Genomic DNA, 144,179 nt, shown 5'->3' with positions numbered 1-144,179 from the left:
GAGAGAGGTGGGTGAGACAGCCCAAGTTTAGGCAGATAAGCTAGGGATGCTCTAGCTGCCTTTGACGTTGGCACCTGAAACTGTTGGGGCATTTCCTCAAGGATACTGTTTAATAAGCAACTTCTTTAACTATATCCTGCTGGCTGACTATACGGTGATTAAATGAATCACTATTACTTTATTTATTTGAAGATCTGTATTATGGTTTCCCTTGAGATGAGCAGCATAGATAATTTTAAAGTCGATGTGAACTTCAGTTGGATCCAGCTGCACAAATGAACAGTGTATATGTATATACATGCTGGACTATGTTGTACTGAATTTGGTAGAAATATGGTAGTAATTACAAGACACGCCCCAAATGGTAATGAGATGCTTCATGGAGAAAGTGTCCTTGATCAGTAATCTAAAGATGAAATGATACATGCAGAGATGGAAGGAAGGAAAGGCTTTTTAGGTGAACTCAGCAAGGACACTAGAACCATGACAGTTTCAAGGGACACTTAATGCTCTTCTCTGAGTTCCCAATCTTCTGTATATTGAGATGAGTGATTTCCAATGGGGTGGAAGTTGGAGGACTTTATTGGGAACTCCCTCTGAAGGAGAATGTTCCATAATTTGTGAAGGATGGGTAATTGGAAGAAGCCCTCTGCCAAAGATCCCAGCTGAAATCTAAAACTCTGGGTTGAGGTGATTTGCAAGGTGGTTCAATGAATGGAAATATGAAGTTAGAACTTTTAGTTTCTCAGGTCAAGAGGAAGGATTTAGCACAAGTGGTGCTATGCACTCCAGGGAAGGAAACATAATCTGCAATTTTTTAAAGAAACTATCATGTTTGAGACACTCTGTTAGGTGTTTATACTGTTATTTCATTTAATCCCCCAAACAAGTCAAGAATTAGGTATTGTCACCTGCATTTTACAGATGAGGAAATCGCGTCTCTGTAAGATCATGTAACTTGTCAAGACCTGAGGCATCAATTCAAACTCAGGGCTACCTGATGCCCTTTCAGAGTGCTACTGCTTTTTCCACCAGTTCTTGTTTCTCCTAGCAGCCCCAGCCCCTACATTAGAAGTATTTTTCTCCTGCTTTGCTTTAAAGTGTTTATACATACACACACACACACACATACATACACACACACAATGACAGAGATATGTGTTGATATAGATAGATAGATACAAAGGAACTTGCTGCTCATAAAAAAGTTAAATGATCTGTAACTTAAAGTACAAAACATTTCACACCATTGCTTTCTTATACCCTAACATCTAGTAGGACATAGTTTCCTGTTATATTTTTTAAAGTTTTATTCATTCATTCATTCATTCATTCATTTACTGGGGGGCAAGGGGAGGCAGAAGAGAAGGAAAGAATCCTGAGCAGACCCAGAGCAGAGCCTAACACAGGACTCAATCCCATGACCCCAAGACATATTTTACTATTTTAAATGATAACTGAAGTTTTCAAAGCACTTTGCCCCATAAGCATACACTGATTTATTAAATTTCATTGTCTATCACCTTTATTTTATTTTTACAACATATGGTTTGTCTTAAATGTCACTAATTATAACACAGATCCTTCAGGGGGAAATGTTCTCCTTTAGAAGTCGCTGCTTCAAATGGTAGGTTCCGGGAGTACAGCAAGGTTAAAAAAGCAGGGACCGAACATAGTTTCACTGCAGAAAACATCTGGAAAAGGAATGTGATAAGCAACATTAAATTTCTCCAAGACAGTTCCTTCTGCAGGCAATGTAAGTTTCTTTCTTTTATGTGCACAGCTCCTGCTATCCTTGCAGTATATATCTTTGTCCTTAGGAGAGTGCTCAGAAATGGGACTGCCATCTCTGGAAACACCCACAGCCACAAGCTGCCACTTGTGCATATTTCTTTTTTACCACCTCGTTGTCCTTTCTCTCCACCTCCTTCATAAATGCCTTCTCATTCACGTCCCATCTACGGATCTTTTTATGCTTGTTTCCCAAAGCCTTTAACATCACCTGCCCTTATAAGCGCCTGGTGATTTATGATTTAATTCTGCTCAAATTTCCATTCCATTCTCTGTTCTCCATTAATATGTTCAGCCTTAAGACAACCAGGAAATCACGTGTCCCTCCCTCCCACATATTTTGTGAATAATGGCATTTTGGTTGATCACTTCTGTGACCTGGCTTCTTACATCTAAAGCTCTCCAAATGCCAGGGCTCATGCTTAGATGCTCTCATATTTTAAATATGTGTAGAAGCCTTATAAATGCAATGACCTCTTTCTTCCTCTGTTAAATTTTTGTATTAAATATCTTACTCCTTTTTCATTTTTTCATAGATCCATATCTACCAAAATCTAACCTTCCCATACTTAGGCATCCTTCCAGTTTCCATGTTATTTTGCATTATTGCTATAGCCGTATTATAATGTTCCTATTATTGTTTCATTTCAGAACAAAATGTAATCCTGGCTGGCTTAACAACATTACCATTCCATTTCTCTAACATTATCTTCCTTGTTTCAGGGCAAACCCTTTCTAATATAATTCAAGGATCAACTTTCTATATTCTGGATACAACATGATGTTCAAATATTTTCTCCTAGTCTGTGGCTTATCCTTTCATTCTCTTAACTTCTTTTCAGAGAAATTGTTTTTAATTTCAACGTAGATGTGAATGTTTATATCAGCACTCTTTACAATTGTCTAAAAATTAGAAATAACCCAAATATACTTCAGTGAGTGAATGAATAAGCAAACACTGGTACATCCACAGAAAGCAGTTCTAGTCATCAATAAAAATGGATGAACTATTGCTATATACAACAACTTGAATCTCTAGGGCATTTTGCTGAGTGAAAAAAGTAAGTCTCCAAAGGTTACATACCAAATGATCTCATTAATGTGACATCCTGGAAAGAATAAATATTGAAACAGAGAACAAATCGGTGGTTTCCATGGGTTAAGGGTAGGGGAGAGGTTCTGATTTAAGAAGTCAATAATAGGGAAGTATCCAGGCATGTTGCAATTGTGCTATCATCGGGTGAAAAATCTATGCATGTGTTAAATCTCATAGAACTCTGTGCCCCAAACAGTGAATACTACTGTATGTAGGTTTTTGTTGTTGTTTTTTTTTTTTTTTTTTTTTTTGGAGAGTAAGATACTAAACTCTTGAAAGGAAATCAAGTTTGACTCTGTGCACAGGCATCCATCAGCCCAACATCATAGTTATAAAGTCCAAGAAAGGAAGCACTACTAGCTAAACAGTTTACATTGACAATTGTGATTATGTTTAAATTAATTACCAAAAGTCATTCCATTTGAAAAACAAATGCCTATAATCATTATCATAATCATATAATAATTATAATATTCAGATTACAAACAATATATGACTGACTAGGATGGTATCCACATGAATCTTTCTTTTCTAAAGTCTTTGGCCTTCTACCTGCAGACTTAGAGCTGTGTATCTTTACTAACTTCCTTTAGCCTGTTTCATCTGGATTTATTGTTATTTTCCCATGTGTATATTCCAAAATTCAATAATTTTTATTTCTTTCTTTCCATTAAATTGTAAACTCAGAAAATAAACAGTATCTTAAAATTCCTTTTGTATCTACCACTTTACCTAATACAATGCTGGGCACACCAAAAGAACTCTGTAAACACTTGTATTTAATTATTTATTGTATATTTCTTTTGTGACAAGACGACCCAGTCCACTTCTGGACCTTGTTCCCAGGTGGAACCTGCTTGTCTTTAAAATATAGATTGGATTTTTTTACAACATACTTAGATATTTACATATTAGATACATGATGGAGTCCCTTTAATTTTTAATATTACATATTCTCCAAACTTAAACCAGGGTTCTAACTAACGTGGTAGTATAATACTCTTATTCTCATAAGCTAGCATTTATTAAACAATGATTTTTGTGTCTGACACTGTGGTAAGCAACTTATAGTCATTATTGCTTTTGTTTTGTTTGCTGCCTTCTGAAGTCTTTTCTTTTTTTTCTTTTTTTTTTTTTTAAGATTTTATTTATTTACTTGACAGAGAGATCACAAGTAGGCAGAGTCAGGCAGAGAGAGAGGGGGAAGCAGGCTCTCTGCTCAGCATGGCTGCTGAGGCAGATGCGGGACTCCATCCCAGGACCCTGAGATCATGACCTGAGCCAAAGGCAGTGGCTTAATCCACTGAGCCACCCAGGTGTCCCTGAAGTCTTTTCTTAAGAGGATGACAGTCATACTGGTGGACATTTGAGTTACTAATGGAAAGCACCTGAACAAAATAAGTTGCCATTGGTCCCATGTGCAACTTTCCAAGCATTGTAATTAGCTGGCATTGACTTTTGAGTAAAAGTCACTGGTCATGAAAAGATAGATACAGATACAGATTAGAGGATTTGGCTCTTTTTTTAAACTTTGTTTTTGTTTTTGCATTTCCCCATTATGTAAACTCCAATGCACATCTCAGTATTTCTTTCTTTTTTTTTTTTAAGATTTTATTTATGTGAGACAGAGAGAGAAAACATGAGTGGAGGGAGGAGAAGCAAAGGGAGAGGAAGAGTGGGAAGCACATTCCTTACTGAGCAGGGAGCCCCAAGTCGGGGTTCAATCCCAGGACCCTGGGATCATGACCTGAGCCAAAGGAAGATGCTTAACTGGCTGAGCCACCCTGGCACCCCTCAGATATCTCTTTTAATGCTTTTGTTTATACATTTATGTAAATAAATGTTTTTATTTATTTTGTATGAAAGGAAGAAACAGCACATCAAATTAATGGTGTGGTGGTCAGTCCTCATTTATATGTTTACTGGAATACTAAGGTGTCTAGCAATTGGTGAATGCCTAACAATAGGAATTGTAATTTAGTAAATTTTGTATTGATCATCCAATTTCTAACCTGTTTATTCATTTAACAAATGGTAGTAGTCATAATGAAGGGATACTAAAACATAAAAATGGTTGCTGCTGAACTTGAAAATAATCTTGAAAAAGTCAGGAATTAGACAGTAGCTATATTTCACCTGAACTTCATGGCATAGAAATAGAATTAAACCTAGGAACCTAAAAGTCTGGGGTTGGTGCTGTCAAATATAGCAGCCACTAAACAACATGTGACTACTTAAATTTAAATGAACTAAAATGAAACATAGTTCAAAAATTCAGTTCCCATTCACACTAGCCCCATGTTGAGTGCTCAGTAACCACATGTGGTAGTGGCTCCCTGTTGGAGAACACAGATGTAGAACATTGCCACAATTGCAGAAAGTCCTGTTGGTACAAAAGTAGGTAGTGTGCATGATAACGCATGAAGGAGGAGCTACTGTTCTTTGGTGCAAAGCTGTGACTTAATTTATAAAGTAAGTTTAAGATAGTTCAGATTTAGAATTCTGTTAAGTAAATTTTGGTTAAGTAAATAATAATTATACTAAATATTGTGCAGAAGTACTAAAACCAAAATTAACTTCTATACTCACTAAATACTTATGGAGTACCTCATAACTAAAATATTTTCAAGGAAAAAAATATTAAGCACTGAAAAGCATCTAAGACTTCTAAGAATTTTTACCAATGTAAAAAATGTCTATCTTTGTAATTAGGTAAAAAAGCCCTTTTCCCTGTAAATAAGAATGCTTAAATGTCACAAGATGAACTCACACTTTTATTTTGGTCAAAAATAATACTTGGCTACCTTAAAACTATCTTTACCTGTAAGTTAAATTCTTCCTCACTGATATAGTGAATTTTCCATGTCAAGAATTAAAATATGAATGCTTCTACATAAGCTCTTGCCAAAATCAAACATTTGCTGTATTTGACTCTTGAGTAATGCAATATAATCTTGGATGTTTGATCATTCATTCAAATGGAGCTGAAATGTACCAATGCACTCTCTATACAGAATGGCTTTGCCAAATTGATTTCCCAAATTGACAAATGATCTCCAAAGTCATTTTTAGCACTAAAATTCTAAATCTTGTTCTACTTCTTTAAAAAAAAAAAAAAAATCGTATGGACTTTTAGAAGGCTTAGTGCTTAAGCCAAAGTAGACGCAAGTATTTACAAATGTAATTCATGCATCTGTTTATTAAACCAAGGACATTGAGATTCCTACCTGGAATTATGTTAGCAATTAAATACTGCACGTGCTTGAAATAAAAAATAGTCTTTTTTATATGATTCCTTAATTTACACATTTAGCATCATTCTATAAATGAATCCTTCCAGCCACATCCTAAAATAATGAGTTTTTGCTGTAGTGTATATAAAAACAGGATAAATATTAAGGCAGCTAAACATAATTGAGAGTACTTAGAATATTATCTTAAATGATACCTATAAAGTAATTTTGTCCCGATAGGGCAATCTGCAGAGTTCCCAGAAAACTGCTGGTTATTTTTCAAGTTTCAAAATGATTTTCCCCCCAAATTTGGGTGTTGACATAGCTATACTTCTCCAGTTGGGAATGATGATTACGGCCAAAGAGAACAAAGATTTAGGACATGATTTTAAATGTTAGTGCTGGGTGTTAATATTATAAATGTCAGGAAGAATATTGAATGTGATTTCAATGTCAGAAAATGGTTGCTGGTAACTTTATATAACTTTATCTTTTCTGTATTAAATTATCTCTCAAGTAGCATAATTTCGAAAAGCCTATTGCCTCTGTTATTTATTTAATACCTATTTTGTCAACTATGAGGAATTATCTTCGCAACAAAAAGCTCTATCATTTGTTTTTGGTTGTTCTTAGGACTTCCCTCCTTCTGCTTCCATTGCCCACCTGTCCTTGTGTGCTGTCTACTTTATCCGTTAGAGTCCTGCGTATTCATCATGGTTATTTTAAATCTCCAGTCTGATAATGGTATGGAGCACGGACTGGATCCTGGCCATAGAACCAAGCAGCACTCAGAGACCTTGGAGGATCGGAAGTTTATTTCATACTGGCAGGCCCAGAAGAGAGTAATCTCAAGGTCTGAGCCCGGAGCACAAACAAAGGGGGTATTTTATACATTTTACTTCCTTATCTGTGCCACTCTTGCAGCTGCCAGTAAGGCTAGGGGAAAGCCTGGAATGGCCTTGGGGCCAGGACTGGGATTCCCCTGCGGGATTGGTGAGCCACCTCAGAACACAGATTTTCCTTATCAATAATTCCAATGTACCTGCCATGTTGTTCTGATGCTTACTCTGTCTATTCCGATTATGTTGTTTGCCTTTAGGTATACCGGGTAATTTTTTCTTTTTTGTTAGCTTTTAGAGAAAGGGAGACAGGGACAGAGGGGGAAGGAGAGAGAGAGTCTTAAGAAGGCACCACGCACAGCATGGAGCCTGAAATGGGGGAGGGGAAGCAGTTGATCAACCTGTGATTAAATCTCAGTCTTCTTGTGAGCCTTTGCGCCTGGACTGTAGACTTAACAAATTAGTTGGTTTTTTTTTTTTTTCTTTCTACATTGGTGGGACAGGAAACTAAAGTGGGCTGGAGTTGGGTATTTCTCTTCTCCAGGTCAGTTACCCTGGGATAATAGCCCAGCTGGTTAGGCCAAGGTTAATTAGTTTACCCTGAGGGCAGGCCTCTTTAAGCAGAACCAAAGCCTCTGCCTCATTTCAAAATGGTTCCTCCTCCCCTCCCTCCCCCCACCTCCAGAAGTAAACTAGAAGTACCAGGGGATTTTTTCCATTATTTACCGTGAGAATCCCGTTGAATTCCCGGAGATAAATATCACAATATTGTGGGGGTCCTATGACTGGGTCTCCCTGGAGTTTTAAACTCCTTTGACTTGTCCACACGGAGCCTCCAGCAATTTGCCGACGACAGTTCCGGTTTTCCTACCCGCCATGTTTGTTCCAGTGCCAGTTTCTGCTTGTGAATCCGGTAAGTCATGACTCCCTGAATTCAACTCTCTCTAATCTTGAGGAAAGAGGCTTGTCCTGTGTCCTCCTCTCTCTTAAGGACCCCAAAAGAGTTGATTTTTCAGGCTGTTCAGCATTTTACTTGTTTGACTTCCAAGCTCTTTATGATGTAGATTTGGAATATTTGTGGTGTTCAGAGCTGACAGCCAAAAAAGAATTCTTGAGAAGTCTTTCATGCAAAAAAGTGTTTATTAAAGCACGGGGAGGGGGAGGGGGGGGACAGGACCCATGTGCAGAAAGAGCGGCATTACAGGTGTGAGGGGTGACTAATTACATCCTTGGGAATCGAGGAAGGTAAGGGAAAAGGGAGGTTTCCAAAAGGATTTTCATATGCAAAGACTCACAGGATTCCAGAGGCCTTGCTGTTGTCAGACTAAAGTTGTCTTCCCCTCTAGCAAGATATTAACATTAATATAGTTGGGAGTTTCCTGAAGGAATGTTCTACTCTGCTTATCTCAAGTATTTGTCAATGTGAGGTTGCAAATTACAAGGAGATTTATTTTACTTGCATTTCCTTCTGCCTTTGTTTTAGGGCATCCAGGGGTGCCTGGGGAATGTCACACACAGCCCACCTGGGAGGGGAGACATTGTGGGGTGGTGTCAGACTGTGCTTTATCCTCAGCTTGCCTTCTGCTCCCACATCACTTACATGCCAGAACCTGGAAACCAGAAATTTATTCTTCGTACCTAAAAAACTAGAAACTGCTCAGGTATCAGTTAATAGGAAAATGGAATACTATTCAATAAGAAAGGGGAAAAAGTCATAATACATGTGATGGCATTGACGGATCTTGTCCTGAGCACTCTATGATGGAGCACACATGAGTTGTGTCTTTCCACAATGTGAGCTTTATTCAATCGTGAAGCAAAGTTAAATCATAATATGAAGCAGGCTCGGGATTCCAAACTCCATGACAAGTCACCATGGGACAAACTTGGCTTCTTAAATAGCACACAAAGCAGGACCGAAGAAAAGCCACACGACAAGACACCAGAAGGGTGCAGGAAGTTCAGAAACGAAAGGCCAAGTCAGTCTGGGGCTGCGCAGCTGAGATAAGGCCTAGGTCTGGTCCGGGTCAGCCCTCGGCACTGACTGCTGCCGATCTTCAAGCAGGGAAGGATATCTGTTCTGCTCAGAGATCCACAGGTCTTTTTTAAGTGATCAGACATGGAGGGGTCAGGTCTGAAGAGTCTGATAGTTTACTGCCCAAATTCTTCCCTTCTTAAAGGGATTTAATCGGTTTGGGGTCTCTGCAGCCCTCCTCTGTTTCTGCCCGTTATCCGCTCAGGGCTGTCCACTGATGTGGGTCCTCCAGGCCACATCTCCTGACTGCAGCACCTTACCTGGTTTTGTCATTGTTCGACACAGGCCCCTGCTTGACAGGAGAGACTCCATATCGCTCTCTACAGATCTCTGAACAGTATGCTGAGTGGAAAAAGCTTTACTGAAAAGAATATACACTGTATCATTCTTTTTATATAAAGTTCTAGATTAAGCAAAACTAGTCTAGAGTAGAAAAAAAAATCATAATGATTCTGATGGAGGAAGGGTATTTACTGGTAAGAGACATGGGGAATCTTCCTGAGTGATGTTCTGTATCTTGATAGGGGTTTGGGTTGCTCTGGGGTATGCATTTGTGGATGCTTACCCTGGGGTTTCCTAGAGAGCTGAGCATTTCGTTGTATATAAATGTTATCTTGAGATATAAAAAAGTGCTAATCTCTAATTAATATATATGCTGGCATATTCAAGGGAAAGTGTACTGATGTCTGTGACTTACCTTAAAATGCACCAATTAAAAAATGGATTTGATAGGGAAAAACTGTATTCTAAGATGGCCAACCAAACCAGCAAGGGAATTCCAGTCCCGTCTCAAAGCCCTTCCAAGTTCTTCTTTCCTACCCCATTTCCCGCGCACGCCAAAAGTACCAAGTATGCGGAAGTAGAAGTGTATAAATTTCCCTACCTGCTTGTGCTTGGGGCTCAGACCTTTGGAGAACAACCTCATCTGAGCCCACCGGTGTTAAATAAACCTCCAATCCTCCAGAGTCTCCACGTGCCCCTTGGTTCTTCCGTCAGGATCCAGTCCAGGTTCCGTAACAGATTGATGGATGAATAGCAGTCTGGATAGATGGGTATGTGATAATGCAAATATAAAACACAAGGATCAAGGTAGAGAGAATATATAAATTCATTCAAGTTAGCTCAATGTTTGAAACTTTCTTCCAAAGTAAATAAGGGGAATTATAGAAATGTGATTGAACAGGTAAAGTTTTGGCCTCAATTACTTCCCATCTGTGAGCTCATTGAGTTACTTGATCGTCCCTCAGCCATGGTTTTCTGTTCTGTGAAATGAAGATACTGACACTCGACAACAAGTTTTTAAAGATGTTTAGCCGAGAGAAGATACTGGCCCTTAACTTCAAATGCCTCATCATTCCCCAAAGTTCCTCATGAGTTACAATTCCAGGGATCACCATGCCTTTGGGAAAGTTGTTTTTTTTTTTTCTTTTTCTGTTTATTTTTGTTTTGTTTTGTTTTGTTTGTTGCAGTGAGAATATTTGAACTTGGGGACCTTTCCAGGTCTCTCTTAACTAGGATTTCATGTTTGGACAAGTCCACGATGATATAGTTTTGGGAGTAGTTTTTGGAGGCCCATAGCTGATGGACAAGAAAAAATTCTTGAGATGTCTTTGATACAAAATGGTGGCTTTATTAAAGCTCGGGGACAGGACCCATGGGCAGAAGGAGCTGCTGCTGCCCCTGGATTATGAGGAGCAACTGATTATATACTTTGAGGTTGAGGGAAGTTTCAAAAAGAGTTTCATCTGCTAAAGAAGACTTACCTGTAAGTCTTACATAGGCCTTGCTATTGTCAAACCAAGGTTATTTTTCCCTCTAGCAAGGCATTAACATTAAGGCAGTTGGGAGCTTCCTAGAGGAACTTTATACTCTGCCTGCCTCAAATATTTGTCAAAGTGTTGCAGGTTATAAGGACCTTTAATTTTGTTTACATTTTCTTCTGCCTTTGTTTCCCATATCAAGTGATTCCTAACTGAATTTTTAAATATTTTTTAATGAAGGGGCGCCTGGGTGGCTCAGTGGTTTAAGCCTCTGCCTTCAGCTCAGGTCATGATCTCAGGGTCCTGGGATAGAGCCCCACATCGGGCTCTCTGCTCAGCAGGGAGCCTGCTTCCCTTCCTCTCTCTCTGCCTGCCTCTCTGCCTACTTGTGATCTCTGTCAAATAAATAAGATCTTTTAAAAAATATATATTTTTTAATGAAAGGACTCTCTGCATTTATTTTTCTTTATATATGTGCACAGTTTACTCTTCAGGACAGTATGAAACTTACTGCTATGTACCCCTCCTACTCACTCGTAAGATAACGTGCCACACTCTACTTTGAAAATTCGCAGCAAAATTGTAACAGCCCCCAAAAGAACATAGGAAGTTTATTTATTTATTTTTTAAATATTTATTTATTTATTTGAGAGGGAGAGAAAGTGTGTGCACAGAGGGAGGGGAGGGGCAGCGGGGAAGGAGGGAGAGGATCTCAAGCAGACTCCCTGCTGAGCACAGAGCTGGAATGGAGCTCAGTCTCAGGACCCTGAGATTAAGACCTGGGCTGAAACCAAAAGTTGGACACCTCACTGAGCCACCCAGGTGCCCCAAGAAGTATATCTCTTAATCATTGACTTGATTTATACTTTTTTTCTCAAGATTATTTAAGTTATCATAGTGATGGGAGAAACAAAGGAAAAAGGAAATGTAGATAAAATTAAATGTCCTTCTCATCTGTAGCTCCTTGACAAATATTTGAGGCAGGCAGAGTGTGAAGTTCCTCCAGGAAGCTCCCAACTGCCTTACTGTTAATGCCTTGCTAGAGGGAAAACCACCTTAGTTTAAGAGCAAGGCCTGTGGTAACCCGTGAGTCTTCTTAAGCAGATGAAACTTCCCTTCTCTTTATTTCCCCCAACCCCAAAGTATATAATCAGTTGCTCCTCACTATCCAGGCGCAGCAGCAGCTCCTTCTGCCCACAGGACCTCTCCCTGTGCTTTAATAAAACCACCATTTTGCATCAAAGATGTCTCAAGAATTCTTTCTTGGCTATCAGTTGGGGCCAAACACACCAACATTGAAAAAATGACATCAATAGCACTTTGAAGAAGAAATCACTGACACAGTGGGGGAAACTCAAGTCCTGAAAAATAAACCACTTTTAAACCTTCAAAACAAGAAAAGAACGTTAAGATTTATAGGCAAGCAAAAAACAATAAACAAACAAAACCATGGTGTTCAAAATAGAGGATTTCCTTTTTTTATGATTTTGTTCATTCACTCTAAAAACTTAAGACTCTGCCACAGAATTGATTGCACAGAACTTGAATGAGCATAAATGAGAAGTGCTCACTTCATGCTTGGTCATAGTCATTGCCACCGTCAATTATAGCTCATTATACTGACTCCAAAAAGAAAGAGCTTGCCTTGAAACACCAACACAGCTGGGAAACACTGAAGATTTGGCATGAGAAAGCACATTTAATTTTTGTTGCTTTCTATCAGAAGAGATTTTATAGCAATAAGTAGTGTAATAGATGTATTTAACATAGTCATAAAAAAGGTTTAAATTTGAGATTGCTTATCTTTTGGAATGAAGCCTTCGGGGAGATAACTGAGTTCTTTATTATAGCATGACTTTTAGGAATTTTTTTAATAAAGAAGAATTTTTATTAGCAAATTAAGTGTGTTGAATATAAAGTTTATTGTCTTAGAACACAAGAAAATTGTGTTTGGGTACATCTTTTAAAATATTACCTTTTGAGGAAAACTGATTTCTCTATATCTAAAACAAACTACTTCAAAATGCTGATATTTTGAATTTTATTACAATTTTTATCTCTCCTTTTTCTTTGATGCTGAAGTGGTAAAATATTTCAGCTGTGTTCGTTAAGCTAAGCTCCACTTCTCATTTGAATTTCTATTCTCAGATATAATAGAACAATAAATTTATATATAAACATACTCATGTAAAAATATATAATAAGCTTCATTTGTATATATTTCTGATTTTTTTGGTATATATTTCTGTTTAATCTAAAGGTTGCCTTCTTAAAAGATCCTCCTGCAAGGTTTATATCTGTAGAACTAAGAGAAATTGCTGTAGTACAGAACATCATCAATGCATTTTTCAAATGGTAAATGATTCTTCATATAATAAAAAGGGAACACAAAACTTTCAGTATGTGCAGTGCATATTAACAATCTATCCCAAAGAAATTTAACTCTGAATTACATTAGCTCCTTCTAGAAGGTAGTTCTCATTGGAGGTAATTTTTGCCCCTATAGTACATTTGGCAAAGTCTAGAAACATTTTTTGTTGTCATGATGGGGGCAGAGGGATGGTTACTGGCATACAGTGGGTAGAAATAAAGGATGCTGGTAGATATCCTATAATGTACAGGAAAGTCTCCCAAAACAAAGAATTATCCATTCCAAAGTGTCATTAGTTGTCACAGTTGAGAAAACCTGATCTAGAAAAAGAAAATAAGTCCAAGTCCAAAGCCCATGTAGTCCATTAAATATAGACAATAAGACACTTGATGAAGGTGAAAGTATACATAACAAGCTACAGTTGCAGATTCTACCAGTTCCAGTTTACCTTCCCATCAGCAGTATACAAAGGTTTCCTTTTCTCTGTATCCTCACCAGCATTTATGTTTTGTCTTTTTGGTAATAGACACTCTAACAAGTGTGAGGTGACATCTCATTGTGCTTTTGATTTGCATTTCCCTGACAATTACTGATGTTGAGATCTTTTCATTCCTGTTGATCATTTATGTCTCCTCTTTGGAAATACATCTGTTTGGTTTCTTTGACCATTTTTTAATTGGGTTACTTGGGTTTTTTGCTAATGAGTTGTATGAATTTCTTAGATATTTGGATATTAGCCCCTTGTCAGATTAGTGGTTTACAAACATTTTCTCCCATTCCATAGCTTGCTTTTTCATTTTATGGATGGTTTCCTTTGCTGTGCAGAAGCTTTTCAGTTTGGTGTAGTTTTGGTTATTTGTTTTGTTTTGTTTTTACTTTTGTTGCTTTCTCTTTTGGTGCCAAATCCAAAATATCATTGCCAAGACCAAAATCAAGAAGTTTATCCCCTATATTTTCTTCTAAGAGTTTTACAGTTTCAGCTCTTACATTCAAGACTTTATTCCATTTGAGTCATGCATTGTGTGTGGCATTAAGATAGGAGTCCAATATCATTCTTTTGCAGGTGAATATTCAGGTCTCCCAGCACCATTTTATGGAAGAGAGTACCCTTGCCACATTGCGTATTCTTGGAGCTGTTGTTAAAGATTAACTGTATACACATGGGTTTATTTCTAAGCTCTCTATTCTGTTCCATATCCGTGTTTGTTTTTATGCCAATACCATATTATTTTTATGACAATACCATATTGTTTTGATTACTATAGGTTTGTAATATAGTTTGAAATCACTGCAAGGTTGTGCAGAGGTCCTGGAAGGCCTTTGTCATTAGCACTCAATCTGTACTGACAGTCATTCTTCCGGTCAGCCAGCTCTGCTGGCCTCAGCAGCCTCCACACAACACATGGGACATGGGAACCTTCAGGGACAATGGGAACCCTGGTTGTAAGGGCCTGCTGCTTCTCTGAGATGGCAATAAGGGAAAATGAGCCACTCCCTAACCCACAAACCTCTACCCCTTCCCAGTCCCTGGGCCGTTATCCTGCCTTTCTACGTTCAGCAGCCTTCCCCTCTAGCCTTTCTTCTTCAAAAGTCTTACTTGGGCTTTGGGGGGTCCAATTTCATTCTTTTGCAGTGGACATCCACATTTTCACACATAATTTTTTGGAGAGACCATCCTTTTTTGCTTTTGTCCATTCTTTGCTTTGAGTTCAGGCCCTTGTGTTTCACAATTTCCCTAGTTCCTAAGTCAGGATACCCCCAAGCCTAACAAACCTACTTAAATTGGGGAGGAGGGAGAACTCCAGGGAGGACACATACTCAGATTAATATTTCAGCAGATTGTCCTTTACACATTGTTTATTTATGATTTCAGTATGTGAGCTTCACCAGGTGGTACATGCAGATTTAGTCATGTCAGTATTCAAACCGCAGTGTTCAATTACCCACCTGCTGGCTATGGGGAATTCAGGCTTTGTCATAGAACTCCAACCACATGTTGCTGTGCTAACAAATCAGGACCGATTTCACTGGTCCACAGTAAAGATAACTGAACTCCACAGCAGAATCTGGAATTCCCCTTTCATCTTCTTTGTTGCCATACTACAGAAACTGTTACCAAGTGAATCTTGAAATCTATTACATCAAAGTTGACAAAAGTAGGCTCTACCTTTGAGACCACTGTGACTGTGGTTACTAAGTAGAAAATATTCTTTACTGCTCTTGATAAGAAGAATGAACCTTCTGTGTTACATTTAATAGAGATAGGGAACTTATCATTTGTTTGAAATATATGTTTCTGAAATATATGTTTCTGTTCTGGTGACTAGTGGTAATAGCTTTCCCATTGGTCATGACAGCAAACCAAACTGGGAATTCAAAGCTCAGGATAAGACAATTCTGTAGAGTAGCTCTGCCCCGTATAGCACACTACTTCCTCTGATTCCAGCACCACCAACAATGCCACAACAGTGTTTCAGCAAAGACTTCCCAAGTAGTGAGCAAGAAGTAGTAAAATTGCCCAAAATCAGCTGTGTAGGTTTGAGTAGAATCTAAACTCCACTAACCAAGTCTCTATTGCTCAATCACCAGACTTCATGTTCCCTTTTTTCTGCAAACTAGCATTTATTGGTACCCCTTAACCATCAAATTGTCTGAATCTCATTGATGAACACAGGTTAAGACTTTTTCTTTCTGAGCTCTGTGACCTCTGTGGATGTTAGGACATGCAAATGGGTATTTGGAATGAGGACACCACCAGAAGCCACTGAGCCACAGGATGCCAAGTTCTGATTTCAAGAACCTCTCTCTGAGTATTGTTAAATGGAGACGCCTTGCAATTTGGGTTTGAAGTCCTGCCCAAAGTAGAAAAATTCATATAAGAAGCACCCATTACAAAAAGTTATTTTAATAAAGTTTATTTTTGTCAGTTTGCTGAGTATTCAACTTTTGTCCACTTATCTTGCACCAGATAAATTCTAAGATGCTGAACCCTATGGACTGCATCTGTGGACTGCATGTGGCCAACTGGCTCCGAATTGTAGGCAGCCAGTTGGAGACATCAGTAAATTAGAGGGTGCTAGAAAGAGGGTTGTGTGTTACCCATTCCCTATCTTCTTCTCTGAAATACGGTGTTTCACATCCCCTACACAGCTTCTGTCCTGCACTCCCTGTCTAGCTTCTCCTGCTTGCATTGGGCTCCTACCACATCTCTGTATTTCTAGTCTCTAAATTTGGTTTCCTTAATCTTGCCCTAATTCCTTAATTTCTCTATTCATGAAATTCTCATGTCATTTGGGTTTGATTCTATTTCTTTGTAGGGTTCTGATTGTTACAATGACTGACTGCTCTACTTATTACACATATTACATGAGGTTTTTTTTTTTAATCACTCCATTCATGTTATAATTTAGTCTTCTTGAACTACAAGAGTAGCTGAAACTCTTCATAAACAGCACTTACCAGAAAAGGAGGGCGGGGGACCACACTGCCACCCACCACCAAATACATTATAACAGCTATGATTTAGCAGTTAAAGGATTAGCTTCCATATTACTCAGATTACTAGGGAACATGAAAAACAAGATCTACTTAAGACTTCCTACAATATAGAATGTTCACTAATGCCACTAAAATTAAACTATCTTAGCAGTAGATTATTTTGCATGGACAGCTGTTTCCATTGCTGATGTATCTGTCAGCATTGTGTTATTTTCAATATATAGCTGGGCTGGAGATTTATTAGACAGTTTATGGCACCAACAGGTTATGCTGAGCTCAGCAGTGTTGCCAAGCAAAAAGAAATATTATATGAGGGCAGCATTTATTCTAAACAAAAAACCTAAGCATATTTCTTCCTTATTTAAATTTGCTCATGGAAACCATTTTCCACAGGTAAGTGAACAGTGAATGTGTTTGCAGTGTGCTACTGCATTCCTACCCACTGCAGACAAGATGGGAACCATGTTTTCATAAATAAAAAGCGACAGACCATGTCATCGGCCTCCTCTTTAACTCTTCTCCCCATGGGTATATAGGTGGTAGGGGAAGGTTCTGCTTCACACCAGGCAGGGGAATTGAATATTGATGGCATTTGCTGACCGTTTGTGGATAAACAATTCAGCAGAGAACACAAAGGTCATGTTTGCTCTAAATTTAGTGGGTTTAATTTGATTTGGCTAGTTAATTATAAATATAGTGCTTGCAAAAGTAAATCAGGTTTAAAAAAGAACCATACTTCAAGGAATCCATATGCTAATTTTCAGCCATGTTCTTCCAGTTACCCAACTTTTTTGGCATGGAATCCAAATTTAAAAAGTTAATGTACTTTACTTAAAAAAAAAATCTGGGTATAGTATTAAATCATTTGTAAATGTCTTTGATAATTTATAGATAGCATAAACTAAGGAGCAAAAGGAAAACCATTGTTGAGACATGATTCCTTAAGTCACCTAAAATTTATTCTTTATTTCCCACATAAGTCAAATTCACAGTAAATTCTGAGAAACTGCTCAAATAAGCCATTGTGTTACCTCCCCTGCTCTCAGGACTTTTCGTTCACTTATGCTCATTATATGCAAGGTCTTAGGCAAAATATTTGCCTCATTACCTAGACCTGGCATCTACAAATATATTTTAAAGATACCAGCCATTTCATGTAGGAAATATGGTTAGGGCCTCCTCCCTATCTATTAAAATGGATTAAATTTATAGAAAATAAATAACTCGATTAAAGATGTTCAGCTACAGTAAATCCTTGAAGAGCATAAGAGTAAAAGCTGAAATAAAATACAACGTCAGAGTTAAATAAAAACCATTTTTGTAATCTGGATGCAGAGCTGAAGAATTTGCTTTTACAGGTGAAAGGCTAATTTAAGTCCTTATCTATTATATAAACAGATTATTTGTAATAGCGCTTGACACTCTAAGGGACACAATGATATAAAGCACCACCACTCAAAAAGCCGTGCTTACAGAGATAAGATACATTCATATATCCCCACAAAAATTATTCAATATCCGACAGTATATAATAGTGATGTGATAGTATATTGCTGTGAAATGATGTCTTAGTTTAGGTTTTCAAACCATGCATTCACATCCTCCATTCAATATTGGTATCAACTCCTCCTGCAGTGCTAAATCAGGTGCCAAAGCCCTTCCAGCTCCCTCGTCTCTCCTAAGGCCAACTTTACCTTCTCTAGTGAAAACAAGCCCTCTTCGTGACAGCTTCCGCTGGTCCAAACTCCCAGCTCAAAGATCTTATAGCAATGTTTTGATCAAGCAAGGTGAGACTGACAATACAGAACATTTCTACCCTGAGTTCTAAATTCCAAAGTGAAAAGAGGAAGAAAAAAAATTGTTTTTACCTTTTTGGTTTTGGAGTTCTTTTTCTTCCTCTCTCTCTCCTCTCTCTCTCCAATTTAAATTTCCTATGGCTGACAACTGCTGGCTAGGTATTACTGGCAATGTGTGTGTGTGTGTGTGTGTGTGTGTGTATATATGTATTTTTTATAAAGATTTTATTTATTTGACAGAGATCACAAGTAGGCAGAGAGAGAGGTGGAAGCAGGCTCTCTGCTGAGCATAGAGCCCAATGAGGGGCTCAATCCAGGACCCCGAGATCATGACCTGAGCCAAAGGCAGAGGCTTAACCCACTGAGCCACCCACGCTCCCTGGCAATTTATATTTAATACTCTTCTAACATATAGCTTGAATTTATACATTGAATTCATTTTTTAAAATTTTATTTTCTAATGAGCACACACACAAAAGAAGAATAAGACCCCTGTTATAGGTTACATATATATTATTTAATTTAAAATAATTCTCATCACAGATCATGTTGTAGATGAAACCAGGTTTGGTGTGGAGACCTACCCATGAGTTTAGAGGTCAAAAATGGCTGGGCATAGATTCAAATCCAATCTCTCAATGGAAAACCTAAATTTTTTTCTACCACTCATTGATTGAATCAGGGTTTAGGATTTTATCCTGTTATGATGGGAGCTAGAGACTGAAGTCAGGACCCAGAAAATCATAGCAAGGCTGGAAAGTGGACTTCTTAATTGGTCTCTTTTGAAGGGTTATGTGCTGATGGGCACCGTGAAAGAAATGACAACATAAAATATACATTCAGAATAATATAGCCTAGTGGTTCTTAGGGAAGAATAAAGTCAACAGCTCTGAATATGTATGTGAGTTTACAACCAGATACATAACACAGAAGACTAGTATTTTATTATTATTACTATTATTTTTTTAATTGGGGTAGAGGTAGCCCACAAAGAACAAACATCTGAAAGCAGTAAGAAGTGATTACTCTCACCTAGGTGGTCCCGCAGGCTTTGAATAGCCTCGTCAATAAGTATCAAATCCTAAGGGAGAGGAACAAGAGAACATTTGGTGTCTAAGGATATAAAAGAATGGTCAGATTTCATAGAGGTGGGAGGCTATTTCCAAATAATGGAAACTTTATTAGAAAATGAAGTTATGAGGCAAAAGCTTATCTTGATGAAGCCCTGAGAGTTCATTTTTGCTTTTGTTTCCCTTGCCTTTAGAGACTGTTTCGCAAAAAGTTGCTTTGTCCAAGGTCAAAGAGGTTGCTGCCTATGTTCTACTCTCAGATTTTGATGGATTCATGTCTCACATTTAGATCTTTTACCCATTTTGAGTTTATCTTTGTATATGGTATAAGAGAGTCGTCTAGTTTCATTCCTCCACGTGTGGTTGTCCAATTTTCCAGCACCATTTATTGAAGAGACTATCTTTTTTCCATTAGACATTCTTTCCTGTTTTGTCAAAGATTAGTTGGCCACAGAGTTGAGGGTCCATTTCTGAGTTCTCTATTCCGTTCCTTTGATCTATGTGTCTGTTTTTGTGCCAGTACCATACTGTCTTGATGATCACAACTTTGTGGTATAGCTTGAAGTCAGACATTCTGATGCCCCCAGCTTTGGTTTTCTTTTTCAATATTCCCCTGGCAATTCAGGGTCTTTTCTGGTTCCATACAAATTTTAAGATTGTTTGTTTCAGCTCTGTGGAAAATGTTGATGGTATTTCGATAGGGACTGCATTGAATACATAGATTTCTCTGGGCAGCATACACATTTTAACAATGTTTATTCTTCCAATGCAGAAGCATGAAATATGTTCCCGTCTCTTTGTGTCTTCCTCAATTTCTTTCATAAATGTTCTGTAGTTTCTAGATACAGATCTTTTACTTCTTTGGTTAGCTTTATTCCTAGGTATCTAACGGTTTGGTGCAATTGTGAATGGGATTGATTCCTTCATTTCTCTTTCTTCAGATACATTGTACTTCATCAAAATAAAAAGCTTCTGCACAGCACAGGAAACAATCCATAGAACTAAAATGCAACCTATGGGATGGGAGAAGATATCCAAGATCTATAACGAACTTCTCAAACTTGACACCCAAAAAACAAATAATCCAGTCAAGAAATGGACAGAAGACATAAACAGACACTTCTATAAAGAAGACATACAAATGGCCAACAGACATGCAAAAAAATGCCCCACATCACTTGCCATCAGAGAATTGCAAATCAAAACCACAATAAGATACCACCTTACACCAGTCAGAATGACTAAAATTAACAACATAGGGAACAACAAATTTTGGCAAGGATTTGGAGAAAGGGGAACCTTTTTACACTATTGGTGGGAAAGCAAACTTGTACGGCAACTCTGGAAAACAGTATGGAGGTTTCTGAGGTTGTTAAGAATAGAGCTGCCCTATGACCAGCAATTGCACCACTGGATATTTACCCCAAAGATATAGATGTAGTGAAATGAAGGAGCACATATACCCCAATGTTCATAGCAACAATGCCCACAATAGCCAAACTGTGGAAGGAGACGAGATGTCCTTCAATGGATGAATGGATAAAAAGATGTGGTTCATATATACAATGAAGTATTACTCAGCCATCAGAAAGGGTGAATATCTACCACTTACATTGACATGGATGGAACTGGAGGGTATTATGCTAAGTGAAATAAGTCAATCAGAGAAACACAATCATATGGTTTCACTCATCTGTGGAACATAAGGAATAGTGCAGAGAACAATAAGGGTGGGTGGGGAATGAATGGGAAGAAATCAAAAAGGGAGACAAACCATATGAGACTTTTGACTCTGAGAAAAATACTGGGGTTTGCAGAAGGGAGGTGGGGGTGGGGTAACTGGGTGATGGACATTAAGGAGGGCAAGTGATGTGATGTGCACTAGGCATTATATTGAACTAATGAATCATTGAACATTATATCAAAAACCCATGATGTACTACACCTTGGCTAATTGAATTTAAATTTAAAAAATAATAATAAAAAGAAAATAAAGTTATAGGGGGGTCCTGGGTGACTCACTTGGTTGGGCAGCCTATTTGTGATTTCCCCTCAGGTCATGATCTCATGGTCATGGGATGCAGCCCCGTGTTGGGTGCTGAGCTCAGTGGGGAGTCTGCTTGAAGATTCTCTCCCTCTGCCCCTCCCCAACTCGACTGCATGTGCTCTCTCTCTCTCTCTTTCAAATAAATAAATCTTTAAAAAAAGAGAGTTCCGTGTTATCCATATATTGAATTCTTATGCTAGTTTTTTCTATACATCTGAATAATATTAACTAAAATAGGAAAAGTTAACTATTATGACATGTTAGAATTTACTAGATTTTAGTTATGTATAAATTATAATAAATAAAAGGGACACAAAAATGCATTATGAAATCTACAAGTTACTTTTATATTTTTCCCCAAAAAGCAGCAGCATTTCAAGTGTTAATTTTAGAAAAAAATAATGTGTATTATTTCAGTCAACAAATACTTACAAACATAAACTGTAAGGAAGACAATGAATATAAGTCACATTTAAATCAATTTGAAAAACACATTTCCTGATACAAGAACATGAATCATCAATTTTATTTTATTTGTGAAACTCAGATGCCACCTATTGTTTAGAAAAATAAATACATCACTTTTGTTAAAATTATATTTTTACTAACAGTTTTCATGTCTCTGGAGAAATATGAACACTGTACACAGAGAACTGAACCTGGCTTTCTAACTGTGCAGAATAATTAGAGGTTTCAAGGACACAGAAACGATGAGTGAAACTCTCTGATAGATATATTTGGTAGGAAGAAATAAACTGCTTTTAAGCACCCATATCTTCAGAGGAGCACATTTTGCCCTAGTAATTATTTTTATATGTATATAATTTTCATTTTTAGATCATTGTCATTTCACATGCAGTTGTAAGAAATAATAGAGAAATCTTACCTATCCTTTGTTCTGCTTTCCCCCCATGCAAAACTACTTCAGTAACCAGGATTTTGACATTGGTAGGATCAGGGCATATTATTTTCATCATCACAAGGATAACTTTTGTGGCCTTTTTATAGTCCACCAGCTCCTATATCCCTTATAGTCACTAATCTGTTCATTTCTATAATTTTGCGATTCAAGAATGTTATATAAATGGTATCTACCCTATAGTATATATACTTAATTTATTTTCTTTTTCACTCCACATAATCCTCTGGAAATTCACCTAGATTGTGGTGTGTATCAATAGTTAGGTGTGTGGGGTGCCGGAGTGGCTCAGTGGGTTAAAGCCTCTGCCTTCAGCTCAGGTCATGATCCCAGGGTCCTGGGATCAAGCCCCGCATCAGGCTCTCTGCACTTCCCCCTCTCTCTCTGCCTGCTCCTATGCCCAATTGTGATCTGTCTGTCAAACTAAATCTTGAAAAAAAATAGGTGTATAACAATAAGACAAATGTTGAGCAGTGTCCAGTGGTATGGACATATAATTTGTTTAACCACTCACTCCTTGAAAGACATCTAGGGTGTTTCCAGTTTGTGGCTATTACAAAGAAGGCTGTTATTAATATGTATGTACTAGTTTTATAATACTATGTACTAGTGCTATTAATATGCATGTACTGGTTTTATAATACTTGTACTAGTTTTATAATACTAGTTTTTTAAATACTATGTGTGAACATAAGTCATCATTTCTCTGGGATAAATTTCCAGGAGTGCAATTGCTGGTTTGTATGGAAGTTACATGTTTATTATTTAAAGAACTCGCCAAATAATTTTTCCAGAGTGCGTTTATCATTTTACATTCCCATCATGATGTGTGAGTGATTCAGTTTCTCTGTATCCTAACAAGAATTTGACATTGACTCTGTTACTTATTTTAGCCATTCTGATAGGTATGTAGTGGTATCCTGTTGTAGATTAAATTTGCAATTTTCCTAAAATGTTGAAAATCTTTCCATGTGTTTATTTGCCATCTGTAATATCCTCTCTGGTGAAACATTTTTCATGTATTTTGTCCTTTTTCTAAGTGGATTGCTTTGTTTTTATTATTTTTTTTTTACTCTCCAGTTTTGACAGTTCTATATACATTTCAATACTACCAGTGTTTTGTCAGATATGTAATATGTAAACATTTTCTTCCAGAGTATGGCTTGTATTTTTATCCTCTTAACAGATGATAAAACAGGGTCTTTTACAGAGCAAAAGTTTTAAATTTTTATCCAGTCTAGTTTATCAGTTTTTCCTTTTATAGGCCACGCTTTGATTGTCAGGTCTAAGAACTCTGCCTAGCTTTAGAGCCTGAATTCAGATTTTCTCTTGTTTTTGTTTTCTCTAAAAGTGTCCTAATTTTACATCTTATATTTAAGTCCACGACCCATTTTGAGTTCATTTTCATATAAGATGTGAAACTTAGGTCGTTTTATTTTTTTGTCTGTGGATGTCTAATTGCCCCAGCACCATCTTTTGAAAAGGCTATCTTTCCTCTCTTGGATTGTAGTTACAAACTTGTTCTGTCAAAAGCTGGGCGTATTTGTGTGAGTCTATTTTTTGTTCTCTCTTCTATTCCATTGATATGTATGTCTCTCTACCAATAGTCTTAACTACTGTCACTATATAATAAGTCATTAAATTATGTAGAATGATTCTTCCCACTCTATTCTTCAAAAGAACTAAAGCTCTTCTGTTTCCATTGCCTTTCCACATAAATTTTAGAATATTGGCTATATCTTCAAAAAATCTTGCTGAGATGGTGATGAGATTGCATTAAACCTGCATCGACTTCACAAGAACAGTCATTTTTACTGTCTTCTAATCTATCTACGGACATATTATGTCTCTCCATTTATTGAGATTTTCTTTGATTTGTTTCATCAACATTTTTTGTATACAAAGTTCTGTACATGTTTTCTTAAGTATTTCATTTATTCATTGCTAGCATATTAGAAATACTATTGATTTTTGTATGTTTCTGTTATTCTTACAACCTTGACCAACTTATTTTAGTAGGTCTTCTGCAGATTTCTTCAGATTTAATGTGTATACAATTATCTTACCTGAAAATAAGGACAACTTTATTTTTTCCTTTCTAATCTTTATGCATTTTGCTTTCTTTTCTTGCCTACGTTCACTGGTTAGAACTTCTAGCACTATGTTGAATAATTAAAGTCATCTAAATCTAGAATTTTCTTTGTGGGAAGATATTTAGCTATATATCTGTATATCTCTAACAGATGTCTACTCATGTTACATATTTCCTCTTGAGTGAGTTTTAGTAGTTAATGTCTTTTAAGGAATTTGTGCATTTCATCTATGCACTTAAATTTGTTGAAAGTTGTAACATTATTCCATTACAATCCTTTTAATGTCTTTAGGATCAGTAATTATGATCTTATTCATTTCTGATTTTAATTTGAAGCTTCTCTTTCCTTGATCATTCTGGCTTTAGGTTTAGTAATTTTAGTGTTGCTGATTTTTATTGCTGTTTCATTGATTTCTGCTTATTTATTTTTTTCTTCATGCTTTATGTTTTTTCCTATATTTCTGTAGAATTTTAAAGCATTCATTTGAGCCAGTTCTTCTTTTAATATAAGCATTGATAGCTGTAGCTTTCCTTCTAAGGATTATTTTAGCCACTTTGCTAAAGCTATATCAGAAGCATTCTACAAATTTTAACAGGTTCTTAATTTATTTTCTTTTAATTTAATATATTTTCTAACTTGTGATTTCTTTGAGATAGGATTAATTAGAAGTATGTTGCTCAGTCTGTTAAGCTTCTGCCTTTGGCTTAGGTCATAATCTTGGTGTCTTGGATCAAGCCCCGCTTTGGGTTCCCTGATCAGCAGGGAGTTGTGCTCTCACTCTTGTTCTCTCTCAAATAAATAAATAAAATCTTAGAAAAAAATTTTTTCAAGATATTGAGGGATGTTTCAGATATATTTTTTATTGATTTCAAGTTTCATGGTTGTCACAGAACATAGCTTTAATATTTTAGTCTTTGTAAATCTGTTGAGATTAGTATGGTGCCCCAAATATGGTCTATCAAGGTGAATGGTCTGTGTACACTTGAAAAAAAAAAAATGGTTCTTCTGCTATGGATGGAGTGTTCCATAAATGTCAATTATGTCAAATTGGGTAATATTCTTTCCATATACTTGCTGATGTTTTTGTCTATTTGTTCTATAAATTAATGAAAGAAGAGTGTTGAAGTTTGAAACTAGAATTGTAGATTTGTCTCTCCTTTTAGTTGTATCAGTTTTACTTAATGTATTATGTATACTTAATATAATCTACTTCACGTAGTATTAATATAACTAATACCATTTTCTTTCAGTTATTGTTTACATTGCATATCATCTTCTTGTGTTATTTTTAGTCCATCTTTGTCCTTGTTTTAAGGTGAGTGTTTTATAGATAGTATAGAACTGGGTTTTGCTTTTTTGGTCTGATATTGATATTCTCTGCCTTTTGATTGGGTGTTTAGAACATTTACATTTAATGAATTATTGATATGTTTAAATTTAAGTTTAAATTGATATGTTTAAATTTAAATGCCATATGTTGTTTTCAACTTATCCCCACTCTTTGGGTCTTTTCCCTCTTTTCCTACCTTCTTTTGGAATAACTGCATATGTACTTCTTATGACTATATCTTATCTCCACTGTTGACTTTATTGGTTGTATTTATTATTTTTAATTTTGAGGTTGCTCCTAGATATAATATGCACACACACATACACACACCTTATCACAGTCTATCTTCCAGTAACATTATACCACTTCACATGTAGCATAAGAACCTCATAATAACATGTTACTATATCCTCTACTCTGAGTCTCAAATCAAGATATCCATAATCTGTATTCTTATCTGATGCTCAGGGATTTTTTCCAAGCTCATGTAAATGTTGGAAGAATTTGGTGATTTGTGTCTTTAAAACTAAGGTCTCCTAGTTCGTGCTGGCTCTTAGTTAGGTGATGCCCTCCTAGAGGCCATTCTCATGTTCTTGCCACAGGGCCCCTTTCATCCTCAAAGTCACTAGGAGAGTTTTTGTCTCTTTAAATCTTTCTCATACTTACATCTCTGATTTCTGTGTCTGCTCTCTAGATCTAGATTTAAAGGACTCCTGTGATTAAATCAGGATCAAATAGAATAAGCTCCTTTTTGCCATTTAAGGTGACATAATCACAGAAATGATATCCCACTGTATTCACAGATTCCATCCACATTCAGGGTGTGTGTCACTGGGAGTCATTAATTCTGCTTATCACACAAGGCAGGGAGACTCATATAAATTAAAACATAATTCATAAAGAGAAAAATAAGAAATTTTCCATCTGTAACCTTTCCAGTTAACTAAACCTTACTGGACAGTAAAATGTTTTTCATCTTACAGTGCCTTATCTACTACATGCCTGACATATAATGAGAACTCAGGAAGTGTTAGAACAGGAAGTGAATCGAACACCTGACTTTCTTTGTAAATAACAGAAGTTTAAAATATACATTGATAAACATTATTCTCCAGCACTCTCAATTGCCTTAATTGCTCAAGGTAATCAAGTGTCCTTGATTGCACTTGCAGGGCTCGATGGTTGAATACTCGAACAAAATCCCAAGTGAAAAAAGTTTCTAATAAAAAAGCACAACCCCATTGGCTATGTCCCTGCATTATGAGAACTCTAAATAAGAAAAATGCAAAAGGAAAAAATCAGTCATCACACATACATATGTAATATAAATTATACATTGATAATAGTAATCAAGAAGTAGGATCTATGGAGCACTGGCTTGGAAACTGGCAGACAAAATCAGAGAGGTGCTTCTAGATCAGTGATACATTGCAAACCATTTCTACTCTCTCTCCCCTCATCTTTCTTTTCTTTTGAACACACTTTTAATACCCTTTCCCATTTCAGCTTTGTCTAGTTACGTCTTTTCCCAGCTCCCTCTATTTCTTCTTTGCCCCTTCTTTCTGCTTCTTCATTTTCCTTTCTCTCCGTGTATCCTTCTCCCCTCTCACTTTTTCTTCTCTATCTCTCATTCGATCCCTTGTTCCCCTCTCCACTGTATACTGGTTCACCTCCTTTCCCCAACTGGTATTGGCTCTTTTAAACAATTGTTGCTGATCTTGGAGTTGGAGGATCCAGTCCCACATCTGGCTCCCTGCTCAGCAGGGAGTCTGCCTCTCCCGCTGACCTCTCCCCTCTCTCATGTGCGCTCTCTCTCTCATTCTCTCTCTCTAATAAATAAATAAATAATCTTAAAAATAATTTAAACAATTGTTGCTTACCTTTATATAAATCAGCTTTTCATCTTTTGTTTCTGAATATTAAGTCTATAATAAGAACAATTTGTTTTCTCTGTTATAAGTGTGTATATATATATATATATATATAATATCAGCCTATAAGTACAAAATGAAAGATTAAAGCTTTATCTTATATAATCTGAACTGGTACATAGGCATGGAAATCACACATTGCCCCAGAATATCTCTGATCCGTTTCTATTTCTATATACAGCCTATATAGAACGCTCTTACAAAGCTGAGCAATACTTAGATTGTCCACTAGATGGCAAATGATCACATAAGGAGACTGACCATAGAAAAAAAGATTTTATAGAATTTGAGATTTGTTATGAAGAAAAGGCAGATTTTTTAAAACAAATAAAGTAATTACCAACTAAAATATCCTAAAAGCACTTTAAGTCTTTATCTAGGACAAAATCCTTCCAAATTCCTATTACCTTATAATTATTTATTAATCAGAAACAAAACAAAAATAAATAAATGGAAGAAAAGTCATAAAGAGGAAATGTTTCCTAGCTATAGGGACTAAATAAATGGTTCATAATTATTCATCATTGAAATAGAAAGTGAAAGTGTACCATAAGCACCCCATCAGTAAAATGGTCTATAATTTTAAAACATAGTAATCACTTATAAGTAGTAACTATGTCTGAAAGGGAAATATGAATGATCATATGAAGAAAACATATTTAAATAACATAATGTTTTAGTGAAAGATAAATATAATAATGGGGGTAGAGTTGATTATTATACGGAATTACCAACTTAAAATCTATTGAACCAAATTAAAATCATCTCTACATACTGTCATATGCAATAAAAATGACAAGTAATACATCAATAGCTTTAATATTTCAGGTATTCATGCAAATCAATAAACAAGTAGGACTACATCAAACTAAAAAGCTTCTGCACAGCAAAAGAAACAATCAATAAAATGGAAAGGCAACCTATGGAAGGGGCCAACATATTTGCAAATCATATATCTATCTGATAAGGTGTTAATATCCAAATATATGAAGAACTCATACAACTGAAGAGAACAAAGGCTAACAACCTGGTTTTAAAAAGTGGGCAGAGGAACTGAATAGTTTCCCAAAGAAGACACACAAATGGCCAACAGGTACATAGAAAGGTTATCAGCATACTACTTACTCATTAGGGAAATGTAGATCAAAACTATAATGGTTTATCACCTCACACCTGTTAGGATGGTTATCATAAAAAAGTGCCTATCCATAAGATATATACTATTACAAAAGGAAAAAATATACAATTAGGGTAAGGGTCTTGAGATGGGTGATTATCTTGGATTTTCTGGGTAAAACCAATGCAAATAGTATCCTTAATTGTGAAAAAGGGAGGAAGAAGAGTCAGAAAAAGAGAAATGAGGATAGAGGCAGAGGTCAGAGTAATTCTATTTCTGGTATTCAAGAGACAAGGAATGTGGTCAGCATCTAGAAGCTAGAAAAGGCAAGGAAACAGATTCTCCCATAGAGTCTCCAGAAAGGAAGGCTGACATCTCGATTTTAGCCCTGTGAGACCTGGACTTCTGACCTCCTGGACTGTATGATTAAAAAAGTTTGTGTTCTTTTAAGCCACTGTGTATGTGGTAAATTGTTATAGCTAGCCACAAGAGAAACTAATGCAACTCCTTAGGAAAGAAATATCAGCTATTTCTTTTCAAGCAAGAAAGTGATTGCCTAAACTTAAGTAAGATTCACTTAATATCTCAAAAAAGACGACAGGATAAAAGCATCCATCTTATGTAACAGATAATGAAATATTTTTCCCTGTAGCTGGTAAAATAATTGTGGAGAAAGGACTGATTTTTTTTTTTGAAGATTTTATTTATTTATTTGACAGACAGAGATCACAAGCAAGCAGAGAGGTGGGCAGAGAGAGGGGGGAAGCAAGCTCCCTGCTGAGCAGAGAGCCGGTTGAGGGGGCTTGATCCCAGGACCTGAGATCATGACAGGACTGATTTCTTGATAATGTACTTAGGTAAGCACATTTTTAAGGAAGATGCACGCTCTGGAGCTGACAGGTTTCTTGTAAGTTTCACAGGCCAGAGAACAATTCTGCATAATAAAAGAGACCGATAATGGAGTGCAGGACTGAGCTGCTCTGAGAGGAGTAAGGGCGGGAGGCACAATCCAAGAATAGGACACAGTATATGTTGTGGAGACTGGATGAATGAAATGTCAGGAGCTACAGGACCCCTGTTCCATTTCTATACTGATCAGCTTTTGCTAGGGTGGTAAACAATCTCCTAGTCTCCGTGGCTTAAACAGTAAATCAGACATCTCACTCAGGAGTGTGGGTTGTGGCTCTGTCGGGCCCGGCTGGGTTGCTGGTGTCAACTAGGCTTGGGTCCAGAACTGCATTATGTGTGTCTCGTGCTGGGACCCAGGCTGAAGAAGCGCTGTGTAAGCATGCTGTCCTCACAGAGGATGGTAGAGTGCAGGAGGGGGAAGGGGCTTCTCTTAGGAGAGGGCAGCCTGTCACTTCAGGAAGAGGAGAGTGGATATGTGCTCAATAATATTCAGATCTACTATAATCCCATAACACTTCCGGCCAACTGGGAAACTAATGATACACCTGATATCATCGGAAATTCGGTGAAAGCTAGAGGGTATGTTGAGTTTTGCGCTGAAGACTGCACAGGACTGAAACAGGAAGCCCGAGGGAATAAGGAAAATAGCAAAAGGAAAAATGGGGTTAGTTTTATTTATTTAACCCAAAGGAAAAGAAACGTGAACCAACATTTTGATAAGTAACACCTCTTTATCACGCAACGTGCTGAATAATTTCATTCTCATTTATTTTCACAGGTTTTTGAGGTGAGAAAACAAGCTCAGAAAGGTTAAGAATATTGCCCAAGCTCCTGTAGTTTGTATTCCGTGATGGTAATTCAGGATTGTGTCATTAATCATTAAGGAAAGTTGAATTAAGGAGTCAATGGACATAGGAAGTGACTCTAAAAACAGAAGGCCGGGGACGCCTGGGTGGCTCAGTTGGTTAAGCGGCTGCCTTTGGCTCAGGTCATGATCCCAGCGTCCTGGGATCGAGTCCCACATCTGGCTCCTTGCTCGGTGGGGAGCCTGCTTCTCCCTCTGCCTCTGCCTGTACTCTCTCTGTCTCTCTGACAAATGAATAAAATCTTTAAAATAAGTAAATTAATAAATAATAAATAAAAAATAAAAATAGAAGGCTAGAAAAATATGAAAAGATGGCAACCCCCATCACAATTGGGAAGGACTTGTTTTGCATGGAAATGAGGTTAAAACAAGCTGAATCAGTAGACCAGGCAAAGTCATGGTCCATGGATTTCTGGAACACAGTGGCGTAGCTCCAGCTTCAGGGAGACTGGCTGGTGCCAGAAGAAGCTACAGTTTTAGAGAGATAACCAAGAAAATAAATTCAGAAGAATTTATATTGGAACTGAAACACGGGCACTACTGGCTCATTAAGAGTACCTTTGAAAGTTAGAAAAATGTGCCCTTTCTTCCTTTGTCACAACCTGTGTCAAAGTACATGGTTTGGCCAACCCCACTTGCTCCCTCTAAGAGGGCAGCCTAAATCTCCACACCTTATGCTGTCATCCTAGTTTGGTTGGGGGAAGAAGGGGGAGATGGAGGTTAAGGACTTCAGTCATAAAGAAGGGTATTCCTTCAAGCTGTCCGCATGAGTGAGAAGAGTAGTCTATTTATATGGCTGTCTGGTGGAGGTTTAAATAGTTACCTAAAGTTGGATATGTATTGGTTGGTTTTGTTGTTAAACATTTTTAAAGAAAGATTTCATTCATTCATTCATTCATTCATTTTTATTTGAGAGAGAGCAAGCAGGGGGAGGAAGGAGAGGGGGAGAGAGAATCTTAAGGAGACTCCTTGCTGAGCTCAGAGACCAGTGTGGAGCTCATCTCACCACCCTGAGATCATGACCTGAGCGAAAACCAAGAGTTGGATGCTTAACCTACTGAGCCACCCAGGCACCCTTTTTGCTAAACTTCTTAAAGAAAGAATAAATGTGCTCTATTTTAGATATTCCCCGGCACACTAAAAAGTAATTCACATTTGGCACCATCCTAAGATTTTAGATACTGAGGAGGAGAATTTACAACAATAAGTCACAATTAGACTCAAATGTCATTGCACTATACCTACACTACAACTTACTGTTTGAGTATGCATTTCCCCCAGGTGGGTAATTAACACAAATTTAGTTACAAAGTATGCAAAGTTCTTTCTCTATTCTACTTTTTTAATTAGATATACCTTAACAAAATGCCACCTAACCTTCAGGACCTGATTCAAATCCCAGACTAACCTTGGTCAAGGTTCCACAAACGATATTGGGTGATCCTCTAATTCTTGGGTATTTTGCATATACTTCTATTACGAATAAATTTTTATGATAATAGGTAAATTTTTATTGGAATGCTCAGGAAAATTCTACTTATCCTTTAAGCCCAGCCCAAAAGCTCTTTTTTATTTGAAATCACACTCCGTAACCTAATCTAGGTGGTTTGATATTCCCTCCCTTTATGGTAATATTAAAGGTAGAGTACACACAGTCTGACCCTCACTAACTTAAACAGTTGAGAAAGATTTGGGGGAGGTAGAAGGGGTGGAGGTAAACTAAACATTTTTGAGCTCATTGAAAGCAGAAGGCATAAGATAACTTTTTCATCTTTGCTACACTGAAATAATATAGAACTTAGATCAGAGTTTTTAAGCCTGGGAACTATTGACCTTTGGGGGCAGGTGAGTACTTTTTCTAGAAGGTTGTCCTGTCCATTGTGGGATATTTAGCAGTATTCTCTTTTCAGGCTTAACAATCAAAAATCTCTCCAAATTAGGCCAAATATTCCCTGGGGGATAAGATTGCCTCTTGTTGAGAACCACTGATCTAAATCATATCGTGTGTGAACTTGATGTCAGGAATTGTCAAGTTTTTTCCTCCACCTTCCATCTTTCACACCATGTAGCTCTAAAAAGGAATTCAACAAATGTATTTGAGTAAGTGATTTAAATAAGTTGCAAATAATATTAAAATCTTTCCTCTGAGCCATTAAAAGTAGGGTTTATGAGGATATCTATTCATGAGAGAGATGATGTGGTATAGTGGCTGATGAGGCAAATTCTGGAGTCAGACTGGGTAGATTCAAATCTGTGGTACATGTATTTATAGCCCACCTCTCAGCTTCCTAGTTCAGTAATCTTGATCAAGTCATTAAACTTTGCTGTACCTATCTTCATTATAAAATGATGATACAAATAGTACTTACCTCAACAAGACTAAGTGAAGATTACATGATAAGCTATTTAAAACACATGGAGCAATACATGACAAGTGTTGGTTATTATTACATATGTTTATGTGTGCATGTGTCAGTATACTAATATGTCATCTCTATTGTAGAACATGTAAACAGATATAATCATTTTCAAGGCAACATAGGATAATAGGTATAAAGAGGTTCTGATATTTTCTTGCCCCATCCTGTGGATTATTTTGTTTGTATGCCTTGAGTGCTGTGTTTTGTTCTTTGACAATTTCTGCTTTTAGAAGCAGCCTGAGGATAGATTAGGGCTTGGCATTCCTCATGGCCAGGAAGCTGCCTACTGAAGGTTCCTGTGGAGATGGACTAGGGTCTGTGATTTTAGCAAACCCAGTTAGATGTTTTGGGCCAGTTTCACATTAAGTTCTGTGTTCACACTCATCTGCTACCCTCAAGTTTCTGTTTAAACATTACATCCTGGTTTTTACCTCTGCTCCATGGAATTAAGGAAGAGTTCTGCATCCAAAATTGCACTAACAAGTTTAAAATGTAGATAGAAACAGAGGTTATTAATCAATTGTTTATCCATTCATTTGACAGACATTTAATGAGCATTTAATGTGCCAAACCTTGTTATGGAAGTTGAGAATTAGCCTGGAACAAAGCATAAAAAAATAACTGCCTTCTCACGACTTACAATATGGTGGCTGGAAGAGCACTTTAGGAGAGGAGAGCAACAGGGTTAGAGGCCATTAGACAGGAACATGCTTAGCGTGTTGGTGAATGACCAAGAAACCACAGTGGTTGGAGCAACGTAAGCTTGAGCAAGAGGAAGTACTTGAGGCCAGAGAATTAAAGGGTGGGATGTGGAGGTGTAGGGTCATAGACCGTACAGGGCCATGGGTCATTTTAAGAAATTTAGCTTTTATTACAAGAGATTTAGGAAATAATTGAAGTATTTTTAGCAGACAATTGATATCATCTGAAGTCACTTTAACTGAATCATTCAGGCTGCTGTGTTCCAGATAAACTGGGACAAGGATTCTGTGCAAGGGCAGAAGCATGAAGACCAGTCAGGATTCTCCTATCAGATATTAAAGGAAAATAGTGCAATGAGAAAAATGATGTTGGCCTATGCTACATGGATAGCAGTGGTCAAATTCTGTACGTATTGAAAGTAATGCATTTCAGTTTTGCTAACTAATTAGCTAACTGATACGGCCATTGAGAAAGGGGGAAGTCAGGGATGAAACCAAGACTTTTGAACTGAGCAACTTTTGACCTGACTTTTGAAGAATGGAGTTACCTGTTCTTAATTAAGAAAGACAGGACAGAGTGGAATGTGAGGAGGTCAATTTAGACATGTTAAGTGTGAGATGCCACTAGAATCTGGATATAGTAGTTCGGATATAGTAGTTCAACTGGATATACAACTGGATATAGTAGTTCGGAATTCTGGAGAGAGGACCAGATTAGAACTCTCAACTTTGGAGTTTTGAGAGCATATAGATGGCTTAAAGCCATGGACTAAATGATATCACCCAGAGGGGAATATAGATATAGGAATAAATCAAATGAATTCTGGATATATTTTGTAGTTAGAGTTAACAGGATTTGCTGGCGATTTAAATGTAGATGTAAAAGATAAGATTCAAGGGTGACTCCAAAGGTTTTGGAGAAAAAAAATGAAGCTATTGATGGACTGATCCTGGGGCTCTCCAATATTGGAGATAAAGAGGAATCAGCAAACCGAGAAGGAACGGTTAGAAATGAAATAATCAAACCAGGGAAGTGTGATATCTTAGAAGCCAAGTGTAGATAGTGTTTCAAGGAGCAAGCAATGGTCCTTGAAACCTGTGTCAGATGCTACTGGATTAATATGAAAACTGAGAAATGACAATGGGACTTCACATGATAGAGGCCATGGGCAATCATACTGAGAGCAGTGTCAATTGAGAGAGATGGGAACAAAAGAATGGTTGCTAAGACAGTATATCTTAAAAGTTCTTATCACAAGAAAAAAGTTTTTGTAACTTTTGTAACAGATTGTAAGTAGACTTAGTGTGGTTATCATTTTGCTGTGTACTCGATTATCGAACCACAATGTTGTATACCTGACATTGATATTATATGTCAATTATACCTCAATTAAAAATAGGTAATGATAGGAATTGCTGTGAGAACAGAGGAAGAAAAATGATAGAGAGGAGAGAAATGAGACAATGGATGGTTACAGAGAGTGATGTGATCAGTTTGTTGGTTTGTAGGTTGGACAAATAATAGTGTGTGTTTATGTTAATAAGAATTGGTTAACAGAGAGACAAACTTTATAGACGCATGAGAAAGCAAAAGATTGCTGAAACAATGTTCATGGATAGGCTACAGCAGATGGGGTCTAGTCCACAAGAGAAGCATTGGCCTTTGCTAAAAACATGGATATATCAATATATATTGATATGTCAATAGGAACAGAAGAGAAGGTTAAATATTTTTTGGGAAAGGATAGGCTGGTGGATAGATGTCCTGGGAGCCTACAGAATTTCTTTTCCAATTAATTCTCTTTTCTCAATGGATCAAGAAACCAAGTCATTAGCCAAGAATGTGTTTGGAGAGAAGATATGAAATGGTCAAGGAAAGTGTGAATGTGAGTGGATCAGGGAACTATCTGAGGATTGCTGGAAAGCATACCAATCTACTTAACGTGAATTTTCATGAACTAAAAGTGAGGACAGCGTGGCTTTGTTTTTTCCTTTAGTCACAGTGGCCCAGGACAGACCATTTTAGATGAGAGTTTTAGATTTAACTAGGACTGAGGTTTAGGCAGAAAGTAAGAAAAAGATTGAGCGCAAACATTGGAGGTATGTGCAGGGAAGTGATGATGTTGATGAACCATGGAATTTAATCTAGTTAAGCAGAGAAATTCGGACACAGAGTTGGGTGGTCAAGGTCAATGAAAGCTGGTAGAATTAATGGACTGTAGGTGCAATGATTGGGAAGTCTTTTTGGAATTTTCTGACATGAGAAGGCAAGCTGGAATGTGAGAGGTAGCTTTCAAAAATAAATTTGTAATTGAGATTATAGAGGGATCTCAGTTATTGTTAAAGATGTGTTAGATCTTGTGAACCATGTTGGGGGTTGGGTGATTACCTATACTGGAGGGCATGATCCCTGGAGAAGATCCATCTCCACCACAAGGAAGGTAATCTTGTTTTCAAGAGTTCAAGTCATTAGGTCTATCCTTGAAGGAGAAGGGGTTATTTGTAAGAAAGTAGGTAGGTTTCTACCAAAAGGCTCTTGATCTAAAAGTAAGATTGTGTAGCAGTCAAAGATCTTAACTGAGAATCTGGGTCTGGACGCTTCAGTACTGAGTTTCTCCCGGTGGTGGGGTGGGCGTGCTGCTGCGCCAGGCTCTGGGTGTTGCCAGACAACTGAGGCGGTGTGTTGCCCCAGGCAAGTGGTTCCATCCGGTTCTTGTCTTTGATCACTTCCTGTCACTGACTCACTTCCGGTCTCTGGCTAGCTTGGAATCTGGGTTGAAGACCTGCGCAGCCCTTGAGCCTGGTTGGGGGTTGGGTGGGGAAGTGAGAGGGTGAGGGGGTGGGGAGATAGGAAGGCCTAAGGGGCAGGTGGGGCCTTTGGGAGCGGCAGGGACACCCTGATCCAGCAGAAGAACTTGTCTCCTGTTCCGCCATGAAGAAGTTTTTCACTTTCTGGAGAAGGAAGGATGAGCCGGTGAGCCCCTCCTCACACCTGCCCGTACGCCGGGCCGGGACCACTACTCGTCACCTCACCCAGCCAGGCTACAACCTTCAAGATAAGGACTTAAAGAAACTTCACAAAGCTGCCTCAGCCGGGGATTTGGAGAAAGTGAAGAAGTACCTTCAGCTCAAGAAACATGATGTGAATATACGGGACAGAGAATACAGGTGACCAGACTGATGAAGGGCAGTGTGGAGCGGCTCCCCTGGGTCCTGGAATCAGGAGCAGCAGGACTCGTCTGGCCTGCTTCATCGGTTGTCACTCCGGGTTTCCCAAAGTGGAGAGGTCTGATAACCATTGCCAGAGGGTCGCACTCCCAAATTCCAGCCTGTTATTTCTTTCTTTATTTTTCCCCCCAGCTTGTTATTTCTTAAAGTGCTCACCTGGATGTTTGAGGTTATTTTTGTCATCCTTGATTGCCTCCACGCCTCCCATTGCATTAATCTCCACCTGGTACTTCACCCTTTACCCAAACTGCTGTTTTTTAATTTTATGTATGTATGGTTGTAAGATTTGGAGACACAGAGACAACAAAACAATGACTTTTTAAATGTGGTTCTCCTACTTTTTTTTTTTTTTCCAATTGCAGAGTATCTTCAAAAAGCCCATCACAACCACTTACTACAAAAATAAAATGAATTTTATATATTAAAAAAAGAAGTTAGGCATTAATAACAGAAAATATGTACTGACTGTGCCTACCTTAAAATTTGGGGGGCAGTTTTCAAGTCATAGGGTATGAAAAACATTTTTCCTCATAATTGGATAACTGGAAGCTGTCGTTATAAAGAAGGTTTATGTCAGTTTGCCAATAGTTTTATGTCCTTCCCTCTGACAAAAACAGAGTTATCTAAATTTATCCAATTTTTATCCTACACCACTCCATTGAATTACATTACAGTGTCATGGGTAACCTTGACATGACTTCATTTAGTGGTTAAATCTCAGTCTTACCTGGCTGGCATCTCAGCGAAATATCTTACTTGCCCTGTCAGTAGTATTTGAAATAATATCTTGTCTTTCAGGACGCTTGGTTTACCTGGCACTTTTACTTCTGTGGGCACTTCTTTCCAGACTCCTTTGCTGATTTTTTTTCTTCTTCCTGTCTGGTAAATATATGAGGGCTCAGAACTTGAAATGATTCTGTGTCTTAATCTTCACTTGCCTGGTGAAGAGAGATTATCTTCAAATGTTTATATTCCAGTGCCTTCCAATATTTTATCTCCAGCCAGACCTCTCCCCTAAACTCTAGACTCATTATATAAATACCTACACTTCTGGATATCTGACAGACTGTGGTCTGCTGGTAAATGTTTAATAGCCGGCTCTTAGTTGAGAGTGGGCGCAAAGCAAAGGGAGGAGAAGCCCCAATTTCAAGCTACCAATGTGATGTTATTTGGCTTGAATAGTTTCTGAAATTTTAAGAATTGGCTCGTGAGCGCCACTTGCTTTATCACATCCCTCTGTAGACATCTCAAACATCCCCAAACTCTGTTCCCATTTTCCCTCCTCAGACTTGCATCTCTCTTTCTAGAAATACCAAATTCTTTCAGGTGTTAGAAACCCTAGTGTCATTCTGGACTCCTTTCTTTTTTTTGTATCACCCATCTGACCTTGTTGGCGTCACCTTCAGAACATAGCTAAAATCCAACTATTTCTTGCCATCTTCACAGTTACCATTCTAGTCAAAATCGCTATCATATCTTAACCAAAATTGCTGCAGTGGCCTCCTAACAAGTTTTCTGTCTTTAAACCCTTTCAGTTTATTCTCAATACAGTAGCCAGAAAGATCCTGTAAAATGTATGTGAAAAGAGTCATTCCTTGCCTTAACAACTTCCACTGGCTTTCCATCGCTTTAAGGGTAAAGGCCAAGATCCTTTCAATGGCTCATTCAGACTTACATGACATGTACCCCCACTCTGTTATCTCACTGATCTTCTGTTCTACAACTTTCCCTTTCATTCATCTCCAGCTTCCCTGGCCTCCTTAGTGTTCCACAGAAATGCCAGAAATGTACTTAGGGCCTTTGGACTTGCTGTTTCCTTCGCCTGAAGTGCTTTTGCCCCAAATATCCACACAGCTTCCTCTCTCACTCCCTTCCCGGGTTTATTTAATTATCACCTTATCAGCGAGGGCTTCCTTGTCTCCTCTTCATACAACAGCAAGTTCTTTGTTTGCTGACATTTCTTCTCTTCCCTGCTTAATTTTCCTCTTAGCGCTTAATACTGTCTGGCATGCTTTCTGTTTTAAGGGTTTTTTTACTTCTTCCACTAGCGTGTGTGATCCATAAGAGCAGGTATTTTTGTCCATTTTGTTGGCAGCTCTATCCCCATTACCTAGAACCCTGCCTGGCCATAGTAAATGCTTCCTAGGTATTTGTTGATGACTACAATGCACACATACATATGTACATATTTTTAACTCATTATAAACTGTCCTTAAAGTGAAACCAGTTAAATATTTGATCTTAAAGGCATTTGCATGGCCTTTTTAATTCAGTAGAAAGCAATTATAATTAATGTGACTTTTATATAAAGATCAATAAGTACATGAAGGAAGTATCTTAACAGTGTATGATCTGACAAGTTCTTGAGTATCATAACTTCTCAAATTAAGACTTACCTCTAACTCTGTGTTTTGTTATATTGATATAGAACACCTTTGCACCTGGCCTGTGCTAATGGATATTCAAATATTGTATCTCTCTTAATTGAGAAACGGTGCAAAATAAATGTCTGCGATAGGGAAAACCGGTCTCCATTGACTAAGGTGTGTTCATTTTTCCTTTTCAATTGGAATGCATTTGAGTTCTTCTAGTTCACTTTTGTTGGATTTCATAGTTTAAATCATAGTAGTAAATGTTAATTTAATGTATCACATCCTCAGTAGTAAGTTGGTTACTTGTCTGTTCTTGTTGTATTGACAGGCAGTACAGTGTGCTAAGGAGGATTGTGCTACTATTCTTCTAGGCCATGGTGCAGACCCAAATCTGGTGGATTTAGATGGCAATACTGCTCTCCATTATGCTGTTTGTGGCCAAAGTATCTCATTAGTTGAAAAATTGCTTGAATACAAAGCTAATCTTGAAGATCAAAATAAGGTAGTCTATCAAAAATTACTTTATGTTATAGAAAGCAATGGAAGAAGGTATGTATTGGCAGATCATTCATATGTTGAAATACATGTTATATGAAGTGTGAATTTTCCAAAATGAAACCGGGGAAAAGGAGAAGAAAAATTAGATTATCAAACACTGATAAGGTTTTCCTTTTTAAAAAGTCTTGGTCCATTTTGTTTCAAACTATTACACTGACCTCTAAAACAATACTATATTTAACAATGATAACTCTTCAGAGGCATATATCAAATGAGAAATATCTGATTTCCCTATAAGTTTATACTGGTTAAAAATCATAAGCCTATTTTTGCCTGTCTTATTTATATACTCATGGATAATGATAATAAGGTTAAATTAGAAAAATCATTTACTGTACTAAAAGTAATCCATCTCTCCTATCGAGATGAGAGGTTTTTTAGGTTTTGTTTTTGGCTTTTTTTAAGCTTCTTAACACTCAAGTTCACTGATTTTGTCTCTATGACAGCCCAAAATAAGTGTCAGCCTTGGAGGCCTATAGAATCTCAATAACAGCAACATTATGAAATGTGAATTGACAGTTTGTGATACTTATATTAAATGCTAGATGCTCTTCACTTAAATCCCCCAGGCTGCTCTTCCCCACAATTTGGATTAGGCCTAAAGTAAAAATTTGAATTTTATATTTGAATGACGGATTTCCAGTTTATTTTCTTAGTCTCTGAAATCATATTTTTTATACGTCAAAACCTTTTTGAAAGAGGTTTCTTATTAATGCACTTTCTCTTAATTTGAACTTAATTTGAACTTAAATTGAACTTAAATCTAAAAGGCATATAATGTTTGTATATTTTAAATAATCATTTTGAAATAATTTTTTCAGGATGGGTATACTCCACTGTTACTTGCCATTACTGAAAATAATGCAAAAATGGTAGAATATCTTCTGAAGAGAGGGGCAGATGTGAATGCTTCAGATAAAAATCAAAGGTATAATGAATACTAAATAAGACCATACAACTATAGCTACCTAACAAGACAACATATATGTATGTATGTGTTTGTGTATGTGTGTGTGTATACATTTTGTGATACTGATAAAAGATCTGGCCATATAATTTGGACAAATTACCTAGAATCCCAGGGTCTGTTTTTCTGTAAAATCAAACTGTTGGGCCAGATTGATAGGTTATTATTATTATTATTATTATTATCATTTGTAACTTAGAATCTTACATAAAAACTCAGTCTCTAAATCCTAGATGCTGTAGTTAATTGGGGTTAGATACCCAGAGCTCCAGACATGCCTCTCCCTAGTATTTTGAGACATCTCGAAAACACTAGGGTTCCAGGGAGAAGGGATTAAAAAACCATTGAGCTAGAGCACCTGGGTGGCTCAGTTGGTTAAGCGTCTGCCTTCAGCTCAGGTCATGATCCCAGGGTCCTGGGATTCAGCTCCACATCAGGCTCCCTGCTCTCTCTTTCTCCCTCTGCCTGCCACTCCCCCTGCTTGTGCTTTCTCTCTCTGTCTATTACTCTCTGTCAAATGAATACATAAAATCTTAAAAACAACAACAAAAACCTTTGAGCTAGTTGCTTCCTAGAGACTCTTATTTTTAGACTCTGATATAATGTGATTGGTACACCCTTTTGAGCAGCTCTGCCCCCTTTTTGCGTTCTTGCCCTCTTTCCCTGATAGTCTGCTTTTGAACAGTAAGTTTGGAAGACTAACTTTTCAAAAAAAGCACAAGACATGTCTAAGATCCATAAACACATGTTTATGCATCTCTCTTCTCCAGAACAGCCCTTATGATTGCTCTAAGCGATGAACCAACAAATTTAGTCAGTCTTCTTCTTCAGCAAGAAGTGGACCTGTCTCGCCAAGATATTTATGGATTCACAGCTGAGGAATATGCTTCTTTTAATGGTTTTACTGTGTAAGTGATACTGTATATCTTTTAATAATTGTATGGGATTTGATCATAAGGAAAGAACCATGAGCCCCCAAAGTGAAAAGCTGATAAGGCACAAAGCGCTGCATAGGGGTAGCCATATTATGAATTCTGGCCACATGGATCCAGGGATCCTTGATTTCATCTGTTTGTAGGGTCCAGTCAGTCCAAGAACTGCAGCCTGAGTCTGCGGATTAACTCCCAGTGGCATGGAAATTTGAAGTATGTCTGCACAGTGATTTCAGCAAATAGTGGCATAGCCAATAATAAAACCTCTGGGTAGTAACGTTGGGCAAAAGATGATTCATCTATGAAAGCCTTTTTGATTGTTTTTATACATGAGTAAATAAAAATTCAACTTTTGAATATTATTATTCAAAATAATATTATTTTTTGTTAGCTAACTTTAGTTTGGTACGTTTTCAGAATTCTTAAGTATATTCTTATTAACCCAAAAGTCAAAACTTTTCATGTATAAATATGCATTTCTAACTTTAATAGTCAATGAGAAAGTGAGATGAAATGAACAGAAATTTGTATGTATCTAATGAAGTTAAAGGTATTTTCCTTATAAGTTCATTGTAGGGTAAAATTTTAATTTTACATAGGTATTTTTCCTAGTTTATTGTTTTCTTGTTCTTCCATCTACTTTATTTACATTTTAGTAATATCTTTTAACCATTAAGTCCATATGAACATCACAGGGGTGGGAGGAGAGAAAAAAAGAGCAAGACGAGAGGAGTAATTTTTATATATACATTCAGATGTTTACTTTTAATGTCTAAATTGAACTTTATAAACTCAGGGATTCATAATCCACTAAATATATAAACCATAATTGAGTACAGTATTTTCTTTGCAATACTGGACATATGTACCTTGATTTACCCTAGTTTAAGCAAACCATGTTGTAAAAATTTAAAGAGATAAATTACTGATACTATCTATGGTATGAAGGGATTCTTCATTTTATAAAAAGAATCTGTTTCTTTTAAATAGGGATTTTTCCTTATCATGTAAAAAGATTGGATATGGGGGCACCTGGCTGGTTCAGGTTTTTAACCAGCTGACTCTTGATTTCAGCTCAGGTCATGATCCTCAGAGTCCTGGGATCAAGTCCCTGTCAGGCTCCACACTCAGAGTAGAATCTGCTTGAGATTCTCTCACTCTCCTTCTGCCCCTCCCCCTGCACATTAAGCCTAAAGTGTTATGAATTGTGTACCGTTCTTCCCTCTTCAAAATCACGTGTTAATGTCCTAACTCCCCAGTACCTCAGAATTTGGATGATGGTATTTGGAAAGAGGGCTTTGAAAGAGATGTTAAGTAAAATGACTGTGCAGTAGAGTGGGTCCTAATTGAGTTTGACTGGTATTCTTGTAAGAAAAGGAGATTAGGACATAGAGACACCAACAGTGCTTGTTGCCAGAGGGGCAACTTTAAGGGGAAGAGTCAGCAAAGCACAGTCATCTGCTAGCCAAGGAGAGAGGCTGGGAACAGATCCTCCCTTTACAGCCCTCAGAGGAAACCAGACCTTCTCGCACCTTGATCTTGGATTTCCAGCTTCCAGAACTGTGAGAAAATGTCTGTTGTTTGAGCCCCCCCAGTCTGTGGTATTTTGTGATGGCAACCCTAGCAACCTAATATACCAACAATAACCTAAAGCTATTTTTTCTACCTTGCTAGTAGTTTATTTGTGATAGCAGGAAAAAAGGACCAGAGAATGGGAGAATGTGAAGTAAAAATGGTATCTGTTAATGGAATTGGCTTGAAAGGAGGCTTGAGGTCAACAGCAAGTGTATGACATACTTAGGAAGGCTTTAGTTAACATCCAAGGTTTTGATCTAATGATTATTATGAATTGATTATTTACAAATCCTGAATTTATGGATAGATATCATCAATTAATTGCCGATTATGGAAGGGAGAAGAAAGTTGAACAGATGTCTAATTCTGAAGATACAGCCTTGGGCACTACATCTGATACAGAAGAACTGAAGGAAGGTAAGAAGATACAAACTAAACAAATAGTTTTAATGCTTTGCTTTTAGAAAGAGACTCAGTTTTCTCAAATAGTATTTAAATTTGAAATAGAAATTTTCTCTAATTTTGAAATGCTAAATATTTTTAAGAACTCTCCTTTGTAATTAAAACATTTTGACACTGTGTTGACTGAAAATGTAAAGAGATACTGAATGATTAAGATAATTTTTATCCATAGTCTATTTATAAAAAACAAAATATGACTAGTTATAATAATTACTAGTTATAAAAAACAAAATTTTTAATAAATATAAAGCTATTAGTAAATTTTTAATTTTATTCTAAAAATACTTCAGATAAGTACATTTGATAATTGTTAATATAACATACACTTAATCATTACATAAAACTTAAAATTAGGTAGTAATATCTGTGAATTAAAAATACTGTGCATCTATTGTAATAAATTTTGGTGCTTATTTTCAAAAAAACCAAACAGTTATTTAGGTCTGTAAAACAGTATTTTGTTTATTTGTTTTTTGGTGTGTATATGTTACACTGACTTTTTTTAGTTGGATGACACAAAAATTTTTACAGTTATGCTCTGTGAATACACCAGCAAACACACTCTTCCACTACCCTTCAACGATAGTGAAAAAAGGAAAAAAAAAATAAGACAGGGAACCTGATGGCAGTAGGAGATCATATGACTGTCACAACTATTCACTCTTCCTTCATCCCCTCAAATCTATCATTATCATACTTAGAATAGTGCTTGGTCCTATTGCTTCAAGGTGAGTAAATTTAAGAGAGAATTTACCTGAATTTTCCTTCGTAACTTAATCTTCCACACTCAAGAAATTTTGTTGTTTGGACTCTTGTTCTTCATCCTTATGTGCTCCTCTCCTACCATCTCTCTCTCCACCTCTCTCTCTCTCTCTCTCTCTCTCTAATAATGTTCATGCAACTATAAGAAGTAAAGAACTTCTGTGATTTATACTTCAGTTCTTTAGGGAAATAAAGCAGTAGAAAGTTAAAAATACCACTCATATATTTTGCATATCTCCTGAAGCTAAACAATTAAAATACCTCCTTTCCTTTTACCCATGGCAATATATGTTGCTGTTTTTAATGAAGTGTTAATCTTTGTATGTTTTGAAGCATACTAGAAATATCAGGTCAAGAAAATTGTCCAAACACATTGCAAAGATGGTAAACATCAAAGGTTGTGTTTCTGTCAGATTCCAAGGGGATAATTTAATTATTCATTTTTTTAAATGACCATTAAGATACAGATATATTGATGCTAAATTATAATTGATTCATAGCTGAGGTATAGAATTTAAGAAATAGATTTAGGAGTGAAAATATTTGAACACAAATGAAGACATTACAAATATTACTTGTTTTCTAGACATATAACCTCATTTCTACAAGTCCTTTGCTTCTGCCTTGGATTAGAAAAGTCTGTTTTGAAAGAGCAATTAAATGAAATGTCACAGCATTTCACTGACTACTCATTTGAAGAAAAGTTTGTTAATGGAGAACAATTTTCACCTTTGAAGATGTGAAGAGATTTCAAAAGACAAACATCTATATCATGAGCTATCAGTTGGAAGGATACAATTTGTGTTCAGCTTATAGTCAGCAAAAGTCTTTTTAGTCAGAATTTTGAGTGGGGTATTTGTAAGTGTAAACTTTGAAACATAGCGTGCTAGGCATACATTAGAGCATTTAAATAAAGTAAAAATATTAACATGTCAGCTATAAAATAGAGAAAAACATTATAAGTAACCCTGTGTAAATGGAAGTTCTCTTTTATTTAAAAAGCACTTTCATTGACAAAACCCTTTTTCTTTTGGAGAAGTACTATAGTAATACAGTTTAAGAAAATTTGGGTATTACAGAAAAAGAAAAAGGAAATAAGAGAAGGTATCACTCATAGTCTCATAATCCAAACAAAACATCTGTTAAATTTCTGGCCTGTTTTTGTAACCTTTTAAAATCTGCTTAACTTTTTCTTTTCCCTCAAAGGGAATTTGCAATTTTGCATTTAGAAACAAAATACAGAACACATAGTTTTCACTATGCTCTTTGCTATATCTTGAACACATCCAGGACGATCTAGCTCCAGGATGATTCCCTAGAAGACTCTTCCTTTCATTGTATCCTGGGACACTTCCTCCCCTCATAAGGGACATCAGTGAAGACTTGTCTGGCTGCCCTTCCATTCTGTCACTTAAAATGCTTTGTTATCTACTCCTCTCCCCCTTGCCTTTTGAATTGCAAGATGCATAAGAGCTTGAGCTTTTGTTCATAGTTAAATCCTCATCACTTGCAAAATATCTGGTGATTAGTAAATATTCAGTTGCCAAATACAGTCATACCTCATTTCATTGCACTTTGGAGATTTCCTTTTTCTTTTTCACAAGTCGAAGGTTTGCAGAACTCTGTTGTCAGGCAAGTCTATTAGCACCATTTTTCCCATTGCATTTGCTCATTTCATGTCTCTATGTCACGTTTTGATAATTCACACAATATTTTAAACTTTTTCATTATTATTATATGCTATGGTGATGTGATCAGTGATCTTTGATGTTACTTTTATAATTGTCTTTTGATGCCATGAACCACACCCATATCAGACAGCAAACTTGATCTATCAATGTGTGTGTTCTGACTGCTCCCAACTTGCTGTTCCTTCTCTCTCCCCCTCTCCTCGGGCCTCCTTATTCTCCGTGACCAAAAGTATTGACGTTAAGACAATTAATAACTGTATAACAGACTCTGAAGTATTCAAGTGGAAGGAAGAGTCTCAAGTCTTTCACTTTAAATCAAAAGCTAGAAATGATTATGCTTTGTGAGGAAGGCATGTTAAAAGCTGAGGTAGGCTGCAAGTTAGGCCTCTTGTGCCAAATAGTTAGCCAAGTAGTGAATGCAAAGACAAGTTCTTGAAGAAAATTAAGTGCTTTTCCAGTGAACATATGAATGATAAGAAGCAAAACAACCTTATTGTTGAGATGGAGACAGTTTTTGTAGTCTGGATAGAAGATCACCAGGCACAGCATTCCTTTAAGTCAAAGCCCAATCCAGAGCAAGGCCTTAACTCTCAGATCTAGCTGAAGATAATTAATAATAATTAAGATAATTAATGAAGTGGCTACACTAAACAACAGATTTTCAATGTAGACAGAACAGCTTTATATTGGAAGAAGATGTCATCTAGTATTTTCATAGCTAAAGAAAAGAAGTCAATGCCTGGCTTCAAAACTTCAAAAGATAGGTTGACTCTCTTGTTAGGGGCTAATGCTGGTGACTTTAAAAAGAAACCATTGCTCATTTACCATTCCAAATATTGTAGGGTCTCTAAGAATAATGCAATATCTACTCTGGCTGCGCATTATACATGAAACAACAAAGACTAAATGACAGCACATCTTTTTACAACATGGTTTACTGAAAAATTTTAAGCCCACTACAGACAAAAAGATTCCTTTCAAGATGTGACTGTTCATTGACAATGCATCTGGGAAACCAAAAAGTTTATTTTATTACCAAGATGAGCATAAATAGCCCAGGAACTCAACAGGCAGAAAGCAGAGTTCAGACCGTGAGGACTTTCTGTGTTAACAAGGACTCAATAAGCTACTAAAAGGAAGGCAGAAGTCTCCACGGGACCTGTGCCTCGTTAAAGTTGGGATCTGCAGTGATAGGTGATGTAAATCAGATGCTGGTGATGTAAATCTTGCTGGATAGTCTGAGAAAACTGTGAAAATGAAGATAACCCAAATGAGAATAAATAGAAGCTATTCAGAGTTTGCAGCAAGGGAGTCAGCCATCATCACTTATATTTGACGGAGACTCAAAGGAAAGCAGGAAAGTGGGAAACCTCTATTATTGAAAAAAATGGAAGACTTCATACTTGAAGTCTGATTGGGGTTGGCTGGCATGGAGAAGCTGGAGATTGATTAATTAGAAGTGTTGCATCTTATGTGATTGATGTGAAGAGCATATTTGGCTTTCTCTGGTTGGTGTTGAATTGGAAGCGAAAAGAGGGAGGAGTGAAATACTGGGAAATTGGCAGTGTTCTGAGTTTTAAGCCTTGACAAAATGTAAGTACTTAATCAACAAGAGTTTTTATTACGATTGTAAGAAAGACATTTGCCAACTTCTGTATTTCCTGTATATATTTACTATTTCCATTGATGCTTTAGTAACAGAGTGGAAAAGATACAGTAGACTCAAAGTCCTACCTAGCCACTTAAAAGTAGAAGAATGTTCAAGCTTCTAACTATAACCTCAGTTCCTTCACTGTACTATAAAGAAGACATACTAATCACTTCCCAAGATTGTTCTCATGAGGCAGATCTTTTCTCCTTTATACTACATTTATACTACTTCAGCATCCTTGGACTCATGTATCTTTGATATAAATTGTATTGATTGGCTACATGATACTCTAATTCACTATGTGTCACTCACACATTCCCTTACTGTGGGGTATTACATTCCCCCCCCCCATTTTTTTCCACCATTAAGGACTGAAAATCTTACCTTGCTATCAGTGTTTTCTTCTTTGGAATTATGTCCATTGGAGATAGTTCTACAACTGAGATTACTAGTTTACAAAGTATGAAAGTATTTATGTTTCATAAAATACACTACCAATATTTTTCCAAAGTCTATCAGTGTTTTAAGATCCATTTGAATCAAAATTTGACTGGAAAAAAGATTTGACTATTAAAAAAAGTGGAAGACCAGAAACTATATGTGACCAAAGCCTCTTTCTTATTTGACCATCTCATTACATTTTATAAGAGGAGAAACCCATTAAATAGATTTATATGAAAGATTTATTTTGAATAATAAATTTTAAAATGAAAGTCCTTAAGGGGAAACCATTTTGCATGTAATTAAGCTAGGTACAAAAGTAGAGGGTTGATGATGTTAACAGTTCTTTAAAGTTGTATGAGGAGAAATTTCTTTAAATCTTGTCAGTATCACTCTATGATTGAATTCATGGAACTCATTTGGCATTAGGGATAAAGTTTAAAGCTTTTATTGAGTGAGACAGAGCCAGAAGAGTAGAGGAGGAGAGAATGTGAAATGCTTTTTTTTTTTTTTTTCTTTTCATCTTCACAGGATACTTCCCTTTCTGCTCATAATTTCCCCTTGGGGACACACGTTGTCACACTCTGAAACCATGGCAAGGACAGGGGTTGCGGCAAGGGCTCCCAGATTAAAATCCCCACTACCTTCCAGATGTGGGAGTAGAATAAGCTGCAGGAATGAAGCTTCTGCTACTAGAATAAGTAAGAGACCTATTAAAAAAAAAAAAATTACAGGGTGCCTAGGGAAGTTTTCTGGCTGACAGGGCTTTCCTGGTGTTGCAGCCCGAGGTCGGCAGGGCCCTGGTATTGTGCAAGTCAGCTTGTCCTTAGGCCCTAGTGCCCACCTGGATGCCCCACCCCCACCCCAACCACTGAGCTGACTACCACCATATCTGGGGAAGGACACAGCAGCTCAGGGAATTTCCCTAGATGGGAGAAGGGGGCCTGACCAGCGCCTGTGCACTGGGTCTCTGAGGCTAGACCATGAGCACCTGTCCAGAGCCACTGCCTGTTGTTAGGCTTAGTTTCAAAGGGTTTTGTTAGTTTCTCTGCCTTCCCTGAAAGTGCCAGGTTATAAGCAACGGAACTTTGATGCCGGGGGGGTCACCACTGCAAGAACTGCTTCTGTGACCTCACTCTCCTGGGTGGGACCAGGTGGCAATGAGAAACAGGAAACTTGGATTCGTTCTGGCGATCCTCTACCCACTCCGCAGAACAATGAAATAGGTTTTGTTCTTTCTTGGAAGGGAAGGGCAAGTGGCAGTCCGGGTCCTCTTCCAGCCAGAGGAGAGACTGCAGGGATCTGGGTGTGTGTAGCCATGGGCCTGAGTCCCGCTAACAAAGCTCGGGAAATCCACAGGGGTGCTGCGTGGGGAACATGAGGTAAGTGCCCTATAGTCTTTAGATGGGGAGCCATAGCCTCACCTAAGAGTCATTAAAAAACAGATAATAGGGACAGTGTGAGGCCTACTGGAGGCCTATGGGGTGCGGTGGGGAAAAGGTAGACACATATTCTGGGAAAGGCTTGTGCACTTTCCCTGACTCCCCCTACGTGTGCAGCTGGACATTGTCTGCCTCCCCAGTGAGGCATTTTTTCCCTGTCTAATGCTCCTCAGCAGCTGGGGCATTATAGTGCTTAAAATAATAATTTCACATAGGATCCAAGAGAGTGTGTTTGTCAGTCATTCATAAATCAAAATTTTAACATCGACAACAACAACAATCTTTTGGCTGGATCTTGATCCTTTCATTGCAGGACACATTACTGACAATTTTAAAGAGGCTTAACTAAGTGTAAATAGTAATAGAAAGTACATAACCAATCATTTCCTTTTTCAGTATACACATTTTAAATTATCAAATATTAGCATATTATAGAAAAGTTTGTAATGAGAGAAAAGAACTCCCATACTATAGAAACTTCTGAAGTAAAAATACTTTTGATAAGATCATATATTTTTAAAATAGATTTTATATTTTAGAGCACTTTTCGGTTCACAACAAAATCAAGCAGAAGATGCAGAAATTTCCTGTATACCTCTGGCCCAACACATGCATTACCTCCCACACTATCAATATAACTCAACAAAACTGTACAATGGTTACCAAGGATGAACCTACACTGGTTCATCACCTAATAATCACCCCAAATCTGTAGTTTACATTTACTCTTGGTCTTGTATGTACTATAGCTTTGGACAACTGGATAATGATACTCATCCACATTACAGTACCCTACAAAATAGGTCCATTTCCCTGAAAACTGTCTGTGTTCTCCCATTCATTCCATCCTCCCTCCAGCCCTTGAAAACCTCTTTTTACTGATTCCACAATTTTGCCTTTTCCAGAATGACCTCTAGCTGGAATCATATAGTATGTAGCCTTTTCACATTGGCTTCTTTCACTTAGCAATGTACATTTAAGTTTCCTCCGTGTCTTTTCATGGCTTGATAGTGCATTTCTTTAGCACTAAACAATATTTTATTGTCTGGATATACCACAGTATCTATTCACCTACTGAAGGACATCTTGGTTGCTCCCAAGTTTTGGCAATTATGGATAAAGCTGCTATAAGTGTTCATGCACAAAATTTTTTGTGGACATAAGTTTTCAACTCCTTTACGTAAAATACCAAGGAGTGTGATTACCAGATGACATAGTAAGAGTATGTTTAGTTTTGTAAGAAGCTGACAAACTGTTTTCCAAAGTCACTGCACCATTTTGCCTTCCCACTAGCAACGAATGAGGGTTTCTGTTTCTCCACAGCCTCACCAGCATTTGATGTTGTCAGTGTTCTGAGTTCTGGCTGTTTTAATAGGTGTGTAGATCTCTTTGTTGTTTTAATCAACATCCTTTAGGTAGGTAGGTAGGTAGGTAGGTATAAACTATATGCTTTACTAAGTATTTAAGAAAAACCTTGGAGTGGAAAGGTGCTCCATGTTCTTGAACAAAAAGACTCATTTATCTAAAATATGTAAACTTTTATTATTTTAACAGTTTCCTATAAACCAAATCAAAATATCAAGATTTTAAAAATTAGAATTATTTGTGATGCTATTCTGGTATACTTTTATGATGATATTAAGAAAAGGTTTGAAAAAAGACTTTCTTTTTCCTTTAAGATTATTTATTTATTTGATAGACAGAGATCACAAGTAGGCAGAGAGGCAGGCAGAGAGAGGAAGGGAAGCAGGCTCCCCGCTGAGCAGAGAGCCAGATGCGGGGCTCGATCCCAGGATCCTGGGATCATGACCTGAGCTGAAGACAGAGGCTTTAACCCACTGAGCCACCCAGGCGCCCCTGAAAAAAGACATTTATAAATTTCCACTAATTATTGTTTTACTGACAGCAGAATAGATGGACAAATGACTGGACTAGAACAGAAATTTTAGAAACACATCCAAAAATCAATGAGAAGCAATATTTGATCATTATGAAAATTCAGATTAGTAGGGAAAAGCTGAATTATTCTTAAGTGCTGGCTCAGATCTCTGGTAGTGAGCCATAGCTGGACTAGAGCACAGCTCTGTTAGTGCACACCGAAGTGCTCAGGTATTTTTTCCAAAGCATTCCCTCATTTCAATCAGAACTTTATGTGGAGCCCAGGTCATCACCCAGACCTTCACGCTCTGTTCCCTTTTGAGACCTTTGTTGCTCTTGCTAAGAAATCAGGGCTGCGACTGGGATGAGGCAAGTGGGACACTCAGGGTGGAAATCCGAGGATTGCTGATAGGGGCCAGCTGAAGCGATTAGATTCAAGTAGTATTCCAAAAAGGTTATTAGTCTCTCTCTCCTTTTTTTTTTTTTTTTTTTTTTTTGTCCTAGATGGTCTCCCAAGACCTAAGTCCTTTGTAGCTGCCAGTGTCAGACTGTGAAAATTCCTGTCTCATCTTCCTCCAGAGCAGTGGGGGACTACTTACCTTAGATTCCCACTACTCAAGTCCTAAGTTTGATATAGTAATGAAAACCTCCCATGTGACTTCTGTCTGTGCCTCAGTTTTATGAGAGGCTGTCATAGTTTTCAAGGTTCAACCAGGATCCTCTCAATCTAAAGGACCTAAGTCTCTTGGGGAAGGTTCATTCAAAGCCATCCATGTATCACAATCTAAGTATAAAAAGCAGTTTCCATCCTCCAGAACAATTGGGGATCAACATGGAGATTGAGCATTATTCGTGAAGATCTTCTGGTTTGGAAAGTGAGTGGATAGAATGGGAATAGTTTACCACATCAGTCTTGACTTGATCTGTTAGCTGTCTTCCATTAGCATGATTGGCCACTGTTAACGGAGACCCTAAAGTTTCTTATATGCAACCACAAATCTGTTATCTGATGATTTATAAGATATGTAACTTTAGTTACAAGTGACATAGTAGCTGATTGCAAGTTGTAAAATTACAAACCACAAGCAATAAACCACCTAATAAGTAATATTAGGATTTAAAACATTTTGTGAAAGCTGCAGAATTTTGAAACCTTAGCAACTATATAAAACCCCAGTGGGTTTTATTGAAGTATCCAGAATAGGACAGTAATAAAGTTAGTGAGCACATTCTTTTGTTGCTTCACAGTCTCACAAAATATTTCTATATGTTATGTCATTAAGTCCCCACAAAACCACTTGGGACTTAGGAAGGCAAGAGACACATCTTAGAGGAGCTGAAGAGAAAGTACTTGACCGACAAAAAATAGCCATGTGTCTCAACTGGGAGAACTAACCCTTGGGACTTCAGGGTCTTATCATGTGACCTCTGGTTAATTTAATGAGTTGTACTGCTCTCAATTCAGGAACACTCAGTGATAATTTTTCACTTAAATGCTAGTATAAAGTTAGTGTTGCTCAGAAGTTTGAAGTGTATAGAAGTTACATACAATTTTATATAATTGAGTTAGCTTCTGTCTATTCTCTTATCAGAAATATGAGTATTGTGCAATGTGGTTGATACATCATCTAAGTATTAAAATAGTAATGTTATTTATTACATTTTCTCCTATATAATAATCACCATGCAATTTCCCAGAAAAGAATAATAATGGAGATCCAAATATTCTTTATTTCAAATATAGTTAAATTTGTATCAGTTAAAACTTCTTTTTTTTTTTTTTCAGTTAAAACTTCTGATAGTGAATTTTCTCTTATTGATTCTGCCAAAGACATAAAAAGTAGGATTATGGAAGTTTTCATAATAAAAGAGCTATTTAAAAATCAATATGTGTGCTCGCTTCGGCAGCACATATACTAAAAATCAATATGTAAATTTTGTTGTTTTTCCTAAAATTCCACAATTTATGATTATTTAAGATGTTCATTGGGAGATTCTGAAATAATGTCTGAAGAGTAATTTATTTAGTTTCGGAAGTTTACTAAATTACTAAATCCATATGGTGCCTCTATAAATTAGAAAACAATTAAGTGTTATTTGCTTTTATGTAGTTATAAACAAAGTGGATTTGTTATAAAATGGGTTTATTTTTATAACAAATTGTTTCTTGTCATAAATGATAGAAGTTTATTTATAATAAAAAGCGCCTGTCTATTTAACATGGGATTGTAAACAAACACAAAGCAATATGAACTTCGGTAAAAAATGTCGTTATATTTTTAATTTACTTTTGCAGATCAGTATAGAAGTTAGAAAAGCAATTCCTTATTGAGAATCACAAGTTCTTTTATATGTTGATACATTATCAATCTCTCTATTAACCTTTCTCTTTTGTTAAGTTGAAGAGAATGAATTGTTCCCATTAGAACAAAATATTTTTCTCCCAATTGCTGGCTAATTGTCAAGATTTACTGTCTTAATCCTTTTAGGCTATAACAGATTACTATACATTAGGTGGCTTAAACAGGAAACATTTATTTCCCATAATTCTTGAGGCTGTAAGTCTGAGATTAGGGTGCTAGGAAGGTCTGGTTCATGGGGCCTTCTTGATTTACTTTCTGTGTCCTTGGATGGCTGAAAGAGTTGGTTAGCTAGCAATCTTTGGCATTTTATGGGGCACTAATCCCATTCATGAGGGTTTCTGTGATTTGATTACCTCCTAAAGGCCCTACCTCCAAATACCATTACATTGGAATTAGGGTCTCAACATATCAATTTGGGGGGATATAAATATTTAGTCCACAACATTTTCTAATTTTGTTAGAACAAGACATTTTATTACCATCAGCCAGATTTGTCTTTGTAGAATAAATGTATAAACATCCCATCTCTGGACTTAACTCGAAGTTTTAATAGAAGTGCAAAAATAGGGGCGCCTGGGTGGCTCAGTCATTAGACATCTGCCTTCGGCTTAGGTCATGATCCTGCGGTCCTGGCATTGAGCCTTGCATCTGGCTCCGTCCTCAGAGGGAAGCCTGCTTCTCCCTCTCCCACTCCCCCTGCTTGTTTTCCCTCTCTTGCTGTCTCTCTCTGTCAAATAAATAAATAAAATATATTTTTTTAAGTGCAAAAATATGTCACGAAAACAAAACTGCTGCAATGAGATTGAGAGCTGAACTGAGATGAAGTCAGACACTTAAACTGACTAAGCCATCCACGTACCCCTAAATGGTTGATCTTAAACTCACTGAGTAGAACCTCCAAGTAGTTCAGAGCAGGTAAGTTCTTAGTGTGGGAACTTTTCATTTATTTTTTCAGGAAAGATTAGCCATGTTTGCAGGACTCTGTCCACAGGGTACATAAAATTGCTAGGACTAAATTAGTTTACTGCTGTCTCTCTGAGAATAGAAAGTAAATACACTTGTCTCTTCTGTACTCCTCTCCCCTGGCCACTGGAAATCTTTTGCAAGGATCATTGTCTCTTAACCTGGTTTCTAATATGGCAAAGTATAGTGCCTCTAGACCTTATGATGGGTTCTTCATGCTAAACTGAACAGTTGTTAAGTATATTCCCTCCTTGAACTAAGAATTAGCTACGTATGCTATCTCTTTACTGTCCCTAATGGATGAGGTCTAGAAAAATCGTGCTATTTAAATTTGTTGTTCTCCAGTTGTAATACCAGTTCTGTTCATGATGCCATTTCTGTTGATTTTATTGGGTTAGGGCTATGATAACTATAATTAACTTGTATCAAATTTTGATAAATCACATTCTCCCTCACATATAAGATTTGTGATGGTGGGGAAAATTTTAATGTATCAGTTGCCCACCAAGTGTAATTAATACTCTGGAATATTCTCCAGTTATGTTCCAAAGGGATAGTTTGTGGCAAAGCATTAAAGAGTATTGTACTCATAATATTATTATATATTTTCCTATTGCTGATTCAAATTCATTTTTACTTTTTAGTTATGGATGAGAGTTCTGAAGAAGACCCATTAGCAGGTAGGATTTTTACAGATTTATTACCTCTTAAATAAGGGAATGAAGAGAAATGGAACTAACATTTATTCAGTGTTTTACTGTGGACTAGATAAGACAGTATGTGCTTAACATGTGTTCTCTGTATAAAAATCATAATAGCTCTGCAAAGTTACCATGCTGTCAATTTCTTCTTTTTATTAATTATAAAATTGTGATTTAGAGAAATTGATTAATTGGCATAAGATCCCACAGTCACTATATGCTGAACCATAATTTAACTCCCAAGTTAGCCAGGCTTTCAGACCAATCCCCCCCACCGCTGCCCCCTCCAAGGTAGCTTTGTATCCACGGTATCAAGAGACAGAATCCAAGATCCTGGATCCTCGATCTTCAAGAAGTCAGATTGAACTGTGTTTGCTTTTTCTGAGGGAAAAAAAAAAATAAATCAAAACGAACACAGGCAGAGGCCTACAGTTTGTTCTAATATGTTTGATAGTTAAAATAGTAATCAGTACTTTGTTTTGACCATCAAGGGTTTGAGGGTAAATCTGTTAGTGGTGGTCTCAAGACTGTAGATTATTTGATTGCATTCTCTTCTCAGATTAAAACCAGCAAAGGAAAAAGATACTAAGGGTGCAATCCCAGAAATGCCAGATATAAGCTTCCAATAGTCCTCTCCCAGGAGAGTTACACAGATAGCACCTAATTTTCCCAGGTATAATATTTGATGACACATGCCAACTCTTGCTAACCAGAAAAGCTCATTCAAGTCTTAGTGTTTGGGGTTTTTATCAGGCCTCTGTGAATACTATTTATAGATATAGATAAATAAATAAGTAGTTCCCACATGACTTTCACTAGTCTCCAACCCCCACAAGTTCAACTGAAACAAACATGGCCCAGGACTTGAGGCACACAAAGCTCTCTTTATTAGAAAGGATATTCCAAGGGTTCAAAGGTTATCTCCCCAGAAGACAGAAGGTCAAGCCCCAGTCCTTTTTTTGGAGTGTGTTGGATTTGAGCCTTTACTGCAGAGATAAATCAGTCTATTACTCAAGGAATTATGACACATCTTGCTCGTTCTTGCCTTTGTGTCTACCAATGTGGAAAGGTTTCTCAACCATTTATGCAAAGCCTTACTATCCATAAAGACCCAGCACAAATCTGTCAGTTTCCTTGAATTCTCCTCAACGCTCCCCCACATCTCTGCACAAAGAAGCATTTGCAAACTGTGTCATCCATTGGGTACATTTATATATTGCCTTCAAATATCACTTTACCAGTCATGTCATCTCTCAGTGAAGGTAAATTCTCAGGAAATGAACTGTTATTGATAAATTGCTTACATTTATTATTCATTCTTTAACGTAGAATTTTATTTGCCCTAAGCTATCCTTCCAGTCTTTATAGGATACTTCAGTTTTAATATACAAAATAAAATATGCAAGTTCTTATTCATTCTCAATTTCAGACTTTTAGCATATTCCCATTTCCCATTTATCTTTTCACACTAAAGAGATCTAATCTTTATATGACTTCTAACCACTGATTTTGTTTTTCTCTGTACTTTCTCTACCTCTGGCATTTAAAAAAAGGGGTGCTCAAAACTTCACATCACCTTTTACACAAGGGAAAGATACTCATTTCCAATAAACTTACAGGTCTGTACAGAATTTTACTAGTATTATTCCATCAAAAAGCTTTACAAAAAAAAAAAAAAGCTTTACCAAGGAATGCTCTTAATTACTCTTGAGTACTCTTCCTAGGTAAAATAGTAACTTACAGTCCTTCATTCAATATTGGGATACTATTATCAACATTGACACATTACTTTGTTCCAGGCAGTGTTCTAAGTGTTTATTATCTTAATCTTCATAACAACTCAAGGAGGGTTGTCCCATTTTTATTGGGGCACCCAAGACATGGGAGATTAATTTGCTAAAACTACAAGCTAAGTTTGATTCCCTTTACTGCCATGCTACACTGGCCTCACTTAACTCTTAATTTTAAAATTCCTCAAAACTATACCTCCTACTTATCTTTAGGATCTCTGGTCCTTTTCTACATAACTACAGTAAAGTTTACCCAAGTCAGGTTGAAAGATCTAAACACTTTTTAAAATAAAATTTTAACTTTTAAGATAAAATCTAAAAAAATTTAGCTATCATTTTGACCTCTTGAAAATTATTTTTAAAATGTCATATAAGCCATATTGCAGTGCTTTCTGGCAACTTATCAGTTTATGAATTTATCCTTTATAGAGTATAATTATAATTGCGATTTTCCTATTATAAGTCAAATTAAGTGAAACATAAGATATATTGTGCATATTTTCAGACATCATTTTCCTGATTTCCCCCCAAAACACACACACACATGCACACACACACAATTTTTCATACATGACCTAAGTGATGTATCCCCCAGAGATGTGTTCCACCCCTATCCCCAAGCTCCTGAATTCCTTTCCTTTTAACATATTTCAAATATAATAACAATTCAGTGCCATTTGCATTATTTGGTATTTGTAAGGCCAGTATATAGGGAAAAGAAAACGAACCAAAGGTTTACAGTATAAATGAAAATTACCCTAGTGAGGAGAAAGGCTTTATCATATAGTTGAATAAACACTGGGGTAGAAATAATAGCATGGGATTTGGATCCTAGTTTTAGCAATACTTGACCTGTGCCACTTCTGGCAAATAATACATCTATGAGATAAAATGATGTTTAAAAAAGAAACAAAAAAGATGAAAGTAAAAGGTTATAACAAAAAGTCAATACAGAAAGTGGATGTTTAAAAAATACAACATTACACCTAAGATCTGAACAGTGTCTTGCAGAATAGTTCTCAACTCCTCCATTCACCAAATAATGCCAGTGGGCAGCAAATGGTATTCTGTTAACTAATGAGAGAAAACTACTGGTAAAAGTCCTCTCGACTTTATCCTTAGCGTTACACAACCTACATAGACTCTCCAATCTTAAAACAGAAAAAAGGTTGGGAAAAAGATTAATGCAAATTAGACCCACTTTAAAAACACAGTTTCTAGTCCTTTAAATTAATCCAAGCCCTGTAATTTACATCCTAGAATATTTAAGGAATTTGACAAACTCACTCATAACCTTGAATAGTAAACCTTTGAGTCAAGATGATTTGGTTGAAGTGCTAAGGACAGATACAAGCTACAAAGGACAAAAACTTGTTAGTATCATTCCCTGGTAGATGCACAGTTGCAAGCATGATACCCTAGTATGCCTTAATGGCTTTACAAATGTCACAGACAATATTCCAAAATACACTTTTTGTTTGTAGAAACATAGAAAAGGAAGCAGTGATCACTAGGAGGCAGCATTGATTCACTAAGACCAGCTACACCCATGTCACAGTTTCCTTCCTAAAAGAGGAATAAACATCACAGCAAAGCATTTGACCAAATTTCACATAATCTCTATAAACAAGATGGAGAAAAAGGACTAAATATCTTATAATTAAACAAATTTGTAGCTAGTTGAATGGGAACACTATGCTGTTTAATGGATCATTATCAACCTGGGTGGAGAGAGCTCTGCCTTATCAACATTGTTTTTTTCAGTCTTCCATGTAAAGACATTTTTTACCAAATTTGCCAATGACTTAAAAACAGAATACCAGGCACTTGGGTGGCTCAGTTGGTTAAGCGTCTGCCTTCGGCTCAGGTCATGATCCTAGGGTCCTGGAATCAAGCCCCGCATCGGGCTCCCTGCTCAGCGGAGAGCGTGCTTCACCCTCTCCCTCTGCCCAGGACTCTACCTATTTGTGCTCTCTCTCTCTGTCAAATAAATAAATAAAATCTTAAAAAAAAAAAAAAAAAAAAAGAGTAGCAGCCCAAGTTAGAAAAAAAGCTCCAAATTAGTAAAAAAAAAAAAAAAAAAAAAAGGAAAGAAAGAAAGAAAAAATACTAAAGTGAGTGAAAGTAAGTTTATAAAATGTGATATGGAACTATGCAAGTCCAGAATGGAGTAATCCTGTTTTATATGTGAAAAACGAGTTTTCATTTTTGAGCTCCACAAGAGTATATGATTGCCATAAGACAAATGTAATCATACTGTATATCTGTTAAATAATGTAAACTTCTTACACATACCTTCCATTTAATCTTAAATCCTCAAAGTTGAAATACTCCAGTCTCTTAGGGAGAGATACGGTAGCCAGAGGCACTGTAAAAACCAAAGTGGCAAGACCCGCATCTGCAACTTTTCCACTTTGGCCTTTGAATACCTAGAATAAACTGTTTACTGTTAAATCCCATAAATCATACCAAATTTTTTAAATGGAGCCTAATTTCAGTTGTTACAACACCAAAAATACATATTGTTATCCATGTCTTCAAAGGTAAGGATTCTGAAGCATAACTAGGACTCATCCAAGCATATGACAGGTCTTTTAATAATTCTACTACTTTTCTTATTTAGCTATTTATTGAGTATTCCTTTTTGCCCCATTCCAGATCTACTGAACCACATCAGTGAGAGTAGGGCCCGGGAATATTTAAAGCAGCTCAGGTAATTATGAAAATGGCCCACAACAAAAGCTCTGTGAACTCCCTTAGATCATCTAAATATTTCTTTCCATCCAGGTTTGTTTGTTTGTTTGTTTTTAAGATTTTACTTATTCATTTGACAGAGAGAGACAGCGAAAGAGGGAACACAAGCAGGGGGAGTGGGAGAGGGAGACGCAGGCTTCCTGCTGAGCAGGGAGTCAGATTTGAGGCTCAATGTCAGGACCCCAGGATCATGACCTGAGCCGAAGGCAGACAGACGTCTAATGACTGAGCCACCCAAGCGCCCCTCGGGTTTCTAATAGATATTTGACAGCAGGAATTTGACAATATACTTTCTACTGATAAGCAGTTTATAAAAATACAAAGACCTGGTCAAAATAGAGCCCTTGTAAAGCTCTTAACCCTGCTGAGCCTCAATTTCCCATTATGTAAAATGGTCACTGTTGTAAGCATTGAGCATCATGCCTGGTGCAAGATACGTGCTCAGTAAATGCTACCTACTAAATATTGAAGGTGAAGGCTCATAATATACTATATTGACAGTTAAGGATCACTTCATAATTCTACCACCCAAGTAGGTTCACCTGCCCTTGTGAAGGCACTGTTTACCTTCTCATTGACATGGTGAATCCTTTGTTACATTGTCTGAGAAACATGTTGACACAGATACCTATATTTATATTGAATACTACTTAAAAATTTTTATCATATCTCAGGATAGGTTAAAAATTCTGAATGTTTTATAAAGGTATTAAGCAGGATGTTTAAGTAAAGGAAATATTAATAAAGTTTATCTTTATCTCTTATTCTTCTGGCATCAAGATTTGTAATATTTATGCCGAAACTGTCAACATATAAGCCCATTTGACTTAGCAAAGTGCTTTAGCCTAAAAGCAATGCTTTAAACATTACTTTAGATAGTATGTTTTCAGTTAAAAAGAAACAAATTAAGTCCTTTCTGCAGTTAATTGCCCTTTACAAAAAAGTTTAGTGAAAATATCTTTCTAGGAAAGATTTATTTCTTTGATTCATTATTAAGCTGGGCTTAGATAGTGCCTGAATCACAGAGCACAGAGGTAATTATAGGTTAAAATTGATTTGAGGCTCTTTATAAATAAGAAAAGTGATTACAGAATAAAACTCTCATTAAAGAACATAAAAAACTTGACACTGCATATTAATCAAGTCTCCACTCAAAGCGTGGTTCTTTTACAATGCTCATGCAAAAAGAAATCCAATTTGAATTGGCTACAAGCACAGAAAGCCTCCCTGTGCACCCAGGAATAAATAACTGCATAGACCATTTGGTATGTTTTCATTCATTTTCCCTACCATTACCAACATCCAGTTCGTATTTGGGGAATGATATTTTGACACCAGTCAGGTACCTGCATCATTGTAAGATTTCAGAAGGCTACATCATGTTAGAAATGCATTACTGTGAGGGATGGGGGGGGAGGGGCACTATGGTTTGTCTATTGGTTTGTGTGATTTATGTTATGCCAAGTATGTTGGCAAAATATCTGATTTGGACTTCATTTGCACTGTTCTAATACATTTCACTTAGCAAATGCATGATCTGTATTCCTTATTTGATTTTTGAAAATAGTTTACCCATTTAAAATACCATTATTTACTTACATAGAACATTTGGTTTATAGCCCTTCATTAAATTGCCTATTTGCTTTACTCACTGCATTATTTTCATTTTATTATTGATTATAAAACCTTATACTACAAGAGCCAAATATTTATGATAGCCAGTACTAACTAAACTTTGTCTAACTCTGAGGCAGACCTCAACAACAGAACATCAAGCAAGTTATGCTGGGTGACGGTGCCTGGTGGCCAGTGAAGACAACTATCTCAGCAGTTCTCTTCTTACAAGTCTTATTTCTATAAAGATATTTTCCTCTGGAAAATGTTGTTTGTGAACCAAAAAACTACCATATCTAATTAGTAGAGTTTTAAGTATTAAAAAAGTATGAACAAAATCTACCTCTAAACTCTGAAAGGATCTATTCCAGAAGCCCTTTTCAGATTTTATACAAATTAGCCCTCATCTTTTCTTATTGAGGTTGTATTATTTTTAAGCCAAGGGTCAGCAGCCTAGGGCCTACAGGCCAAATCCTGCCTGCCACCTGTTATTGTAAATGAAGTTTATTTGAAACACAACCATAACTATTCATTTATGTATTATCTATGGCTGTTTGCATACTACAAGAGAGTTGAGTAGCTGTGACAGAGACCATATGGCCCTCAAAGCTTAAAATATTTGCTATCTGCATTTTTACAAAAAAGCTTGCCAACCCCTATTGCCAAACATTTTCATTTTAAAAAAAGAAAAACTCTTTAAATTTTGCTTGAATTATAAGAATATAAGTATTATTCTAGTTTCTATTCACCACAAAGTTACACACTTTGGCCATCAGTGGTTGATGAGAATTGCTCTGGAATACTCTGGATCTCAACACTATTTGTACCATTGTTTCTATGGATTCTTTAAAAAGTGAACATGGCTCTACAAGGGGTTTTAGAAAACAGCCTACTTGTAGATGAGGGACATTATCGACTTAATTGATTCATTGAAATAATCAACCAGTTCTACTGACTGTTGCTCTGAGATACCATGTTTACTTCTCTTGAAAACAGGTTTATGGAACCAAGGAGTCAGGGGAAGTTGTTGACAATAAGAGCAAGCTACTGCCTCAATATAAATGTCAAGTTTATTTACTCACATTTATAAACAACAACAAAAAATTCCTTTAATGCTAGAAATTCCCCAGTTTTTAAGATTAAAAGCCAAGATGGCTTTCAAGACTATGGAATCCATTTTTTTCAGATAATATGCAACTTTGTTAGTATTTTTCCTTTTCTGAACCAAACACATTTTCACCTACACTTCTAAGGTGCTAGAGAGCAACCAACCCCCAGAGCAGTGTGATAAATGGGGATGACTCAGATTACAAGACTTACCTTTCTGTGACTTTCTTAAAAATAGGGAAACACATGTATCCTGCACTACTGATGGTATTTGTATGCTTGATTTACATAGGATACAAATTTCTCTTTTTAACTAGTTTTCTGTATTAAAATATGAAATATCTGTTCTCAAAGTGAACATTAGATTTTAGTACTATTTAAGAGAAAAATAAAACCAAGCTACTATACATGATTTAGGGAAAAAAAATTTTTTTTCAAGGAAATGTAGAAATATTTTAATTTACAAATCATATTACAGTTAATCAATATGGTGTCAAAAGTCCACAATTACACATTCATAAAAATTCCATACATCATCCTCAGAATAATCAGCTTCTATACAAAGATTTACAGTTGTCCAATGTATGTAATTCTTCCTCAGTGTGCTACAGAGTTTAAAGGTTCTGCTCGAATATTTCCCAAGTCAAGTGCAGAATCTGTCTCTTCATCAATTTCTCCAATGACTGCACTGTAGTTATTTAAGGAAAGAAAAAAAAAATCAGTTAAAACAATCTCGTTTTTAAATAAAACTGAAAGGACACAGTAAAAACTACTTAAGGTGAAAAGCAAATATAGTCTCCATGAAGTAGTGAATTGTACATTTAAGTCACAAGTTACTTCAAGAAATAATCTGAAGGCAACATTATTACAGAAGCCAGTATTAAAGGACAAACTGCATACAGTGTGATTGGATCATGAGTCTTTAAAGGAAAAAGACACATATCAGATAGGTATGGTACAAAACCCCACAAATTCCAATCCTATGACTTCAACTCAACAACTCAATCCAGGGACTGTGCTGGAGATGATCACAAAATCACTACTAAATAAGCAAATAAAAGTGTCTATTTGTCTCTACTGGAGTAACTTCAATGAACTAAATCCGTATACACGCACACACAAACACAACATCCATTAGTTTCCTTCTCAGGATTTTGCACTTCATTCAATTTAAATCCAAGACCAAAAAGTACAGTTCTTCACATATAAAGATAACAGTAGCAACGGGTACTCAGATATCATAGCAAATGATTTTTTGATGTGATTGGCTAATGTTAAAGCCAGAAAATCTTTCCTTGATTTAATTCTACCATAACATCTATAACATTAATTTCATAAATACCATGCTAGGTACCAAGCCATGGCTCTCCAGCTGGATACCTAAACTGTTATAGCCTCACCACGGAACATGTATAAAACATTATTCCATAAGAAACTGGTTGTTTAAATTAGTTTGGCTTTAATAAGAGTAAATTCTATAGGTGAATACTTGTAATACAGAATTTTCCCAAGTGTGCTTTAAACTATAGAAAGCCTCCAGCTCTCTAATAAATGAGAAGTACCCAACTCTGGGAAAATATATTATGTTTTCTCAATATAAAACAAATCAAAGATCTCAATTCCACCTTTAAAAATTTAGTATCATTTAAAAACCTTAGGGAGGACAGAAGAGAACTGGTACATGTTTTTTAAAAAGGGCTCTCAAAGGAAAAGGGGGAGGCAGCTCTGCACTCTTTACTCATATCCATAGTGCAAATACTCCCACTATGGTCAATTTCAAGCTACCACCAACAAGATATCAATCAACCAGCTTGCAAAATTCCTGAAAATGTAACAATCTGGTTCCCTGAGCCACTCCAGCATACCACTGAATCTTTAACAAGGTTTAAGCTTTTTAAAATTGAAGTCCAAAAAAGTCTGCTTAATTTTTTTAAATCAAAGTAGGACAAAGTTTCTTAAAATCAATTATTAGGGAAAACCCCAATATAAGTAATCACTATTATTCTGGTCAGGAGAACCGGTCCCCACTAAATGCTTTGCCTTTCTCTCGTTTTTTTTACAGCTCACTTTATAACTTCACACCTAAAATTCACCTCTTTAGAATGTCTTATAAACCCCCAAATTTTTATTAAAGATCAAATAACTTATCTATCTAAAGGTGACTTTCTTAAGATAATTTAAATGAATATTCTTTTACTTTCTATATCCTATTTGTCTTCCAAAGCAATGTGAGATGTGCGATAGATCTCCCAGCTACATTTTAATTCTATACCTAGAAAATGATTCAACAATCTTCTAGCCTAACTACACTAGCCACATGGGACTATTAAAAGTAATTAAATTAAATTCCTTAATCACACCATTTTTCAAGCACTCAATAGCCACAGGTGGCTAGTACCCTACCAGTAGACAATGCAGATATGCATTTCCATCATGACCACAAGTTCTATTGGACAGTATTACTCTATACTGTTCCAGACTTTTCTTAAATTGCTACCACAAAAATATGTCTTCTCAAACTGCCATATCAGTATGTCACAAGTTCACTGATTTTTACAGCATAAACATGGGGCATCTTCAGTGTTCCAATTATACTAAAAACTTAGTAAGTAATGGGTAACTTTACTTATTGTAAATTCAATGCTTATACAACATGAATTATTTAAAATTGTTCACACAAGAGATTCTGAAGGCATCTTCAAACCCTAGCTTTAGACTCTAGAAATGTATTTATGTTGCTCTAAAATTAGGGGTATTTGGGGGTGCCTGGGTGGCTCAGTGAGTTAAGCCTCTGCTTTCGGCTCAGGTCATGATCTCAGAGTCCTGGGATCAAACACCGCATCAGGCTCTGCTCAGTGGGGAGCCCGCTTTCCCCATTCTGTCTCTGCCTGTCTCTCCGCCTACTTGTGATCTCTGTCAAATAAATAAAAATAAAATCTTTAAAAAAAATAAAATAAAATTAGGGGTATTTTGGAAGAACATTTTTAAAAAGCCTCTCTAATGAAGAATTCAGTGGAAGGGAGGGCCCTTTCTGGACCCTATCTAGACCCCTTAACTATCAGAAATATGGACCAATCTCAGATAAAAAATTCTTTCCCAGATAGCAAGCAGTCTACATCTGTAGTGTATTTAACCTGCCTTTAAAAATGGACATATTTTACTTACACATTGTCACCTCTTACGATGTATAACCCCAGCACCACTTGTTCTACTCCCTGTGAAGAGCTGAACACTCGTTCATGGCTTTCATCCAAAATCAAATTAATGGTCTGGTCAAACCCTTTCAGTGTTCCCTGTAAAGAGAAAAAAAGACAAATATTGTGGTTTACCTGAATATGTAAATTCAATGACACAAAAATTTTAGTTGCCAGGAATACCAACAGAGTACTTATTTTTTATTTTTAGTTAATTATCTTAGAAGTACTTCTTTTAAATATAAGTCCATTATAAAATAGAATACTTCTTTACAACCAACAGTATCCAGGGAAACAAAACTTACCTCTTGGTTTTTTAAGATGGGGGAAAAAATCACTGTAGTCTGACTAGTGTGTAAGAGTTGTTCAGTTATGAAGGACACCTATGTACCAGTGTAAGGAGGTAGCGTAAAAGCCCACATAGTGCAGGAGATAACATTGGACAAAGACTAAAACAAATGAAATTTAAGGGGAACTATATAAACATATAAAAAGGGAAAGCATATATATAGCCACAGGAATGTAACAGAGTCACTTCACGCTATACCCTAGTTCTAGGCCCTGTGCTAACCACTTTGCACACATTATCTCAAATAATTTTTATCCTTTGAGGTACATACTACTTACTCCCACTTCACAGAAGAAAAATTGAGGCACAGAGAGGTTAAGTAATCTCTTAAGTTTTCATGAGTAGAAAGTAGTAGAGCTAGGAGTTGAACCACAAAAGGCTAGCTTCAGGCCCAGACCACTGAACTACTATTATACTATTAGGAATAAAAAATATAATTTACCGTTCTTCAGAGATTCAAATCAGTCCCATAAATATAAACCAACTTCAACTGGTAGTAACAGCTAACACTTAATGAGTACTTACTATCTGCCAGTGTTCTATGGGCCTTGCATGTATTTACTTAATCTTCCCAAAATCCAGTAAGGTAAATACAAATATGATGGTAAGTATTAGAACCAGAACTTGAAGGAACTATTCAGAGAAAATTTTATGGAAGAATCTTGGTTTTGAATAAAGGAAGATATGGGTCTAGCACAACATAGTAGCTCAGATGCTATTCAAGTTTCTGAAGAAACATCAACATATTAGTTTTGGTTAATTCTCTGAAGCTCACTACTAAATTGTTTCATGTTTTGAAAATCAAAATATGTAAAATCAGAGTACAATAATGAGAAAATGATAACCTAAAATTTGGAAGAGAAACAAAATACAGGGTATTCACTAAACTAATTAGAGTTGTTAACAAACCCAGACATAGCCTCTTGATGTCATTTTATACGTAACTATGCTATTAACTGAGCCATGTGTCAATAAAATACAGAAATACCGAACTTCAGTACTCAAAATGCTCTTTTAAAATAATAATCTTTCCTATGTAAAATTAAATTCTAAAAGATTTTTATCAATCCTGTTAAAAATAGGAAAATTTTAAGTTTGAGATTTTCACAAAATAAAAAACGATTTGCAAATATCTGTTAATAATAATAGAGGTCTTGAAGTGTCAAGATGGGATAAAAATATTTCAAACTGTCCTTATTTGACAAAATACACTAAGGTGCCTAAAAAGAAAAGACTGTTCTCTTGATTAAGAAGGAAGCAAGGCAACAGCTTTAGCTTTGGAGTCAAGTTGAATTTAAAACCCAGTTTGGTTCTGCCACTTATTATCTAAATGACTCTGGGAAAGTGATTCACTTTTTCTGAGCCTGGTTCCTAACCTCGAATTAAGGGATAATTCTTCACAGAGTTATACTGAAGATTAAGTGATATAATACATGTAAAGTCCCTGGTACATGATACACATTTAAATAAATGGCTAAGTCTAACACTCTGATAATAGCCATTTATGGACCCACTGAGAAAAATCACAAAAATTAAAGAGCAAAAGAAACAAAAACAACTGCAGATAGAAAAACAAGAGATTAAAATATATGAATTACACACAGAAAGTTTAACAGCTTTAAAATTGTTTTTGAAAGCAAGCAATGTATGAGTTATAAGTGAAGAAATAATTAAGTAGCCAAAAATCATGAAATAAATTCCTCAGGTCAGGAACAGATCAAGGAGAGAATCCAAGAATTTTCTAGAATTAAAAGGGGGCGGGGTCTGTGATACAAGGACAAATGAGATGAAATAAGAGAGTCAATCATCACAATTTGCCCTACAGAAAACAGAGGTCCTACAACCTATAGATACTGAATATATATTAACACCATACAAGCCCTAAATGTTCATTATTCTACATATGTAGTATCTATCATGAAGAAGTTTCTAAGAGGCATACACAAAATTTCAAAAAAACTGTAATTCACATAGTGAATGCCAGAGCACTGGATGGGGAAGGAAATAAAAAACCAAAGAGAAAGATAAATATAAAATACAAGCAGATGTCTGAAGACTAGACTAGAAGCTCTCTGAGGACAGAATCTATTATCCATCCTGGCTCCTAGAAGCTTTCTATGTAAATTACACCCAACCTTTATTCCTGAAGAAAATATGGATCAGCAACTATTTATCAGAGAGCTGAATGATAACAAAACTGCAATGCAGGTGTACTGTGAGGCCTAGGCATTAAAGATCAGAAGTTTTACATAAAAATTTACAACCAATAAGCTTACAAGGAGAGAATGAATATGCTTATTACTTACCACGATCATTCTTCCGTCAGAAGTTATAACTGCAACAGTTCCTGATAACTGAATTAAGGAAAGCATTCTCAGGGAATGAAAATGAAAACTTGGGTTCTCCTGAGGAAATGGTTTGAATTACTAGGAAAAAGGTGACAGAATTAAGACACAACTACTTAACACAACACTACATTTACAACCTATCTTTAAGTTTCTAACTTCCTCAAACTTTGTAGTAACTACACAATTAAAACAGGGAAAAACAGAAAAAGAAAATCCCTTCATGTGATCAGTTGTTTCCCCGTCTCAAAACAGAGGAGATGTCTGCTACTTTCACTGGGGAAATACTTCCCATAGGGCTTAGAGCAAGACATTTACCACTTTCCCAGACCTGTTCCTTTATCTCTAAAAGGAAAATTGAAATTAGTGCCAAATTCATCAATACTGAATGCTTTCAAGCGTGCTGAGACACTCTTCCAGGACCTGGCCTCTGGAATTCAAAAAAGAAGCTATAGTCCATGTCAAAGGTGCCAATATGCTTGCACAATCTAGTATTTCACTTTTGTTCCAAATTTATACATGAGAGCAATGTAGTGTTTCTGTCCGGAGATTTTAAAATGGTTAAGTACATTAAGTACATTAAGACTCCACACGGGTTTTACAAGTTGTTTGCTCTTCATGAGTATCAACTACAACAGCAAGCATTATTTTCATTCTATCAACAAAGAAGTTGAGACTTCAAGTGGTAAAGGGGCAGAAATTCAACTTGTGCACCATCTTTCAAGTTTTTGGTACCTTCGAACAATAAGCAAAGCCTATGAATAAAACAAATTCTTGGATTGCAAGACCCTCCTCGCCGCTAGGACGACTGTTGATCTTATTCCCAAACGTGAACGTATAGGCCCTATGGTAGTACAAAGAAACAGAGAGCTGATTTCTATAGAGAAAGGGAAAACTTCGGAATAATCACATTGTTCTGTTTTGTTTTAGGTTATAATTAAAAGCCGCACTGGGCCCCCAGGAGCAGGACTGGCGGGTCCCTCATTCTGAAGCCCCTCAGCCGCACGCAGCCCAGGCCCCGCAGTGGCCAGGCATCCCAACCGCCCGCCGATCCCGACCCCCGGTCTCTCCAGCACCAGCCCTCTCCAGTGCGGACGCGGGCTTCGCCATGGCCCTGGCTGCAGCCTGCAGCAGCCGGCCCGAGGATACGGTTGATGTAGTTTTCCAAGGCGGACGTCATGATGCTCTGCCCGGCAGCTCTGAACAACACAGGAACACTAGCGCCAACTGCAGCTAGAAAGGCCCGCCAGGAACCGGCAGCGACTCCCGCCGACTGGCGGCAGCAAGTATCGCGAGAGTTACAGCGCCGTAGCGAGCCAGTGAGAGATGGAGAGAAACCGGCCAACCACACTTGAGAGGCAAAGCGCTGGCGAGTTAGTGCGCGTGCGTAGTGTGTTTCCGCTGTTTTTCCGGTCTGCGATCTCAGCAGCCGGGAGTGACAAAAGCGAGCAGGAGGCGGAAGGGAGGAGGAAGGTTCCTGAAGGTGGGAGAGCGAGTTTTCTAGTGGAGTGAAAGACATTGTGGTAGAAGTTACTGGCGGAAAATGTTGAGAGAAGACAGGGAAGGCGGGAGAAAACGAAACAAGGTGCTTTCTTTCTTTCTTTTTTTTTTTTTAAAGATTTTATTTATTTGACAGAGAGAGAGTACGCAGAGAAGCAGGCAGAGAGAGAGGAGGAAGCAGGCTCCCCGCTGAGCAGAGAGCCTGATGCGGGGCTCAATCCCAGGACCCTGAGATCATGACCTGAGCTGAAGGCAGAGGCTTAACCCACTGAGCCACCCAGGTGCCCCAAAACAAGGTGCTTTCATCACAAGTACAGGACTGTTCTCATATGAAATGTGGGTGTAGGGAAGTGGTGTTTGATCTTTGGTTTTATGCGACACAGGCGGAAAATTCATCTTTTAGAAACTCAGTGGACCAGCCCAAAGTTATGCACATTGCAACGATTTGGTATACATCTCTGGAGAACACGACAGTAAAAATCATGTTCACATATTCTGCATTTGCCTCAAAAAGCACCCCAGTGTGGAAGGGGTTGTTACTTTTATTTAAGAAACTGACTACAGACACAAAGATGTATGAGCCTCCGAAAACTGCCTCCCTTTTACCACGCCACAAAGTCTCTCTGTCCTCAGGAGGAAATTAGTAAATAAAAGGTCTGCTGCAGCGCCTGGGAAAGGACGGATGCAGGAAGAGGCGTCCAGATAAGTACCAGACTGGGTTTTAGACTTGGCTCTGCTAACGAATTATGTGAGTGTCCTTGCACAAGTAACAGCAACTTACCTGGGCCTCTGTTTCCTTATGTCCTGTCACAGGTATTTTGGATATTACCACATACTACTAGAAAACATCACTCCCATTTTGCTGTAACTTACAATTGAAGTCAGGAAAGGATCTATATATAAAATAGCAACAAGAGCTGTTCTTTTTACAAAAACTCTTTACGGTTTTAATTAGGCTTGTGATTTCTTAACTGAAGAATTGTGGGTTTGAAATAACATGCAATGTGAGTAGTCTTCTGAAAAGTGAAGCATCTGTTTTCATTACAGCATACCCACAAAATTACCTACAGATCACTCCCAAATGGTTATTAATATTTTACATACTGAAAGTTACTCTGACCTGTTTGAAACCACATATAGTTAGGAATTAAGGATTATTTTTAGGGGGAAAAATGAAAGTATCTTTCATAAATGAAAAAATGAAGATACTATGTGATTTGCAAATGTTACACATTCAAATAAAAGAAAAAGTACTAATTAGTGATAATGAGGTATCATTAGTAACAAGTTTTTTAAAAAGTAGTGTGCTATGTTTTTAAAATAAATAATAGTCCATGTAATTTTTCACTCTTGGAGTGCTTATGTCTCAAAATATTTATTAACATTATATAGGAACTTACAGAACTAAGTTTATTATAGGTACATCACAAGTTTATGACCTGTGTAGTTGCCATTAAATTAATATGCGAGATAAATAGCAGATATCTAGTGTTTATGGAGCATCACAAAAATCTTGTTGGTTTGAAATTTTTTTCCACAAGTCTTAACAGTGCTGTGTTTTCTGTAGTCCCTAAGGATCACAGAGGCTGAGAGAAAGCCTATGGATAAAGAAAAGTCCAGTTAGTAAGACAAAAAGATGAGTTACATCCAGATGATCTTGGGAATACATGGACATAGAGAGTTCAACACCTCATAAAGGTAAATTAAGTTCCAACAGAGGAAAAGGATGTATATAAACATCTGACAACTAAAAAACTAAAGCATACAGTGAGACCTTTAGTTTTAGTCAAAACCTCTCAAAGTGCTACTCATTTAAATGATACCCTATTGCTGTTAAAAAGAGTCAACCAAAGAATGCTGGAGTAGATACTCATTTTTATCCCATTAGTTCTGAATCTAAACTTTAAGCAGAAAAGTAAATTTTGTTTTCATATTTAGTTCATTTAAGACTAGTCGAATAGTGTATACATCTGTAGCCCAGTCTTGAGCCTCGCCCTCATTAATAATCCAATTGCCTGTATCTAGAACAACAGTCAAGATTTATCAAGAAAAGGACAGAAAAGAGATAGAAAGGAGAATCTGTAGATGTGACATTCCTGGAAGTTACTTTCTGTTGGTAGAAACCAATGTATATAAAATGGGTCTCCGGATGTACTGCTCAGAAGTTTTTTTTGTTTGTTTGTTTGTTTGTTTTTTAAGATTTTACTTATTTATTTATTGGACAGAGAGAGAGATCACAAGTAGGCAGAGAGGCAGGCAGAGAGAGAGAGAAGCAGGTTACCCGCTGAGCAGAGAGCCCGATGCGGGGCTCAATCCCAGGACCCCGAGATCATGACCTATACAGAAGGCAGAGGCTTAAGCCACTGAGCCACACAGGTGCCCCTGCTCAGAAGTATCTTAATGATTGTCCTGAGAAGCAAGACATAACTCATCTCTCTTTGTATTCTGTTTTCTTTCATTAACCTGAAAAATCAGACTCCTACTAGGATCTGGAGAAACTGAATTTGCACTTTCCTGTGAATGGCCCATGGAAAATACTACTTTTAACTTAATATGGTATGAACTTTTATTTACTTTTATTTTTTATTGATTTACATTCCTGTGAGTTCCAGAAGTGTCAACCAATTGTGCCATCCAGTTAGCAATATTGAATAGATCTTTCTAGGGTTTTCCAAAGCACAAAAGGACATAAATCATGATCTCTCCTTACAAGGAAATTCCTGAGTAAGTACAGAACTTTAATTATAAACATGCAATAATTAGTACATGGAAAAACAATAACTATTCCAAATTATAAAGAAAGATAATTGATGTGGAAATATTAACTCATTTAACACTATAAATTACAAAGTGTTTCTCATATTTCTTTGTCTTTTAAGGTGTTAAGATAGTCATTTTAAACTCCATTTGTTAAGGGATGGAAAAAAAAATCAAATACAACCAACTTGTTAATTGAGAAAAGCAGTGTAGAATCATGATTAAGAACACTGACTCAAGAACTAGCGTAGAGGTTTGGATTTTTCTAGATTTGGATACTGTGTAACTTTGAGTGGATTACTTAATCTTCTTGCCTCAGGCGTGGGGGGATTGTGGAGTCCACTGCATAGTATACATTCAGCTGTTGTTTCTTGATAGCACAAGACAAAGTGCTAGGAAAAATTAAATATGAACAAACCCGCCATGTTATTCTGACATTTCTCCCCTATTTAATAATCACATGAGCTGATTTATATTATACAAAACAGTGCTGTAGCACAACAGACTATTCCACTGAGAATCTGGGCTTTAAATATGGTTAAGCTGCCCCTGTTTACTTCTCTCCTCCTGTGGCTCATCCTGTCTTTTAGCACCAGGTGGTTTTTTGGGCAGGCAGAACTTAAGGCTTTGACTGTGCCCTAAGAGGATACTTGAATTCATACAGAGTGGCGTGGCTTTATTTAAAAAGCAAGTAAAGAGGAGGACTAATCTAGATGGAGCACTTGGAACTGAGCCTTTATATATATCTATCAGTTGCCGTCTACGTGTTATCACTATCACAAAGCAAGTTAAGAAACATAATTTTAAGCTGCGCATTTACTTGAATTTTGGGTTTTTTGTTTTTTGGGTTTTTTTTTAAGTACTGTAGCATGTTTATTTCATAGATGGCACCAGAAGATTTAGTAAATTGTCGAAGGTCATACTCTGAAATTGTAGAGTGATTCAACCTAGGACATCGGAGTAGAGTCCATGATCTTAACCACAGTGGACAATGTACAGTGATTACTTTAAAATATATTGCTTCTTGTAATAATTCATTTCCAAATGTCTGCATTCCTGTGATGAATTTCTACAATTTTGTTTGCCTGATTTTGTTGATCTTGTTCTCTCTTTATCTCTGAAGAAAGATGCATTTTATCTAAACTGTTTCTGTTTCTCTGTATCCTGTAACTTATCCCTGTTCCTTCTTTTTAAGCCCTCTGTCTATGTAGAACTCAAGGCAGTGCTGATGGATGTTCTGTTGCATTTGTTGATTGGATCCTCCTTAAACCTGAAAAATTAAACTTGCCATTGTGCACTGTTTATAGAAATATTCCTCTCTCAACCTGAACCAGTGCATCCAGGAAGCAATACAGTTCTACTTGATGTGAAAATAAAAATAACTTTTGTATTTGAATAGATATAGGAATATAGGAATATTTCAGTATATAAAATAAGCACTAATGTTTGTTCAAAAGAAATTTACCCTTAATATGTGCAAAAGTTATTCTGCACATATTTGTTCATATGATTATTGAATTCAACCAATCAGAAAAAAAAATATTTCTTATTATCTAAAGAGAGTCAGGACTTTTATATAACTCCATACCTTTAACTCCAGTAAATAATGTTTGATTAGTATTTTAATGAAAACATTTTGAATTTAATTTTATTAAAAGCCGAGTTATTACTCTCCATTAATTTTTTTTTTAAAAGATTCCATCTTTTTTTTTTAATTTTTAAATTCTTTAATAAACATATAATGTATTTTTATCCCCAGGGGTAAGGGTCTGTGAATCGCCAAGTTTATACATTTCACAGCATTCATCATAGCACATACCCTCCCCAGTATCCATATCCCCACCACCCTCTCCCACCCCCCCTCCCCCCAGCAACCCTCAGTCTGTTTTTTTGAGATTGAGTCTTTCTTGGTTTGTCTCCCTCCCAATCCCATCTTCTTTCATTTTTTTCTTTTCCTACCCACCAAACCCCCCACATTGCCTCTCCACTTCCTCATATCAGGGAGATCATATGATAGTTGTCTTTCTCCGATTGACTTATTTCCCTAAGCATAATACCCTCTAGTTCCATCCACGTCGTCGCAAATGGCAAGATTTCATTTCTTTTGATTGCTGCATAGTATTCCATTCTGTATATATACCAGATTTTCTTTATCCATTCATCTGTTGATGGACATCTAGGTTCTTTCCATAGTTTGGCTATTGTGGACATTGCTGCTATAAACATTCGGGTACACGTGCCCCTTCGGAGCACCACGTTTGTATCTTTAGGATATATACCCAGTAGTGCAATCGCTAAGTCATAGGGTAGCTCTATTTTCAGTTTTTTGAGGAACCTCCATACTGTTTTCCAGAGTGGTAGCACCAGCTTGCATTCCCACCAACAGTTTAGGAGGGTTCCCCTCTCTCCGCATCCTCGCCAGCATCTGTCATTTCTTGACTTGTTAATTTTAGCCATTCTGACTGGTGTGAGGTGGTATCTCATTGTGGTTTTGATTTGTATTTCCCTGATGCCGAGTGATGTGGAGTATTTTTTCATGTGTCTGTTGGCCATCTGGATGTCTTCTTTGCAGAAATTTCAGTTCATGTCCTCTGCCCATTTCTTGATTGGGTTATTTGTTCTTTGGGTGTTGAGTTTGATAAGCTCTTTATAGATTTTGGATACTAGCCCTTTATCTGATATGTCATTTGCAAATATCTTCTCCCATTCTGTCAGTTGTCTTTTGGTTTTGTTAACTGTTTCCTTTACTGTGCAAAAGCTTTTGATCTTGATGAAATCCCGATAGTTCATTTTTGCCCTTGCTTCTGTTGCCTTTGGCGATGTTCCTAGGAAGAAGTTGCTGCGAATGAGATCGAAGAGGTTGCTGCCTGTGTTCTCCTCAAGGATTTTGATGCATTCCTTTCTCACATTGAGGTCCTTCATCCATTTTGAGTCTATTTTCATGTGTGGTGTAAGGAAATAGTCCAGTTTCATTTTTCTGCATGTGGCTGTCCAGTTTTCCCAGCACCATTTGTTGAAGAGGCTGTCTTTTTTCCATTGGACATTCCTTCCTGCTTTGTCGAAGATTAGTTGACCATAGAGTTGAGGGTCTATTTCTGGGCTCTCTATTCTGTTCCATTGATCTATGTGTCTGTTTTTGTGCCAGTACCATACTGTCTTGATGATGACAGCTTTGTAATAGACCTTCAAGTCTGGAATTGTGATGCCACCAACTTTGGCTTTCTTTTTCAATATTCCTTTGGCTATTCGAGGTCTTTTCTGGTTCCATATAAATTTTAGGATTATTTGTTCTATTTCTTTGAAAAAAAATGGATGGGATTTTGATAGGGATTGCATTAAATGTGTAGATTGCTTTAGGTAGAATAGACATTTTCACAATATTTGTTCTTCCAATCCATGAGCATGGAACATTTTTCCATTTCTTTGTATCTTCCTCAATTTCTTTCATGAGTAGTTTATAGTTTTCTGAGTATAGATTCTTTGCCTCTTTGGTTAGATTTATTCCTAGGTATCTTATGGTTTTGGGAGCAATTGTAAATGGGATTGACTCCTTAATTTCTCTTTGTTCTGTCTTGTTGTTAGTGTAAAGAAATGCAACTGATTTCTGTGCATTGATTTTATATCCTGACACTTTACTGAATTCCTGTATAAGTTTTAGCAGTTTTGGAGTGGAGTCTCTTGGGTTTTCCACATATAGTATCATATCATCTGCAAAGAGTGATAGTTTGACTTCTTCTTTGCTGATTTGGATGCCTTTAATTTCTTTTTGTTGTCTGATTGCTGAGGCTAGGACTTCTAGTACTATGTTGAATAGCAGTGGTGATAACGGACAGCCCTGCAGTGTTCCTGACTTAGCAGAAAGGCTTTCAGTTTTTCTCCATTGAGAATGATATTTGCAGTGGGTTTTTCATAGATGGCTTTGATAATATTGAGGTATGTGCCCTCTGTCCCTACACTTTGAAGAGTTTTAATCAGGAAGGGATGCTGCACTTTGTCAAATGCCTTTTCAGCATCTATTGAGAGTATCATATGGTTCTTGTTCTTTCTTTTATTAATGTGTTGTATCACATTGATTGATTTGTGGATGTTGAACCACCCTTGCAGCCCTAGAATAAATCCCACTTGGTCGTGGTGAATAACCCTTTTAATGTACTGTTGGACCCTATTGGCCCGTATTTTGGTGAGAATTTTCACATCTGTGTTCATCAAGGATATTGGTCTGTAATTCTCTTTTTTGATGGGATCTTTGTCTGGTTTTGGGATCAAGATAATAAAAACTCATAAAATGAGTTTGAAAGTTTTCCTTCCATTTCTATTTTTTGGAACAGTTTCAGGAGAATAGGAATTAATTCTTCTTTAAATGTTTGGTAGAATTCCCCTGGGAAGCCGTCTGGCCCTGGGCTTTTGTTTGTTTGGAGATTTTTGATGACTGTTTCAATCTCCTTACTGGTTATGGGTCTGTTCATGTTTTCTATTTCTTCCTGGTTCAGTTTTGGTAGTTTAAATGTCTCTAGAAATGCATCCATTTCTTCCAGATTGTCGAATTTGTTGGCGTAGAGTTGCTCATAGTATGTTCTTATAATTGTTTGTATTTCTTTCGTGTTGGTTGTGATCTCTCCTCTTTCATTCATGATTTTATTTATTTGGGTCCTTTCTCTTTTCTTTTTGATAAGTCTGGCCAGAGGGTTGTCAATCTTATTAATTCTTTCAAAGAACCAGCTCCTAGTTTTGTTGATTTGTTCTGTTGTTTTTTTGGTTTCTATTTCATTGATTTCTGCTCTGATCTTTATGATTCCTCTTCTCCTGCTGGGTTTAGGCTTTCTTTGTTGTTCTCTCTCCAGCTCCTTTAGATATAGGGTTAGGTTGTGTATTTGAGACCTTTCTTGTTTCTTGAGAAAGGCTTGTACCGCTATATATTTTCCTCTCAGGACTGGGACTTTGTTGTGTCCCACAGATTTTGAATCGTGTTTTCATTATCATTTGTTTCCATGAATTTTTTCAATTCTTCTTTAATTTCCTGGTTGACCCATTCATTTTTTAGAAGGATGCTGTTTAGTCTCCATGTATTTGTGTTCTTTCCAAATTTCCTCTTGTGATTGAGTTCTAGCTTCAGAGCATTGTGGTCTGTAACTATGCAGGGAATGATCCAATCTTTTGATACCTGTTGAGACCTGATTTATGACCCAGGATGTGGTCTATTCTGGAGAATGTTCCATGTGCACTAGAGAAGAATGTGTATTCTGTTATTTTGGGATGGAATGTTCTGAATATATCTGTGATGTCCATCTGGTCCAGTGTGTCATTTAAGGCCTTTATTTCCTTGTTGACCTTTTGCTTAGATGATCTGTCCATTTCGGTGAGGAGAGTATTAAAGTCCCCTACTATTATTGTATTATTGTCTATGTATTTCTTTGATTTTGTTATTAATTGGTTTGTATAGTTGCCTGCTCCCATGTTTAGGGGCATAGATATTTAAAATTGTTAGGTCTTCTTGTTGGACAGACCCTTTGAGTATGATATAGTGTCCTTCCTCATCTCTTTTTATAGTCTTTGGCTTAAAATCGAGTTGATCTGATATAAGGATTGCCACTCCAGCTTTCTTCTGATGTCCATTGGCATGGTACATTGTTTTCCACCCCCTCACTTTAAATCTGGAGGTGTCTTCGGGTCTAAAATGAGTTTCTTGTAGGCAGCATATTGATGGGTTTTGTTTTTTTATCCATTCTGATACCCTGTGTCTTTTGATTGAGGCATTTAGCCCATTAATGTTGAGGATGACTGTTGAGAAATATGAATTTAGTGCCATTGTATTGCCTGTAAGGTGACTGTTACTGTATATTGTCTGTTTCTTTCTGATCTACTATTTTTAGGGTCTCTCTTTGCTTAGAGGACCCCTTTCAATATTTCCTGTAGAGCTGGTTTGGTGTTTGCAAATTCTTTCAGTTTTTGTTTGTCCTGGAAGCTTTTTATCTCTCCTTCTATTTTCAATGACACCCTAGCTGGATATAGTATTCTTGGCTGCATATTTTTCTTGTTTAGTGCTCTGAATATATCATGCCAGTTCTTTCTGGCCTGCCAGGTCTCTGTGAATAAGTCTGGTGCCAAACTAATGTTTCTGCCATTGTAGGTTATAGACCTCTTGTACTGAACTGTGTTCAGGATTTTCTCTTTGTCTCTGAGACTTGTAGGTTTTACTATTAGATAATAGGATGTTGACCAATTTTTTATTGATTTTGAGGGAGGTTCTCTGTGCCTCCTGAATTTCGATGCCTGTTTCCTTCCCCAAATTGGGGAAGTTCTCTGGTGTAATTTGCTCCAGTATACTTTCTGACTGTCTCTTTCTTTCTTCTTTTCTGGGATCCCAATTATTCTAATATTGTTTCATCTTATGCTATCACTTATCTCTTGAATTCTCCCCTCATGATCTAGTAGTTTTTTATCTGTCTTTTTCTCAGCTTCTTTATTCTCCATCATTTGGTCTTCTATATCATTAATTCTCTCTTCTGCCTCATTTATCTCAGGAGTTGGAGCCTCCATTTTGATTCTACCTCATTAATAACCTTTTTTATTTTGACTTGGTTAGATTCTAGTTCTCTTATTTCTCCAGAAAGGGATTCTCTAGTATCTTCTATGCTTTTTTCAAGCCCAGCTAGTATCTTTATATTTGTAATTCTGAACTCTAGTTCCAACATCTTACTGATGTCCATATTGATTAGGTTCCTGGCAGTTGGTACTGCCTCTTGTTCTTTTTTTTGAGGTGAGTTTCTCCATTCTGTCATTTTGTCCAGAGAATGGATGAATGAGAGAACAAACTGCTAAAAGGGTAATGAGAACCCCAATAAAATATACACTAAACAAATCAGAAGAGCTGAAACCAGGGGTAAAGTAAAAAAAAAAAAAAAAAAAAAAAAAAAAATATATATATATATATATATATATATATATATATATATAATCAGGCTGGTGAATAGAACAGAGCCACACACTAGATTTTGGGTGCATTTTCGTGAGTTAAAAGAAACTGCCTCCCAAAATTTTAAGGAAAGAAAAACTTTTATATATAGAAAAATTAGGGTAAATACGATGAAAGGAAGGAATATGATTGTAAAGATGAAAATTTAAAAAGCTTTTAAAAAAGGAACTGATAAGATAAGAAGTTGGTTGGAAAAAAAAGGAGAGAATGTGATCAGGCAGGAGACTAGAACAAACCCATACACTAGATTCAGGGTATATTTTAGTCTGTTAGAAGAAACTGCCTCTCAGAATTTTAAAGAAAAACTTACATATATATATATATGTATATATACACACACATGTATATATACACATACACAAAAAATAAGGGTAAATACAATGAAGGGATAGAATATGACTGTAAAGTGGAACTCAAAAAGATTTTTAAAAGAATTGATAAGCTAAGATAAAGGAAAGAAGAAAAAAATAAAAAATAAAGAAAATTTTAAAAATTAACTTTGAGTGCCTAAAGAATCATGGGAGAGGAGCCATGAATTCTATGTGCTACATTCCCCTAGTGCTGGAGTTTTGCAGTTCTCATTGATCAGTAATCTTGGACTTTCTTGCTGATCTTGTGGGGCAAGGGCCTGTTGCAGTGATTCTCAAATGTCTTTGCCTGAGGCGGAACTGCACCGCCCTTGCCAGGCACCAGACTAAGTAATCTTCTCATTTTTGCTCTCAGTAGCTTTTGTTCCCTGAAAGCCTTCTGTACAGCTTTGGAGGACAAGAATGAAAATGGTGGCCTCCCAATCTCTGGCCCTGGAAGAACTGAGAGCTCTTGCCTGGAGGAGCTAAGAGCTCCACTCCTCAGTGCGCCCTTAAAGAAAAGCAGTGAGTCACTCCTGTATCCCTGGTCTCTGGCCACACTCTATGCTCACCCAGACTGTAACCCAGCATTTCTGTCCCTGGCACATGACCCCGTTTGGAGTTTCCAAACCCAGCAGATTCCTGCAGCGCACTCCCCTGCCACTCCTCCCAGTGGAGGAAGTGGGGGAGGGCATCTCCCCAGATCTGCCACTTGTGGGGTCCCTGCTCGAAGAGTGGTGGTCCAGCTATGCCTCAGATCACAGTTTATGGCAACCCCAAGGTGAAAGCCCACTCCTCAGCTCCATCTTTGCAGCTGGCTTCCCTGCTCCAGTGTTTGGGAGCTCTGCCACACTCAGGCACCCCCAGTCCTTCTGTAACCCCAAGGATTGAGATCACACTGTCCCAGCAAGGGTTCCAACCCCCCGCTTAGCCACTGGAGCGACATCCCTCAGAGGAATGGACTTCTAAAAGTTCTGATTTTGTGCTCTGCTGCTCTATCACTTGCTGGTAGCCGGCTGATGGAGGCTTCCTATCTCCAGGGTCTGTTGCCTCTGATTCACTTCTCTGCACGTCCTACCTTCCAGAAAGTGGTCACTTTTCTGTTCATAGAATTGCTGGTATTCTTTTCTTTTCTTTTCTTTTCTTCGATCTCCTGTTGAGTGTATAGGTGTTCAGAATGGTTTGATAATGATCTAGCTGAATTCCTGGGACCAGAAGTAATTTAGGTCTCCTGTTTCTCCACCATCTTGCTCCCATGTGTGTGTTTCTGACCTAAACTGTCTTTATCATAAGGTCAAGGAGTGGTACATGTTCAACCTTTACTGAAATCCTAAGTGTTCTTTATCAAGCACTCAGTCTTCTCAGCCTTCATCTCTCCTGTGACCATGGTCTGTGGTTCTAGTTTTTTTGAGATTTGTTTTGGCCAAAGTCATTTTGTTAGTAAATTACAGAGCTGGTTTTTGAACCTCGCCAGTCAAGCTCCACTTAGGAGCTTTAGGTATAACATCACCTTAGTTACTACCATAATGGCCATTTAGACCAGCTTTGAGATATGTTTCCCCCATTTTTCTGAATTTAATAGTTTGTACCATGAATAACAAAAAACAAACCAAAAGATCAGATTAGATTTCAGAAGTACGTGTGTTGTTTCTTCCCTTTCTTTCTTCCTTCCTGTTGTTGACATTTTAGTCCAGAATGGCAGAAACATTTTCCAACTCATTACCCCATGTGATAATAACTCATGTCATGAGATTTTTCATGCATAAAAAAATAATAGAAAATGAAGAATCATTTGCCTTCTAACATGTGCCTCAGAAATTAGAACCACAGACATAATGCAGTGGATTAAATGAAGTCATCAGCAGAAAATTTTTTGGAAACAGAAAATGGTAATTCAAATTAAACATGCCTCTTTGTCAGGGCTATTCTTTTTTTTTTTTTTTTTTTTTGGCGGGGGGGGGGGGGGTCTTCAACATCAGAAGCTCTGGAGATAGAGCTCAGTATATCAGGTACTTTTTTTCCTTGGTCTTTCTTTAAGCAAGAGAGCACCAGTCTCTGCTTATAACTGTGTCAGACTCTGAATTGGGACCTACAGAGAGTGCAGTTTTGTGGTCATACCAGTTGCAGCAAGAGCAAGTTCATAAAGGAGCCATACTACTGATGCTACTGGTAGCCTTAGCTTCAGTCTATTTAGTTTGGCAGTGGGGTCCACAGGATCCTCACTGACCCAGCTTTGCTGTGTGCTTAGGACATGCTGCATGGCTATGTAACTTCAGAATCTTATTCTCCAGCCTGTCTCACAATTATGAAGCTACTGAAAATCTTTTAATGATCCTTTCCTGGTTAAATCAGCTCAAGTGGATTTCTGGTTTCAAACTGACAACTACTGAGAATTCTGACTGTAGAAATGTTCTAGCAGTGAGCTACAGTGATCTTCAGACATTTTTTGCTTATTTCTTCTACATTTTTTTTAAATTATTTTTTTAGTGATCTCTACACCCAGCCTGGGACTTGAGCCCACGACCCTGAGTTCAAGAGTCCCATGCTCCACCAACTGAGCCAGCCTGGTGCCCATCTTCTACATTTTTTTAAACTAAAAAAAAAAATTTAACCTTTTTATACAAACTTACTCTATAACTCTAAATTTTTGTATCATAAGTTTATTAATTACAACGAATGTTATTTCTGCCACATAGTATTTTGTGTATGTGCTTTAAATATGTATTCATTAAAACCTTGGCACTGCAGATTTGACTTGTAGTTTATGGCAAAGCCCATATCAGACCCATGAGCTTTTTTTTTTCAATTTTAATAAGTAAGTTACCATGAATTCTGTGAGAACTGAATATTCCTGCACATCCTTTCTGGGTGTGTTTTGGATATAAGGTCCCAGTCATTCTACTTGGGCCTATTTTATGTCCCCTTTAATTCAATTTCTAGATACATAGGTGCATTAATAACCATTTTCTAGTTCTCTCAAAACGTTTTCATTGTGCTCTAGTGACTTTTATTTGTTGATATGTGCAGTTCTGTGTTTGACGGCTTTTTCTGGAGCCCTGTCTATGTAGTGGTAGGTTGGAAATGCTAGGAACTTAGTGCTGCCAGGGAGCAGTCTTCAGTCAGTGACTGACAAGGTGGGTTTATAAATACCTCAGCCCCTTTATCAAGGTGGGATAATTCAGTTGGGATCTCTTCAGTCATTCAGTACAGTAGCTGCATTAATAGTGCACCTTTCATGGGCTACCTTTCTTTCCTTGTGACACTTCTCTACCCCCTTACTGGTTTTCCCTAAATAAACTGTTTGCACTTGAATTCTTTCCTGAGGATCTGCATCTGGGAGAACCTGAACTGAGATCATAAATACTTCTTCCTTTCAAAGGGATCTAGATCTTTCTTGAGTTTGAGGATAGCTGTAGCCTAACCACAGCCCTTGTCATCATCTGATTTCACCTGATCACATGATGCAAAGGACAGGATGGGGCTTCTAGGCAGGCCTCTTTAAATATCCCTAGGTAAACAACCACCGCTGCCACCAGAGTTGTTCTGAAGTGGGGTGTTTACTCAAAAATGAAATACCTGCATATGGTCCCTTAACTAGGTTGCTGCACTGAAACTTAAGTAAGGCTCAGTGATGTAGCAAGAAATGAGTGCAGGAATTGATTATCTGACTGTGGCATAGGAAAACTTTATGATGTTAGAATAGACTCTTGACTTCGGATGTTCCTTAATCAAACCTGAAATGGTATAAAAGGCAGAGAATGAGCCCACAGTTGAGCGCTGCTCTGACCTGCTGATTCCTTCCTCTGGGAGGGTGAGATCCCCAGGCTCTGGATGTGCCTCATGGTTGGCGCAGTGACTAATCTATATCCTAACCTCATGTATATCCTTTGGTCTATTTTCTTACTGGTTCAAAGGCAAAGTGAAAGTTCCACTGAGTGGATCTGAGTGGCCATTCAGACCTATCCCTAAGCACTGTCCAGCCTGTGGTCTGGCCAGAGGTAGGTGCCACGAGTAAACCTGTGCATCTCCCAAACATTGGGCTCTTTGGGGAAACATTTGGCAAATCTGAGCTCACCTTCTTCCTCAATACTATAGTGAAGTAGTTATGACATTCAGAAGCTTGAGCCAAACTCACAGTTTGGTGATTTGGTGGTGGAAATGAAGGTTTGAGCCACCCATGTCTCTTTCCTGGAATAACGGGATATGGGATGTAGGGTTTGCAAAGGCTTCTCCAGTTTTCCTCAAATCATACTGGGAGGCTCAATTAGTTAGGTGTTTGTCTCCGGATTTCGGCTCAGGTCATGATCTCAGGGTAATGAGATCAAGCCCCGCATCCAGCTCTGCGCTCAGCATGAAGTCTGCTTGTCCCTCTCCCTCTGCTCCTTTCCCCGCTTATGCACTCGCTGTCTCTCAAATAAATAAATAAATAAAATCTTTAAAAAAAATAAAAATCATACTAACATGGTGACAGTGCACTCCATCTTTCTGTGAGACTGGCCTTGTTATAATCCCTCTCTGAGTCCTGGGATCTCTTTACAGACTTTCTGTTTAGAGGAATGTCTTAGGACCAAGTCTCCAGAAGGACAACTTGAAGAAAGGATTGCTGTGTTAATGATTTATTAAGGAAGTGTTCCCAAGAGGAATCAGTAAGGAAGCAAGGGAAGTAGGAGAAGAGAGGGGAGGAAACCCAAGCACAGGTTCATTTGCAGGCTAGTTCTTGCCCAAGGTAATTTCAGTTGTACCCCAATGGGAAATGATGGTGTGTGTTATGACACTGTGCAGTTTTGTCTTCATTGGGGGCAAGGGACCTGGGCTTCTACTACTCCCTGCCAGTCCTTAGGAAGGGCTGCCTGGAGTGGGGATGGCAGACTTCCAGCTTAGTGGAAGTGAAGGCAAAACCCAACCAATTCACAGGTAGGCAGTATTCTAGAAAAGAGTGCAGGTCCTTGCCTCTGGAAGTAAGCACATGTGAAGCCAAGAGAGGGGTGCCCAGAAACTATGAAGGCAGTCCTAAGGGACCAGGGGATCTGAGTGGCACACCAAGAGTGCCCACTTTAGTAGGCGATTTAAGTTTCTTGTCCATTTAAGTTTGGGGACTATTTGAAGTGGGAAAATGTTAGGACCAGAAGATAATTACAGTTTGCCAAAAGAGATTTTAAAAATATGTTTCCACTTGTTAACAAGGTTTACAGCCCCCAAACACATTCATTGGTGATCAAGGCAATCATCTGGTACGTGGACAGGGATTATAATGAAAAAGGATTTGTAGAGAGAATGATGCACTATATAGAATACATTTTTGTGACATCATTACATCTGTGACGTCTGAAACATCTGTTGGCACACTTTATCATTGGACTGCTCTTTAAAATATATGTGTTCCAGGTTTGCTCAGGAGTTTTCGTAGCTTGAGGGCACAGAGGAAATCATAACAGTAATAACTTAGATTTCTCTAGTTCATGCCTAATCTGTCTCATGCAGGATTTCCATCTCCCATTCAGAGTCTTCCTGGTCATTCTGGGAGTCCATCTAGGGTGTTTTGCAGTAACTCACCAGGAGTCTTTTATTTTATTCTAGATTTTTTTTACTGATCATGGAGTCTTGAGAATTTTCTTTGGGGTGACCCTTTCTGCCAGTGACTCATGCCTGTAGTGACAAGATGAATGTCTATGGAAGATTGGGGGAAAAGAGGATTTTCTCCCAAAACTTCTAGAGCTTCAGATTGTCAAGGGTGCCAAAATGACAGTCTGTTCTTAGTATCTTTCCTGAGCTAAAGCTGTATTGTATTCAGATCTTAAGGGCCTCTGTAGCATAGCTTGTTACTGGTTTCTGAAGGAGGGCTGCATGTGTACCTGAGTCTCAGATAATCTTTAGGAAAACAAGTCTTTCTTGCTTCTGTCTGTACCTGCCTCCATGCTCCCAGACTTTAGACATTACTGTGAGGAGGGGTGAAGAAAAAGATTGTCTTCATCCTCTTTTTTCCCATTCCGTATGAATGAACTTTTGCAATAGATGACTGCAAACACTTGAGAAATTCTCAGTCTGACCTGAATACAACTTTATCTTCAATGTATCTTTTCCTGATACCCCTCCGAAGAATCGTACACACACTCCAGAAACATAATTTCTGTAAACATAATTTTGTAGTGGGATTTAACTTGTCCTGTTCACTTCTTTAAAAATTTTTAGTGAAAGTTTGACATAAAAAAAAAAGTTATGTGATACAGAGTAACAAATGAATAAGACAGTTTTCTTAAGACATTTACAATTCTTCTGGCAGATACAGATGGATTCATAGATGTATACATACAGACATACATACAAACAAACAAGGATTAACAGTTTTGGTTACAGAGCCCACTTCAGATCACACAAATACTTGACTTTGAACTAGACCAGATCTCAGACCTCCTGAGCACAATACTTCCTCCAGTGTTCCAAATTACCTGTCTACATTGGCTGAGAGTCTTTCAGTTGCGAATAATGGAAAATGTGAACCAAAGTGGATTAAGCAAAAAAAGCAAAAGGTAAGGTATTTATAGATTCATGTAAATGAATTGTCCAGACTCTTCTAATTTCAGGCTTTCAGGGAGTCTTGATTCATAGGTTCACGATGCTGTCAAGACCCCAACTCCATTTTGATTCCTATAGCTCTGTCTTCTTCAGGTGCTGGACTCATTTTTAGGCTAGAGCCCCTCATGGTAGCATTAATGGGCCTCACATTGTTCAGGTCAAGTCCCTAAAGCTCTCACAGAAGAACAAGGGAACTTCATAGACTCCTTAAGTAACATTTCATTGGTCAGAATGTGATCCATGTCCATCCCTGAACCAATGAGCATGGTCACGTGCAAGACACTCTACTGGACTTACCTTGGGGGTGGGACTTAGGCTCAAACCACATGGCTGAATTGTGCTGGAATAGGTGAGTTTTGTGATAGAAAATGTTTGGACAAAAAAGGAAGTGAATCCTGAGGAAGCAGCCAGCAAATACCTGCTTTTCCCTAAGAGCTATTTGAAACTAATGCAACAAAACTCCAAAGCTGTATTTCATAAATTCAGTTAATACTGAGTTGAATCATGTTTCCTCTGTGTAATACCTGTAGTATCTAAAATGTTATTAAAATGTCTATTTTTTTTTCCTTTCGTATTTGCTTGAGGTTTTTAATGTAACCATGAATCTAAGTTTGGAAATAAAGATTTAAATATATATGGCATTTTACAATTGCTGTCCTTCATGACAAGTACTAAAAATCTTAACAGCTTAGTATACATTTATCTTTACTGGGTACTCATGGTCACAAAATTTCTGGACAGGGAGTCTAACCTGGGGCCACTGCTAACTCAGGACAGAGAAGTTTTTCTGAGGCTTTTCCTCCTATGTTGTCTGCACCTAATTAGCTCCCCTGTACCTTTTCTGAAGATTTATTTATTTGAGAGAGAGAGAGAAAGAGTGAATGAGAGAGAGATTGAGCATATAAACCAGGGGGAGAGGCAGCAGAGGGGGAAAAGCAGGCTCCCCTCTGAGCAGGGAGCTGGATGCAGAGCTTCTGGGATCATGACCTGAGCTGAAGGCAGAGGCTTAATCAACTGAGCCACCCAGGTGCCCCTCTCCTGTACATTTTCAAACAGCCTCTAAAAATATACTCTCTCTACCTTTCCCAACAAACCCTATAATTCCTTACTCTGTTTTCCTTAATAATTGCTTTCAGTCATTTCTCCGTGTCTTAGGGTGCTATACACACATTGAATAGAATGAGCTGTGCAAAATAAACATTTTGTTGTGGGTCCAAAAGAACTATACCTTTTTATGTCTGAGAAAATATTTTAAAACTTAACCACCTACACAGCAATAAATCATTTAACGATAACCCTTTAATGCACCATTAGAAGTCTTCTAGAATTTCCTGAAAGACCTGGCAGATCATTTCCATGGAAATTGGCCTCATTTTAGAGATACTATCCTAAGGAACATTCCATATTGTTAAAAAAAAACAAAATTCAACTGAGTAGGTTTGGAGATCTAATTGGCGTTATTCAGTGATTGATGAATCAGGCGGCATCCCATCTGGGAAATAGAGGAGAGCTCTGAGTTGCACAAAATGGAAAACTTTTATAGGCAGGAGGGTGAGACAAAAAAGTCAGATGAGTGTATTGTTTCAGGTAAAATTACCTTCCCATGCGGGAAGGCCAGGGGGTCTTATCAGGCAGATTACCTCACTGGTGCTGACCGTGAAATTCCAGATTGCTTTAAAATCCCACTCCTGGAACAGACGGAAGCTGCTGTTAGGTTAGATATTAAGTTGGTGGGGCTTAGTAAGTGACTCCATTTGGGACCCATTTTTTCTTTTTAACCATATAAACAATTCATATTTTCCACAATCTTTTAAAAGTTTTTTTTAAAGTATTGAACTAGCATTCACATCAGGGTCTGATGAATCAGAGCAGTGCTGACATTCTGACATTCTGCGTAGGCTGAATTAGACCTTACATAAGGTACAAAACAGTATGTCGTATTTTAGGAACTGTGATAGTCAGTGGTGGTATATATAGATGTACAGTAGTAGTGAGACATTATTAAAACATTATTTTTATTATTCTAACCTGGGTTGCTAATTAATGGTAGTAACATAAAATTTCATGCACAAATAAATTTAGGTAACAATGGGAGTTTATTTGAAGAAAAATTAAATCGTGAAATTATATGTCATTATATATGTATATATATATATATATACTGAGATGTCCTCATTTGGAGTAACAATTGTGAAGGTGGTATAGGAATGACTAAAATTCAGGGAATGTTGACTCTGCCCTTCAGTGTGTGCTAATGGACTTGTAAATACAAATGAAATGGTATCTTCTATATGGAGGTGATTCTAGATTCCTGAAAGAACTCTGACAGTTAAACAGTAACAAGTATAGTGCATTTAGTGCAAAGAAAAGCAGGATCTGCTTACAGAGATTATTATTTATCCTTTCATCTGTGTAAGCTGATTTATTAACAGTGTAAGGAATGGCTATGTACCTTAGGAGAAGGACGTTTAGAAATAAAGGTGCAGAGAAAGGAAATTTGCAAGAGCAGCCCTCACCTAGAAACAGGATGTTCTGGTAGGCTGGTTTAAGAAATCACTTGACAGGGGCACCTGGATGGCTCAGTGGGTTAAGCCTCTGCCTTCCGCTCAGGTCATGATCTCAGGGTCCTGAGATCAAGCCCCGCATCCAGGGAGCCTGCTTCCCCCTCTCTCTCTGCCTCCTTGTGAGCTCTCTGTAAAATAAATAAATAAAATATTTTTAAAAAAAAATCTCTTGACAGAAATACTGATGTTGTCACATGGAAGCCAGATTTCATTACACATTCCAGTAATGTAAGTCCTTGTTCTGCTTCTTCGTTTCCCAAACACCCTTGTGATAATTGGACTCAGTGGTCAGACTGCTCTATCTAGACTGCTTGGCAATTACACTCCTTATAAATAAGTGTCTCAAACTGCAGTCTGTGATGAGCTTTGTTGGTGTGGATCAGCTTCTTGAGAAGCTAATTATATTCACATGGATGAGATTGTTTCTAAATCTGAAAGGTTGAAGGCCAGATCCTGAACTGGGTGATTGCATGAACATACGTGCCTGATTTGTGGGGATCCGGGTGAACTGTGCATCCAAAAAATCCTGATGTCTCAAGGCTCACCTTTTCTTAACTTTTTCAGCTATACTGTTCATGTTATTATGATTTGAACCAAGTTCTTAATGTGATCTTATATCATATTAACATGGGAGATAGTTTGCAGATATCCTCTTAAGGAAAAATTATTAATTTATGTCTTTTATTTTGAAAATGTAAGGACTCGATGTTTTGCAAGAAATGTTGAGTTATTTGAGTATCCACCTGCCTGAAATTGAAGCATTGGACGCATTAAATATTTCTCATTCAAACTGTTGTGTATCTTTCTCTTTTCTTCATTGCCAGCTTTTTTGAATGAGCCATTTGCTCTCACTGCCTCCACTTCTTTGGTGCCAAGTCTCCCCTCCACCCCCTACCATCTGGCTCCCACCTCCATTATTCTGCTGAAACTCTTGTTAGGTTTCTGACTGATAATAGAGCTTCTTAATCCTCGTTTCACTTGTCTAATCTACAGAGTTGAATGGCCTGTTTTATGCCATTATTTTGAAAGCATACCACCTTCCTTTTCTGATGCCCAAGACCTACTGTCTCCTCTTAATTTTTCTCCTGACAGTGCATACCCCTTTCTCTCTGGTGTATTTTACTGCAAGCTTTTTTGAAAAAGAAATATAGTGTGGCAAATGAATCTCATCTTCTATTCTCTCCCTCCAGTCCAGTCTATTCTCCTATTCTGAAATTGTGTTGTCATTGATATCATTGATACGCTCTTCTGTATTTGTGTATCCACATACAGTGTATGTTATTTTATGTTGTAAAATTTCACATAGAATCATGGCATCCTTTCTAGTTTCCTTTTACTGAACATTATTTGAGAATTACCTATTCTGATATATCTAGATTGAGTTAATTCATTTTAATTTCTCTGTAATCGTTTGTTTATAAATGAATGACAGTTTTAACTGTCCTTTAAATATAGACTTTTTTTTAAATAAATACAGACTTTTTAAATTAAGACTTGATTGTTCAGAGCCATTTTAGGTTCACAGCAAAATTGAGGGGAATGTACAGAGATTTCTCATCTCTATACTAACTACCCCCATACTTGCATAACCTCCCACAATATCAGTATCCCCACCAGAGTTGGCATTTGTTACAATTGATGAACCTATATTGACACATCACAATCACCCAAACTCCATAGTTTACACTACAGTTCACTTTTGGTGTTTTAAGTACCATGAATTTGGGCAGATGTATGCTGACATGTATCTACCATACAGTATCATGTAGAATAGTTTCACTGCCCTAAAAAGCCTCTGTGTTCTGCCTATTCACTCCTTCCTCTCCACAAACCCCTGGCAACCACTGACTTTTTTATGCCTCCATAGTTTTGTCTTTGCCAGAAAGTTACAGTTGGAATCATATAGTATGTAGCCTTTTTAGACTGGCTTCTTTCACTCAGTAATATGCATTTAAGTTTCCCCCATGTCTTTGTTGGTTTAATATCTCATTCTGATTTAGTGCTGAATAGTATTCCATTTTCTGGGTGTACCACACTTTGTTTATCCATTCACCTACTGAAGGGCATATTGCTTCCAGGTTTTGGCAGTTATGAATAAAGCTGCTATAAACATCTGTGTGCAAATTTTTGTGTGGGTCTGTTTTCAACTCCTGAGTACAAACTTTTAAGAGACTTTGTTGTTATTATTTTATATATTTTAAAGTGATTTCATCTGTACCCATCCCACCAGCTACCAGTTATAGACCAGTGACCTCCACAACTCCATTTGCCTTAGAGATCAAGTTGGGGATTATTTCAGCAATCTCCATGTATGTATTTTTTGTAGGTATTGAACTTGTCTAAATTGCCTATTGTTATTACTCATGGAAACTTTCATTTCTTCTCACACCTTATTACTACCGTTGCAAACACTACTACTGTCCCAGTCACGAAAGTAGAAAACTTGGGATCACTTTTTATAACCTATTTCTGTCTTTTTTTTCTCCTAATTGTTTATCTAATCCTGATTCTATACACACAATATCTGTTTTTTTTTTCTATGTCCACTTCCATTGGGTTAGACCAAGCCTTTATTATTCTTACTGAACTAACACAATTTCCTTCCTAAATATTTGCCATGCACCTAGTTTTCCCTCATTACTGTTTATCCTTCATCATGCTGCCATAGTTATCTTTCTAAAAAAGCGCAAATAAATTGTCTAGAAAAGGATAGTAAATATTTTAGGCTTTGTGGATTATGTGGTCTCTGTGGCAACTATTCAACCCTGCTGTTGTAACATGCTAGTCATTAGACAAGAATACATAAATGGCTAGGTATGGCTGTGTTCCAGTAACACTTTGCTTATAAAAATAGTAAGCTAGATTTGGCCCAGGGCTATAGTTTGCTGACCCCTTTCCTACAGCGTAACTTAGATCATGTATCTTCCCATTTTCTACAGAAAATTCCTTTCCATTTTCTACAGAACATGATGTTCACAATCCTTCTAAATCTGGCATTACTAACTTACCACATAGGGTCAATTGCCTCAAGCTCTGAAGTTTCCATCTGTAGTCTCATATGTTCCTTGATATCTCCTGATTTGATGGTGATGGGAAAGATGGTTTGGTGGTAGGTGGGCTTGGGGATTTGGTTATGAGAGGATGAAAATGCTTCCATCTGATAGTTCCATAGTCTCAGTAAATGATGGGCAAGGATACCTGCTGAGAGTCAAAGGTGGAAGAGGGGGAGTAGAAAGCGGATCCTGATCAATATGATCAATATGATCATTCTGGGGAGCAGAAACGTAAAATTATTAGAGAACTGTAGCAAGATTTCTGGGTCATACCAAGATTCAAACTGTGGCCTGAAATTATGACTTTAAAGTGAAACTAGTTATGAGATTACCTAATCTGTGATCGGCAACATTCCTGTTCACACTCCTTGTTCACACACACCTGTGTGTTCACACACTCCTGTGTGAACAAGGAGAAAGTCTGAAGTCAGAGGAGTTCATACGTGGATTGGGGTTTTTGTAGGGTGAGCTCAGTTGAGGGAGAGAAGGAACTGAGAGTTGAAAGTATTTGCAAAGGGGCAACCTGTTCATGATAACGGAATCTGTGCCAAACAGGATGAGAAATGATGACAGGAGGGGACTGACTGATGGATAATGACAAAGTGGGAGGATGAGAGGATCAGATGTCCCTACATTGAAGAACTGTGTGGTTGTATGGAAGTACTTGTGCCCACAGAATACATGGGAAGCTGCCATAGTTAAATGTTTCAATAGGATGTTTTTTAAAAAGTTTGCATTTTTTAAGAGATGTAAAGGTCAGGGGTGTAACCATAAGATAAATGACTGACGTGGAAAAGAAAAAGTGTCGATGGAATATAGAAATCAAGAAACTGAGAAACTGGGGCCTTTTGATGGGTTATCCACTTAGTTACTGAAGTCATCCAGGATAAAGAAAGGAAACCCAAATGGAATAGTGCCAGGAACAGAAGGCTACTCAAAACAGAGGTAGGACAAAGAGGTTGGGAAGAGCATGTAAGAAGGTGTGGGAAACAGTGATCTATCCAAATGACATTAGCATTGAAAGAACAGTGATTTTTGCAGGAGGGTGGGGTGAGATAATTTGGAAGCAGAAAGGGGGAGCAAGGAGTTCACCTACCTCAGTCAACTCAATATGATCAACTCCTGGCCCTAATGTTTGTTGAGGGCCCAGGCAAGTTTCAAGTAAGTTTAGGAGGTGAAGGAAATAAATATCTGAAGAACAAGAAATCGCTTATTCATACTGGGGTCACGGGAGACACTCATAGGGTTTGGGAAGAGAGGGACGTGGAGAGGATATATAGCTTATGAATTAAGAGTTTGTGAGAAAAAGAATGACTTGGGCTGGGACTCCTGCAAATTACTGAAGCATGATGGCATCAGTTCCAAGAGACTCACCTTGTAATCCTCTTGGTGATGTGCTGGCCTCAGGACTAGTGGCTATTCCTTCAGTAACTTTGAAAGTTCTAGCTTCATCTGCTACAATGAGCTCAGTCAACTTGGATGAGGCTCTTAACCTTTGAAAACCTTGGCTTTTCCATCTACGCTGTGAGGAATTGGTCTAAATAATCTCTTGAACTTCAGACATTTCAAATATCTGAGAGTAAAGAAATAGGGTCATGCCACACAACTTTGCAGTATTAGAAATAAATATTTATCTTGCAAATCAGTGATATATCAAGAGTTAATATTAGAAAGAAAGAGATATCTGAGAGTTTATACATATGCCTCATTTGGCTTCAGAGCATGTTAATGATTTCTACAAAACAGATACGTCACAGAACAATCCAGCATATTTTAGAGATATTTGGTAACGCCATCCTGCTAAAGCAAATATACTTTGTTAGTTCACAAATATGAAATAGTAATAGATTTATGATATCTCGAATGCTAAGTAGTAAAGTTGAAACTGATTTGCCAACCCTTATCCTCTTTTTTTTTTTTTAAAGATTCTGTTTATTTATTTGACAGGCAGAGATCACAAACAGGCAAAGAGGCAGGCAGAGAGGCGGGGTGTGGGGAAGCAGGCTCTCTGCTAAGCAGAGAGCCTGATGCAGGGCTTGATCCCGGGACCCTGAGATCATGACCTGAGTCGAAGGCAGAGGCTTTAACACAGTGAGCCACCCAGGCGCCCCAACCCTTATCCTCTTTATCCTTATTCCCTTCCCCATTCAGTTTATATCATTAGTTAACTATATTATTATTATAACAGTAGAATAATGCATGAATGAGATACTTGAAAGTATACAATCATAATTGGTAAAGGGAATGAGTTAGTGAGGAGGTTCATTCAATCAAGAATGAAAATGCTTCGCAAGTGTTTAATATTTCAACTAATTTCCTACTAACCTACTTAGTTGAATTGATCGATTAGTTAACCCTGTTACCACACTAATAGCCTACTTGTTAAAAACTTTATTTCACTCCAGATTATGAATCAGCTTTGGGTCTAATCAGATGACGGATCTTATCAGCTGAGGAGTTTGTCCTGATGTCTCGATTTTAGCTGAGTTTGGTGTCCAGGTAGGTGTTTTGTTGAATGGCTAAGACTCTCTTCAAAGAGATAGATCTCTAAGAGAAAAAAACAGCAAAGTTTGAGCTTTGTTGGAAAAGGACATTGGATAAAATCAAAGGGGGGCGTAATGTGGGCATTACATATTCCTTATTTGCAAATAATGCTATATATTGGAGCTAAAACCTTATACATGTGAATTAATTTCACTCACTTATGTTAAATGTTAAATGTTAAATGTTAAATTAATTTCACTCACTTATGTTAAATGTTAAATGTTAAATGTTATGTTAAATGTTAAAAAAATTGGAATATTTCATTAGTTGGAAAATGTATATGTGTAAAACTGGTGTAGAGGTTTCTTTATCTTATGATATTGGATGGAATTTAAATGTTCGTATTTGAGAAATTTGGTTTATTTCATACTAGGTATTGCAATTACAGTTTGGGTAATTGGCCACTAGATGGCAGGACTGCAATATGCATGTGGGTCGGAAGACACTATAAGGGGCATTCTGTAGGTGTAGATAATTTTAAGTCAACACATGGAATTCCTTGCAATACAGTTTAAATGCACAAGTTAAGCAAATACTTACATGTTAGGATTTTTGTAAATGCTGGAGACACAAAAATTAATGTTATATGACCTACCTATGTCACCAAAGAGATGATAGTTGGAGATAGGTGTGAAGTTTCTTGTTTTTTAAAGCACTAGTGTGGTAAACATTGTTATAACAGATTTTTTATTTCAAAGTATAATGGGAACTTGGGGCTATTAAAATTAATTCTGCCTGTGATGATGATGTTGAGACAAGCAAGAAGTTCTTGAAAAGTTACAGAGAATGTGAAAGTCTGAGGAGGAGCTTGTCTTCTAAAAAACATAATCTAAAACAAAAAGTACAAAAATAACATCTTTTACTGTTATGGATCAAGTGACAATGTAAAATTTGAAATAAGATTAAAAAATGAAACTAATTCTTTTTTTTTTTTTTAAGATTTTCTTTATTTGTCAGAGAGAAAGGGCACAAGCAGAGGGAGCAGCCGGCAGAGTGAGAAGCAGCTCCCTGCTGAACAAGGAGCCCCATGTAGGACTGTATCCCAGGACCCTGGGGTCATGACCTGCGCCAAAAGCAGACACTTACCCGACTGAACCATCCAGTGGCTAATTCCTATGTAATCTTCACTTCTACTCCAGTGGTTCACAACCAACGACAATTCAGTCCCATGACACATTTGGCAACGCCTGGAGACATTTAAAAAAACAAACAAACAAACATTTTATTTTTAAGTAATCTCTATACCCAGTGTGCAGCTTGAACTCACAACCCCAAGGTCAAGAATCACACCCTCTACCAACTGAGCCAGCTAGATGCCCCATCTGGAGACATTTTTGAGTGTCACAGTTAGGGGGAGGGTGCTGCTGGCATCAAGGATGTGAAGGTCAGGGATGCTGCTAAACAGCCTAGTATGAACAGGACAGGCCGCCACAAGAAAAAATTACCTGGCCCGAAATGCCAACAGCACCAAGGTATTGTAAGTATAAGTAAGTGAATCTAGACGTTTAAAATTGGACAAGAGAACACAGGTAACATTCAGCATTTTGGAACTTGAAAACTGTAATTTTTGTCTCAAGTTCAGGAGCAGATGACATCTGGTGTTTGGGAGAAAGAAAGTCTGGAAACAGCACCTTGGATTATAGATATCTGGGCAAGTGAACTCAATGGCATTCGAATATGTACAGTTGGAGCTAGGACAACACAAGCTTGGTTTTGCCTTGGCTAATAAGGGTTAGAGGGCGGAGTGGCCAGAGTCAGAACTGTGGAACATGCAGATCAGGGTTTGGATCTCAGCTTTGGCATTTATTAGCTGCGTGATGACTCATTTTACTTCCTAAGTTTCTATTCCTTTAAAACTGGGGAAACTTGTTGAGAGGATTAGAAATGTGTATTAAATACCTAGGACATAAAAGGTACTGCGTAAATGGTGTTTAACGTGACTGAGGTATTGTTAAGAGTCCAGTTTTATCTCCCCTTGCACAGTTGTCTTTGCCCCTTTTGGAAAATTAGTCAGAATACAACTGTATGTCATAACATTGAAAATAGAAAAACATATGAATTGTGGGATGGGGAGAGGAAAAGTAAATGACAAAACACAAAACTTTTGCAAGACATCATTGGAAGAAGTATTGAAAGCTGAGTCAGAATCTCTAAGCTTTCTGAACAGTATTGTTATCTGTCAGGGAGAAAATAGCTAATATTTCCATGAGGAGGCGAGGGGGTCTGGGGATGGGGTAGGGGAAGATGATGCTGTGATTAGCCAAACACAGCCTGGCTAAATCCAACTGTGCTGTTCCTTCACCTACACCGCTGAAGGGAATGAAGCTCACAACCGAGCTGACTGTTCTCACTTGCTGTCACGACCACAGTTCCAAAGTAGGTGACATTGCCCTACAGGGATACTGTGTATCTCCAGTCCATACTCTCCTTGTTGATTACTTCATGCTTTCTGAACTTCAAACCTCCAAGGCCTTCTTTCCCTTCCTACCATAATCACTCTTGGCTACTGATCTTGGTTCCTATTTCACTGGCAGAATAGAAGCCTTCATAGGAGAACTTTCATGGACTCTCACACTTCATCTACTCGCCTCATGCTCCTGTTTCCATTCACTCTACCTTCTTTCTCCATTACTAAGCATGCACTTGAACCATCTGTACTCTTAGCTAAGGCCAACCTCTTTTCACCACTAAAGGCATGATTCCAGTAATTCTCACCCATTCTCTTGGATCATAACTATCCCCAATCTTTTGGATCATTCCTATCACCATACCAGCTGCTGTTATTTCTCCCATTATTATTATTTTTTTAGCTGTGCCAGCTTCGTTTTGCTTCTTTTGTATAAAACAAAACTTTTGAGAATCCTCTATATTGACCAACTGACTTTCTCTGCTTCCATTTTCTCTTGAACTCAGTCCATTAGGCTTTCAGCATCACCGCTCCACAAAAACTCTGCTTTTCACCAGGGCAATTTGTATTGCTAAATTCAGTAACCAACTCTCATGCTTCATCTTCCCTGAACTATTAGCAGCATTTGATATGGTCAGTTAGGTTTTCCTCCTTAAAACATTTTCTTGGTTTTCTAGCTACCACACCTTGCTGGCTTGCTTTCTGCTTTGTTCCTTCTCAATCTCTTGCTTTCCCTCTACATGCTCCCTCTCCCAACCTCTGATCTTGGAATGCCCTGTAGTTAGTCCTGAGAACTCTTCCTTTTCTATCTATATTCAGTCTCTTCATAATTTTATCCAGTGTCATGGCTTTAAATACCTTATGCTGATGATTCCCATATTTATATCTCTGGCTTAAACCTCTATCCTGATTTACAGGCTTGTTGCCTAAACTTCCTAAACCTCTTTAGTTCTATCTCAAAATTAATGTGTCTAACATTGAACCCTATGTATAAACTCCCAAACTTCTTCATTTCAGTTAATGGAAATGTAATTCTTCATTTGCTGAGGCCCAAACTTTGGAGTGATGCTTACTACTCCCTCTCTTGTATTAAAAACATCTCACATCTAAAGTGTCAGCAAATTCCATTGTCTTTCAGTTATATCCCAAATCTGTCTTATCAATCCATTTCTCAAATGGCATCTTCTCAGTGATGCTGCCGTTTGATCACTCAATCTAAAATTTAACACGTATTTTTAAACATTTTCTCTATACTCCTTTCCTGATTTAGTTTTTCTCCTTAACACTTAACACTCTCTAGATACCATGTATTTCTATTCTGTGATTTCTTCTGCTCTTTGTCAATCTTCCATCTCCAAGAGAACAGGGATTTTTGTCCATTTTGTCCATTATTAGAATAGCAGTGCCTAGAATAGGGCTTGCCATGCAGCAGGTATGTTTATTGAATTTTAAGTGACTATTTTATTGAGTGAACATCAAATGAATCTGGTAACCCTATAACCAATCACAATGGGGAGAAAGGTTAGAATAGACATGAAAATTTGTCACACAATAATACTCAGCAATGTAATTTGGCAAAAAATATCAAAAAACATTTCCTCTCAGAATCACTAAAATTACTTGAAATCCTTCAGAGCCATAACTAATGGTCAGAGATATGATAAGTGTTGCCACATGGCTTGGTGAAGAATAGGCAAAACTAGGAAAATTCAGTTCGCCTATGGATATATCTGGAAAACAAAGCTATCCTTCTTAGGGACTTTAACAACCCTATTGATTTTAAGGTTTCTTGACTGGTATCTTAATTGATTGCTGTGACTAAAATAAGTAACCCAAAATGTTAGGAAATAAGATAATTTGTTTTTTGTTTTTTTAAAGATTTTATTTATTTATTTGACAGACAGAGATCACAAGTAGGCAGAGAGGCAGGCGGGCGGGGGGGCGGGGAGCAGGCTCCCCGCTGAGCAGAGAGCCTAATGCAGGGCTCGATCCCAGGACCCTGGGATCATGACCTGAGCCGAAGGCAGAGGCTTAACCCACTGAGCCACCCAGGCGCCCCTAAAATAATTTGTTTTATGGCTTATAATTCCACGGCTTCCCTGGGTAATTCTTCCCAACATGGTATCGTCCAGGATCACTGGGACAGCATTAGTCATCTGAAGACTTGACCAGGAGCTCAGCCGGACCTTTCAGCCAGATTTCAGTTCTTTCCACATGGTCCTTACACTGAGCTTGAAGTTACTGTGACTGGGTTCCAAAAGCAAGCATTTTAAGTAGGGAGCAGAAGCTGCTGGGTCATTTGAGGGCTAGACCCAGAACAGGCATAGTATCAGTTCTGTTTTATTCTATTAGAGTCATCATAAGCCCAGCCCAGAGACTGTGGAAGGGGGATTGCACAAGAAGTTTGGTTCATTAACTATCTGCCACATTGGGTTCTTTTATTAGACACCTCTGGAACACTGAAATGCATTCCTTAGGCCTACATCTGGTTTCAGCTGAAGCCAAACTATACTTCTGTGTAAGTTCAGACTGACTTTGCACTTCCTCCTTCAAGTGAGAGCCAGATTTTTCAGCTTCTGCCCCAAATCCTTCTCTGATACCAGGGAACCTGAAAATACAGGTGACTTACCTTCTAGGACAACCTTATATCAGTGGGAGATGGAAACTCTGGCCTCTTGTCCCTTGGGAAGATAATTCTGGGAAACTTGATGTCTATATCAGCACCCTCAATATGTCCTGATGAATTGAGCTGCTTTTGCCCATTGTGAGAACTTTGGTTATGGAGACTTACTTTGGATTTTTCTACCTTCTGAACTCACTTTCCTTGGTCCCTCATTCCTGTGTCCCAGGATCTCCTCCCAAATAAACTACCTGCATTCAAGATCTTTCTGACTCTTCTTTTTTGGGGAAAAAAACTTAGACATTTTATCTAATGAGAAAAATTCTTTCATGTTTCATTTAAAGAACAAAGTTGGGACTTCTGAAAATGGTTGACCCTGTGTCTATAAATTCCAGTCTTTCCATTTCAGTAAAAGGGTTTATAGTCTAAGGGCTGAAAATGTGTTTCAGTGTATAAAGCTAATTGAAATTTAGTCCTTTGTTAAATGGAAACCAACTGGAGAAGATGACTCATTCTGTCTTGGCCATTCCTGCAAAGAAGTTGGATGGCTCCAGATTTAGAAACAGTGCATTTAAATGTGCATGCAACTTTTCTTTTTTCAAGATAAATTAAACTTTACTGGAAAGATAATACTGTTCCCTTAGGAAAGGTGACTGTTGTAAAACTTTCCTGTTTGAGGAAAAGAAAATAGTCAGTCCAAAACTTTTAAGTATGGTGTATAAGCTAAGAGCTGACACCTTAATTCAGTGGACAATTCAGTTCAACTGAAAGAAATTTTTATGCAAACTTTGGAAGAATTTCAATATAAATGTGTATGTATTTACACTAGTCGAATTGATATTTGAAGATACACATTTGAAGTAATGTACTTAAGGTATATTTCTTTTACAATTTATTTGTATGTCATCTTCAAAAAATGATCTGTAGCTACTTACAATGATTCATGAATGTGACCAGGTAGAAGATATTGGAATTAAAAGAAGAAAGTGTAACAGCGTGGGGCACAGAGCAGGTATATATCTAAATATATGTTCTTCTATGCTGGCCTTTGTCATCTCTACTCCACCTGGAATGAATATAGAAAAATACCTGCAGAAGGCTGAAGTTCTCCCCAAAATACAATTTGGATCTTTGCTAGTATACAGAGGAACATAAAATGGAATTCAAGAGTTCTGCTCTGTGTAGCATGGCAACGATTGATTTAGCTTGAAAACAATTTAAAGCAGTTATAGTCAGGTACTTGCTTCAGGTGAAAAACCACAAAAACAGAATTCTTGAAAATTCTCCTTTTAGCACCTATAGAATACTGACCTTGAAGGGCTATTCCCTCACACTTCTTCTAAGATGCTCTATTTGTTCAATGTTCACCAAGATAACTGAGATAACTTGTTGTATTGGCTTGTTGTTTAAAATTGGTTAAAAGTTCTGGGGACATCTTCCAAAAATAACTATTTCACATTTAAAAAGTTGGTCAGTAACACTCTTTTCTGGCAATAATGAGTTTGCAGAACCTGTTGTTTGTTCAAGCTACTCACGATTTGAGATAATAATATAACCACATCATTAGTCTGTAAAACATTGTTCATCTTTCTGTTCTCTATGGGACTATGTCCAACTCATCTGAAAGCAGCATCTGATCGTTAAGAATCAAGTTATAAAGAGTGGTGGGGATAATAACTTTGCTTTACCCTTGTGGAAAATTTCAACTCTTCTATCAGAAATCTATTTTTGATAAATTTAAAGATTATTTTAGGTCGCTGTTCTAGTTGGAGAATAGCTTGAATTCATTTTGGTGTTACATGATTTAAAAAAAAAAAATAAGTATTGCTTACAAGCTGTCAGTTCTCTGGGCAGCCAGCCCCAGAATGACATTCACAAACCCACAGGACTTTCCAAAATTCCAGTTTATCTAGGTTGAACCCACAATTTCCCCTTGATGCCAGCCCAAGAATGTTGATATTAGCTCTTTTTTGTTTTTTCCTTTTATCCACTCAGCCCTGCCTCCAACTCCCCAAAACTGTCATTCCAACTCCAGAATTTTGCTTTTTGCTCCAGGTATACCACTGTAATAACAGTGCCTTTAGCCAAACCACTTAACCTTTCCATGTCTCATTCCTCAGCTGAAAGCACCTACCTCATGGGGTTGTGGTGATTAAATGAGTTCATACGCATAAACTGTAGGGCAGGAAAAATTATTTTTTTTCTTCTACCCTCCTAGGCCTTCTGTAAATTGGCTGATAAAAAGATAAACTTGAAAATAGTTTCTTAGCATGTACATTGCATACATACAGAGCACTCAGAGATGAGGAACTCAAAGGAGTGGTTAGAATTTGGGGTCTATATACTAACTTAGGGGAGATGATGGAAAAGAACACATATGAAAGAGCACATGGCTTTTTGGAAAGATAAATGGGTCCTTAGGGGCATATATGGGAGATATGATATTTTGTGACAGTGTGTATCTGGGTGTGGTGCCGACTTCTTGTCTCCCAGAAGCTATTAGAGTAGCTCCTGGGAGGAGATTTGTGACAACTGAGTTCTTTTGGGAGGCCCTGCTTTGAGGCAGATAAGGGATTTCAAGAACTCAAATGCCTTCAGCTCAAAATAATCCTGTCAAAGTGGCATATTTTGGGGATGGCATATCCTGATCCCCTTCAGTGTATAAGACCGTGTAATACTCTTAGAACATTCCTGACAAATAGCAAACTCTCTCTGAATGCATGGTGCTGTTACTGAGATGATTGCTATGATGGAATTCTGTTTGAGCATCTGTAAGTGAAGGTTTGGGTTGAGCTTTGCTTGTACCAGAGCCTGTGTCCACTGAGTTAAAGGTGGGAAGATCTAAGGGCACCTGGGTGGCTCCGTCAGTTAAGCATCTGACTCTTGGACTCTTGGTTTCAGCTCAGGTCATGATCTGAGGGGTTATGGGATCAAGCCCTGAGTCAGGCTCTGTGCTCAGCGAGGAGTCGGCTAGAGATTCTCTCTCTTTCCATCTCCCTCTGCACCGCCCCCCACCTACTGCCTGCTCACACACACTCTCTCTCTAAAATAAATAAGACAATCTTTTTTTTTTTTTAATAAGAGAAAGGTGAGGAGGATCTAATCCCTCACTTCTCTTTCTCCTTCCTTCAAGATTCTGAACCAGTTGAGAGCAAAAATGTTCATCATCACTAGCCATCAGGGAGATTCAAATCAAAACCACATTGAGATACCACCTTACACCAGTTAGAACGGCCAAAATTAGCAAGACAGGAAACAACGTGTGTTGGAGAGGATGTGGAGAAAGGGGAACCCTCTTACACTGTTGGTGGGAATGCAAACTGGTGCAGCCACTTTGGAGAACAGTGTGGAGATTCCTCAGGAAATTAAAAATAGATCTTCCCTATGACCCTGCAATTGCACTGCTGGGTATTTACCCCAAAGATACAGATGTAGTGAAAAGAAGGGCCATCTGTACCCCAATGTTTATAGCAGCAATGGCCACGGTCGCCAAACTGTGGAAAGAACCAAGATGCCCTTCAACGGATGAATGGATAAGGAAGATGTGGTCCATATACACTATGGAGTATTATGCCTCCATCAGAAAGGACGAATACCCAACTTTTGTAGCAACATGGACAGGACTGGAAGAGATTATGCTGAGTGAAATAAGTCAAACAGAGAAAGTCAAGTATCATATGGTTTCACTTATTGGTGGAGCATAACAAATAATATAGAGGACAAGGGTAGATGGAGAGGAGAAGGGAGTTGAGGGAAATTGGAAGGGGAGGTGAACCATGAGAGACTATGGACTCTGAAAAACAACCTGAGGGTTTTGAAGGGGCGGGGTGGGAGGGTGGGGGAACCAGGTGGTGGATATTAGGGAGGGCACAGATTGCATGGAGCACTGGGTGTGGTGAAAAAACAATGAATACTGTTACGCTGAAAATAAATAAAAAATTTAATTAAAAAAAAAAAAAAGATGGTAGTGCTGCCTGGCACAGAGATGGTGTGGCTGGAAGCCGACCTCCGAGCCCCTGGGCGGTTTGTACAGTAGGCACTTGAGGCAGCACAGGCGACAATGAGCCAAGAACTGTGCAAGGTCCAGGTGCCCCTCTGAGAGTGCAGATGTTTGCTTTACATTTTAAAAATTAAAGCCGAAAGTGCTCCGGCTGCCACCATAGAGTCTAGGCTTTCTCTTTCCAGCTGACAATTATAATTCTCCTCTCCGTTGGCAAAGGAAAAGCTGGGTATGAACCGATTTGACTTTGTTAACCTGACACTACTCCTGTATTTACTAGTTGGATATGAGCTAAATCACATTACAGAAACCTGTGTGGCAGAACTGTCCAGCGAAGTTGTGACTCATGTTTCCTCTTTCCCTTTAAGGTTAAATCTGGATGTCAGGTCCTTACTCCTGCTGGTATGCGGCAAGTGGATGCAGGCCTCGGCCCCTGCCTGTGGGGTCCTGCCCACCTGCCAGCAATGGGAGGGTGTGGACTTGCACACAGGATCAGCTCCACCAGGGCTTCGTGGAATTCGTTAAGTAACGACACACACAAACAGAGCAAACCCTGTGTCTAGAATTTTCACTCTGCCGGGTTTTTTGTTGTTGTTCGTGCATTTTTAATATCCTCTGTGACACTCTCTGAGTTTGCTGACCCGCAGGCCTGGAGCTAATGCACCATATGAAACCATGTAAAGTTCCTCAGCATAGAGCAACCATTAAATCAATGTCAGTTATTACTATTATTACCCCTGATCAATAGAGAAATGCAGCCTACTGGATACTGGTTTCTCCCAGGTCTACCCCATCAGTTCAGTCACTCCTTGTATGAGAAGTTACTAGTAATTGCGATTTGCTAAGAATGGAAGATTTTTTTCCTTGGCATTTCTGAGAAGGCAGAAATGTTTGTCAAAGTCTCCAACACTTTGCTTAGAGAAAGGAAATGTTGATGGAAGTTCCTACATTTTGAGCCAAGGCAGAAACACTCAGTGCGGATAATGAAGTTTCTATTTATAACATAGATTCGTACAGATTTCTCCACTGGAAGAACACAGGCAGTTGGACTACAGATCCCACATGTGTCCAAATATATTTTGTGTGACTTAGCTAGTCTCAAGGCTTCCCCGGGCCTGCAAACACAAGCAGATGGTCCTGGCAGGGGTGACACCACAGCCTGTTTGCTGAAAGCTTCCTCTAGAGGCTTCCTTTGGGGGAGGGAATGTGCACACTCAGTGGGGTGACCATGATTGTGCATCTGGTTTGTCTAGACTGGCCAGTGTTCTTCTGTTGCATTAGCATCTCAAGTGGTTTGGCATTTGTCACTCTCAAAAATGTTCCAGTTTAGGTGATAAATTATATGCTTACTTCAACATGAAGACACATCATATTTTCAGCTTGCCAAGGAGTAAGTTCTAAAATCATAGAAGATTTCTTTGCTAATGCATTAGACAATTTTGCAATAGAAGCCATAAAACTGATAGAGGTAAGAATGATGGATCTATCTGTATCTCTAAGAAATAGCTTGGGAATTAGAAGATCGAAAAGACCAAACACAGAGAAATTAGTAATGAAAAATCAAGAAGCCTAGCAGGCAGTTAACATGAACAGCCCCCAACATTTTGTAGACCTTAGTCTCGGGGTCCCAACCAGCCAAAATGCAAAGGAGGATTCTTGGAGAGTGAGTTTTTTGCTCCAGGACCACCACCACTCTCTGGTGGTGCTGCGTAGCTCTTGGCTCATCGGTTGCTTGTGGAGCAGTACACTCTACATCCAGCCGGTTGAGCCCAGCTGAGTCCAGATATGGGGTGAGTCTGCAGGATTTCTGACTGACCATTAATCCCCACTGGACTGGGGGTCACTAGTGAGATGGCTGGAATCAGGCAGTGGGTTAGATCCCTCCATCTGGAGATAGCTAAGTCCCCTCCCACTTTCTGAAACTTTTCAGTATGTTCCAAATGGCAGAGAGTTAGGGAGAAGACCAGAAGATTGGTCTTGGGTAAGAATTCTTTCAATGGGAAAATCTTGCAGTGGAAGACACAAAGCTGTCAGGCATTTGGGGGCAGAAAGGGGAATTGTCATTACCAGAGTTACCAATGTGGCTTAGATCCGAATTTGATAAAAGTATCCTTTGAGGGATTCTAGTTTTCACAGGATAGCATCCTGTACTTTCTAGGGACAAAGAAAAAAGCCTGGAAAAGTCCAGCCCAACCATTTCCCTATACTTTAGAATTTGGAGGAGTGAAGGGGTTGGGGACAGGATAATAGAGGTAGAGGGGAGGCAAAGATCATAATCAGAAAGTGTAAGGAAAGATACAAAGTATGAAAATATCATATAACATGTAATAATGCCATATATTGTTAGTAGACACACAGATAAAAGAATTATACAAACACGTGTGGGTTGTGTGCACCCAGTATAAGGAAACAATGATCGTGGGGAAAAAAGGAGGGGACAGAGATGGGCCACTGCAGGGCTTTTAGTTGTCTTTGTCATTATTCTTCTCCAAATTGTATTGGAAGTGAATACTTTGAAAGCAGTGAAGGACTCTGATTTCTAAGTTCCTGGAATCTTACGGGTCCTCTGAGAGCTCCATTACTCTTGACTTCCCACAGGGGTCAAGCCAGAACTGCATATTCTTGGGTATGAGGTTCACCTTGCTCTTCCCTCCTAGCATGCTATTGCCAACATTTGCCTAAAATCCAATTATTATACATTTTGGTTACCATGGATTCTGAGTCACATATTTTCTCTCTCTCTCTTTTTTTTAAAATATTTTATTTATTTATTTGACAGACAGAGATCACAAGTAGGCAGAGAGGCAGGCAGAGAGAGAGGGGGAAGCAGGCTCCCCGCTGAGCAGAGAGCCCGATGCGGGGTTTGATCCCAGGACCCTGGGATCATGACCTGAACCGAAGGCAGAGGCTTTAACCCACTGAGCCACCCAGGTGCCCCATATTTTCTCTTAAGGAGAATGGTGTAATATATATATATATATTTGGTGTGATATTTTAACAAGGAAACTTTTTGGCCATCAGTGACCCATATGCCGGGGGGGTGGGGGGGACGTGGGGGTGGGGGTAATGGTCCTGGGAAGAGTTTATACTATGCAGGAAGTAGAATTAATTGGAGAAAATCCAATAAAGCAGTGGGTGCATGGCAAAAATGGGCTAGGATGCATGGGAAGGGTTTTTCCTAGTTATAATAAGGACTCTGTCCCCTATTCATACTTTTCCAGACCAGTGATTCTCAAAATGTTGTCACCAGTTCACAATATCAGCACCTGGACCCCAAACTAGACCCGCTGAATCCGAAACTATGGGGCTGGTGCCAGCAATCTGTGTTGTACAAGCCCTCTAGGTGATTCTAAGACACACTAAAGTTTGGTAACCATTTCTCTGGACTCACTTCCTGTTGCCCACAATGAAGACAGGGCATTAAAAATCACCATCACACAGGGCACCTGGGTGGCTCAGTGGGTTAAAGCCTCTGCCTTCAGCTCAGGTCATGATCTCAGGGTCCTGGGATCGAGCCCCAAATCGGGCTCTCTGCTCAGCAGGGAGCCTGCTTCCCCCACCCCCCTGCCTGCCTATCTGCCTACCTGTGATCTCTGTCTGTCAAATAAATAAATAAAATCTTAAAAATAAAAAATCACTGTCACTGTTGATTTGAATCAAAAAGAAGAAATGAGAACAAAGAGAATCAACAAAACCCAAGTGAAGGGCAGGCCTAAGCTAGTAATTGAAGTAAACTATTAGAGAGCACTAACAGTAATGTAGACAAAATTAAACATGACGATTTAAAATTATAGAAAAGCCTAAAATCAAGAAAAAGATCTAAGATAATGCTAAAATTAAAATGCAATGAAATAAGCTAAAAATTAAAACTAGAAGAAGGGGGAAATGAGTGAAACTTTCAATAAAAATAACATCTGCCCCATGTATCCTTCATACCAGGCGCTCTTCTAAGAAAGGTGACTCTTCTAACTCATGTAATTCTCTCAATAACCCCATCAGACAGAACCATTACTATTTCCATTTTATAGCAAGGGAAAGCAGGCGCAGAAAGAGTAGGTACTTTGCCGAGAGTTATACAGCTTGTTAGGTAAAATGAAGAGCAAAAATCCAGCTAGGAGAGTGATAAAAAAAAATACCTACTAAGAGAGGTCAGTTAAAAATAAGAATAAAGCTCATGAGGTTAATGAGGTTAAAATGAAAGGTCAAGGGGTCCCTGGGTAGCTCAGTCAATTAAATGTCTGACTCTTGATTTCAGCTCAGGTCATGATCTTGGGGTCCTAGAATTGAGTCCCACATCCCACTTTGTGCTCAGCATGAAGTCTACTTGTCCCTCTCCCTCTGTTCCTCCCCTGGCACGCTCGCTCTCTCTCTCTCGAATAAATAACCAAATAAAGTCCTTAAAAAAATAATAAAATGAAAAGTCGAGAAGTAGGAGAGGAAAAATATACTTGTGGAAGCAAAGAGGAACAAGGTCTGTAATGGAGTGTGGAGGTGGATGTGCTTTCCTAGCATGAGGGCGGGGGCTGAAGAAGAGTGTGGAGAGTCTGGCACACCCTCATGGCTTCCTTATCATTGGACTCCTCCTTCAGGACTTTTCAGCTCTCCACTGAAGCTGGAAGCAGATTTTCTCCGACCAACAAATATCCTTTCAGTACAAATACCTTACCTGTTACTGTGCTGGGGCCTCATTTGTTTCTTTTTTTAGCAAAAGTGGAAAACCTTTGCTTTGTCCTGGCTAATTGGGAGTTAATTTGCTTTGTCTCAGTTGAAGATTTTTGTTTTGTTTTGTCTGAATCTTGGGTATGATGGCTTCAGTGCTTCTGAAGACACAAAATTTCCACTCACCATTCAGCAGAGAGAAGAACTTGAATGAAACTCATTGAAATAACTACTAAGAGTATCTGAGTTTCAGGACAATTAGAATAGTTTTTTTCTATTTTAAGTTTTGTTAAGTATGTTTCCCCCTGCTCATTTCTTATTCTGATTCTTCAGTGAAGAGAAACTGTAGTGATGATCCACGAACAAGGACAGAATATCAGGGCAGCTCATATCCCAGCAAGCCACCTGTCTTGGAGGTGAAGAGAGAAGAACGAGGGTGCATCCACGTGTGTCCTGGCTTGTAGACCTAGGATGAACTGCCTAAAGCGATAGCTAACAAGAAATGGTTGGCTTGAAAGGCAGTGGGGAGTTTCAGGGTTTGCTCTCCTCTAGGAGAAGACCAAAGAGGGGTGGATTCCTTCCTCAGCACAGATGATCAAAGCTGTGTGAAACACAAAGTCGAAACTGCGATTGGGGGCAGCTATCACTAAGGAGTATAAAACTGATACTTGTACTACTTTAAAAAAATAAAAAACGTTTAGAATTAATGTTCTCTTGTACTAAAATGGAAAAAAGTAATACTGGGAATAATAAAACTGAAAGGGAAAGATTAATTGTGTGATATTAAATGATTTAGAGTACATACATTTTAGTTAATGAATAACACTTTGATTAGGTAATATCTATATAAAGTACAAAGAATTTTAAACTACCAACAAATATACTATTAAGATGAATTTTCCCTCCCAATCCTATTCTCTGGTTCTCTGGGTTTTTCCATTCAGGAGGCAATGAAATATATATTGTCTAATTTTGTTCAAAGATTTTTTAAAAAATACATTTTTAAAGTTTATTTATTTAGTAATCTCTACCCCCAATGTGGAGCTCAAACTCACAAACCCAAAATCAAGAGTCATATGCTCTTCTGACTGAGCTAGCCAGGTGCCCCTAATTCAAAGATTTTTAAATGTTTTGAGTTGATCAATTATTTTACATTTAATTTTCTTTTCAGAGAGGGGTACATTATGGATCGCCTTACGACAAATTTCCTGGTCACTTAGCCTCTACTTTACTTGACAATTGTCAAAAAACCACCTTTCCTCTGCATTAGCCCTGAAGAACCAATATTTCCTCTGAAATAGAATTTTCTAGATCTTGGGATGAACATATAGGTAGAATCTGGGATGTCTTTTGCTGTTAGATACAGCTTGACAAAGGGATTTTTAATAAAATATATTAGAGGACGCCGTAAGATCAGCCTTAAAAAAATGAGAGTGGGAATACTAATGGTGACTGTTATTTGTCTAGTATCTACTGTGTGTGGAGTCTTTCAGTGCATTACTTCTGATTTTGAAGCTGGTAAATTCACAGAAACTCTGAAAGGTAAACATTATCATGCCTGTTTTAAGATTGAGTAACTTACCAAAGCTCTATAGTTGGTAATAGCCAAAATTTAAACTCAGGCATTTCCAGTTCCAGTTTCTCTTTTACCATATTCTCATATTGGTGCATGGTACTTCTTAAAAGGGGATGGTATGTGAAACTGCTAAGATCAAAAGAAAGGAGGAAAGAAAAGGGATCAGTGTAGGAAAACATCTAAGGAGAAACCATGACCTTCAAAGAAGGCCAGGTTATTCAAAAAGTCTGGGCTTTTGTTAAAAAGAACTATTCCATGATTTATATAGCATCACACACTAATATTTCCCCTTTTACTAGAGTCGTTTCCTCTAGTATTTATGAGGATTATGTTGTCACAGTAGATCTCCTTTGGGAGGAGGACTTTTTTTTTTTTTTCTCCTTTCTGAATGTTTGTGCTGTTGTATCTGCAATTTCCAGTGTTGGTTCACCTGTACCTGGGTACTCTGTAACTAATTCCTGGACAATTAAGCTGACGGGTAACAATATTAGATGCAAGATCTCCACACTGGCCCTAAGCTTTATGGTTACTGTTGGGGCATCTGTGAGAGAATATTCTAATGGTTTGCCAAGAAAAAGACTATAATAGTTACCCGTTGTTGCATTTTAGTTATCCTAAAATGTAATGGTCTAAAGCAGCATTCATTAAGGTACAGTTCCTGTGGGTAGGGAATCCAGGTGTCTCTGGTTCAGGGTCTTTCAGAGGTTTGTACTTGAGGGGTTGGCTGGGGCTGTAGTCCTCTCCAGGCTTGACTGTGGGAAGATCTCCTTGCACACTCATTCATGTGGCTGCTGGTTGGAGACATCAGTGTTCTGCCACACCAGGCTCTTCATAGGGAAGCTCACAGCATGGCAGCTGATGCCCTAAGAGCAAGCAAGCAAGAGAACAAGAAAGGGTGCTTAACCTAGAATGTACAGTTTTTTTGTAATTCAGTCTTGGGAATTACATGCTATCCCATCTGTTGTGTTCTCTATGGTTCTATTCCTTATAGACAGGTCAATAAATCCTATAGTCAAGGGGAGGGGATGGCGCAAGAACAGATTAGCAATCAGGATACAAGGATCCTTGGAGGCTGTATCCAAAGGTGCCCATGAAAAAGACACCAAACTCTCCTTGCCTGCTCCTTTAGAACCTGTTTACTACTTTGTTCCTCTCTTTAAACTGTATGTTCTATTAAAAAAAAAAGGGCGGGGGGGGCTATGTCTCTTTTGTTTACTAACAAATGTGATACCTAATATATAGTCAATAAATGTTTAATAAATAAGTAGGTTAAAGGATAAATTTTAGAAGTGGCTATGGTTATAATTCTCATACAAGTTAATGTCTGTCAGATTTTTACTTACTTAACTCACTAATTAATGAGAGAACAGGGAAGATATTATAAACCACTCAAATGAAAATTCAGAGTACCAACTATTTACTGTCAGATAAGGAATGCTGAGATGATTTTTATGAATGGGTGCAAACTAGCCAAAAGCAATATTTGCAGGACAATAATCAGGGACATTCACCGGACACAATTTGCATTTCTATGGCTAGAAATTGTTCTGATTACTAATAGTTTTCTATAATTAACTTCTCTCTCTACAGTGTTGTAAAGTAAGATGGTTGAAGGCAAAGGCAAAGATTACCTGTATTGATGAACTAGACAGTGTGCTCACTAAGTTTCAAAATCTTCCAGAATTTTTTCTTGCAAATGAATGCTATAGATGGAGAAAATGCACCCCAAGGAAAGGCCAGGTAAGAGGATAGTCTTAGCTCTTTTCTCTTCAAATTCATATAAGCAGTTAGGATACTTACTTGGGACTTAAAATTCCTTGATTATTAAAGAACATTTTAAACATGTTAGAATATCATAGATGGATCTGCCCACATTCACAATTCCTTTATACATGGCTCTTGACCTTGTGGGATGGAGAGTATCTCTGGCAGTAGAGAGCAAAACCAAACTATTTCAGTTCTTCAGGGATTGATGGGGGGTCCTGTGGTAGATTCCAGGGTCTGTGAGATCCAGAGTTCTGTCAACAATTGTCAAATGTAGGTGGACCAGCTACATAAAAATCTTGGTGGGGAGTGTGTGACTGTCAGGGGGTTATGTCTTTGTCAAAAATTTTTACTCGTGGGCTCTATCCTAAACCTACTAAATGTAAATGTATTAAAGTGAGGCCTAAATAATCTAAAGGTACTCCTCAGATCATTCTGTGTGACTGATTTTATTATGCACTAGTCCAGATCACTTCTCATTGAAGTCATTCATGGTTCTGTGGCTATGACCAAAATGCATCTAAAGAGTTTACGGAGGCTTTGAGTCTACCAGGGATAAATTATAGATGGCTTTCTCTTTGAGTTTTTCCAGGTGAATATGGGAATAAAGATCCTTGAGAATGCATATTATGCTATCAACTTAGCCATAAAATCATTACAGAAAGAAAAGAAAATAACAAGAGGTGCCACCACAGATCTCTTGCTATATCCTCAAATCATAAACATGGCTATTATAGAATTAACTAATTTTCATAGCCTCAGTAAAAAGCCTTTTGATAGTATCCATCTGTGAAAGTTTCAACAAATATTTGCAGAATGTCCTCCTAGGTCCTACTGGAATAAGAGAATGACAATTATTTACATTTTTTTCTACCATGCAGATATTGCTGAATCATTTCAGTATACTCAAAATGCTATAACTATTTGAAATTCAAATGAACATTTTCCATCTGTAGTCTTCATTAACATTGTAATGGTATGATTTCAGATGTTTCTGTTGATGAGTATTAGTTTTCTTGAGCTTTATACCCACTAGTTTTAATTTTGTAGTCCATAAAATGTAACAGGTAATCTGATTTAGATCATATATATATATATATATATATCGTGTATGTATTTGTGTGTGTGTGTGTGTATATATATATATATATAACTGTATATATGTATATATATTATATTTACTGTATGTAAATCATAGAGTGAGAACAGACTTTAGAATGATTAATTCCAATATCCTTATGAGAAAGGGGAATGGTTATGGACTGAATTGTGTCCCTGCAAATTCATATGTCAAAGTCTAATTCCCAGTACCTCAGAATGTGACTGTGTTTGGAGAGACAATCTTCAAATAGGTAATTAAATTAAAGTGAAGTCATTAGGGTAATTCCATATAAAATGTGTCCTGATGAGAGGAAGTTTGGACACAGGCATTGTCTTAGTCTGTCTGGGCTGCTCTAACAAATTATCATAGACTGGGTGGCTTATAAACAACAGAAATTTATTTCTCATGGTGTTGGAGGCTGGGAAGTCCAAGATCAGTGAACCAGCAGATTTGGTGTCTGGTGAGGATCAGCTTCCTGGTTCACAGACTGCTGTCTTTTTGCCATGTCCTCGATGGCGAAAGGGGCAAAGGCTCTCTGTGGTCTCTTGTATAAGGTCACAAATTCCATTCATGAGGGCAATACCCTCATCACCTAATCACCTCCCTAAGTACCCCTAACCTAAACCATCACATTGAGAATTAGGATTTCAACGTATGAATTTGGGGGGGGGACACAAACATTTATCTATAACAGGCATGTACAGAGGGAAGATGATGTGAAGACACAGGGAGAAGATGGCCATCTGCCAGGGAAGGAGAAAGGACTCAGAGGTGACTAACTCTGCTGATGACCTCAATGTGGGACTTTTATCCTCCAAAACTGTGAGAGAATAAATTGCTCTTGTTTAAGCAACAGCACTTTGTTATTGCAACTGTGACAAAATAACATGGGAACCAAATTGCCCAAGGTTAAAGAGCCAATTAGCTGTAGGACTGAGACTGAAGTGTCCAAGTCTTCTGCCTCTCGGTTTGGTATATTTTCCTTTTTGTTGTAATGCTATTAATACATGAAAAATTAATTATTAAAAAGCTTTAGTTATGCAAAATCATAAGACCATAACAGAGTAGTTTGAAGATTGTTGTTGTTCTTCATTAACTTTCAATATTAGATGGTCTTAACAAATGTTGGATATCAGCATGGGATGCACATTAGGTGTAACACACTTAATGCCCTGAAATCCTAGACTAAGGTTTGTACTATTTCAAATATACAGAGCCTATTAAAAATGAAAAACTTTGACATTTGCTGCTATAATAATCTCATCTTGGCCTCACTTCTGCTTACCAGTTTCTCAGCTTACTTTCTTACTTGCTGTGTGTAGTGTCTGCAATCCCACAACTTTCTCTCTATGTAATTTGAATCCAGCTTCATGCTGCCATTGCAGATAGCTTTTTAGCCTGTAGTTCTAGCTGAGAACTTAAGATCTGGTGCTAAAAAAAAATAAATAAATAAAATAAAATAAAATCTGGTGCTCAGAGGTTTAAACAGAATCTTCAGGATTCTTTGACAGAGCAAGAATTTTTCTTGACAACCTTAGAATTTTGTTCTTTCCATACTTCATCTCTAATTTGCCTACCAACTTAAAGTAAGGACCCTAAGGTAATTATTGAATTCAGTTTTATAAAGTCATTAGAATCTTCCTGGATCATGAATAAAAAGCACATGGGGAATGTGTGTTGTTAAAGTAAAGCCACAAGTCCTGCAGCACAAGTGTAGGTCAAGTTGCCAGAAAAAGCACAGGATGCCCAGTGCAATGTTTGGGACATACTTACACTAAAAAATTATTCATTGTTTTACTGAAGTTGGAATTTAATCGAGTGTTCTGTATTTTATTTGGTAAACCTGACAACCCTAAATTTTATGTGATTTAATAATAGATTAAATACCAGGATTTCACCATGCAATGAAGGACCCCAGAACTTTCTCTTCCTAAGCTATGCAGAGAAGATTGTGTTAAGCATACTTGATGCTTAGTTTCTCAAAATGGAGCCCCAGTTACTGGAGAAGAAGTGATATAAATAAGAAATAGATTATTAATTAACATCTTATAAAAACTACCAAACTAACTTATTTATAAAGGAAGACCAAGTTATTGCTTATTTCACTAAAGGAGGTCACTATATTGGCTGTGCTTTGGAAGTGTCTCAGGAAGGGAAGGTGAAAGGCAGGGTATTTGTAAGGGTTGGGGAATCTAGTGTAAGGCAGGTCTTTCAGTGTGGTAGGAGGGCTGATTAAGATTGGGCAAAGTTTATGAAATAATGGTTTAGGATTGGTGGACCCAACAATGAAGGGTTTTAAAGTTAGCCTTGAAGAATTAACAACCTTTGATAAGACTGATGAATGATCTATTAACTCTGATGAGGGCAAGATTAGTGGTTGATTATTTGGATAAATGGATTTTTTAGAAAGTTCTTTTTTTTTTAAGATTTTTTTTTTTTTTTTTTTGAGAGAGAGAGAGAGAGATCACAAGTAGGCAGAGAGGCAGGCGGGGTGGGGGGTGGGGGAAGCAGGCTCCCTGCCGAGCAGGGAACCTGATGTAAGGCTCGATCCCAGGACCTTGGGCTCATAACCTGAGCTGAAGGCAGAGGCTTTAACCCACTGAGCCACCCAGGTGCCCCGTAGAAAGTTCTTATAATAAATAATAACAAATAACAAAAGCAACAATAACAGTATTGAAACAATGAATTCAAAGTTAATTTGGAATTTCATCTTCTGGAGCAAGAATTTTGTGAACACAGAGTGCTCTGTAGTAAAGTCATCTTTATGTAATCAGAAAGCTGCATAGCCATAAATCATTGGTTCTCTAAGCGTGGTCCAAGGAGCGCTGGGATCCTGAGATCCTTTGAGGAGGTCAACAGAGTTCTCTCTTTTCCAACTGCATGTCTATATGAGGCCACATGTTCTTGATAAATTTCAACCAAGACAACATATTCGAAGACTGAATCAGATGAGGACCTCTCTTCTATTAAGCCAGACATTAGGGATTTGCAAAAATGTTAAACACTGCTGTTTTTCTTGCATTTTTTGGTTATGATTGTCAAGAACTCTAAAGGGTCTGAGGTTTTACTCTACTTGCAAGTTAACAGATTAGCTTACCACAGTTTAATGGAGGCTGGCTGAAGACATGAAGCTCCTATGTCAGAATTGAAAGACTTTATTATTCACAGCAAAACCATAGCCAGGGTGTCGGTATGTATGTTTACATCAGTTTCCCCCAGTGAGGACGAGTCCCAGAGGGGCAGCACAGCCAGGCCTGGATGGATGCCTGGACACAGAGTGGTTGCATAACAAGAGAAGCAGACTGAGTGTGGGGAACCTACCATTCATAGCTGTCAGTAAGCAAGCTTGCTTGCTGTCCTGGAGGGAGACCCTGCTTTACCCTGCAGGGCTACTTACTGCCTATACAACCATGAGGAAACATAAGTAAAGAGCCGTCAGAGCATTGCCTTCTTGACATACGTAGCAAGTTGTCTTGAAGCATGAGACATTTATGAAGGCATGTCGTTCAGCAGTTATTTTTCATAAAGATATTTATGTTCCCATATACATGTATTGCTTTTAAATGATATATAAACTTTTCTCCGTTTTAATTTGTAATTGGTAAATATCAACAGTTATAATCCCTGTAAAACTTGCTCTTTGAGATCCTCAGTAATATTTTTTAAGAACATGAAGATGTTGGTGCCTGGGTGGCTCAATTGATTATAAGCGATGGCCTTCGGCTCAGGTCGTAATCCAGGAGTCCCAGGATCAAATCCTGCCTCAGGCTTCCTGCTCAGCAGGGAGTCTCTTTCTCCCTTTAACACTCCTGGTCTCATGCTCTCTCTCTCTCTCTCAAATAAATAAATAAAATCTTTTTAAAAAAATGAATATGAAGATATCCTGAGACCTAAAGTTTGAAAACTTCTATTGCGGATAGTTTGATTTCTTATCATTATAATCTTCTTAGTTCCTTCATCCTAGTCCTAGAGATCATTTCTTTCTTTCTTTCTTTCTTTTTTTTTTTTTTTTGTTAAATTTATTCTTTTTTTTTTAATTTATTTTCAGCGTAACAGTATTCATTATTGCTGCCAAGGAATGCAAATGGGTTTTTGTACTGCTCGAGAAGAAGCTCTTTTAAATGTTTCCTTGATACCTCACCACTACTGGTACCCATTGGGCTGTTTGTTCCAGAGAGATATTCCATCAAATGCCCTGCTAGCTGGATTTTGCAGAGGGGCTTTCGGCTTTTTATCCCTCACTACTTGGTGTCAGGATGGGAAGAGTCAGGTCTGAACTTTGGCAGAGTGACATATGCCATTAGTTCATTTTTCAGGTCTCTTTTATTAGAAATCCTCTGAACAGTTTTTATTTGTTTGTTTTTCCTTTGGATTTTTTTGTTCTTCATGTTTATTTAGTAAACCTTCCTTTCTCTCAAATTTGTCTGACAGGAATCTTTGGACATTTTTTGTTATGTATATTTATCTCTTATGTATTTATATAGAATGTGTGAGATACACATATATATCACAGGACTCCTTGGCCAGGTTTGTATTTTGATAGCACAGGGCCTCTCAGTTGTTTTGTCTCCTTTCTTGTTTGCATTTTCCCAGGACAAGACATCCCAAAGTTTTGTTACAAAATAGCCACTTAATGATGCCTTAGCACTTCTAGAAAATGGTAACACTGAAATTTGGACGGCAATATATGAAGTTTACTTTCTAACTTACACATGTCTATAATATTTCTTTAATAATGAGCAGGTATTACCTTTTTCAAGCAGAAAAATATACTTAATTAGGGAAATGGAAGAGGTTTTTAAAAAATATAATAATTAGTTGGCAGCATAGACTTTGCCTTCATTTCAAATTCAAATGGATTAGATTGCAGGTTCCTTAAGTTCAGAAATTATGTCTTATTCATCTTGCCATCCTGAAACCTAAGAAAATGTCTGAGCATACCATGGGTGCTTAATAAAGTGCTTATTAAAGAGATGAATAATAACAAAGATTTTTCAAGTGCTAGTTTCGTGAAGTCATAAAACATCCTTACGGAGGTATCTTCTTACTAGGTCATTTGAACTTCACTATTCAGACTTCCAAATTCCTGAACAAAATTCTGAGACTGAATTCATACAAAATTCCACAACTGAATATATCCAAACTATTCAGCTGAACTGTCTAAAAATTCTTTTTCTGTAGAATGGTCAAATAATGGCTCTTCCATGTGATTTATCCTAAATAATTCTTAGCGTTAATTTTTTTTGTTGTATATAATTTAATAGAGGAAAATGGGGCAAAGAAAACAGGTAGCTGATCCCTTAAATGAAACAACCTCATTGTGCTTCTGTATTGCTGTAAAGGGGTTAGATTCGGGCTGGGGAGAAGGTACTATGGTGAGGCCACTGTGACAGTAATGATTTTGACTTCTGCTTGGAGCAAAACATGAAGCTGATGGGAGATTGGGAGCCAAAGAACGATAACGTTTATCTTACATTGAATAGGTTCTGTCCGGCTTCTGTGTGTGGGGTTGGGGGGCAGTGTGGAAGCAGGGTGACCATTTACAATAAGCTGCACAAAAGATGACATCGGCTTGGTGAATGAGGTAGCAGCGGAGTGGGAAGAAGTGGTAGGACTGTGGATCTATTTTGAAGGTGCAGCTGGCAGTATTTGCCTACAGATTGGACATGGGTGTGGGAAAGAGAAGAATCAAGAATGACTCTGAGGATTTGGGCCTGAGTTACTGGAAGAAACTTACAGACCAATTAAATAATGATGAACATCTCAGTGGGAAAATAGGTTATGATATAATTGAACTTAAACAAAAAGTGATTTTTTAAGGCAGTCTATTTTTAGCAGACCTTTTATTGAAGATAAGTGTACAAATCCTAAGTGTATGGCTGGACGCATTTTCACATAGTGAACAAAGCACATCCACATAACCAGATCACAAAACAGAACATCACTTGCACGCAAAGAAACGCAACCCCCCCACCCGAGGTAATTATTCTTAAAATTAACTCTGTATTTAACTCTGTTAAACCTCTTCTGCACAGCAAATGATGTTGAGCAACAGACCACAGAGTAAGGGGTATCTTCAGAAATTAGGAGAGGAGGAGTTTAAGAAACCTGCCCACAATCGTGTGATGGGAATTAGTCATCCACTTGATCTCATGAAATTCATACTGAAAAGCTCTTTCCTAATAATACAACATGAGACAGACACAAAGTAAAAATAGATACATTTTCTGCATAGATGTCAAAATTAGGAAGTTCACTAAAAAGTTGTTAAGAAAAAAAAGGAGCCCTGAGTTAACAAAAAAGAAACTTTGAAAAACTGAAGTTGGATATACTAAGGTCCAATGATCTGTACTTTTAAAATAAAACATTCCTTATCTGGAAAGCTTGGTGAAAGCAAGGATCAAAGTAAGAGGATTTAGAAGATGCTGAGTCTGAAAACTGGACTTAGAACACAGAAACTAAGTTACAGTTTTTCTCAGAAGTTACATATGAAGAAATATATGAGCCAAAATGAGTGTGTGAGGGACTGGAGGTGGAAGGGGCAGGAAAACTAAGAAATGAAATTAAGTTTCCAGGTGACTGTTTCAGCCTCCTCCCCTTTCTACCTCCAAATACCTTGGAATTAAAAATCTTACATTAGAAAAAGAAGAGGCCTTGATATTGGAAATAATATAGGAAATTGTTTATTGCTGATTAGAAAAAGACCCTGTAAAGACTTCATGATGACAACACAGGAATACATTTATGCAAATATGTTTTTTTTTCTTCTTAGGCAATATGAAAGGAAAAAGAATCATTTTAGAACTCCAAGAAATTATTAGAATTTGTCCAAAGCCAGTTAAGGACCTTTTAGTGATTAACAGAAAGCAACAGAGCAAGCCTGTACATTGTAACCAAAGAAAGACTCCATCAATATGTATTGATCCCTATTCTGCCCAAAGACACTATACTACTTATTAATATACCTAACTTTCTTTGAGTTATCTTTCTTAATTTTACAGGCTGGGTTTCATTATTTTGCATCTGAGGTCGTTTAACAGGCATGACAGTTTAATGCCTAAAACCAGAAAACAGAGACATGAGTTGTATCATACCTTGATAAATTATCTAGATAATTTATCTCTAAAAGGCCAACTTAAAAAGATACTCATACTTAGCATCTTCCCAAAGAGGTTCTTGAAATTAGATTTCCATCTAAACAAATGGTAATCATCATCATCATGCTTTTAATGAATTACCCAAATGAGACTCATTATGTAAAGTGTTTTATAATCAGAAAATCTTTCAACATTTCTAACTCTTTCGGTTTATTTTACGTATTTATTCTAAGTGATGATTGTGTCTACACACTTGTGTATCATCTTAATGTAAAGACACCATTGCCGTCAGAAAATTTAGGCATCTTCCAGTGATGTCTGTAAATCTTTCAGTTGTGTTCATGGGGCTGTCCACTCTTCGTATTTTATTAATATTCTAATCATCTTCACAAGTACTTACAGATACATCTTCTTTCCAATACCAGCCTGAGTAGCCTGCATGTTCTTGATGGCAAGAGCAGTATGAATTTTGTTTACCACTGTATTCCAGTTGGCAATCATACAAAGTTGGGCATAAAGTTGGTACCTCATCAATATTTGTTGAAAGAATAAGTGAATGAATATCAGACTTGTGGAGGCCGCCATGCACTGGTGAGAAACCAACCGTGATGATACCCTGAAGTTTGTCTTTCTTTTTCTTCGCTCTTTTGGCATTGATAACCATCCACCCACAGCATTCTGTCAGGAAGCCTATCAGAGGACTGGGAAACATGGAAGTTTAAATCACCCAAGCTGTGTTTGCCATGTGCACTTATGCCAAGCCTGGCGATACACCTGGCTCCGCCTCAAATATCCATGTGTTACTGCAGACACATAATGATGTGAGTGGGATTGTGTGTGAACATGCTCTTGAAATTTTTGAAATAAGAAATATTTTATTGCAACCACATTCACTCATCCTTCACTGGATTTCAGATCCCTTTCTCTGAAAATGCTCTTTTGTAGTCACATAATTTCTACCAAAAGTAAAGGAAGTGAAAGGCATGGATGGTTCCCTGTTTTCCTTAGAACCATCTCTATCAGTTGTCCAATAGTCTGTTGAAAAAAGAAAAAAACAAAATCTTATGATGAGTATTTCTAAGGTTGTTTTGATTCCTCCTATCTCCCCTAACCCAATTAGTCAGCAAAAAAGGGAAAGAATGTCAATATTTGTTAAGTGTCCCCATGTGACAGACACCTTCTATGTAGGAGCTAACTTAACTTTGCAACAATGCTAGCCCATAGGTCTTACTTACCTAATTTGCAGATGAGACTACTAGAAATGGAAGTTACCTGCCCAAGGGCACATAGCTAATTGAACATCAGAAGTAGGATGTGAATCTGCTTGTTTTATTCTAAAACCTTCGCAATATCCTCAACATCTCAATGCAATAGTGTGTGGTGGGATTCACAGAACTCTGATAGAGATCTCAAATTCATTTAAGGATCTTTTTTTTTCCTCACCTGTATTTTCATTACTCTGCTGTTGGCAGATTTTTTTTAATGGGGAGAGCAGGTAATGTGGAGACTCCACTATGGGAAATTTTTAAAAATGTAATAACATGTAATTAAAAACTGTACGTGTGTCTAAGTATCGTTTTTGCCTTTTCAGTTTCCCAGCTTATTTAGTTCTAAAAGACAGAATTATTGAAATAAACTTTTCAGTGTGTAGAAACATTCACTCAAGAAAAAGGTCCCTTGCTCTTAAAAATATTTTTGTTGGAGCAACATAGAAAGGTACCACAGAAGCCTATTTGAACAAATTACTTGAATCAGCAACTCTGTACAGACACAGCCTGAAAGATTCATGAATTCAGGTATACATTTTAAAAGGAGACCTAACATTTCAGGGTTCCAGCCCTGTTTGGAGGCATACCTTAAATAAAAATTTATTGTACCCTACTGTTTTCTGACTATGACTAGTTTCTTAAAATGTTGAAACAATGAACTTACCTTTGCACAGGACACATGCATAATCTTTCCCAGGAGTTATTTGGCCTGGGGATTAGATAGAATTTCATTGTCTATTATTTCCATGAAATTCAGGTTTAAAAAAAAACAAACCTTTTTATTTTATTTTATTTTATTTCATTTTATTTCTTTTCAGTGTTCCAGTATTCATTGTTTATGCACTACACCCAGTGCTCCATGCAATACATGCCCTCCTTGATATCCACCACCAGGCTCACCCAACTCCCCATTCCCCTCCCCTCCAAAACCCTCAGTTTGTTTCTCAGAGTCCACAGTCTCTCATGGTTTGTCTCCCCCTCCGATTTCCCCCAATTCACTTCTCCTCTCCAACTCCCAATGTCCTCCATATTATTCCTTATGCTCCACAGGTAAGTGAAACCATATGATAATTGACTGTCTCTGCTTGACTTATTTCACTCAACATAATCCCCTCCAGTCCCATCCATGTTGATACAGAAGTTGGGTATTCATCCTTTCTGGTGGAGGCATAGTATTCCATTGTATATGCGGACCATATTTTCTTTATCCATTCATCAGTTGAAGGGCATCTTGGCTCTTTCCACAGTTTGGCGACCGTGGCCATTGCTGCTATGAACATTGGGGTACAGATGGCCCTTCTTTTCACTGCATCTGTATCTTTGGGGTAAATACCCAGTAGTACAATTGCAGGGTCATAGGGAAGCTCTATTTTTAGTTTCTGGAGGAATCTCCACACTGTTTTCCAAAGTGGCTGCACCAACTTGCATTCCCATCAGCAGTGTAAGAGGGTTCCCCTTTCTCCGCATCCTCTCCAACACACGTTGTTTCCTGTCCTGTTAATTTTGGCCATTCCAACTGGTGTAAGGTGGTATCTCAATGTGGTTTTGATTTGAATCTCCCTGATGGCTAATGATGATGAACAATTTTTTTATGTGTCTGTTAGCCATTTGTATGTCTTCTTTGGAGAAGTATCTGTTCATGTCTTCTGCCCATTTTTTGACATGATTATCTGTTTTGTGTGCATTGAGTTTGAGGAGTTCTTTACAGATCTTGGATATCAGCCCTTTGTCTGTAGTGTCATTTGTGAATATCTTCTCCCATTCCGTGGGTTACCTCTTTGTTTTGTTGACGGTTTCCTTTGCTGTGTAGAAGCTTTTGATATTGATGAAGTCCCAAAAGTTCATTTTTGCTTTTGTTTCCTTTGCCATTGGAGACATATCTTGAAAGCAGTTGCTGTGGCCGATGTCGAAGATGTTACTGCCTATGTTCTCCTGTAGGATTTTTCTCTTTTTTTTTTAAGATTTTATTTATTTATTTGACAGACAGAGATCACAAGTAGGCAGAGAGGCAGGCAGAGAGAGAGAGAGAGAGAGAGAGAGAGGAGAAAGCAGGCTCCCCGCAGAGCAGAGAGCCCAATGTGGGGCTCCATCCCAGGACCCTGGGATCATGACTGAGCTGAAGGGCAGAGGCTTTAACCCACTGAGCCACCCAGGCACCCCTTTCCTCTAGGATTTTGATAGATTCCTGCCTCACATTGAGGTCTTTTATCCATTTCAAGTTTATCTTTGTGTATGGTGTAAGAGAATGGTCGAGTTTTATTCTTCTACACATGGCTGTTCAATTTTCCCAGCACCATTTACTGAAGAGACTTCCCTTTTTCCACTGTATATTTTATCCTGCTTTGTCAAAGATTATTTGACCATAGAGTTGAGGGTCCATATCTAGGCTTTCTACTCTATTCCACTGGTCTATGTGTCTGTTTTTGTACCAGTACCATTCTGTCTTGGTGATCACAGCTTTGTAGTAAAGCTTGAAATCAGGCAACTTGATGCCCCCAGTTTTGTTTTTCTTTTTCAACATTTCTTTAGCAATCCGGGGTCTCTTCTGGTTCCGTACAAATTTTAGGATTGTTTGTTCCAGCTCTTTGAAAAATCCCGGTGGAATTTTGATCAGGATGGCATTGAAAGCGTAGAGTGCTTTAGGCAGTATAGACATTTTAACAATGTTTATTCTTCCACTCCATGAGCACAGAATGGTCTTCCATCTTTTTGTGTCTTCTTCGATTTCTTTCATGAGTGTTCTGTAGTTCCTCAAGTACAGATCCTTTACCTCTTTGATTAGGTTTATTCCCAGGGATCTTATGGTTCTTGGTGCTGTAGTAAATGGAATCGATTCTCTAATTTCCCTTTCTATATTTTCATTGTTAGTGTATAAGAAAGCAACTGATTTCTGTACATTGATTTTGTATCCTACCACATTACTGAATTGCTGTATGAGTTCTAGTAGTTTGGGGGCAGAGTCTTTTGGGTTTTCCGTATAAAGTATCATGTCATCTGCAAAGAGAGAGAGAGTTTGACTTCTTCATTGCCAATTTGAATACCTTTTATTTCTTTTTGTTGTCTGATTGTTGTTGCAAGGACTTCTAGTACTATTTTAAATAAGAGTGGCGAGAGTGGGCATCCTTGTCGTGTTCCTGATCTCAAAGGGAAAGCTGTCAGCTTTTCCCCATTGAGGATGATATTCACTGTGCATTATTCATAGATAGATTTTATGAAGTTGGGGAATGTTCCCTCTTTCCCTATACTTTGAATCATTTTAATCAGGAATGGATGCTGTATCTTGTCAAATGCTTTTTCTGCATCAATTTAGAGGACCATGTGGTTCTTCTCTCTTCTTTTATTGATTTGTTCTATCACATTGATTGATAGGAGGAGGAATGCCCAACAGAGGAAAAATTCAGAGACTGTGCCCTCTCCATGAGAGCTATTGGACATGGACATAAACAGTATGTTGGAAAGGGAATTCAGGGTAACGATTATCCAGGCAATGGCTAGGTTGGAGAAAACCAATCTTTCTAGAAAGACCTCGAGACACCTGATTGTGAAACTGATGAATCATAATTTTAGACAGATCTTGAGAGCAGGTAGGGGGAAGAGATTCCTTACATACAGAGGAAGGTCCATCAGAATAATGTTAGACCTGTCCACAGAAACCTGGCAAGCCAGAAAGGGCTGGCAAGACATATTCAGGGCTCTAAATGAGAATAACATGCAGCCAAGAATACTTTATCCAGCAAGGCTGACATTCAAAATTGTTGGAGAGATAAAGAGCTTCCAAGACTGGCAAGGTTTAAAAGAGTATGTGACCACCAAGCTGGCACTACAAGAAATATTAAGGCGGGGTTCTATAAAAGAAGAAAGAACCCAAGAGTGTCATAGAACAAAAATTTATAGAGACAATCTGTAGAAACAAGGACTTCACAGGCAACATGATGTCAATAAAAATGTATCTTTCAATAATCAACTCTAAACGTGAATGGCCTAAATGCTCCCCTAAAATGGCACAGGGTTGTTGATCAGATAAAACGACAGAACCCATCCATATGTTGTCTACAACAGACCCATTTTGAACCTAAGGATACATCCAGACTCAAAGTGAAGGGATGGAGAAGCATCTTTCATGCCAATGAGCCTCAAAAGAAGGCTGGAGTAGTGATTCTCATATCAGATAAATTGGATTTTAAACTAAAGACTGTAGTCAGAGATAAAGAAGGATACTACATCATTCTTAAAGGGTCTATCCACCAAGAAGATCTAACAATTGTAAATATTTATGCCCCCAGTATCAGAGCAGCCAACTACATAAGACAACTGTTAATCGAGATAAAGAGTCATATTGATATGAGTACATTAATAGTAGGGGATCTTAACATGCCACTCTAAGTAATAGACAGATCATCCAAGCAGAAAATCAATAAAGAAACAAGGGCATTAAATGACACATTGGACCAGATGGACCTTATAGATATATACAGAATATTCATTCTTCTCAAGCGCATATGGAACTTTCTCCAGAATAGACCACATACTGGGTCACATATCAGGGCTCAACTGATACCAAAAGATTGAGATTATTCCCTGCATATTCTCAGACCACTATGCTTTGAAACTGGAACTCAACCATAAGAAAAAGTTTGGAAGGAACTCAAACACTTGGAAGCTAAACACTATCTTGCTTAAGAATGTTTGGATCAACCAGGAAATCAAAGAAGAACTTAAACAATTCATGGAAGCCAATGAGAATGAAGACACTTTAGTCCAAAACCTATGGGATTCAGCAAAGGTGGTCCTAAGGGGGGAATACATAGCCATCCAAGCCTCCCTCAAAAAAACTGAAAAATCCAGAATATACCAGATCTCTTTACACCTTAAAGAACTGGAGAATCAACAACAAATTAAGCCTGCCCCACACACAAGAAGGGAAATAATCAAGATTAGAGCAGAGATCAATGAGATAGAAACTAGAGATACAGTAGAACACATCAATGAAACTAGAAGCTGTTTTTTTTTTTTAAGAATCAGTAAGATTGATAAACAATTGGCCAAACTAATCCAAAAGAAAAGAGGACCCAAATTAATAAAATTATGAATGAAAAGGGAGAGGTCACTACTAACCCCAAGGAAATAGAAATAATCATCAGAAATTATTATCAACAGTTATATGCCAATAAGTTAAGCAACCCAGGTGAAATGGATGCATTCCTGGAAACCTATAAACTTCCAAAACTGAATCAGGAAGAAATTGACAACCTGAATAGACCAATATCTAGTAACGAGATTGAAGCAGTGATCAAAAACCTCCCATAAAACAAGAGCCCAGGACCTGACGGATTCCCTGGAGAATTCTACCAAACATTCAAAGAAGAAATATTACCTCTTTTCCTGAAGCTGTTTAAAAAAATAGAAACAGAAGGAAAACTTCCAGACTCTTTTTATGAAGCCAACATTACCCTGATCCCCAAACCAGGCAAAGACCCCACAAAAAAGGAGAATTTCAGACCAATATCCCTGAGGAATATGGATGCTAAGATTCTCAACAAGATCCTAGCTAATAGAATCCAATAGTACATTAAAAAGATTATCCACCATGGTGGGATTTATCCATGGGATGCAAGGGTGGTTCAACATTTGCAAATCAATCAATGTGATGGGGGGGAAAAAAACCTTTTTAAAACCTTACATAACTTGGTTATGTAAGAGAATGCTTGCTTCTAAGTGCTTCCTGGAGGAGGCAGGGAAGGAAGAAAATAGTGACATTCTGATAGATAGGAACATTTTATTAAAAATCAGTTCTAACAGAGGGGCACCTGGGTGGCTCAGGTCATGATCCCAGAGTACCAGGATTGAGTCCCGCATCGGGCTCCCAGCTCCACAGGGAGTCTGCTTCTCCTCTCTCATGCTCTCTTTCACTGTCTCTCTCTCAAATAAATAAATAAAATCTTTTAAAAAAGATCAGTTCTAACAGATGAATCGTAGCTGGGGAAGAATATATGCACAGATATGTGTGTAATCTATATCCTCAACTGCAAGAATTTGAAGCCTTTGTAAATGTATAGATACATACATACATAAATACATACACAGATATATAATTATACACATGCACTTATTTACATATATGTATAAAACTGATGAGTTTTTATTTGGTTTATTTGCAGAAAATAATAGTCCTCAAAAAAAGCACTGAAAGTGAGTTACAGCCATCTTAGTTCTTCAAAGGATGTTTTAACCCCCATCATCAAACATTTATAGTTAAATATGTTTTGATTCAGTGTTTTCCTCTACACAAGCACAAGAAAGAGAGCATATTTTTTCTTCCAATAATTGAAATGTGCTATTAAAAATAATTCCTATTTGTATTCTCATCTTGCAATATTTTTGACTCATTATATTTGTTTCTAAGTTTTATATTATGTGACATTCATTAGCCATAGAAACAATTTTCTAGATAAATCTCTTCAAGTAAGAGAAATAAAAGCAAAATTAAACTATTGGTACTATATCAAAGTAAAACCTTTTGCACAACTAAGGAAACTGTCAGCAAAACAAAAAGGCAGCCTACTGAATGGGAAAAGATAATTGCAAAAAATGTAGGAACTTATACAACTCAACACCTTAAAACCCCAAATCATCTGATTAAAAATGAGCAGAGGATCTGAATAGACATTTTTCCAAAGAAGACATACAGATGGTCAACAGACACATGAAAAGATACTCAGCATCACTAATCATCAGGGAAATGAAAAGCAAACCACAACGAGGTTTGCTTTTTCTAACACCTTACATGTGTTAGAAAGGCTAAGTAATAGTATTTTTACTCATTGCAGAGACTCAGTATATGTTTGTGTAGTTGAGTTGTGATCTTGTATTTTGCCACAGTCGTGCACAAATTTTAATCTCTTCTGCTCTAATCAGATCCACTAAGTCTAACTGTTTAGAATTAACTTTGTGTATTGCATGAATTATCTTTATCATATATAGGTATTTATTTTAAATATATTGAATTTGGAAACTTCAAAACACTCATAGTTTTGTGGGTTTTTGTTTTGTTCTGTTTTTGTTTTTTGGGTTTTTTTCTTTTTACCTTCTGGAAAGGGTAAAGGAAAGAACATCCTCTTTTATTGAATGCCTGCTACTGCTGTTCCAGGTAACTTGCATAACTATTATCATAGAGTCATAATATCATTCATATGCCAGTAGGCAATGCTAATATTATCAGTCCCTGTTAAAACCAGGAGAACTTGCTTTATCTTATTCATTTCAGTGAATCTTGGATTGCAGTCCAGACTTCCAAATAGTTACTAGTTATTTTGTTAATTTCACACTTGAGAATCATGGATTTTTAGAGCAGAATTCAAATAATAATCTATGGCTTGAATTTTCTTTGTACAGTCTCATTAGGTATTTATTCAGCAGAAGATTATATTCCTTGCCACAAGAGGTAACTCAGTACCTCCCACCTGTGAACCACTCTGACTCTAAGAAAATTCTTTCTAATAAAGAGCAGGAATTTTCCCCTTCTAAAATCAATCCACTGGTTCCGAATTAATTCTTTGGGGCCATGCAGAAGCAGTCCAGCAATTATTTGCTAGCATATTAGTTTCCTAAGTAGGGTTTCTGTAACAAAGTACCACAAACCACAAACTGGATTGCTTCTAACAGTAGATACTTGTTCTCTTCCATTTCTGCCTTATTGGCTGGGCCACTCTCTCACTGAAGATTCTAGGAGAAAATCTGTTGCATACCCTTCTCTTAGCTTCTGGTGTTGCCAGCAACTTTTGGCATTTCTTAACTTATAGATGCATCACTTCCTTTTTTTGCCTCCATCATTACACAATATTTCTCTGTGAATCTATGCCTGTGTTTCCTCTTCTTATAAGGACACCATTCATATTGGATTAGGGCTCATCCTACTAATACCACCCGAATAATAACATCTACAAAGACCCTATTTCTAAGTAATACCATGTTCAGAGATACCATGGGTTAGGACTTCTACTTATCTTTTAGGGGACCTAATTCAACTCAGAACACTGAGCATCTACTCTGTTCCAGGGTTTGAATTAGTAACTGAAGAACATAAAGGGGGAAGGAAAAGATGAAATAAAAAGATGAAATGACTGCACTCTGAAGGATCTCAGTCTAGTCAGAAAAAGGTCCTCTCTCTCCGCCTGCCTCTCTGCCTACTTGTGACCTCTGTCTGTCAAATAAATAAATAAAATCTTTAAAAAAAAATTCACATTCTCACCATCAGAGAGAAAACCTGTTTCTCCATGTCTATCATCAACATTCTGCATTTTAAAACAAGGCCACTTGATGGGTGAATATGTATATCTTGATTTAATTTTCATGTCCTTGGTTTTTAGTGAGGAAAATTTGTTTATATATTTATTGACTGTTTCTACTTTGCTTTTGTGAATTTTCCTAAACATAAGCTTCATGAAGGTGAATACTTTATCTCTCATTTTACTATTGTATTCAGTTCCCAGTACAGTAATGGATATATAGTTGTTACTTTGTAAAAATTTATTGAATGCATTCAGGCATTACTTAATTTTTTCTCAAATTTTTATCAGTGTACTTTTATTTTTCTTACTAGTGGGTGCTCTATAGATTCTAAATATATTCAACTTCCCATTTATGTCAGGAATATTTTCCCCATGTTGTTTGCCCTTTAATTTTTGTTAATTAAAATTGTTCCCATTTCTGTGTAGCAAATCAAGTAATATTTTCCTCATGGCATTGTGTCTTTGGTGCTTGCTAAATAAGGCTTTCTGCATGCCAAGATTATGTAACTAACTATTCATCAGTAGTTATAAGAAGCAATTCAGGAAGTAATGGTCAACCCCTATTTTCTCTGAAACTCTTAATCAGTCTTGTTGTAGGATTATTTCCAAAGTCTTTTGAAATTCCAAATTTCATTATATAAAAATGATATTGGAAAATTATAGCAACAACAGTAATTCTGAAGCTAAGAATTACTGTTAAGCAATTAGTATGTTAGTTTAAAAGAATCACAACCCTAGTATTTATCATCATCATCATCATCATCTCTGTTTTACAGCTAAGGAAACTGAGGATAAGAGAAGTAAATAAAACTCATTTATATCTGAGTTGGTTTCTGAAACAGTGCTTTTTTATTTTATATCAAAACATACTGCTTTAATTATTTTAGCTGTACCACATGCACATCGGGTGAAAGAATGGACCAGCTTCCTAAATAGAGGTGTCTGCTTCATATATTCTCCATACACGATTTAGCCTTGCCCCTCATTTCTCATGTTTTTGCTCAATACTGTCTTTCTAGTTGGAATAGTGGCTTAAGAACTCTGAGGGATACAGTCAAAGCTGTTTTGAGTATTGTTGAGACTTCAACAAAAGAGATCCTTGGAGGCATGTTTCCATGGGAAACATCTTGAATCTCCTATACCTAACTTCTTGTGATATCAGCTACCTTAAAGGAGGAAAGTGGCGAGTTATTTTTGGTGTCTTTTCTCTACCTGGACCTAACTGTCCTATATCTAGCAGACACTCTTACGTACTCTAGCTTGTATAAGGTATTTCTGTTGTTATATTTTTTCATCATTTCAATAAGGGTACAGGTATAGAATAGGAAGTTAGATGTTTATTTAGAAATCCATAAGGATCTTTAAAGGATGAGTGAATGCCCTTTTAGGCAGAAGAGAGGCATAAGACATTCTAGGTAGGAAAATTATTTATAGAAAATGTAGAAGTAAGAAAGAAGCTGTCTGGAACTGGTGTGGTTGCACTTAGGAAGACATAAAGTAGGAAAGGTGGTTTGGAATCAGATTATGCAGGATTTTATATGCCAAACTGAGATACATGGGTTTTATTCTTTTAAGAAACCAGGAGCCATCAGAATATTCTCTCTACAAATGACAGTCCTTCCAACACATGAAATTGCTAATATATTTCCCTTGAGATTGTTTTCTGCAAACTAATAAACTAATATACCCAGTTTCTTTTCTCCTCGGATAGCATAGTTTGATTTTATCATTTTTTGCTAGCTCTCCTGTGAACATACTTCAGTTTATCTGTGGCAGTTACTAAGTATACTTTATAATGTTTCCTTTTGCATTTTTAAAATGCAGCTTTCACATGTAAGTATCTTGAAAACACCGGCTTTATCACTTTCCTCTTTTTTATTCGTTCCTACCACCACACACATAACACCTCCCAACAAACGCAAAATACTGGAGTCATCTTATTAGCTGAGTAGAGACTTTATTATTTGGGGGTGAATAAAGTGATTAGTTGTTAGTGTCAACAATCAATTTGTATTTGGTAGTAATGCTGCAGACGTCTTGTTCTCTCTCTCTCTCCAACAGTGTATCAGCATGTCTGTTTTTTATTTCATGTCCAATATGAAGCCCAAAGATCAAAAGTAGGAGGCAGCCAAGCTCTCAATCAGGGGCCTGTTAATTAGATAATAACGTCTAAGATTTCCCCAATTTTTTTATCTGAATGCAAAAGAATAATTTATTTGGAAACTTTTCATATCTTATGTTATGGTTTTCTTAAAGCTGATTTGCTGGTTTTACAATAGAGCTGAAACATTGCCATACTTCCATTAAACTAAAAATAGAAAAGAAAAGAAAAAAAAGTAGAGTAAGTGTTTCCCACTTGTTAAGTCCCTTAAGTTTCTCCAGCCACGCAGAGTATCTTTAATGGCATTTTTGTTAGCTTGGAATGCTGTGTAACAGCCTTTGCACGTGTACCGACTTAAATCGGAAAAAAACAATGGCTAACCATGATACAAAAAAAGGTGGGGTAATAGCATACAAACCCTGAATAGTTCAAGCAAATTTCCTGGAAGTTTGCCAATGGAAATTTGGAACAGTGTCTAGATGTCTAAGACTACCTTCCTATTCTGAGATAAAATATACCATATTAGATACTATTAAAGTGATCTTGTACTAAAATACGTGAATCAAGAAGAATGTGAAGTTTTTAAAAAGAATCCCTTTATGACCAAGTAGTAGGGAAAAACATTCCATGGGAATATTTGCGTCTTCCATAGCAAAAGACGGCTCCTTGATATTTAATGTCGTCTGTAACTGTGTATAAGGGGTAGTATGTGAGTATTTGGGGGTGGGGATGTGTCTTTTAGCAAATACCTCAATATGCTGCCCTACCATGTTCGGTGGACAGCATCATTTCTGATAATGAATTTGTTAAGCAAGCAAATGGTTATGTCAGAAAGAATGATAAGAAACCCATCAAAATAGACCGAAACTTGATGAAATCTAAGTTTTAACAAGAACGTACGTAACTGTTTGTGATTATAATTGGATACTAAAATGGAAGTGTTTAATGAAAGCCTTAGCTTTGGCTGAAGTCTTCCTTACAAGAATATGCAGAGTACTCCCATTTTTTTAAATGAGGTGTGAGAGTAGCAGGAAAGATTTCAAAGGACTGTCAAAGGAGAGGGTCAGAAGCTAGGTTTGTGTAGGTCTTTACCCATGTTGAAGGTATAAAGGGGCAGGCATGGAGATTAGAAGAGAGTTTATGGGGAGAACTATCAGAAAACTCTGAGCCCTCTCCCCTCCCTCTTTGTTATGCTCAGGAAAATAGGCAGCAAAGTAACCACTCAGAAAGCTTGGCACATGTCCCTTGTTACTTGGAAGGCATAGTGAACACAGTCTCAGGCCAGACAAATTAAAGGGTAGGAAGCTGACTCTGGCTGGCTGGCTGCCCTGATGGTGGAATTGAGAGAAAGCAATACATTGGTACGATCTGTTCTTCCAGGATTTATTACGGGCAAAGAGTGTGTGATAGTTTCTCACAGACCAGGTGAAGGAAAGGAGAGATAGAACAGAGCATGTAGGGTAGCTTTGCCCTTTCTCCAACAAGAGGCTGTCAGAAGAGAGAAGCTGGAGGCCTTCTGTGGATGTCGGGGACCAAGGTGGGCAATCACCCAGAGGTAATGCTTTGCCCTATACCACAGGAACTTTGGAGACGTGTTCCAGCAATGGCCTTCTCTCCAAAGAACTTAAAAAGCATTCCCAAAAAGAACAAGAGTTTTAAACACCTGTCAAGCCTGGAGAATGTCTTCTCCAGTTCTTTGTGACAGTATGTGATGAGTAAAATCTTTCCTGCTACGTCATCTCCCTAAAGCCCTCCAGCTTCACCTTGGGAGAAGTCAGAAACCATGGATCAGCGAGCTGGAGGAAGAGAGGTGGAAGCATAAGACAGAAACAGAAATAAAGCTGCTATTCCTTCGAACAAATTTGACCTAGGGAGGAAAAGATTTGGTATAAATATAGTTAGAAGTTTTTACAGTTACATGGGACTGGTCATTTTAATATTAGAACTGTGACTTAGGGGACTAACCTGACCAGAGGTTACTCTGAGGGTGACCAAACAGTCAACAGTACCTTCCCTAAAGTGCATCTTTTGAAGTGAGGGAAGAACCAAGCCTGCAGAATGGGTTTGAATGGACAGCAGTTGCCTGGTTGCACACTTGAGTCATTCTTGTTCAGTGTTTGTGATTAGCTATCTACCTTTCCCCAAAACCTTCTAGGTTCCAGATAGGAGACCAGTTGGCTCCCGTTGTTAACTTCATTCTAGGCCCAAGGGGAAAAAAAGGATCCTTCATCCCAACATATTTCAGTAGTTGAGGATCCATTTACTCCTTTGCTGGCCCCCTCTAACCTTATACCTTGAAGTTTGTTTTAACAGTCAGCATTTTGCCTCCTTCCTCGTCACAAAGCCTCCATATTGTTTTCTAACTCTGAGTTCAGTTTTCAGTGTGCATCTGACATCATCCAGCTGTTCTTTCTGTGGCCCGAGCTCCAGTGCCCTGCTTGGAGTCCCGCCACACATTGCCAGTCTACCTGCCAGCCCTCCTTGATCCCACACCCCCTCAGGCTGTGCAGAGTTGCCTACTGGGACCTCCTACTCACTCACGCACAGATCTCCCTGATGCAGAGTTCCTGCCCGGATCTTCCCTGCTTCTGGCTTTTTGCTTCATATTATTGGTGAGACAGACTCCGTTTGCCTATGTCGAGCCTCTGATACTCTTTTCTTGCTACTGAGAAAACCCCCCGTTGCTTCCCATGTAAATGGGCCTACCTCATCTCCTGGCCCAAGAACCCCTTATAGATCAGACCTGGGTCCCTTCAGTCTTCTTAGACTTTGGTTAAGGCCATGGAGAGCATGTTACTCAATTTAGAAATATTTATTTAGTGAATCCTCTAGTCTGGGTGTTTCGAAGTAACAAAGAAACATATCCTTGAGTACCTTATGTGAGGAAGACCCATTTGTACAATTCTTAATTCTTAATTTACTTTAAAAAAATCCATTTCTATATTAATTGCTCTTACACTTTTCTATGCCTTTCTCGCCCAAACCACCTGAATGACAGTTCTGGCAGGGAGAGGCCTTTTTTGTAATCCCTCGCTAATTTACCAGGCTACCAGGAGAGCTTCTTCCAAGTCCAGGGGTACATCAGACAGCAATGCCACCTTGTAGAACAGGTTTACCAAGATATCTAGGTTTTATTGTGCACTTTGATTTATGGGAACCCATATTCATGATTTATTGCCTATGCCAACTTGATCAGCAGGAAAAGCAATAGATCTGTAACACTGAGGATGTTGTCAAGAAGGTAGGCTTGGATTTACACATTTATAAAAAGCAAACGCTCTTTCTTTGCTCCCTTTTTCTGCTCCACCCAGATTTCCCTTCAGTACCTCCCTTGTGGCAGCTGAGCGGTAAAGTCTACCCTAGAATCATAACCCATACCCCTGGTTATGATGTCATTTTAATAAAAAATGTAGTAGAAGATAAATTCTTTTTTTAAAAAATAAAACATTTTATCCCTTTTAAAATAGCTATGATTTCATTTAATCCTTACAATTTACATTCAAAATAAAAGCAAGCACAAGGACCAATAGTGCCATTTGACAAGGGTATGAGTTAAGGGATTTGATCGAAAAGTTAAGGGATTTGACCAAACTTAAATAGTTGGTGAAGTTGGGTAAGCCCCTGGTCTCCAAACTCCCAGCCCAGCATCCTTTCCTTATATGCCAGCCCTTATCCTTATTAGTTGTATTCTTTTTTTTTAAATCGAGGTACAGTTTGACATTTAAGGTTTTATTTGTTTCAAATGTACAACCTAGTAATTTTATATTCATATATATGGCAAAACGATCACTATCATAAGTCTGGTTAGCATTCTTCATATATAGTTAAATTTTTTCTTATGATCTTTTAATATCTAGAAAGTTATAAATTCTAAAAATTAGGTCTGGTTGCAAGTGATAGGAAAACCAAAATATTGTGGTTTAAACAAGTCAGCATTGGAGGGGTACCTGAGTGGTGCGGTCAGTGAAGTGTCTGACACTTGGTTTCGGCTCAGGTCGTGATTTAGGGTCATGAGACTGAGCCCCAGATTGGTCTCCATGCTTAATGTGGAGTCTGCTTGGGATTCTTTCTCCCTCTCCTTCTGCTCTTCCTGCTCATGCTCGCTCTCAAACAAATAAATAAATCTTTTTTTTTAAAAAGACAGGAAAACAAGACAGAATTTGATCATTTCTTTGTTATCCTCAATATCTGGGTTTTCAAGACGACTGCCCAAGTTCAAATCATGATGTCCACAGTCTAACTAACCATAATGATAAGGAAGATTAGGGACAGAACATATTTTTCCCCCTTAAGGGCATTTTCTAGAAATCCATACAGGGTATCTTTGCTAAATTCCATTGGCCAGAATTTAATGACATGACCCTAGTCAGCTTCAAGGGAAGCTGGGAAGTATAACCTTTATTCTGGATGGTCACATGCTTTGATAAATTTGTAGGTTCTATTACCAAAGAAGAAAAGGAGAAGATATTGAGGTGACAACTAGCAGTGCCTACCACAACTTTGCATTTTATTGGCAGAGGTCTGTTTTCCTTAGATTACCTTTTTATTTATATCTACTTGTTTCTGAAATACTGTGAGATTTTTAGATCTTTTATTTTATACCTATGAACTGAGTACCCATAAATGTCAGTAATGGTAGAATTATTTTAAAATTTTATCTTCACTCTAATTAATCTTTAATATGACATCTTGCCTGGGTTTTAATTAAGAGGATACTGAATAAACGTTTTCTTTGATTTGTTTATCATACAAATAATGGTATTAAATACTCAGATATATTGATTAATGAAATAGATTATGCCATCATTTGGATCAGTCCCTCCTCATTACTCATTTGGACTCTTATTAATCAACCATCTCAAACCCTTCCTCTTAAATCTATTGAAAATTTCATTGCTGACATAATTTCCCTGGAGTGCAGCTATGTTAATGTCACTTCTCCATGTAAACATCTTAATGAGTTCCCATTTTCTATAGAATAATCTGAAGTTTTTAGCCTGGAATTTACCACTTCCCAAACTTCAAACCTTAATCTCCAGATTTGTCTTTCATTGTAGCGTTTGTGATATTCATCCTTAGTAGAAATATTGCCTATATCCTATAAGTGTCTGATATTTTACTCCTCTCTAACTTTCCTCCTGAAGTTTTGGGGGAAGTACCTCCCCATATGTCCCCTACACCTCTCCTCCCCACATATCTTTTTCTTCTACATATTTTATCATTGTTCAGGGACAGTGAAATAGTCCTGGCCTAACACTGATATTTTTCTTAAACGTGTTACTGTGGGTTGAGTTTTAAGAAATTTATGCATCTCTTACTCTCTTATCACATCATACATTGATTAAATAAACTTTTTAAAATTTTAATTCACTTTGTAAATAAGATATATACATTAAGTATATATTGAATGAATTAATAACATAATGTTTGACTTTGTCTACAAGTTAGGTCTCCTTGGAAACACCTCATAAGAAATGAAGAAACATATTTGGGCTCTAATTTTTTACTTCTAGTTTAAATCTAGTACCAGACAATAGGAAGTGAATGTCATTACTACTTGATACCAAATGAATAATTCACAAGTTAATTCAGAATCAGTCTAATATCTTTTGCAAGAAAAAACAATAGCAACAAAAACACATTACAAATCCCATGTATTTTCTTCTCATAAATAGTGTATCTTTATTAGTCATGACATTCCTTTAGCACAAAAGTTTAAATATACAGACAAATATTTTCTCAACAGTTTTTAAAAGAGATAAAGAGTGGGTACTTTAAGTTTGGACTGTTTTGATTAACATCAAATTTGGGCGGCATTCAAAATAGATAATTGATAACTTGTGAGTACTTAGAATAATAGAATGTGATGTCCATCAGAAGCCATAAATTACAAGTTGCAACAAATTAGATTTGCTGCTTCTTTTGATAGGGATATCATAGTGGAAAATCAGGAAAACATTATGTTTAGATTTTCCATTATGTGTATCTTTTGTTTCTGGGACAGCTTTGTGATTTGCCTTTGGCAGCACCTTCTACACCTTTTATCTGACTAAACAGTCTACAGATTTAGAACCATAGCATTTTCACTCATTTTATCTTCACCAAAGTGTGGTCCCTATACCTTTATTCTTAGAAGACATCCAAAGTTTGTTTCAACACCAACATTCTATCACTTTTGTTTTGTACAGTTCTATCAATTTTGTTTCATTTTGTATAATTTTGTACAATCCTGGCTAGAGCAGGATGTCCTGAATGCATAACATTGATATTTATTTATTTGTAATTTTTTCTTAAATAATAGTAGTCATTTTAATTGTATAATAATGGTGGAACAGAGGAGAGGTAATTGCAGTCTTAGCTTGTTAAATATTTTAAACAGAGCATGAATATCTATTAATAGCATCTACTCATGTAAATATTTAATTGAATTTTCCTAAATGGATTCCTCAGAGAATCACAAAGCAACCTCTACTACATTATTTGAGACAACAGTTGGATTCATAATGCCAGAAAGGACCCAGGATTTAATCCTAAACTTCTCTGACTCAAAGACTTAGTTCTATATCCTTCTTCCAGTCCTTAGAGTTAGAAAGTGCAAGTTAGATATTACTATTGATCAGATCCTTTTTTGTGCAATTCACATAATTTTAATCCAATCAGTAAAGAGAATGAAAAATCTCTAGAAAACTCAGAATTATTTTTGATATTTGAAAAATTATGGCTCAATATCATTTGAGTCCATAGACATACACAGAAGAACTAGTTTCCAAAGCAACAGTAACCAGGTTGCCCTTATAAATTCAACAATCTGAATTATTTATTTCTTAGGGATTTTTCAGTAGGGATAATAAAAACAAGTACACAGTACTATCCCATATTTAGAGCAGCTATCATTTAAAGGGAAAATCTTGTTGCATTTTTTAAAAATTGGTATTTCGAACTGCCACAATTGTGCATTATTTGTCCCATTTACCTCCTTTTAATGGTATGGAAAAAATGTGTAAGAGGAGAAATGAACATTGAGCTTTTTATGTCTTAATACAGGTTAAGTAGGCACATTGTTCTTAACAGAAATACAAAGCTAATGGATAATATTCAAGTGCCGTTCTCCCAGCAAGACTCTAGCTATTTGAGTAGAGAGGTATCTCTCACTCTATGAAATAAGGTCATTTTTCTATTCTTTTTCACTGATGAGTGAGTAGTAATTCAGTAAGTAATAGATAGGAGAGAGAGAGGTGATTCTGCCAGCTGGAGTCAAAAAGACACAAATTTCATGTGCATTTAAGCATAATAATGTAGCCATCCAACATCACCGTGGAAGGAGATTTTCTCTGTCACCCTTCCATAAGGCTTCTTAGAATGCTCACTGGGCATATCTTTTATTTTCTTCACACCTGCACTTTAAACCTGCTTTCTCCATAAGCAAAGGTGAATGTTAGTGTTGAGTATTCAGCATTTCCTATATTAGCATCCTTTAGGCATAGCTTCAAAAAATCTTAGTCTCATGGCGCCTGAGTGGCTCTGTTTAAGCATCTGCCATTGGCTTAGGTCATGATCCCAGCGTCCTGGGATGGAGCCAGGCCTAGGGCTCCCTGCTGAGTAGCGAGCCTACTTCTCCCTCTCCCTATGCCCCTCCCCCTGCTCATGCTGTGTTGCACTCTCTCTCTCTCTCTCTCTCAAATAAATAAGTAAAATCTTTTTTTTTAAAGGTTAAGTCTTACAGTTTACCTTCCCCTGCTTCTCCAACTCTTAACACAAAATATGTAATAGCATGGAGGGCATTTAGCTCAATTTTCTGACATGGACATAGAGCATGATGCCATGTTTTCCTAGGTTTCTAAGGCTCTTCCTCAGCTTGTATTTTATGGTTCCTGATGGATACCACATTCTATTCTAAGTACACACAAGTTGTCAGTTCAGTTATCTGTTCTGAATGCTGCCCAAATTTGATGTTAATCAAATCGGCTCAAACTTACAGCACCCACTTTTTTCTTCTTTGACTTAAAAAAAAAGCATTGATGGATACATAGCAGAGCTGCTCAGTAACATCTCCTTCATATTGTCTTTAAGAATGTAACTGAGTTGAACAAAATCAAAATTATATCTGTTCTGGACCCATTTATTAGAAACATAGGCAAATTATTAGAAGTGATTCCGGAGTTTTGTAATTATTTTTTTAAACTACGTTAAAGATGTAAAACACTTGCTTCTATGTGAAATAGAACATTGATATTCATTTATGGAGGTTTGAACTACTTTTCTTTCCTTCGGGTGGCACTCACTGTATAATTCATTTTCTAAAATATATGTACTGGCATTTAGCAATTACCTAATCACTTTGTGACAATTTGGGTATCAGTTTTCCCAATCTGATGAGGAAAAATTGCTCTTTTTTTTTTTTTAAAGATTTTATTTATTTATCTGACAGGCAGAGATCACAAGTGGGCGGAGAGGCAGGCAGAGAGAGAGGACATAGGCTCCCCGCTGAGCAGAGAGCCCGATGCAGGGCTTGATCCCAGGACCCTGGGATCATGACCCGAGCCGAAGGCAGAGCCACCCAGGCGCCCCAGAAGAATTGCTCTTAAAATAGAGTCCACCAATAGCCCCATTCCACTGAAATTATATGATTTTGACAATTAAAAGGTAGTAAATGGGCTGCTAATTTACTATTGAACAATCTGCAAAAATTAAGAGCTTCCTGACTTCCAGAGGCTTATAGGTTCTTGTTTTTCAGTAAATTTCAGGGGCTTAGTAGATGCCAAAGGCACACATCACCAACTAAAAGTTTTTGAGTTGGGAGGTGCCTGGGTGGCTCAGTAGGTTGAGCCTCTGCCTTTGGCTCACGTCATGGTCTCAGGGTCCTGGGATTGAGCCCCTGTCGGGCTCTCTGCTCAGCGGGGAGCCTGCTTCCCCCTCTCCCTCTGCCTGCCTTGCTGCCTACTTGTGATCTCTCTCTGTCAAATAAATAAATGAAATCTTTTTTAAAAAATTTAAAAATAGAAGTTTCTGAGTTGGGGAGCAAATAGAGAGTCATATAATGGCAAATATAGCCCTTATGAGTAATTCATGGAAATCTGGGGTACCCAGAAGTAAATGAAGGCCTTGTTTATTTGTTTTTATTTTTATTTATTTTCTATTTTAAAATTTTACTGACTAATAATTGACATACAATATTGTATTAGTTTCAGATGTACAACATAATTACTCAATATTTATATATGTTGCAAAATGGTCACCACAATAAGTCTAAGAAAGTCCTCTTTATTCACTTGAGCTCCAAACTTCCTCACTTTTCTGTCCAACTCAAATTTTGCCAGTTGGGTGAGTTTATATTTAACTCATTCATACAAATGAAGAGTCTTACCATATATCAGGAACTGTGATAGACACAGGCAATGGGAAGACCCAAATGCCCTAAGATTTGCAATGAAGTAAAAATGTTAATGTTAAGATCAACAGATCTTTGGGGTGGGGGGATAGAAAAATGAGGTAAGCAGAAAAGTTTGATTTAGGAAGAAACATTTGAGCTGGGGAAGAAGAAAGAAGGAGGAAGGATATTCCAGCCCAGTGGTGAAACCTAGTGATATGCATGAAGATGATATAGTTGGGAGCACATCATATGTATGGTTGCTTGGCAGGTTTGCAGGCAGAGAGAGAGAGAGAGAGAAAGAATATGAAGTTGGAGCGCTGGTCTGTAGAGGAGGACTCAGCAAGCCAGATTGAATTTTGGATTTCTCCTGTCGGCCCTATGGAGACCCTGAACTTTTTAGCACTGAGGACTAACATGATCAAATTTATACCTTTGAACAAAATGATAGACTGAAAAGAGGAGAAAATGGATGAAAAGAGACCAGTAATCAATCTACTTATTTTTGCTTCTTTTTTGGTGTAATGTACAGGCCCAGAGAATGTTTGAGGAAAGAATAAATATCCACTGGCAAATTTAAAATATCGATGTGGAACTCAGAAGCAAGATGGGAGTATATAAGGGTGGTCTGAAGTATCATTTGGGTAAGGTGCATAGAAAGAGGAAGAAAACAGGATAGGGCTTGAGAAAACACCAATGTTTAGGAGCAGGTAAAAGATAAGAAACCAGCAAAATGTCTAGTGAAATGGGAAAAAGCATGGATAATGCAGTCTCCATGATCCTGATGGAAGTAAATTTGAGGAAGGAAAGAAAAAATAAGTAAAATAAAATGGTGCCCCAAGGTGAATGTTGGTTTTCCTTTGAAGACCATTGCTGGCTATAATGACAGCAGCTTCATCAGAGTGACAGCAAAAGGAACCATCCTGTGGGGAAGAGGATAGGAAGAGACGATGAGGGTAGTTATGGAGGGAAGAGAAAGATGGGATTTGCAACTAAAGTGGAAGACCATGTTAAGCTTTCTTTAGTGTAGGTAGAGCTGAACTTTTTTTTTTTTTTAATCAACTACAGACAATAGAGAACTGAAAAAAGGAAGAGACAGAGAATACTGATAGATAAAATTCTGGAGAAGTCTCCAAGCAGTGGGATACCACTTAATTGGTTGAAAGCTGTTTTGGTGAGAAGAACTTAGAGCTTAAAAAATACTTAAAATGGAGGAGGGGTAGGGATTGAGCTGGTAATTTATTCATACATCTGCTACAAGAAGTTGATCTAATTGAATCCCCAATTCTGGTAAGAAGGGATAGCTTCATTTAAAAGCATAATTTTTCTTATTAATTATTCATAGATTCATAGTTTTTTTTTGTTTTGTTTTGTTTTTAATCTGAAAGGAAATTAGAAGATCTCCTAAAGTACCTGTCAGGTCAGTGAGGTACTAAAAATGGAGGAAAATCATGACTTTGGGGCCTCTTTTTCTGGAGCCTGTGTCTAGTAGTTGGAGTGGTTAATGGAGGGAAGGAGGTGCTCCTTTCTGCTTTCTGCTGTGCCTCCCATCACTCCAGGGAGGTCCAGATGGTAGGTGGGAGGGGATAGGAACTGAGATCAGTCTGGATTCTGCTGGTACGTGCACTGATTTATTTTCACTGTTTTGGATTGGTGGTCTCTCTGTTGAGAAAGTGATACAATAATCTTTTATCTGTCATAGCAGATAATCAAAAGCCCCTTTTTAAAAGTTCAATTGGAATAAGAAAATATGAAGTTGTAAAACCTATAATATAGAAGTTCTCAGTTGCCAGTACAAAGTGATGACACCCTAGCAACTCTGCTTGCACACCGGAAGCTGGATTCAGTGTCAGGAATGTCATAAATGATCAATATTTTTAAAGCTACATATTAGAGAGTAAAAAAAAATTAATTTCAATGTGACATCATTTAAAAATGGATTTGCATTAAAAATATGTACTTTTTCTATAGTTAAGAGTCTGTTGCTTGATTTGTCTCTTTTTTTGGCCTCTGCTTATTTATTTCTTGAATTCCACATATGTGGGGAGATAGGTTAAATAGGTGATGGAAATCGAGGAGGGCACTTGTTATGACGAGCACTGGGTGTTGTATGGAATTGCTGAATCACCATATTATACACCTGAAATTAATATAACACTGTATGTTACCTATACTGGAATTGAAATAAAAATGATTAAAAAAGTAAAAAATGTACTTTTTATAATACAACTTTCAACTCTGAGAAATATTTGGTATTTGAAATATTTTGTGAACTGCTTTTTAGTCTGAAAAGAAAATTATTTTTCTTGATTATAAAAATAATACAAACTCTAAATATTAAAATAAGTAAACACATAAGGAAGAAAGTTTTTAAAAATCCATATAAAATACTACCACCTAGACATAAATACTATACACATATTTAAGAAAACATCTCAGATATAGCTCTGTAGGGACAACTGGCTGGCTTAGTCAGAAGAGTGTGTGACTCAGGGTGCCCTGGGTAACTCAGTTTGTTAAGTATCCAGCTCTTGACTTAAGCTGAGGCTCAGGTCATGATCTCAGGGTCGTGGGATTGAACCCCATGTGGGGTTCTGCACTCACTGGGGAGTCTACTAGAGATTCTCTCTCTCTCTCTCCCTTTGTCTCTCCCCCTGGT

The 144,179-nt window shown here is 37.5% G+C and overlaps 2 protein-coding genes and 1 long non-coding RNA gene across 3 annotated transcripts; 2 read left to right on the top strand and 1 right to left on the bottom strand.

Annotated features, from left to right (window-relative positions):
• Positions 1 to 36,753: 36,753 nt before the first annotated feature.
• On the top strand, positions 36,754 to 49,841 carry ANKRD7 (ankyrin repeat domain 7; the record flags this gene model as incomplete). Its single annotated transcript, XM_080818727.1, has 7 exons — positions 36,754 to 36,989; positions 39,478 to 39,592; positions 39,750 to 39,923; positions 40,801 to 40,907; positions 41,717 to 41,854; positions 43,761 to 43,870; positions 49,525 to 49,841. 7 exons carry the CDS (start codon positions 36,754 to 36,756, stop codon positions 49,839 to 49,841), a joined length of 1,197 nt encoding a protein of 398 aa, XP_080674853.1.
• A 13,182-nt stretch (positions 49,842 to 63,023) lies between these two features.
• Positions 63,024 to 70,229, bottom strand: LSM8 (LSM8 homolog, U6 small nuclear RNA associated). The gene is made up of 4 exons (XM_080819112.1): positions 70,110 to 70,229; positions 68,922 to 68,962; positions 66,238 to 66,365; positions 63,024 to 63,760 (listed from the first exon to the last, which is right to left on the bottom strand). The coding sequence occupies exons 1-4, from the start codon at positions 70,138 to 70,140 to the stop codon at positions 63,670 to 63,672; spliced, it is 291 nt and encodes a 96-aa protein (XP_080675238.1). The 5' UTR covers positions 70,141 to 70,229; the 3' UTR covers positions 63,024 to 63,669.
• Positions 70,230 to 70,393: 164 nt separating this feature from the next.
• LOC308352741 lies at positions 70,394 to 97,192 on the top strand. The gene is made up of 5 exons (XR_013967680.1): positions 70,394 to 70,545; positions 72,028 to 72,158; positions 72,936 to 73,016; positions 95,133 to 95,226; positions 96,211 to 97,192. It is a non-coding gene; the product is annotated as an uncharacterized lncRNA (long non-coding RNA).
• The last annotated feature ends 46,987 nt before the right edge of the window (positions 97,193 to 144,179 follow it).

Source organism: Martes martes (assembly GCF_963455335.1).
Source record: "Martes martes genome assembly, chromosome: 11".
NCBI classification, from domain to species: Eukaryota; Metazoa; Chordata; class Mammalia; order Carnivora; family Mustelidae; genus Martes; species Martes martes.
Note: the sequence above shows the minus strand (reverse complement) of the source record. Positions and strands in the feature narration are given on the sequence as shown.

Coding starts and splice junctions, on each gene's coding strand:
- LSM8 (XM_080819112.1), bottom strand. CDS start 70,140: ATGACGTCCGCCTTGGAAAACTACATCAACC. Junction 68,963..70,109: donor CTTGGAAAACTACATCAACC/GTATCCTCGGGC, acceptor TTCAGTTATCAG/GAACTGTTGCAGTTATAACT. Junction 66,366..68,921: donor CTGACGGAAGAATGATCGTG/GTAAGTAATAAG, acceptor TTCTCTTTACAG/GGAACACTGAAAGGGTTTGA.